At 35.8% G+C, this 138,653-nt stretch overlaps 4 protein-coding genes and 1 long non-coding RNA gene across 17 annotated transcripts; 3 read left to right on the forward strand and 2 right to left on the reverse strand.

Moving 5' to 3' along the window:
- Positions 1–32,535: 32,535 nt before the first annotated feature.
- LOC114278167 (uncharacterized) lies at positions 32,536–49,218 on the forward strand. 9 transcript variants are annotated; one of them, XM_082919048.1, is made up of 24 exons: positions 32,536–32,743; positions 33,904–34,031; positions 34,157–34,241; positions 35,307–35,360; positions 36,382–36,522; positions 36,605–36,708; positions 37,299–37,374; positions 38,014–38,473; positions 43,565–43,897; positions 44,009–44,215; positions 44,360–44,458; positions 44,552–44,624; positions 45,703–45,830; positions 45,942–46,236; positions 46,333–46,514; positions 46,593–46,717; positions 46,912–47,029; positions 47,249–47,304; positions 47,416–47,509; positions 47,596–47,785; positions 47,871–47,942; positions 48,022–48,125; positions 48,220–48,282; positions 48,789–49,218. In XM_082919048.1, the coding sequence occupies exons 5-24, from the start codon at positions 36,458–36,460 to the stop codon at positions 48,894–48,896; spliced, it is 2,952 nt and encodes a 983-aa protein (XP_082775174.1). In that variant the 5' UTR covers positions 32,536–32,743; positions 33,904–34,031; positions 34,157–34,241; positions 35,307–35,360; positions 36,382–36,457; the 3' UTR covers positions 48,897–49,218. The 9 variants fall into 9 exon arrangements, with proteins under 9 accessions (XP_082775174.1, XP_028075968.1, XP_082775173.1 ...); XM_028220167.2 differs by having other exon boundaries at positions 32,583–32,743; positions 36,382–36,473; XM_082919047.1 differs by having other exon boundaries at positions 32,583–32,743; positions 36,382–36,473; positions 43,565–43,868; positions 44,106–44,215.
- An 828-nt stretch (positions 49,219–50,046) lies between these two features.
- LOC114278169 (selT-like protein) lies at positions 50,047–53,217 on the reverse strand. 2 transcript variants are annotated; one of them, XR_014363433.1, is made up of 4 exons: positions 52,872–53,183; positions 52,707–52,780; positions 51,170–51,923; positions 50,047–51,077 (listed from the first exon to the last, which is right to left on the reverse strand). XR_014363433.1 is itself a non-coding variant. In XM_028220177.2 (4 exons), exons 1-4 carry the CDS (start codon positions 53,049–53,051, stop codon positions 50,288–50,290), a joined length of 693 nt encoding a protein of 230 aa, XP_028075978.1. In that variant the 5' UTR covers positions 53,052–53,217; the 3' UTR covers positions 50,047–50,287. The 2 variants fall into 2 exon arrangements, 1 of the variants encoding a protein (XP_028075978.1); XM_028220177.2 differs by having other exon boundaries at positions 50,047–50,407; positions 51,605–51,923; positions 52,872–53,217.
- A 1,275-nt stretch (positions 53,218–54,492) lies between these two features.
- On the forward strand, positions 54,493–56,143 carry LOC114278161 (uncharacterized). The gene is made up of 3 exons (XR_003634825.2): positions 54,493–54,560; positions 55,239–55,281; positions 55,950–56,143. It is a non-coding gene; the product is annotated as an uncharacterized LOC114278161 (long non-coding RNA).
- A 6,754-nt stretch (positions 56,144–62,897) lies between these two features.
- On the reverse strand, positions 62,898–70,285 carry LOC114278170 (trihelix transcription factor GT-3b). 4 transcript variants are annotated; one of them, XM_028220178.2, is made up of 3 exons: positions 69,799–70,285; positions 68,616–69,176; positions 62,898–63,313 (listed from the first exon to the last, which is right to left on the reverse strand). In XM_028220178.2, the coding sequence occupies exons 1-2, from the start codon at positions 70,045–70,047 to the stop codon at positions 68,643–68,645; spliced, it is 783 nt and encodes a 260-aa protein (XP_028075979.1). In that variant the 5' UTR covers positions 70,048–70,285; the 3' UTR covers positions 62,898–63,313; positions 68,616–68,642. The 4 variants fall into 4 exon arrangements, with proteins under 4 accessions (XP_028075979.1, XP_082775180.1, XP_028075980.1 ...); XM_082919054.1 differs by having other exon boundaries at positions 68,616–69,107; positions 69,799–70,152; XM_028220179.2 differs by lacking the exon at positions 62,898–63,313 and having other exon boundaries at positions 68,596–69,176.
- A 27,648-nt stretch (positions 70,286–97,933) lies between these two features.
- LOC114278171 (calcium-dependent protein kinase 13) lies at positions 97,934–113,339 on the forward strand. The gene is made up of 8 exons (XM_028220180.2): positions 97,934–99,080; positions 104,402–104,545; positions 104,793–104,945; positions 110,670–110,785; positions 110,867–111,034; positions 112,279–112,509; positions 112,589–112,734; positions 112,845–113,339. Exons 1-8 carry the CDS (start codon positions 98,444–98,446, stop codon positions 112,858–112,860), a joined length of 1,611 nt encoding a protein of 536 aa, XP_028075981.1. The 5' UTR covers positions 97,934–98,443; the 3' UTR covers positions 112,861–113,339.
- Positions 113,340–138,653: the final 25,314 nt, after the last annotated feature.

A 138,653-nucleotide genomic window follows, 5' to 3' on the forward strand; every position in this document is an offset into this window, starting at 1 on the left:
AGATGAGAGTTGAGAAGGAAAAAATGATTAATTAATTGATTAATAATAATAATAATAATAATAAAATAGAATATTGAAGTTTTAAAAATAATTTTGAGTTGTGTTTTAAAAATATATTTGATTAATATATTTCATCAAAATCATGATTTAAAAATAGAGTTGAGTTTTAAAAGGCAAACTAAATGCTACACACACCAAAAAAAAAAAAAAAAAAAAAAAAAAAACCTTAAAAGTTTGCATGGAAAGTGAGGGGCTGTTTGATATATAGCTAAAAAAATTATACAGTATATTTTTTCTAATATCATTATAACAATAACAATAGTGTGTTTGGTTTGAATTTTTTTGATTAAGTCTTTTAAAAATTGAGTTTTTTGGTTTTCATTTTTTTTTGTTTTTAGTGAATATTTTTAACATTTTAAAAAAAATTAATATTTTTTTAGATGTACCTTACTTAGATGTATCTAAAAAGTAAAAAAATTGTGAAAAAACATTTTAAAAAATTAATAAATATATAAAAATATAAAAATATAAAAAATGTACTGAATTCTCATTTTTTTTTATATTTTTGGTATTTAATGAATTTTTAAAAGGTTTTTTACACAATTTTTTTACTTTTTAGATATATTTATGTTCGTTATCATTTTGGTGTCTCGAATAAAGTACAAAAGAATTAGAAATACAAAATCATAAACTAGATTTAAGTTGGAATATACCAAAATTATCAGTTAAAGAGATTTATAAAACTACGTTTTTACAATCTGCTTTTAATGTTAATCTGCATGTTAAAACATTAGAACAAGTTTATACTTTAGAAAAGCCTAGAGAAACCTGTCACTTATTTGATGCTAACACTATTAAATGTCATTTAAAAACTGGTCACAATTTTATTCATTTAGGATTAATTCAAGTTGGAATCAAACCATTAACTCCACAAGGTAAAAATACTTTCGTTTTATTATGTTTAAGAGATGCTCGTTTTATTGATTATAATGATAGTTTAATGGGTATGGTGGAAATTGGTCTTCACAAAGGACCTATTCATTTTAATTGTTTTCCTGATTTCACACTCAGTCTTAGAGATCCACATATATTAGATGCATTAACTTTAAATATTCAATTAAATGATTCATTTACTAATATGAAAGAAAAAAATTCATAATATTGCTTTAATTTATCGTGTCCATTATAAATGTATTAAAACCAATTTAAATGTTCAAGCTTTACATAAAAATCCTAAGGATAAAACATTACTGATTCAAACTAGTAACAATGATACTAATATAAATATCTCCCAAATGATAGAATGGAAAGATATTACTCTCCCTGATCAATGGATTACGATCAATGAAAATTACAAACATAATCAATAACAATCCACTAGTCAAGATATCCAAGATATTCAACAATTTACTGACGATTCAGTCCGTATTAAATTTAATCGTAGTCAATCTTCTAGACACAGTACTTCTAGCATACCTACTGATGTTGAAACTGAAGATGAAATATTTAATACTCTTTTATTCCAAAAAAAATAGTCAAATTAATATTGGTCAACCCTCCCATAGTAAATTAAAAGGTATTGATAACTCTACCACTTCTCAAATTAGTAAACCTGTTTACTCTACTCACACACATTTTCCTTAAGAAGATACTAAATCAAATAATTCTCCTACTCAAACTGATTTCGAAGTAATACCTCCAAACAATCCTTAATTAATGACAATTAGTAAATCTTTTGCTCCTGATCTTGATAAATTACATGCTGAATTTAAATTTAAAGAAAATAGGACTGAAAGACATGCTTATCGTGCTAAATATGATTCTACTCAACAATCTAAACTTATTAGAAAATGGTATGATTTTATGATTGAATATAGAATGGAAATTCCTTTCTTTGAATATTTAGACAACTATTACAAAAAGGTTAATACAATCACAAAACATAAATGGAAAATTTCTCAAAATACTTATGTTAGTTCTAGTCATCCTTCATTAGCTAATATAATTATTGAACACCAAGGATTTGATATCCCAACTGCTCCTTTTAAGCTGCCTAGTACTGACCCTGAAATTAAAAAAGTTATTGAATAAAATAATTATGCTAATCAATGTTTAAAAACAATTGGTAAACAATTAGATAAAATAGAAACCAATTTAGGTGATTATTCGGCTAACAATACATCTACTAAACAATCTTTAGATCAACCTTTGCTTAATCTACCTAGTAATCGCTCCAAACGAAATAGTTTAGTTACCCAAGATAATACTACTGTTAAAGACATAGAATAATTACTTACCAAATTAACTACTTTTGAGAAAGCCTCTCCTTCTACTGAAAAAGGTCTTACTGTATTAAATCAACAACCTAGTATCGATATTGTTTCTCATCAATCTGAAAACTGATACAACTGATGATGAAATTAATCAATTAGCTCAACAATTTCAATCCTCTAATTTGAATAAAATTCAATATCTTAAGCCTAATCCGACATCTCTTACTAAAAACTGGTATTTTAAACCTACTTCTCCTGATCTCCAATATGAAGAAACTAATCTTAATAATCAATTTTCTGTATCTGCTAAAAAATTGTACGAATGGAATATTGATGGTCTTAGTGAAGATCAAATATTTCAAAAATTAAATCATTTATCTATGGTTGTAAATAGTTATTTTAGTAATTACCCTGATTACACTCAACCTGAAATTGCTTCTTTAATCACTTCTAGTTTTACTGGTATACTCAAATCTTGGTGGGAAAAATACTTAACTGAAGATCAAAGAGAATCTATTTTACATGCTAATCAAAAAGATGAAAATGATTTACCTATCTTTGATGAAACTATTGGTTACTATAAACCTGGTGGTGTTAACATATTAATCTATACCATAGTTAGACATTTCATAGGTACTCCTACTAATATATATTCTCGCATACATGATCAACTTAGTACCTTTACTTGTCCAAAATTAAGTGATTTTAGATGATATAAAGATGTATTCACCTCTAGAGTTATGTTAAGAGAAGATTGTACTAAATCTTTTTCGAAAGAAAATTTATTAACGGATTACATAGTTTGTTTGCTCACAAAATTAGAGATGTTCTTAGTCAACCTACTGGTATCATTGAATATGACAATTTAACTTATGGTGATATCATTAGCACTATTCAAAAAGAAGGATTAAGAATGTGTATTAATCTTAAACTCAGTCAAAAAACTACTAAAGATAAGCATAAGGCTAAATATGAATTATGTAATTTTTGTGAACAATATGGTTTACCTCCTGTCGCACCTTTCCGTAGGAAAACACATACAAAACATAGTAAATCCCATTACAAATATTCAAACAAGTATAAAAAGAATTATTCACCTTCTAAATCAAATGATAAATTCTATACTAAACCAAAAAAGAAATATTACAAGAAATCACATCCAAAAACTAAATCTAATAAAGATATTACTTGTTACAACTATGGTAAAAAATGTCATTATTCTAATAAATGTAAAGAAAAACAAAAATTAAAAGATAAAGTTAATCAACTTCAAATTAATGATGAATCAAAAAATCAATTATTTGAAATCTTTCAATTAAATCAATCTGTTAGTAATTCCTCTTCTGATAATCCTAATACTTCACCTAATTACAATTCACCTAGTGAAGATTCTGATAATAATATAGAATTAGGATGTAATGATATTTGTTGTAAACCTATTAAATAAATTACTGTTCTTACTAAACAAAATCAAGAAGAAACTGCTCTTATTGAATTAATTAGTAGACTTGAAGATTCTGAATTAAAAAATAAATATACTGATAAATTAAAATCTTTGTTAATCAATACTAATCATAAACCTAAGTTTGATAAGCCTATTACTAGTCTATCTAAAACCTTAGAAAGATTTAAAAATAAACATAAAGAAGTTACCTTACAAGATTTACAACAAGAAATTAATCAGATTAAACAAACCATTAAAGATTTACAAAATAAAGATCAACATTTAGAAGATGAAATTATTACATTAAAACTTGATAAAAATTTAGATAATTTCCAAACCAATAATGTTTCTCCTAATAAATCTGAACATGAATCTGATGAACCTACTAACCCTGATAATCTTTTATTTGATAATCGATCACATCAATCTCAATCTCATAATCATGAAGATAATAGATTAAATCTCCTTAATAAAATCCATATTCAAAAATGGTATTCTAAAATTAAAATAGTTATTAATGATTTTGAATTAGATGTTATCGCTTTAATTGATACTGGTGCCGATCTTAATTGTATTCAAGAAGGATTACTCCTGTGTGGTTAATTTTCTGACCACACTGCCGGCCTAGTAATCAGTTGGAGAGCACTGGCAGAATAGATGGCTTCAGCAAACCTGTAACAGAAAGAAAAGGCTCCGACGGTGGCTCTCTCACCCGGGGGCACTCCAACGATCAAGTCAGTATATCTCTCAAAGATAATCAAATGCTAAACTCACTACTCAAAGTGTAAAACTGCGTACCTTAGACCTACGGGGGTGCCTCTCTTTTATAGCCAACTCAATCCTAGTCCCACTAGAAGCCTGACTTCTATGGACTCCCGTTCAGTGCTTACTTTGGATTTCTCAAGAGATAAAGATAAACTCCCTAAGAGTTTTATCCTTATCTTAGTAAAGTCTTCTCTTTACTCTAGGATTCTTGCCCCTTATCCATCATCTGCTTATCTCGGATTCCGATATCTTCGGAGGCAACCTCGGCCTAGTCGAGATAACCTCGGCGTCACGACCAAGACACGTGGCACCTCGGCTAACACGTCGGTGTCACGTTGCCACGTGTTGGTATTCAGAAAATACATCCCCACAACTGCCCCCTAGGTCATATTACCTCGGCATTCTGAGGTGATTGAACTTATATCTGTATTGTCTTCTAGTACCTCGGCGTAAGAACTCTTCGGCCGAGATCATTCATGTCAAGCCAACATATTCTCTTCGGAGAACAAGAATTCCAGTGATCTTTTTCATATGTGTGAGCTGTCACGCATCATTTACTCAACCGTTTCTCTCACGCGTCTTTATCTTATTGGTCCGTGTTTGTGATGCGCTTATAAACCACGTTTTTTCTGCACACGCCGCCTGACGTATGCGCTGCTCCAGGCGCATTGATTACCTTTTGCCACCGTTTTTGGTTTTTCACAAAAACTCTTCCTTCTTCTTTCATTTCTTGGCTATTGCATTTGCTGTTTCTCTCTCTAAACTTGTTCTTTTGAATCCGCCATTGCTGAAGCTCCAAGCTCTGTATTTGTCTGCCTGGTGGAACTTTCGTCATTCTACCACATCTGTAACTACCGACTGACTTCGGCAGTCCTCACATTGGCTCCATTTTTTCTGGTAAGTAACTGTTCCTTCTGATTTCAATTCTTGACCATTTCTAGAATCTCCTGTTATTACTGCCTTGCTCAAATATCTATTTTGTGAATCATACATCTGAATGTGTTTACTCCTTGATTTGGCCTTTGAACACACGCACCGTTGCACCACTTCATTGTATTTTTGCCACCAATCTTGGTCATTTATTTCTCGTATTCTTCATATTCTTGATAGCCCATCCCTGTTCTTGTTTCTGAAACTTCGCCTTTGTTTTCTATTTTTTGTGTCTTTGCCAGATCTCTACCTTTAATTTTTACTTTCAATCTTTGCCTTCATAGATTTAGGTTTGGGATTTGTCTATAGAACCTATCAATTCTTAGGAAAAAACAGAAACAATCCTTAGCAGCATATACCTAGGGTTTCGCCGAGGTCCTGATAACCCTTTAAGAGCATCTTTTTTCTGAAACCTAGCCCTCTGATTTTAGGCCGACGTTATGGGTATGTGGAGACATAGGGTAGACACCCCGACCAAACTTGAGTACTTTAGGCAAGAGTTCTCTATTCCTACCTATGTCCATCTGAGGCTGGCTGAAGATAACGACACCATCATGCCCATAGATGATTCAATGCCCTTTCTCATAGTAGCTTTTACTGAGTGCGGACTCCGGCTCCCACTTAACATTCTCTTTCGCGAAATTCTTCACTTTTACAAGTTGAACCCCATGCAACTTGCCATAAACTCTTATCGAGTGATCAATGGCATCATAGTTTTAGCTAGGCAGAAGAATGCTAGGATCACCCTTGCCGACATCCAGTACTGTTATACCATGTGCCCCCTTAACCTGAAGGAAAAAGGCTTCGTTTATTATCTTAAGCCGAGGTCGACAGAATACAAAATCGTAGCCGACCTCCCAGACTCCAACAAGGGGGCTGGAGATGATTATGTTATTGCTTCGGGAAACTGGGAGTTTGGCGCAGACGAGGACACCCATCTCTACCCTCTTCCCCGATCAGTTAAAGAGGGCAAGGGTAAGAGTCCAGCGTCAATACTTTAGTTGTTTCTGTTCAAGTCTTCAATATTTTATCTGTTTCTAATGTCTATTTCTTCTTGCAGACGTTCGTAAGCCACTAAAAGACTTTCGCCAATCCTACGTTCCCAACAAAGACTTAAAGAGGCTCCTAGATCTGCCAATCCAAAAGCGCAAGGCTCCATTGGTACTGAATTTTATTTCGACGTACAAGTTTACACTACCCGACGTCCTGAAAAGAAAAAAGAAGAGCTTATCTCCTCCCTCTGCTACTACTCTACAAACCGCATCAACATCTTGGACTGATCAAGGGTCAACCTCTGATCCAGTCGATCAACCATCAACTTTAGCCCTATACTTAATCCCAATACCAGAAAGAAAACGTCGGCGACGACTTGTCAAAACTGCAGAGATGGGTCGCCCGAAGCCTATTGCCCAAGATCTCCTAGCCGACCTTCCTACGGACGTTGACGCTCAGTCGACGCAAACCATGCCCCCACCAAAGCCGAAGAGAACCAAGAAAGCCTAGCCAAAGGCTAAAGTGACTCAGGTTGAGTCTGAGGACACTTTACCTATATCTAAACTGGCTGAGAGTGGGAAGACCTCTTCCATTCCCACAAAAAGGTCTGCTGAAACACAGCCATCAAAGTCCATTCAATCAAAGAAGCCAAGGTCATCGTCTGCGATGACCTCGGGTTCCAAAATACCAAGAGTCCCCTGGGTGCCTGAAATCGCCCTGGAAGATAAGTCTGTTCTAGCCTGTGACAGTGTCGATGACATCAATGTCGGCGTGGCACTCAGTACTATTGTTCTCTTTCCTGGCGATCTTGAGCGGAATGCCAAGATGAGCGAGTACGAGAACTACGCCCTCATGCTCCAACGTTCTGTACAAGTAAGTTCCCCCATTTGGCAACTTGTCTTTCTGTCTCTTTTTCTATACTTGTAAAGTTTGTGTAATAACTTTTCCCTTGGGTTCTTTCAGGCCGTTCAACATGCTCATTCTCTCTCCATGCAAGCTTTTGAAACAAGGGAGAAGTTGGCCGATATGAAGCGGGAGGTTTCTGCCCTAAAAAAGGAAAACAAAACTTTTCTAACAAAGATGAAGAAGATTGAAGACCAGGCTGAGGTTGCCACCAAAGCCCAAACCCTAGCCGAAGAAAAAGCCGAATCTGCCGAGGCTATTAAGAAGGTCGTCGAGGCCAAGAAGAAAGAGGCCGAGGACAAAAAGGCCCAAGTCGAAAAGGAACTTCAAGAGGCCTTATCTACTAAAGACGCCGAAATCAAAGTGGTCGACGAAAAGGCCTATGCTCAAGGAATGGCCGATGTTACAGAGGAATACAAACTACAGGTTAGGCAGGCGTGCAACAGGGGTTTCTCCCTTGGTTGGATGGCCCTTGTAAAAAAACTTAATCTTCCTGAGAATTCTCCACTGTGCCAAGCCGACGCTATTCCTCTTCCATTTCCTCCACTTCCAAGCCAAGCTGAAGATGAATCTGAGTCTGAATCTGAGGATGAGGATAAGGATGATGAGGAGGCTTTGGTAAGGAAGCCCAAAGATGCTAGGGAGACCAAGTCCCTTCCTCAGGATGATCAAGTCCTAGACTTGACTCATGAGAAGGATGAGGAGGTTATCAAGGAGACCACTCCTGAGCAAGCATCATCTGATGTTCCTCCAGTCGATAGAAGTCTTGATCAAACACTTGCCAAAATTGACGCCGAGTTGGCGGCGGAAAAGATTGCCGAGGTGGTTCCACCAGAATCCTCCGAGGTTCCAGCCCATCCAGCTGTTGATGCTGAAGGAGCCTGATTCCAATGTCTTTCTTTGTTTGAACATTTTTACTTTTCTGTTTTCTGGACAATGTAAGCTTCCTTTTGTGGCCGATGTGCCTATCTCTGTCACTGCCGAGCAATTTGCTATTGGTTAGGCCGTAGTGCTTTCTTTGTACACAACTGCAACTGTTTTTCTCTGAATGCTTTAGTCTTTATTTTCTTTTGATTGCTTCTGCATAGTTCTATACTTAGAATATTTGGCATGCCTTTCATACTTTGCCTCATTTGTGCAATCTTCTCGGGGTTAAAGACCTCGGGTATAGTAACTACAAACTTTACTTCGGCAAGATACTAACCTGCAAACTTTTCATGAATTTCAACAAGTATATACTATTCAATGCTATCTTTGCAAACATTTCTCAAGTTATAACAAGAGCTAAACAATGATCTACTTGTAAATTGCTATAAATTTTAACAAGTGTTTAAACAATATACTTAGTTTTTATTTCAACCTGTAAATTACTGTAAATTTCAACAGATGATCATATGTCGGCTTAACATCATCTTGTGAATTGCTACAAATTTCAACAAGTGTTAAGCATCTTTTTTAGGTTTAACCAACCTGTAGATTGCTATAAGGGTTTAAGCAACGACCTCGGCTTCACTTCAACTTGTAAATTGCTACAAATTTTAACAAGTAAGGAGAAACAGTAATATCGGCTTAACTGCAACTTGTAAATTGCTACAAATTTTAACAAGTGAAGATAATGAATAATCTTGGCAAACTTGTAAATTGCTACAAATTTTAACAAGTGAAGATAAGGAATAATCTCAGCTTAACTTCAACTTATAAATTGCTACAAATTTATACAAGTGAAGATAAGAAATAATCTCGGCTTAACTTCAACTTGTAAATTGCTACAAATTTCAACAAGTGAAGATAAGGAATCAGCTTAACTTCAACTTGTAAATTGCTACAAATTTCAACAAGTGAAGATAAGGAACCATCTCAGCTTAACTTCAACTTGTAAATTGCTACAAATTTCAACAAGTGAAGATAAGGAACCATCTCAACTTAACTTTCAACTTGTAAATTGCTACAAATTTCAACAAGTGAAGATAAGGAACCATCTCAGCTTAACTTCCAACTTGTAAATTGCTACAAATTTCAACAAGTGAAGATAAGGAACCATCTTAGCTTAACTTCCAACTTGTAAATTGCTACAAATTTCAACAAGTGAAGATAAGGAACCATCTCAGCTTAACTTCAACTTGTAAATTGCTGCAAATTTCAACAAGTGAAGATAAGGAACCATCTCAGCTTAACTTCAACTTGTAAATTGCTACAAATTTCAACAAGTAAATTAAGTGTCTCTGTCTTCTTTCTGTCCCCAATGTGAACCTGAGTTCTACTTAGGTTCTCATTATTCATGTCTCCAAAAACACCAATATGTAACTTTATCAATCATATGTGTTTAAAGAAAAGGGAAAAGATTTTATTGATGACCTCGGCCAAAAATAATGTACATCTAATGATAGAAGAATTTTAAATTACAAGTGTTCCAAGGTCTTGGCGGTGTTTTGCCCTCGTTATCTTCAAGTCAATAAGCTCCATTGCCTAATATCGAAGTAATTTTGTAGGGTCCTTCCCAGTTTGGGCCAAGCTTGCCCTCTCTGGGATCCTTCTTGTTGTCGACGACTTTCCTCAGGACTAAGTCGCCGACTTGAAAATCTCTTGGATTGACCTTCTCGTTGTAAGCTCTAGCAAGCTGTTGCTAGTATACTGCGAGCTGAATTGCGGCTTTTTCTCTTCGTTCTTCCAAAAGATCCAGATCTCGGGCTAAGAGTATGTTCTCAACTCCCTGGGTTCGGATCCCTAGGATGCCGACTTCCAGTGGAATGACTGTTTCTGTGCCATAAGCCATGGCAAATGGGGATTCCCCTGTTGATCTTCTCGGCGTAGTCCGATATGCCCAAAGCACGTTGGGCAATTCGTCTACCCACTTTCCCTTTGCTGCCTGTAGCCTCTTCTTTATCCTATCCAAAATTACTTTGTTGGATGCTTCTGCTTGCCCATTGCTTTGGGGAAAACTTGGTGTTGAAAAGTAATTCTTTATCTTGAATTTCGCGCAGAAGTTCTTGATGAGTTTGCTGTCAAACTGCGTTCCGTTGTTGGCAACTGTTACTCTTGGAATGCCAAATCTGGTGATGATGTTTCTCCATATAAAGTTCTTGATGTCCACATCTCGGATTTTGGCAAGAGGTTCTGCCTCTATCCACTTCGTAAAGTAATCTGTTGCCACCAGCAAGTATTTTCTCTGCCCAGTTGCTTGGGGAAGTTGCCCAACAAGATCCATGCCCCATTGGGCAAACCGCCAAGGGCTGGATACTGGGTTTAGGTCAGCAACTGGCTGATGTATCAAAGGTGCAAACTTTTGGCATTGTTCACATTTCTTCACGTAGGCTTCAGCATCCTTTTGCATGTAGGGCCACCAATACCCTTGGGTAATGGCCCTGTGGGCTAATGATCTGCCCCCAGCATGGCTTCCACAAATTCCTTCATGAATTTCATATAGGAAATCTTCAACCTGCAAAGGGTGTACGCATCTTAAAAGAGGTCTAGTGAAGGACCTTCTGTAGAGGTGTCCATCTGCTGTCAGACAGAATCTTGCTAATTTCAATCTAACTTTGTGTGCCTCCTTACGATCTTCTGGCAGCTTTCCTTCTTTCAGGAATGCAACAATTGTATCTATCCAGCTTGGCCCCATGTCCACACACATTGCTTCCTGCTCTGTGCTCTCTGGTTCTATGCTCGGGCCCGACATTTAGTCGATCATAATTGTTCTTGTTTTTCCAGTCAGCATTGAACTTGCTAGGTTAGCCAACGCGTCGGCGTGGGTGTTGTCATCTCGGCTAACTTGGAGTAGTCGGCAGTTCTGAAATAGGGCTGCCAATCTGATGACCTCTTTTGCATATGCCGACATCCTTTCGTCTTTGGCTGCAAATTCTCCTGTTTACTGGTTAACAATAAGTTGTGAATTACAAAAAACTATTACCTCATCTGCTTCTGCTGCTGTTGCCAGTTTTAGCCCTGCAATTAATGCTTCATATTTTGCTTCATTGTTTGAGGCCTTGAACCCCAAACGAATGGACTGTTCTATTATTTCGCCATCTGGTGATATCAGTAGTACTCCTGCTCCCACTCCTTGTCGGTTCGAACTTCCATCGACAAATAGTCTGAATGAGTCACCGATGTAGATGCTGCAGGGTCTGAGTTTTTCCTTCATTTTCTCTTTTGCCTTAGGCTGGGCTTCTCCTTGTTTGCTTGAACGTCGTTCATCTTGGCTCAACGGAGCCCGATGTTCGACGGATTCTGGCGTGAATTCGGCCACGAAGTCGGCCAAAACTTGGCCTTTAATTGCTGTTCTCGGTCTAAACTCCAGGTCATACTGGCTCAGGGCTACTGTCCATCTTGCTATCCTTCCTGTTAAGTCTCCTAGTTGCAACAAGGACTTCAGTGGATGCTCTGTTAGGACCACAATCTTGTGCGCCTGAAAGTAATGGTTCAACTTCTTTGAAGCCATTACTAAGGCTAGCATTAATTTCTCCAGTGGTAGATATCTTATTTCTGCGTTGGCCAAGGTTTTACTTACATAGTAAATTGCCTTTTGCTCCCCTTTTTCTTCTCGGATTAGTACTGCACTGACTGCATGTTCTGAAACTGCCAAGTACAAAAACAGTTCTTCCCCTGGTTCTGGATTGGAAAGAACCGGAGTTGTGGTCAAGTACTTCTTCAGATCGGTCAAAGCAGCTTCGCATTCTTCTATCCACAAAAAGTTTGTGGCTTTTTTCACCAGGTTGAAGAAGGGTCTGCACTTATCTGAGCTTCTGCTGATGAATCTGTTTAGGGCTGCGGCCCTTCCAGTAAGCATCTGAACCTGTTTTGCCGACGTCGGGCTCTCCAGCTCTAGGATGGCCTTGATTTGGTCTGGGCTGGCCTCAATGCCCTTTCTTGTTACCAGATACCCTAAAAACTTACCTGATCCAACTCCAAACGCGCACTTTGATGCGTTGAGTCGGAGCCGATATTTTTTAACGATCTTGAATACCTTTTTTAGGTTGGCAAGATGACTCTTAGGCTCCTTGGTCTTCACGACCATGTCATCGATGTAGACTTCTACTGTTTGGCCAATCAGGTGTTTGAACATTTTGGTTACCAACCTTTGGTAGGTTGCTCCTGCGTTTTTCAACCCAAAAGGCATCACTTTGTAACAGTACAGGCCTTTTGGGGTGATAAACGTTGTATTCTCTTCGTCTGGGGAGTACATGGCTATCTGGTGGTACCCCCTATAAGCATCCAGGAAGCTCATCCTTCCATGTCCAGATGTGGCATCCACCAACTAGTCAATCTTGGGCAGAGGAAAGCTGTCTTTGAGACAGGCTTTGTTTAGGCTTGTAAAATCTACACAGACCCGCCATTTGCCGTTCTTCTTTTTCACCACTACTGTGTTGGACAGCCATGTCGAGTAGTGAACTTCTCGGATGGCCCTGGCCTCCAGAAGTCTGTCCACTTCTTCTTCTACTGCTTCGACGTGTATCAACGTCGGTCTTCTGGCTCGTTGAATCACAGGTTTTGCTGACCTGTCGACATTCAGTCTGTGGCAAGTGACCTCGGGGTCAATGCCAGGCATTTCGTAAGGTGTCCAGACGAACACCTCAATGTTGGCTCTTAAAAAAGTCTCCAACTCTTTTTCCTCTTCTTTGGCTAAGCCCGAGTCGAGAAGAAAGAAGTGTTCTTCATCTCCATCCTGGACGAGGATTTTCTTTAGCGCCTCTTCGCTCTTCTCGGCTGGTTCTTTGCCGACGTCTTCTAGGGCTTCCACGTCCTTATCTTCAATTTCTGCCTTCTTTGGCTCTCGTACGCAGCAGTTAGATTTCATTGTTGCCATGGAGCAATTTTTTGCCTGGAGTTGATCTCCTCTGACTTCTTCAATCCCATGCTCTGTTGGGAACCGCAGTAGTTTATGCAATGTTGAGGGAACTGCCCCCATTGCATGCAATCATGGTCTTCCCAAAATGATGTTATATGGTGAAGGTGTGTCAATCACCATGAATTCTGTCCTGATCTTCTTAGTGCCAGCTTGTACTTCCAAGTTTGTTACGCCCAGTGGCCACGTCGGCGTTCTATTGAAGCCGACCATTGGGCCATTCGATTGCTCTATGTCGTCTGGGTGAAGGCCTAGCTCCTTGTAACATCTAACGTACATGATGTCACAAGAGCTGCCTTGATCTATTAAGATGCGTTTCACTTGGCACTCCCCAACCTGGAGGGATACTACCAAGGCATCGTTATGCGGATGCTGGACCATCTCTAGGTCGGCTTCAGTGAAGGCTATCATTGGTCCTCAGCACTCTTCAGGCTGAGGTCTTTTATGTCCGACCTGGTTCACGTGCTACAGGTGTTTCACTTTTTGGGTTTCTCCCCGAATGTCGCTTTCGTTCACTTTTGAGTGAATTACATTAACCACCCTAGGTCCCCCTCCTTGTGGTTGTTGTGCTGGGGGAGGCGGGACTGCTGGTGCTTGAGGCAATCTTGCCTGTTCTTCCCTTGTCCTGGCTTCATCGACCAGGTCCCTCAGATGGCCTTGCCTTACTAAGTCCTCTAAGTATGCTTTTAGGGCTCTGCAGCCCTGAGTTGGGTGCCCTTCTTCATTGTGGTAAGCACAACGCCTACCAACGTTCCTTCCCATGTATTCCCCTGGGGCCTTTGCTGGTGCTCTGAAATAAGGTTGATTTCGGATTTGCTCCAGGACTTTGTGTACTGGGATTCGGAACACAGTCGTTACCGCCTGTTTTCCCCTCAATTCTATCTCCGATTTGTTAAATCCGTTGTCACCTCGGCTTCGCTTCGGCTCACCGTTCCCTTTTTCCTGCTTTACCTCCTTATTCCCCGATGTGTCCTCCTCGGCTTTAGCATATTTCTCAATTCTCGCCATGAGCTCTTCCATGCTTTTTGGCAAAGTTTTTGCCAAAGACTTCCGTAGTGGACAATTGTCTTTCAGGCCGTTCTTGAATGACACGACCGCTACTTCTTGATTACATTCTGGTATTCGATTGAACACCTCATAATACCTTTTCGCATAGGCCCTAAGGCCTTCGTCTTTGCTGATCTTCAGAGCCATCAATGCGTCTACTGTCAATAGCTGCAGTTTGTTCGTCACAAACCTGGCCACGAACATCTCGGCCAGGCCTTCACAAGTCTTTACGCTTCACTTCGGTAGTTTATGGAACCAATCTGATGCAATTTCCCAAAGGACGAGAGGAACACTTTGCAGAGCAAGGGCTCGTTCCCACTACATAATGCCATCGAATTCAGGTATAGTCCGACGTGGAAGTTGGGATCTGACTTACCATCATATATTTGGAACCTCGGCATACTGAATCGCTTTGGTGCTTGAAATTTGTCCAGTTCCACCGAGAATGGTGTCTTCGGCTTAATCGGGGAAGTTACCTCGGCTTCAGCATTCTGTTGTTTCCTCTTCAGGTAATCTCTCAAGTCTTCTTTACTCCTCCCTGGAGCTCGGTTATCTTTGGACTTCAATCTTTTTGGCACACTACTTTCAGCCTCGTGGTGGGCTCGTTTTGACCTCTCTCCATGTGTTGTGTCAAAGCAAAGCGCCTGCCCTGGAACATGTCGATGTTCTTTGGGCTCTTGGTCCTTCATCTGATACGTCCTTCGGGACTCTTCTCGTTTTGGCTCCTCTCGTCCGACTTCCCTAGAAGGTCGGTGAGAGTGCCTTCCACTCCTAGTGTGCTGAGGGACTTCGGGGATTGTTCTTCTTCCTCCCTTCTAGGTGTTAGTTGCAGGCATCGGCGTATCCTGCAGCGGGTATGGTGGCTGCATGACCTTATTTTGCATCATGAAGTTGACGACCGACTGGAGGTCTGCCGACTTGTTTGCCAAGTCTTTTACTTCCTTATCCCTTCGTAGGCACCTATCCCTCCATACCTGAAGGTTGTCTTCGTTATAGTACTTGCCTTGGTCTGTCTTCTTCGAAGTGTTGCCCTCCTGGCCGACGTCTTTCTCGATGTGGCCCTGGTTATGAGTTTCTGCATTGTGGTTGTCTCCTTCAACATCAAGGTCAATTGGTCTGCCACTCCCAGCAGGAGTGTCGCCCCCAATGTTTTCCTTCTGTCCGTTACTGGCCATCTATTCTTCTAAGATTCCCACAGACGGCGCCAAATTGTGTGGGTAATTTTCTGACCACACTGCCCGCCTAGTAATCAGCTGGAGAGCACCGGCAGAATAGATGGCTTCAGCAAACCTGTAACAGAAAGAAAAGGCTCCGGCGGTGGCTCTTCCACCCGGGGGCACTCCGACAATCAAGTCAGTATATCTCTCAAAGATAATCAAGTGCTAAACTCACTACTCAAAGTGTAAAATTGCGTACCTTAGACCCACGGGGGTGCCTCTCTTTTATAGCCAACTCAATCCTAGTCCCACTAGAAGCCTGACTTCTATGGACTCCCGTTCAGTGCTTACTTTGGATTTCTCAAGAGATAAAGATAAACTCCCTAAGAGCTTTATCCTTATCTTAGTAAAGTCTTCTCTTTACTCTAGGATTCTTGCCCCTTATCCATTATCCGCTTATCTCGGATTCCGATATCTTCGGAGGCAACCTCGGCCTACCCGAGATAACCTCGACGTCACGACCAAGACACATGGCACCTCGGCTGACACGTCGGTGTCACCTTGCCACATGTTGGTATTCAGAAAATACATCCCCACAACTCCTTACTAAATATTATGAAAAATGTCGTGAAAAATTAACTTCTGCTAATAGTAGTAAAATGCATATTAAATATAAAATACCTAAAGTTCATATATGCCAAAATAATGTTTGCTTTAAAACTTCCTTTGTTTTGGTTAAAAATATGACTGATAAAGTTATTTTAGGAACACCATTTATATTTTTACTATACCCATTTACCACCTCTAGTGAAGGAATAACTACTCATGTTTTAGGTCAACCTGTTACTTTTAAATTCTTATCTCCTCCTGAAATATTAGAATTAAATCAATTAAAAGATTGTTCCATTTCTCAAACGATTAATCGATTAACTCGTCATTTAAGATATCTTAAAGAAGAAATTAATTACAAAAGAATTAATCAATAATTAACTAATCCAATTATTATTTCTCAAATTAATGAATTTAAATTAAAATTAGAAACTACTGTTTGTTCTACTTTACCTACTGCATTTTGGCATAGGAAAAAATATGTAGTCACACTACCATATATTAAGAATTTTCATGAAAGTCAAATTCCTACTAAATCTAGACCTATTCAAATGAATCGTGAATTACTTGAAATGTGTAAAAAAGAAATCAATGAACTATTAAAAAATCGAATAATTAGTCCAAGTAAATCACCTTGGTCATGTCCTATTTTTTATGTGAATAAAAATGCTGAATTAGAACGAGGTGTCCCTTGCTTAATTATCAATTATAAACCATTAAATAAAGCTTTAGAATGGATTCGTTATCATATTCCTAATAAAAAAGATTTGATTAAAAGACTTAGTTAAACTGTTATTTTTAGTAAATTTGATTTAAAAAGTGATTTTTGGCAAATACAAATTCATCCTAAAGATAGATATAAAACTACTTTTACTACACTTTTTGGTCACTATGAATGGAATGTCATGCCATTTAGGTTAAAAAATGCTCCTAGTGAATTTCAAAATATAATGGATGATATTTTCAATCCATTTAGCCATTTTTCCATAGTTTATATAGATGATATTCTTATTTTTTCAAAATTAATTAGTGAACACTGGAAACATCTTACTACATTCTTTTATACCATTAAGAGTCACGGTCTAGTCATTTCTGCTCCTAAGATTAAATTGTTTCAAACCAAAGTCAGATTTTTAGGTTATGATATTCACCAGAATACTATTTTACCTATTAGTCATTCCATTGAATTTGCGTCTAAATTTCCTAATGAAATCTTAGATAAAACTCAACTACAACGTTTTTTAAAATCATTGAATTATATTGCTGAATTTTACAAAGACCTTATGAAAACTTGTCAACCTCTGTTTGATCGGTTAAAAGACAATCCTCCTCCTTGGTTTTCTACTCATACTGCTATCGTTAAACATGTTAAACAATATGTGAAGTCTCTTCCTTGTCTTGGTATTCCTATTGAAAATTCATTCAAAATTATTTAAACTGTGCCTCTGATATTGGTTATGATGGCATCATTCTCCAGAAAATTATTCCTCAGTCATCTGAACAAATTGTTCGTTGTCATTCTGGTGTCTGGAATAAAGCACAAAAGAATTATAGTACTATTAAATAAGAAATTTTATCTACTGTTTTATGTATTAGTAAATTTCAAGATGATATTTTAAATCAAAATTTTTTACTTCGTGTTGATTGCAAATCTGCTAAATATGTTTTAGAAAAAGATGTTCAAAATCTTGCTAGTAAGTAAATTTTTGCTCATTGGCAATCTATTTTAAGTATTTTTGATTTTGAAATTGAATATATACCTGGTTGTCAAAATTCTATTCCTGATTTTCTTACTCGAGAATTTTTACAGGGTGGATAGTGAGTTACATCATGTCCATTCCCTCTATTCCTTACCATAAACCCCAGATTAAACACTATAAAACCTTAGTCAAACATAATGCTCGTCGCCTTGCCTTTCTCAAATCAACCCATTTGCCTACTAAAAGAGCCTAGTGCATACAATTTCATCGGATTAAAGCTTAGAAACAACAACTTTCTCATTATATTAACTGTTTACATGAACATACTGATCAATTAGATATCCTCAATGGATGCTAATTTATCTCCTCTATTTCACAGATGTCTTGTCCACGGCCTCCTTCCAAAGCCTTGGTCCCTTCTAGTCAACCTTTGTTCCGCCTCCCATGGAGTTAGTAACGAAATACCATCCTGCTGAATTGGTTAACCGTTATCAAATTCTTGGTAACATTCCTAAACCTAGTTATACATCTGCTTTGGCTACTGATCCTTTTGCTTCATCTAGTCAAGCAGTTACTCCATACCCTCCTAATCCTATTAAATCAGTCCGATCTGATTATGTTAAATCCACCACTACTAATCTCTTTTTCAAAGAACCTAGTCACCCAAAGAGTTATACTGTTCATGATCTGGTTAAATCTTATTTTCCTCCTGGATGACATTTTATTCTTCTCCATCCAGAAAAAAAAAACAATTACTTTCTACAAAGACATCCTGTTCAATTATCAGTCAATTGTGATTAAACCCATTTATGATCGCACTTACACAAGTAAAATTGTGTACCATGCACTTTATATTCACAACTTTGTTTCTCTGGTTGATTGGGGTTTTCCTTATCAACTATGAGATATGCCTGGTCATTCAATTCAATACAATTACTATGATTTCATTGATGCTTGGTTCAAAGTCCTCTTGTATCAAAATGAGTCAAACAGTCACTCTTGATTTCTTCAATTTGAACAAAAGTTCAAATCCGAATTACCTACCTGGTTTCTGCGATGGTGGACTCAGTATGACACCATTTCAGAAATCTTCCCATCAGTCATTATGGATCAAGTCAACTATTTTTCCATTGTTTTCTCATTCACTTCTCAGCAAAGGAAATTCCCTTCATTACTTATTTTTATATCCAAATACAAAATCTCTTGGATATTCAAATGGCAATATGGTATTTCTGATGTTGTTATTTAGCGGCAACACATGGTTAAATGGTGGGATAATTTCAAGATTCCACGAATTGTTGAAATTATTCAAACTGAATTCCCAATCAACATTCATGCCCCTGCACCTGTCATGATTAAAGCTCAGCAGAACCCAACTGCTCCATTAACACAAGGAAACGAACTTCCTCCAGTCAATCTTGGAAGCCCATCATCCAATTCTTCCAAGCCCAAGTCATCCAAATCAAATATTAAATCCAAGTCAGCAAAGCCTAGTACTGACCAGCCCAGGTCAAAGGATAAGTCTAAATCAAAGGTTAAGCCCAAGTCCAAGTCATCCAAAGATGAGCTCCTCCAAATGGCTCGTTGTAGACGTGCCCGAACGTCCCGGCTCCGCGCGTGAAATGGCGCGAAATCCGTTTGTTCATTAACTACTACAGTTCGGACTCGTTGTCATGGTTCTGAATCTAATCTCGCAAAGTGCAATGCAAGACCGATAAATCACCAAAGAGTCCAAATCCGCAAATCGTTTTGAAAAACTGATTTTATTAAAGAAGTACCAAACATGGACTGTTTTGCCAGATACAGAGTCGCCACCTAAATATTTTGTTTTGGGAGAATTTAGGAAACCCTAGCTCGTGCCTAAGGCCACGTGTCCATCATCACCAATGTTGCCTCGACTCGGGAACTTGGGTACGAGAGGGGAAGGTCATGCAATGAGCACCTCCGCTCGCTCGATCAAATATCGGCCTTTACTAACATGATATCTTATTTTTGAAAACACATGTGTTCTTATTCCGGTTATTAGCTAGAATTATTATGTGATGCACACAACACACAAGTATAGACTAGATCGCCTAAGTTGGAACGAAACATCTCATGTTTGTTTGTTTGTTTGAAAATGGTTTGAAGGTGCTACTCGTAAGTAGGCTAAGACGTGAATTTGCCACCCTTGTGTGGGCTTAGAAAACATGATTTTGCCACTTCACAAAGTGGGCTTAAAACACACATTTCAATGAATTGTTCTAATTTAAGTAATCTAACCTTCATCTACAGGCATTCAGGCAGTTATATCACATAAGCAGTTACCCTCATGGCAAGCATGCTATCATGGCAACACTTACACACATGCAAGATGCTAAAGCATAAAAGCTTACCAAGTACTCCGAGCCAAAACAATAGCTAGTTAGAAATCATGCATGATCCTAGCTATGTTAAGATGGCTAATGTGACACACGCAAAATGCAACTAGAAATAGGCTCGGCTATTCTAAAATGGCATATGAAATGCAACTTGATAATCATGTATTCAAGTAGGAATTGAAATACAATGCAGTTAGTATGATGCACCGAGCCCGGTGCATGCAATACAGATGAATGGATGCAAACATGCGAGCATAAGGATGCTAATCAAAACATGGCCTAGAACTAACCATCGTAAGCGGTTAAGTAAAAGGGAGAAAGACGTGAGATTGGAAGACATTCACACACTCACGCACACTTATTACAAAATTAGCCCTCTCGACTGAGGGTCCGAATAAATAATACAAGCCAACTAATTAATCAACTACCCTAGCTAATTAATTATTACAAAACTCTTAACAAATTAAGCAAATTAATTAAGTTACAAAAACCAACTATGTAAGAATAGAAATAAGCTAAAACAAGTTGCCATAGCTCTGCCTCGGAATGATGAATGCATGCTCGATCGGCTTCGCTCGGAAATCCGTTGCCATGCCTCATGTTGCCTCTGTTTGCACACTTATGCACCTCTAAAAATTGTAAAAAGCTCTGTGATGCTTCTAAAACAACTCATGGATACTCTGAGAGACCATCGGCCAAAGGATATAGCCATCGACCAAGGGAAAAGGGTCATCGACCATTTTTTAGTCCATCGGCCAAAAATTGTTTGCCAATCGGCCATCTCTTCCTGCAGACTGCTCTTTTTGCTGCAGCAGAGGACAAACAAGGGCATGACAATACATTTGCCAGAAAATGTTGCGCAACCACACCCCTTATCATGTTTGGAACTCAAAGAAGTGTAGTGCTCGACTCTCGAGCCATCAATCACGCATTTCAATGCATGATGGCCAAAGAAGCCGAGTTGCACAATTTAATATGAAATGAATGCATAAAAAACACATGAATGCTTTACACTTTATCATGTTGGATCAAGAGTGTCGGCGACCGAGGATTGAGGCACGTTTCGTCACTTCAAGTACGAAACGTCCCTTGGTCCTCGTGTTTGGTTTGACACCCCAAACCAAACACAATGCAATGCATGCAATATGGAAAAGTTATGCAATGCAATATAAGTATGCCAAATGCAATATGACTCAAACATGCACATAAGTCTAAGGTAACAAGCATGTCAAATGCAATGCGACCTAAACAAGCATGTGACGAAATGCAAACTAGCAAGCATGCAAGATGCAAACTAATCATACAAACATGCATGGCATGCAAAGATGGACAAGCATGCAAATGTCATGCAACTCAATCATGCAAGCATGATGTAAAGCAGCAACATTAAACAACATGGTAAATGAATTTAAACTAAAGATGGACAGACCTCAGCCATGCCCAAAATCAGTGGCCAAAGTACCAAAACCAAAGGCACCAAAAGGCAAGATAAGCATGCACACATATTGGTCCGCAAATAAGGTATAAGGATGCCAACTCTTAAGAGCAATTAAAGAGTGAGAAGTGTAGACATGTGACAAGTATTATAAGCCCTGAAATCATGCATGGAATGGTGCCAAACCATCCAACCTACATAAGCATGGCATGCAAAAGGCTCAAAACTTGAAACTAGCAAAAGGGATTTGCACTAAGGCTATGCAAAACATGAAGCAAATGGCAAGTACAACCCAAAACAATCCCAAGGAAGGTCAATACAAGACCAAAATCATGCTCGAACCTAGCCAACACAAGCTAGAACGAAAGTGCAGAAGGCATGAGGCATGCAAGGCTACAAAGGGGTGTTACACTACACGTATTACAACCAAACATGGCATGACTTAACCAATGAAAATAAGAGTTATGGCATGTTAAAATAAGCACAAAAATGCATTGAAATGATAGTCCAAAGGCTTAAGCATAGAGGCATGCACAATGATCCATTCATGAAGCATAAAACACCAACTCTTTAAAGCATTAAGAAGTGACTAGTGTAAGTGTATGACCACTCTATATGGACTGAAATCACATATGAAATGATGCCAAATCATGGAAATGGTCCAAGTAATACATGCATGTGACTTGGACACTCAAAGCTAACAAGCAAGATTGAACCATGGCTATACAAAACAGTGCATGGATGATTGAAACAATATCAAACGGAGTTTAAACATGGTAAAACATGACTAAAAGTTCCTTTAAGTTGAACCAAAATATGCAAGCATGATGGTCCAAATGCATGATGCATGTTAAGGCAAATGAGAGGATTTGCAAGACAAGTGCATGATGTATGTAAGAGGCTATCAAACCAACTTAAAACAAAGGTATAGCATGGCCAAATAACACCAAATACTTCTTGAAATGAAGCCAAAACATGCTAAGCAAACATGCTACCAATATAAGCCATAAATACAAGCAAATAAGACACAAGGAGAGAGGGGTTATTCAAGACTCCAAAACCACTTCTCCAGTGGTGAGATGGTCAAAACAAGATGGTTCCAAAGCTCAAAAGGGAAGGCACAAAACAAAGCCAAACAAGGCCTAAGAGGGGGTAGACAACCCCCAACTAAAAAGTGACCTTAAATAATCATATCAAGCATAAAAAAATCAGAACTTTTTGTATTAGAAAGCTAAGCTTAAAACAACATGCAAGTATGTCTAAAAGCTTAAGAAAAAATGGGGGTTTAAAAGGTTAAGAGCTCACCCTTGTAGAACCTCTTCAAAACACACCTCCAGCAAGTTTTCTGAGTTCAAACCAACTCAAGAACACAAAAATCAACTCCTAAGGATCTCAGCAACCAAAGGATGGTGTATTACTAGGTGTTATAGTGCAAAAGTGAAGACAAAACACCCTTTTAGGCACAAACACACACACAAATATAGAGAGAAGGAGATGTAGAGAGAAAGTGATATATATTTTTGTATCTCAATTTTCTGAACCTCTGAGAAAGAAGGAGGGGCTCCCTTTTTATAGGAATTCAATTCCAAAGCTTCTTGGAGAAGCTAGAACAAGGTGCAAATCCCTCCATACACGTCCATACACGTGTATGGAGGATGGGAATTGTGCCCACCAGCTGTCACAGCTGGCAGAAAATATCTGCAAAAAGCAGATGCAAAGGTCTCAGCTCAAAAATATGGCCGATCGACCAAACAAAGTATCGATCGACTAAAAAAAGTGTTGATCAGCCACCACTTTTAGCCGATGGCAAAAAAACATGGCCGATGGCACAATGCATTAGCCGATGGGTTGAGGGGATGGCCAACAAGCCACCTTCTTCCCTCAAAAGCAAAACCACAAGTCCTTGGTCCACAACCAAGCACAAAACAGACAAGTTGAGAGATTCTAAGGCAAGGCGCGCAGCCGAGACCTTCGAGAACTCAAAATGAACACGATCATTGAGTGTTTAAACGATGACGTCCAAGTCTTGAGGACAGTCAAAAATGGGGTGTCTACACTCGTCTCCTCATGGCCCAAGCCAAGTCAGACTCGAATAACAGCAGTTCAGAAGATGGTTCAGACAGTTCAAACTCTTCTGAAGGTTTAGCTACTCAAAATCCATATGGACCCGAGTTCCAAGATGCTCAGGACCCATATGCTTAATTCAGTCATTGGATTCTATATAGCTATAATTATCAGCTTCAATCAATACTCGTCTTTTGAAAAAAGCTGCTGATATATATATCTATATTAATACCCTCAGTCACATGCCTCTAAGCTATGAATAGTAAAAAAGTCAACTTTACTGTTCACTATTCATCAAAAAGTCAACATTATTATTCATCATTCATCATGATTCATCCCACCGACAAATTCAGCACAGTAAAAGCTTTAGTCACTCACTGAAAGCAGCATACAACTCCCATGTGCTTCTGATGCTCCTTTCAAGTCAAGACTATTCACTCACAAGGCTCACAGTATTCACTCACAAGGCTAACAGTGGTCTCTTTTGATTATAAAAGGGCCTCTTCAGTCAAGAATAAGGCAGAGTTAGAAAAATGGTGAGCATTCCTTCCTCAAGAAAATAGCTTTCTCTATAATTTTATAAAATTGTTTTCAGTCTTGCTTCATTCTAGTAAACAATTGTAAGTTTTATTAATGTTTATTTGAAGTTATTGTTAAACTGTTTACTGTTTACTGTTTATTATTATTATTATTATTATTATTATTATTATTATTATTATTATTTTAGTGCTACTTCCCGCTTCCGATCCCTTTTGGTATCAAAGCCAAGTTATGTTGCTATCTTTTGCTTACTGCTTTGCTACTTTTGTTGAGTCAACTCTATTTTCTATCTGTTAATTTGTTTCCAGTCATCTTAATCTGTCAAAAATTATATATATGTTTTCCACTTTGTTACTAGCCACCCAATCTTCGTCCTTGTCCTTGGTCAGTCCTTTAGTTAGGCAGTGTTGGATTTTAGGGGTCCTCCGAAATGGGTATGTGTGAAAGCCTAGTATGTGAAAACATGATAAATTTAGACAATGTATTAAGATTCCTGTAAAACAGTTTAATTAAAGAAAAATGAGTCGATTATTTAGAAGTAACTCTTCAGTCAGTTCTAGGTCCACAACTTTGCCCTCAATACCTAATCAAGGATTAGTAATTAATGAAGAAGAATTAGAAATACAAAAAGATAAACTAGATTTAAGTTGGAATATAACAAAATTATCAGTTGAAGAGATTTATAAAACTACGTTTTTGCAATCTGCTTTTAATGTTAATCTGCATGTTAAAACATTAAAACAAGTTTATGCTTTAGAAAAGCCTAGAGAAACCTGTCACTTATTTGATGCTAACACTATTAAACGTCATTTAAAAACTGGTCACAATTTTATTCATTTAGGATTAATTCAAGTCGGAATCAAACCATTAACTCCACAAGGTAAAAATGCTTCTGTTTTATTATGTTTAAGAGATGCTCGTTTTATTAATTATAATGATAGTTTAATGGGTATGGTGAAAACTAGTCTTCACAAAGGGCCTATTCATTTTAATTACTTTCCTGATTTTACACTCAGTCTTAGAGATCCACACATATTAGATGCATTAACTTTAAATATTCAATTAAATGGTTCATTTACTAATATGAAAGAAAAAACTCATAATATTGCTTTAATTTATTGTGTCCATTATAAATGTATTAAAACCAATTTAAATGTTCAAGCTTTACATAAAAATTCTAAGGATAAAACATTACTGATTCAAACTAGTAACAATGATACTAATATAAATATCCCTCAAATGATAGAATGAAAAAATATTACTCTCCCTGATCAATGGATTACGGTCAATGAAAATTACAAACATAATCAACAACAATCCACTAGTCAAGATATCCAAGATATTCAACAATTTACTGACGGTTCAGTTCGTATTAAATTTAATTGTAGTCAATCTTCTAGACATAGTACTTCTAGTATACCTACTGATGTTGAAACTGAAGATGAAATATTTAATACTCTTTTATTTCGAAAAAATAGTTAAATTAATCTTGGTCAACCCTCCCATAGTAAATTAAAAGGCATTGATAACTCTACCACTTCTCAAATTAGAAAACCTGTTTACTCTACTCACACACATTTACCTGAAGAAGATACTAAATCAAATAATTTTCCTACTCAAACTGATTTCGAAGTAATACCTCCAATTAATCCTCAATTAATGACAATTAGTAAATCTTTTGCTCCTGATCTTGATAAATTACATGCTGAATTTAAATCTAAAGAAAATAGGACTAAAAGACATGCTTATCGTGCTAAATATGATTCTACTCAACAATCTAAACTTATTAGAAAATGGTATGATTTTATGATTGAATATAGAATGGAAATTCCTTTCTTTGAATATTTAGACAACTATTACAAAAAGGTTAATACAATCACAAAACATAAATGGAAAACTTCTCCAAATACTTCTGTTAGTTCTAGTCATCCTCCATTAGCTAATATACTTATTGAACACCAAGGATCTGATGTCCCAGCCGCTCTTTTTAAGCTGCCTAGTACTGACCCTGAAATTAAAAAAGTTATAGTAATCAATGTTTAAAAACAATTGGTAAACAATTAGATAAAATAGAAACCAATTTAGATGGTTATTCGGCTAACAATACATCTACTAAACAATCCTTAGATCAACCTTTGTTTAATCTACCTAGTAATCGTTCCAAACGAAATAGTTTAGTTACCCAAGATAATACTACTGTTAAAGACATAGAACAATTACTTACCAAATTAACTACTTCTGAGAAAGCCTCTTCTTCTACTGAAAAAGGTCTTACTGTATTAAATCAACAACCTAGTATCGATACTGTTTCTCATCAATCTGAAACTGATACAACTGATGATGAAATTAATCAATTAGCTCAACAATTTCAATCCTCTAATCTGAATAAAATTCAATATCCTAAGCCTAATCCTACATCTCTTACTAAAAACTGGTATTCTAGACCTACTCCTCCTGATCTCCAATATGAAGAAACTACTCTTAATAACCAATTTTCTGTATCTGCTAAAAAATTGTACGAATAGAATATTGATGGTCTTAGTGAAGATTAAATACTTCAAAAATTAAATCATTTATCTATGGTTGCAAATAGTTATTTTAGTAATTACCCTGATTACACTCAACTTGAAATTGCTTCTTTAATCGCTTCTGGTTTTACTGGTATGCTCAAATCTTGGTGAGAAAAATACTTAACTGAAGATCAAAGAGAATCTATTTTACATGCTAATCAAAAAGATGAAAATGATTTACCTATCTTTGATGAAACTATTGGTTACTATAAACCTGATGGTGTTAACACATTAATCTATACCATAGTTAGACATTTCATAGGTACTCCTACTAATATATATTCTCGCACACATGATCAACTTAGTAACCTTAGTTGTCCAAAATTAAGTGATTTTAGATGGTATAAAGATGTATTCACCTCTAGAGTTATGTTAAGAGAAGATTGTACTAAATCTTTTACTCCTGATCTTGATAAATTACATGCTGAATTTAAATCTAAAGAAAATAGGACTAAAAGACATGCTTATCGTGCTAAATATGATTCTACTCAACAATATAAACTTACTAGAAAATGGTATGATTTTATGATTGAATATAGAATGGAAATTCCTTTCTTTGAATATTTAGACAGCTATTACAAAAAGGTTAATACAATCACAAAACATAAATGGAAAACTTCTCCATATACTTCTGTTAGTTCTAGTTATCTTCCATTAGCTAATATAATTATTGAACACCAAGGATCTGATGTCCCAGCCGCTCCTTTTAAGCTGCCTAGTACTGACCTTGAAATTAGAAAAATTGCAAGCATTCCTTCCTCAAGAAAATAGCTTTCTCTGTAATTTTATAAAATTGTTTTCAGTGTACAAATTATGTATTTTGAAGAACTGCTTGCTTCATTCCAGTAAACAATTGTAAGTTTTATTAATGTTTGTTATTATTATTATTTTAGTGCTACTTCCTACTTCCGATCCCTTTTGGTATCCGAGCAAAAGATTTATTAATTGTAATTAATTGAGGATTGATTGGAGGTATTACTTCGAAATCAGTTTGAGTAGGAGAATTATTTGATTCAGCATCTTCTCTAGGTAAATGTGTGTGAGTAGAGTAAACAGGTTTACTAATTTGAGAAGTGGTAGAGTTATCAATGCCATTTAATTTACTATGGGAAGGTTGACCAAGATTAATTTGATTATTTTTTCGGAATAAAATAGTATTAAATATTTCATCTTCAGTTTCAACATCAGTAGGTATACTAGAAGTACTATGTCTAAAAGATTGACTACGATTAAATTTAATACGGACTGAACCGTCAGTAAATTGTTGAATATCTTGGATATCTTGACTAGTGGATTGTTGTTGATTATGTTTGTAATTTTCATTGACCGTAATCCATTGATCAGGGAGAGTAATATCTTTCCATTCTATCATTTGAGGGATATTTATATTAGTATCATTGTTACTAGTTTGAATTAGTAATGTTTTATCCTTAGGACTTTTATGTAAAGCTTAAACATTTAAATTGATTTTAATACATTTATAATGGACACGATAAATTAAAGCAATATTATGAGTTTTTATATATCTAAAAATAAAATAAAAAAATTGCTTAAAATATTAAAAAAAATTAGTAAAAACAAAAAAAAAAACCAAAAAATAAGAAATTAGAATTTTCTGAAAAGTATTTTTGAAAAACTCTAACCAAGATATTATTCATTTAATTTATAATAATATTCGATATTGAATTTGTATAATTTAGTTGTTTTATAATTTAATATTCAATATTATTTTATATATTGAAAACATATAAAGTAATTATATTAAAAAGGGCATTCCCTCTATAAATTTAGATTTGGATTTTATTTGTCTAAAAGTTTACACTTTAAAATATTTGACATATGTACTTAGGGTTCATTTCTAGAGATAGAAAGGATTACATATCCATTTTATCTCTCATTTCTTTCTTTTTTTATTTGTTGGTTTCAAAGCCTCAAGTTCTCACATACTCTCTCTCCTCTTCTCTCTTTTACAAGAAGAGAAGAGCCATCTACAGAGACTCCATGCTAAGAAATTCTGGTGGAAGCATCCTCGTTGGTGTTATTTCAGCTGAATCATGGAATCCGACAAGACCTGTCTCTTCAAGGCATCGCAAAAGGTGATAGGATTGACAGTGGCAAAGATCGATTCAAGAGAGCTATATCGGCGAACAACGATAAGGCTTTTGGAAGATCCTGGATCTGGAGATGAATCATTGTCTATCGCTGGTCAAGCAACACGTATCTGAAACCAAACGAAAATGGTTGGAAACTTGTTGGATAAACTAAAATCGACGCATACAAAAATTATTCCCATCCTACTAGGTCCGTCGATTTACAAATTATTACAAGTTTAGGGCCATAAATTGTAATAAACCCTTAAAATAAACAAGACGAGAGACAAAGATTTATATATTTTTTAATATTTAAATTATGGGTAAATTATGCTGACCTCTTAAGATTTAGAAAAAAAATACAGTAAATCACACGATTTTGATATAATTATATTGAGCTCTCTTGAAATTTTAATTCATATAACATTTAGTCCCATTTTCATTAATAATTTGTTAGTTATATGGATGAAAAAATGATATTGTCTTCCTTTTACACAAAAATGTGTACTTTACATTTTTTTTTTTTTTTTTTTTTTTTTTTTTTTTTTTTTTTTGTGTTTCACACCATCTACATTTGTCTAAATTCATTTAACCTTACTAAAAGGGAGTCAATGTAATTATGTCAAAAATTATGAGACTTACTATATTTTTTTTCAAACCTTCAGAGAGGTCAGTGTAATTTATCATTAAATTATTATAGAGTTTAGTTTTTTTCACATATTCACATTTCAATATGAGAGAATTTAATAAGTTTGTGGGTTCCACCATAGATTTTGTTTTAATGATTCGAAACGTTCATTTTGTAAGATCGTCAATATATATCATTTAGGAAAAAGGCTGATTTGATAATCTTAACTTTTATCTCCAAAAGCTTTTAACTCTAACTTTTTCATTCTATCGTATTTATTTCTAAAAATTGAATTGTCTATTTTTAAAAATGTATTTGTCATTTATTTTTTTAGAAACAATGTGATAAAATGAAAATATTACTATTTTTTGTCCCCTGTAGATGATATACATTGAAAATTTAACAAAATAAATAATTTAAATTATTAAAATAAGATTTATGATGAATCTTAGAAACGTTTCAAATTCTCTAAACATAAAAAATAAAAATAAAAAAGCAGCCATTTTCAAAATGTGAGGCAAATACATTAATTTAAAATTATCATAGTGGGCCATTTTGATTAGGCCATGTTATTATAGCCGCAATGATTTAGAATTATAAATAAGAAGCTTTAAATCCACCTAGGAATGGCAATGGGGGGCAATGGGATGGATATTAATTCCCCATCATCATTCCTCTATAATAAATTTTTCATGGGTACCACCCTCCCCATTTTTTAATGGGTATGGATTTTTCCCAACCCACTTTAATCCCCATTTTTATTTTTTTATATTTAATGTTAACAATCACCTTTTTTTTTTTAAAAGGTTCACAACAAAAACTAAATATACCTTCAATCTTTTTTCTTTCTTTTTAAATATATTTAATGTTAACAATTTTTTTTTATTTTTTTTATTTTTTAAGGTTCACAACAAAAGTTAAATATACCTTCAATCTTTTTTCTTTCTTTTTTAATATATTTAATGTTAACAATTTTTATTTATTTATTTATTTTTTTTTTTAAGGTTCACAACAAAAGTTAAATATACCTTCAATCTTTTTTCTTTCTTTTTTAATATATTTAATGTTAACAATTTTTATTATTTTTTATTTAAGGTTCACAACAAAAGTTAAATATACCTTCAATCTTTTTTCTTTCTTTTTTTAATATATTTAATGTTAACAACCTTCTTGTTTTTCTTTTGTCTTTTTTTTATAAAGGTTTTAGGTAAATATACCTTCAATCTTTTTTCTTTCTTTTTTAATATATTTAATGTTAACAACTTATTTTTTTATTTTATTTTTTATTTTTTTAAGGTTCACAACAAAAGCTAAATATACATTCAATCTTATTTTATTTTATTTGGTTCAACAACAAAATCAAATACACATTAATTAATTAATTAAAAAATTTGTTTTATAATAATCAAATATATAATTTTGAGAAAATCAAAAAGTTTGTTTGAAGAAAGTGTTATAAGACTCATATTAAATTGCATCAGGGCATAAACAAGGAATTGTTAGCCACGGACAATTTAGACATTAAACCATCTTTCTCTTAGCAAATTTGAACAATTCATTTTAATTTATCCAAAATCTAATTATACCTTTAACAAATCTGAACCACTCATTTTAAGATATCTATGCATTACCACACCCAATCCATCCTCCATCTTCTTCCTTTAGTCCCCCACGAATTTTTGTTGTTTGTTACTTTTAAAAAACAAAAAATGTTTTTTCAATTAAATTTTTACTAATTTCACAACACCATTACCACTATTCTCACTTTCACTGTCACACTACCATCACCATAGCCACTACCATCATCACTGCCGCCATCACCCCACCACTATGTAACAATTTCTACTTTCACCTTCGTTCCATCACCACCACCACCAAATATAAAAAAATATATTTTGAATTTTTTTTATAAAAAATATTTTTCATTAAAAAATATTTTCTATCTAAATAAATGAAGCATAACATTGGGAAACAAGCTGATTTCAGTTAAATTTGTTCATAACTAAGAAAAATTCTTTTAATTTAAAAAAAATTATTTAGTATGACTTTGTATCTCCTTTTTGTTTTTCTAGCAAATAAATCTATGTACCCATCATTTCTAACCAATCGCAACTCATGCTTGTTTTGATTCTCTACAATTTCCTTATTTTCAAATACATTCATATATATATATATATATATATATGTTGTATAAATTGTGTGATAACATAAAACAAATAGATTCATACTCGTTAATTGAAATTTCAGAACAAGCAAACCATTTTGAAAATTACAATACACAACAAAATAAAATAACATAGAAAAGCAAACCGAAACCTACACTAGACAATGTCCTTAATTTTTTTTAAATAAATTTAAAAAATTCTAGATATGCATAAAATTTGACAAGAATAATGTGACAATGTTAATTAATGTGTATTTGATTTTATTGTTGAGCCAAATAAAATAAAATAAGATTGAATGTATAGCTTTGGTTGTGAATCTTTAAAAAAAAAAAAAAATGGTTGTGAACCTTAAAAAAAAAATTTAAAAAAAAAGAAAAAAAAAATAAATATATATTTAGTTTTGGTTGTGAATCTTAAAAAAAAAATGGTTGTGAACCTTAAAAAAAATTAAAAAAAGGAAAAAAATTAAATGTATATTTAGCTTTTGTTGTGAATCTTAAAAATTAAAAAAAAATGGTTGTGAACCTTAAAAATAAAATAAAAAAAGATTGGAGGTATATTTAGCTTTGGTTGTGGATTTAAAAAAAAAAAAAAAAAAAAATTGGTTGTGAACCTGAAAAAATAAATAAATAAAAAAAAGAAAAAAGACTGAATGTATATTTAGTTTTAGTTGTGAATCTTTAAAAATATATATATATATATATATATATATATATATGGGGAAATTAGTGGGTACCCATCCCCAACTCATCCCCTGTGGATATTTAAAGAATATCACTTACCCTACCCAATGGATAAGAAAAATAGGGAAAAACCCATGTATTTGGGTTGGATCTCCATGGATATTCACAGGATAGGTTATCCATTGCCATCCCTAAATCCACCGCTAATTAAGTAAAAATTAAAAAATAATAAAATAACAAGGCATAATATACATTGTGGCAGTCGATGGGTGCCTATTTTTTAAATAAAATTTGAAAATTATTATAGTGGGCCATTTTATTGCAGTGGGCCATAGCAACACGTGGACTCGAACCAGCGAGCCGTTGAATTTCCCAAATTAACGTGCAATTCGAGAAATGTTGTATGCACCAAAAAAACAAAAGTCGTCAAATTCAGTAAACAACAAAAACGAAGGTTTGATCGTTTGATTTGAAATTCCCAGCTTCGAATTCTCAGCAAAATCGCCATGTTTGCGAAGCGTCTGTTGCAGAAAGCTGCACATCATTCTCAGGTAATGTTTTTCTTTCACAGATCGGAACTCAGAGCTCTTCATCTCAATCTTTTTCATTGCTAATTGATTTCAAATTCGCTACATGATCAATTATGAATGACGATGATATATAGGGTTTCGTTGATTCAATTGAAGTTAAGAGCAATTTTGGTTTTGAAACTAATCGTTGATGAATGATTTGATTTTGAATTTCTAGAGCCAATTTAAGTGTTATCGACTGGTTTATAGTATCTAACATGAACAAAATTTTAGTTGAAATTGCTGATGAATACTTTGAATTTAAATTCTACAGCTAATTTAAGAGTTATCAACTGGTTTAATTTGAATCGGAACAAAATTTTACTGGTTCGTTAGTTATCTATTGATCAATGTGTATAATATATCTTCATTACGTGTTTTATATTTCATTATTCAGTTTTTTTTTTTTATTATTGTTTTGAGACACTGTATATGTTTATGTATATATTTATGATCATGTTCCCAAAGTATGTATTTTTTCCTGTTGAAATACTACTTTAATTTGCTATGTTGTCCGTTGCAATTCATATGGAGTCGCAACAAATGGCTTCACATTTTAGTTTTCTCCAATCCTTATGAATGACGATGATATATAGGGTTTCAGTTTTTCAATTGTAGTTCACTCATTGAAGGATCACTCCTTAGCAAATTAAAAGAGCAATTTTGGTTTTGAAACTAAAAATAATCGCAATTGGAAGCCGAAATCGTTGGTGAATTGATGAATGATTTGAATTTAAATTTCTAGAGCTAATTTAAGTGTTATCAACTGGTATATAGTATCTAACATGAACAAAATTTTAGTTGAAATTGCTGATGAATACTTTGAATTTGAGTTCTAAAGCTAATTTAAGTGCTATCAACTGGTTTAATTCGAATCGGATTATCTATTGATCAATGTATATATCTTCATTATTCGGTTCTTTTTTATTGTTTTACGACATTGTATATGTTTATTTATATATTTGTGATCATGTTTCCAAAGTTTGTATTATCTCCTGTTGAAATACTATTTTAACTTTCTATTATCGTCCGTTGCTATGAAAAAATTCATACAGAGTAGCAACAAATGGCTTTTCAATTTTAGTTTTCTCCAATCCTTAATTGATTGCAGTGAAATATCTTTTTATGTTTTCTTGATTCAGAAAAATGTGCATAGCAATGTGATGTTACCAAACTTGGATGTGCAAATTGCTATTCATTATGGTATCCCATCTACTGCATCAGTTCTTGCGTTTGACCCCATTCAGAGCCTATTGGCCATTGGAACACTGTAAGTAGAAATTTAAGCAAGGGCCGACATGCTAGTCGGTGACTAGAGATGGACAATATATGGCACAATATGGTATTTCTATCACTTCCAATGTTTTATTTATTTTTTCCTTGAAACCCATGCAGGGATGGTAGGATAAAAGTGATTGGTGGTGATAATATTGAAGCTCTTCTGATTTCCCCAAAGCATTTGCCTTACAAATACTTAGAGGTTTGTAAGTTCAACAAAAAAACTGATTCCAAAGTTTGCAAATTATTGCATCATCTATAAAATGTATATTCAATACCCAATATTGGGTAATTCCAACTCTTCACACATTTCTGTTTTGTGTCTTATATTCATACAACTATTTTCAAGCCCATGTAAAGGAGGAGTGTTGTGGTATGGTGCTGGGTCAACATCCAAGTTGTTGTCTTTTTTACTTTTTATTTTGGTACATCAGAATGCAAAGCGATCTCAATTTTTTTCCCTTGTTATTTCTTTAAGGTTTCCTTAGGAGGGAAAAAAAAATATATATATATATATATATATATATAATCTACTAAAATCTAGGGAGAGTGGACTTTTGGTTAGACAAAATGTCAAAAAAAGAGCCATAATGCTCTTAGAAATGTGATTTTATATGATTAATTTGAAGAGAAAATAGATTATATTTTATTGTTAAAAGAAAATTGCTTTAGAAGTACCTTAAGTTCTAATAGCGTAATCTATACACGTCTACCCTTTACCTTACCAAATTTTAATTCAAGTGGCATATCACTTCTCTGTCCTCGTTCCATGTACCGAAACTATCTGTGTTCCAGGTAATATAGCTCTAGACCTCCTAGTGAGAAATTAATGTGTGGTCAGGCTTTCCTCTATAAATGGGACAAACATATGCAAGTATTTTAATCATTGAGTAGGTAGTGAGTTTCAAACAAAAAACCTATTACCTGCACCTGCTTAATACCATTTTGAATTGTTAATCACCAACTCATCTGAAAGCTTAAACTGTTAAAAAGAGGGGTAACTTTATTATTTGTATTATCATCAGACTATATATTGAGTGGCAAGGCAATGCATTTGATTGTTAAACTATTACTTGTTTGCCACCTATAGTTTGAGTTGCTTGACAAATGGTGAACTATGCTAGAAGATGCCATTTAGATGCTGTAACTGAGAGATAATACAAGCTCCATTATATGCTTGTAGTATTTTTTGTCTCACTTTTTTTTCCTGATAAAAGTTTTCATTTAAGTTTTAATGCAGAGTTTTATTTTCTTTGTTCCTCTGCAGTTTCTCCAAAACCAAGGCCTTTTAGTCAGCATCTCAAATGATAATGATATTCAGGTATCTATTTTCTATGGATTGTTTAGTTTCTTCTTGTGTAAACATGACTTAGTGATAGCAGTATTGTCACTCTGTCAAGCTCTCACGTCATTTGTTCTTCTAATATTCCTTCTCGTTGTTCAATGCTGTAATGCTTCTCAAATTATTAGCAAGCAAGACAAACTAGACAGATGACAAAGGGGGAAAAAAAAATTAACAAGCAGCAGAGGTCAGAAATGTTAAATTCTTAGCAAAGGCCTCTGATACTGGAGATAAAACGCTGAAGGATCAAAAGCTCCCAAGAACTTGAGGGAAAGTCCCACTGAGGTAGCTGATGACCAGTTTAATTAAAAGATCTGTGGAACTTCATGAATTGTTGGTTAGCTTTGCTGGAGCTGGTGGAGAGACAAGATAGTATCTAAAACTAAAGTTAGAATATCCCAGGATGCAGAGGAGGCTTTTGTTGACTGTTTGGATCACCCTCAATGATGATATCCCATCACCAAAAAAACTAGCCTAATGACTAGTGCTTCTGCTGGATCTGAGTTGAGGGACTTGCTAGGAGCTCTATGCTTTGGAATTCAGTTTTTGAATATGTGCCATTAGTCTATCAGTTATTAAATCGACGGGACTGGAGTGTTTTCAAAGTTGATTTTCATTCCACCGGCCCTTCCTTTTCTATTCATTTTTTAATGCTAGCAGAAGCTGGATCAAACACCAACTGACTTATAAGCTATATTAATCATTTTGATTAAAACTTCCATTTTTTTTCCTTACATTGTCATATCGCAATTCAAGCATAATTGGACGTGTTGATGATCCTTGAAGGAATTAAAAAAGAGAGAAAAAAACATATGACATCGTTTAGGTGGGATTACTGGACAGATATATCATACATCCATATGTATATGTATGTTTCTAGAGAGTTGTGTTGCCTTAATGGCTTTTGTACCATTTATATTGATAATAAAAGCATATATTCTCTGTTAAATGATTTCTCTCTCTCTCTCTCTCTCTCTCTCTCTCTCTCTCTCTCTTGCAGGTTTGGAATCTGGAGAGCAGGTGTATTGCTGGTAGTTTACAATGGGAATACAATATAACTGCTTTCTCTGTAATCTATGCCTCCCACTTCATGTACTGATGACAAATTCCTCCCACTTCATGCACTGATGACAAAAAAATTGTTAGATCTTAACACGATCAGCCTATGGAAGTAAGGGTTTGGTGCATTCTATAATTCTTTTTCTGCTGTTGCAATAACACAGGTATATTGGAGACGAGTATGGGACGATGTCTGTTTTGAAGTATCAAACTGGGGGTGCAGAGCTTTTGCAATTACCATATCATATATCTGCGGATTACCTAACAGGTACTTATGCTTTATCTTCTCATTGAAAGTTGCTTATGTACTTGCAGAGCATGACTCATTTATTGGTGTTTGACTTTTTGTTTATAGAATGTTTGTATTATTAAATTAAATACTAATCTCCATGCACAATTATTCTTCATCTTGTTCAAACTAGAAAATTGTGTCAAGGCATCGGATTTAATTTTCTTAAAGTTGCCACAAAAATGTAGCAACAAACAGAACATGATCTTCACAAATTTCAATGAAGCAAATGTACATTCAAATCACCTATATAAGGCCACCTGTATATGTATTTTTTAGTTCCATCACACAACTTGCAGAAATTTATTCAACTTTATCCAGGGTGTTATCCTTTGTTAATTCATTGCTATCATATGTTCTCACACCTTTCTGGTATAATTGGTCTTTGATGGGTATGCTTAATTAAAGAGTCCATAAATTTAGTGTCCATAAAGACTTAAAAGATCACTTATTTATTTTTGTTGTGAGATCACCATCTTATAAATATCCAGCTTTTGATCTGCTTGTGAGTTGTGACCTTAACTGGCTCCAATACACATTAAATGCCATTGTTTTGTGTTATTTCACAGAAGCAGCTGGGTTGTCAGTTCCTAATCACCACCCAATTGTTGGAGTTCTTCCTCAACCTTGTTCTTCTGGGAAGAGGCAAGATAACAATAGTGTTTAAAGTTTCTTTTTCTGTGGTTATTTGCTTTTAAAATATGAAACCAGAAATGAGTCCCCTTAATAATTTATATCATTGTTAGTTTGCTAATCTTTTTGTGAATTCTTGCTGTAAATCTTAGAAAAGAGATCAGTTGTGAGTTCCTAATGTGAAACTACCCATTGATTGTTATGTCTTACAATCTTCTAAAATGGCCAATAATCTCTCTCTCTCTCTCTGAATATTTAAAAGATGTATCAGACAGACGAGGAATGATTACTTGGGTAATGACTAATGGTGTGGATAAGTAGAGCTTCTCAAATTGTTTGAAGTTTCTTCATTTTTCTTTAGTTCTCGTTTTCCACAATTTCTTTCTTTCATGAAATTAAATAAATCTCAAATTGAGATGCTGGTGCAGAATCATGTCTAGATGTCCTTGTGTAAACATTAATCATTAAATGTAGTCACTTTATGAAATTAGACAGAAAATGAGTAAAAAGATTGTCTGACACTCTTCAGTGTGTAGTATGGCAATGCCTTAATCACATAGACAAACACGGGCCTTTGTTCACAGTCACAAGGAACTGTCTAAACTGTTTCTCTTTTTCACTTGAATCTCTAAACTTTCTCTCTTTTTGCAGTGTTCTGATTGCATATGCTAGTGGTTTGTTTATTCTTTGGGATGTCATTGAAGCACGGATTCTAGTCGTTAGAGGAGATAAAGTTCTTGAATTGAAGGATGGAGTTGTTGATTCTCCTAGTGAAGTGCGTACTGACCTTCCAGGTGATGCATCTGAACAACATTTGGAGGAGAAAGAGATAAGTGCACTTTGTTGGGCATCTTCCAGTGGGTCCATTCTCGCTGTGGGATACATTGATGGAGATATATTGTTCTGGAAAACAACCAGTGCTGCCACTAGTAAAGGCAAACAAGCTGGCTTATCATGCAACAATGTTGTTAAGATACAATTATCTTCTGCTGAAAGGAAGCTCCCTGTCATTGTCTTACAATGGTCTGCAAACAGTAAATCCCATAATGATTGTGATGGCCAACTTTTCATATATGGTGGCTGTGAGATAGGATCTGAAGAAGTTTTAACGGTGGGTCAGCAACTTGATAGCTGTTGATTATTTTGTTTAAAATCATTATTTTAATGCTTCAAGTTAGTTTCTGTTAGAACTAGATTACGAGATGCCTATTCCTTTTTAAATATTAGGGTGTTGCAATAGGTGTAAGTTTTGTTGAATATAAAAATTAGAATACATAGAATCTTTTTATTTTTAGTATTATGTACATAATTTGTGATTGTGTCAATCACTGATTTAGTATTGTTTCCTTATTTATATTGTTTTCTAAATTGTATCATGAATCTATTATATATACATGGTCTCTATCTCATTCATGGGTGAGCCAAATAATTATTTTCATTCTTTTTGATATCAAAGGCCGGAGTTAATGCTGGGAGATAGTTTATGGTCGTGTCGACCGTTGTAGAAATTGGTCGGAACTAATGTTGGGACAATTTGAGGTCATGTCGGACCGTTGTAGACACTAACCGTAATCAATGTTGAGACAGTTTAAAGGGGTCATGCCGGACCAATGTAGAGAACTGGATGTTGAACCAGCAAGCGTGACACACACATAACTTATGACGTAGTGCTGAACGATGATAGCAACTGATGATTGAGTGTGCCAAGGGGCGGTTTATTAGAAAGTGCACCCGGAGGGAGAGGGGCTTAGGTGGTGCGTGAAGGGGGCGACTTGGGTTGTGTGCCAGATGGGCCGGCTTAGGTGGTTTACATGGTATATCACCATGATATAGGTATAATACTCCCCTCAAACTCAAATAGGTTTGAAGATAGTGTAGAAATTTAATGTATAAAGAGAAATAGAAAATTGTATTATTGATTGATTTATTGATATTGATACAATGATTCATGATTCCTATATATAGAAGAGGGTGAGTGTGTAGTAGGTAAGGAGTAGGTGAAGTGGAGGTGGTAGTGGTGTAGTGGGTTAGGTTTAGTGGAGTAGGTGAGGTGGTAGTGGTGTAGTGGGTTAGGTTTAGTGGAGTAGGTGAGTTGGTAGTGGTGTAGTGGGTTAGGTTTAGTGGAGTAGGTTTAAGTGGGTGAAGTAGGTGATAGGTTTTAACAGCCCCCCGCAAACTCAAGGGAGATAGGAACTAACCAACTTGAGTTTGGAGAGAGTTACAAAACAAGAAAATACATAAAAATAAAAGAGGATAGGTGACACTTTATGGGGTGTCATAACGTTGTAGAGGACACTGTATGGTGGTGTCATAACGGTGTAGAGGACACTGGATGGCGGTGTCAGACCGATGTAGAAGACAGTTTATGGGGTCATGTCGGACCGTTGTAGCTGACAATGTTGTGACAGTTGTTGTGACAGTTTACAGAGTCTTGCTAGACCCTTGTAGAAACTAACCGGAATCAATGTCGGGACAGTTTACAGAGTCTTGTCGGACCCATGAAGGAGCTAACCGGAATCAATGTCGGGACAGTTTACAGAGTCTTGTCGGACCCATAAAGGAGCTAACCGGAATCAATGTCGGGACAGTTTACAGAGTTTTGTCGGACCCATGAAGGAGCTAACCGGAATCAATGTCGGGACAGTTTACAGAGTCTTGTCGGACCCATAAAGGAGCTAACTGGAATCAATGTCGGGACAGTTTACAGAGTCTTGTCGGACCCCTAAAAAGTCGCACCCTCAAAAGGTGTGCCCAATCTTTCAAAAGGCGTGCCATCAAAAGCGTGCCCAATCCATAAAAAGACGTGCCATCAAAATGCGTGCCCAATCCATAAAAAGACGTGCCATCAAAAGGCGAGCCCAAATCATAAAAAGATGTGCCGGACATGATGGCGAGGCACGTGAGTGCCTTGGCTGGCGCGCCCGTTTGTCGTCTGGCGTCAAGTGGCGCGCGATACGCGTGGCTGCCCCGTCTATTTAACCAAGGTTGATGCTGAGGCTGAGGCAGACAAAAAAACTTCTGAAAATCCTCTGAAAAAACTCTTCCTTTACTGAGAGAGAAACTCTGTAATACTCTGTAACCAACCCGTCTCTGAAACACTCAGCAACATGGCCTCTTCTTCCCGTCCAGCTACCCAGAACATGGCCTCATCTTCCCGTGGTCTGCTCACGCTCTTTCCAGAATTGAACGAGTCCACAAGAGAAATAACTGGTGCGGTGGCCAGTGAACCTCAACCAAACACCTCTGGTTTTGCTCCGTTGAACTTTCCGATGCGGTCGGTGGAGCAAAAAATGGCTGTGCAAACTGATATTGAGGCCAATCAGTATACTCTGAAGTCATGTGTGGAAACCATGACTGCGGTCACAAACCTGTCGCACCGGCTGCAGAGCAGGACAAATGAGGTGCAACAGTTAAACGCCCAACTGGCTCTGCTCCAACGCATGTATAAGGATGCGCGAGCAGAGATAAGTGTGCTAAAGGCGGAAAACAAGGAGCTGAAGCGGAAGGCCACCGTGATGTTCCGATTTGGAGGTCCACCATATGCTGTGGTGGAGGAGCAGGGAGGAGGCAACTTGCTTGGTGGTCTAGGAAGCACGGAGGCAACACCGTCAAGGGCCGCCCAGGACGGAGGCAAGAAGAAAAGACCGGTGGAATAGGCGAAAAAGTGAGGTCGGTGGGTGGCCGTCTGCAGAAAAGAAAACAAATCTTGTGGTGTTGTGGTTTGTGTTGTTGTGGTTGTTTTTTTTTTTTTTTTTTTATGTTAAAATTGTGATCGGGGTTGATCCCTGAGATGAATAAAAGATGGTTTGGTGTGCAAAGCTATATGGTATGAATGGAATTTGAAAAAGATTAAAAAATAATGTGAAAGAAAAATAAAGAAAGAAATAATAAAAATATATTTGAAATCAAAATGAAAGATGGGGGAAATAAGGAAAGTGGTTTGGAGAAAATAAATAAAAATAATGGATTTTGAAATCAAACGGAGGAGAGAGAGGGGACAAGCCCATGTGAGAGAAAGAGAGGAAAAATGATAGCCGATGCACCCAAAAATAATCTAGCTGCTATCCACAGGCGCTTAGGGGAAGGAAATGGTAGCAAGAGACGGCCAACACCATATATGGCTATAGCAAAGAAATGGAGTATCAAGCTCAATGGGCTAGGATTTAGACCAGAGAGTAAAGCCACTGGTCCTGTTGAACACACACCTCCAAGGCTCAAATAATCAAAACATGCTTCACGCATTTCCTTCCTTGCTTGATCAGGAGATGCACAAAACACCTTATACAGGGCTCCAGTCATTCCTCCACCAGTTAAAGGATGACGCATGTTGAAAGCATCACCTATTAATAGTGCTCCAGGAGTAGGGTAAGGAGCAGCTGACATACTTTTATTGGGCATTGTTCTAATACTTCCCTTATCAATTGCAGCTATAAATGAATCATGCAGCTCAGGTGGAACCTGGGGAGCCACCAGAGGGAAGCAAAGCCGAAGGCTGCTGCAAAGCCGAAGGCTGTAAAAGCGAAAAAGGAAAAGAAGGCTCCGGCTAAGACAAAAGCTGCTGCGCCAAAAGCTAAAGCCGCTGTGAAGCCCAAGCCAGCGGCAAAGGCCAAGCCAGCTGCGAAGCCAAAAGCTGCTGTGAAACCGAAGGCTGCCGTGAAGCTGAAAGCTGCAGTGAAGCTCAAGGCTGTGGCGTAGCCCAAACCAAAGCCGAAGGCGAAGGATCCTAACAAGAGGCAAATGAGCATGGAGGAGAAGCATAGATTGAGTATTGGGTTGCAGAGTTTGCCCCAGGAAAAGATGCCACAGTTAGTGCAGATTATGAAGAAGAGGAATTCACATTGGCCTCAAGAGAGAGGATTTAGGCAGTGATGGGAAGGTATGTGTAGAAAATAAGCGGAATAGGTTGAGGTCCGGCGGGCGGCCAAGGCGAGGTTGCCGCCCGCCGGTGAAACGAAAAATACTAAGTGCTTAACCTTGCTCTGATACCATGTAGAAATTTAATGTATAAAGAGAAATAGAGAATTGTATTATTGATTGATTTATTGATATTGATACAATGATTCATGATTCCTATATATAGAAGAGGGTGAGTGTGTAGTAGGTAAGGAGTAGGTGAAGTGGAGGTGGTAGTGGTGTAGTGGGTTAGGTTTAGTGGAGTAGGTGAGGTGGTAGTGGTGTAGTGGGTTAGGTTTAGTGGAGTAGGTGAGTTGGTAGTGGTGTAGTGGGTTAGGTTTAGTGGAGTAGGTTTAAGTGGGTGAAGTAGGTGATAGGTTTTAACAGATAGAAACCTATTTGAAATTGAAATAGATGGAAAGACAAAGTGCAACAGAAACACACAAAAAAATAGATTGCGAGTAAAAAAAAAATATGATAGAGATATTTGGGATAGAAATAAACTAGTGGATAGAGTTTTTTCCGATGTTGATATATTTAACACTTTTTGGCCTTTTTTATTTAGTGGATTATCAGATTTGTTCGGTAATATTTATTTGGACTAGCCATTGAGTTTTTTCGGATTTCTTCCAGTCATTCATTGGCAAGCTGCGATTGTTGAATATCTTCACATCAGCTTGAGGGGGAGTGTTGAATATAGAAATTAGAGTACATAGAATTTTTTTTTTTAGTATTATGTATATAATCTGTGATTATATCAATCACTGATTTAGTATTGTTTTCTTATTTATATCGTTTCCTAAATTGTATCATGAATCTATTATATATATATGGTCTTCGCCTCATTCATAGGTAAGCCAAATAATTCTTTTCATTCTTTTAGTTTTTCATGAAAATATCGATATGTTGTTATAGCATGAATAGTGTAATTGATAGAGTAAGATTCTTAATTGCGTGGCAAATTTGTTGTATATATTTATAATTGTAAATTTTCAAATTTAAAATTTCCTATATTTTTTCAGATTATGCAAGTATTTTTTTATTTTAATTCTTTTTATGTGAGCTTCATATGGAGTTTTTTGTTGTATTCATAATTGCAGTACTTTATCCTGTTTTAGATGCTTTAAGAATTATAGTTGAAAGTGACTTGACTTTGTGACTTGATATCTTTTACTTAGGAGATTTGGACCTTGTTAAAGGGGAGAGAATTTTTGTTATGGCCATGTTGATATTGTTTAAATGATGGCGCTTCCTTTTGTCCTAGATTCAGTTATATAAGGTGCCTTGTTACTCTGTTTATCTGTTACAGGTTTTGAGTCTTGAATGGTCATCAGGGATGGAGACTTTAAGATGTGTTGGTCGGGTGGACCTTACACTGGATGGTTCATTCGCAGACATGATTTTGTTACCTACTGCTGGGACAATGGGGAATAATCACAATACTGCCTTATTTGTATTGACAAATCCTGGACAACTGCATTTTTTCGATGATTCTAGATTGTCTGCCTCATTATCTCAGCAAGAGAAAAGAATCTCTCTCTCCGTTGTTGAATTTCCTGTGGTAGTACCTGCAGCTGACATGAGAGTGGCAAAGCTCAGTGTTTTACCCCCAGGTGGGAACTCATCCGATGTTCTGTCAAAGGTAAAGCATTTTTTTTGTAAACATGTGCAACTCCTAGCGATTGAGTTATTTTTGTAATCCTTTGTTTCTGATTACTCTCACACGATTAACTAAAACTTTGTGTTTAATTAGATAGCATCACTTGAGAAATCTGGTTCAACTCCAACATTGACTGGGGGCTTGAGGTGGCCCTTGACTGGAGGCATATCTAATAGATCGTTGTTTACAGAGAATAACAGGGTTGAGAGAGTATATGTGGCAGGTTGTCAAGATGGATCTGTTCGCATATGGGATGCTACTTATCCAGTCTTATCACTTATTTGTGTTTTAGAAAGTGAGGTTAGAGTTTCATTAAAAAAATCCATTTATTTGGGGGATTTTTTTTCTTTACGGAGTGGTATTCACTATGTTCAATTTGAATAAGCATGTTTTATGGTCATTTACAAGTGGTTCTTTATAGAAACATATATCAATGATTGGCAGGTCAAAGGTATGACAGTGGCAGGTTCAAGTGCTTCAGTATCAGCAGTTGACTTCTGCTCTCTCAATTTAAGTTTAGCTGTTGGCAATGAATGTGGTCTGGTAAGAAAAATGTTTTCTTTTAGATCCTTAGTTAGAGGCTGAGTACTCTTCTGCATTATTTATTTTCTATATTATATTTTTTAACTTGTGTAGGTTCGTATCTATAACCTCAATGGCAGTTTGGATGAGACGAGCTTTCACTTTGTTATGGAAACTAAACATGAAGGTGATTCTGTAAATGCTGTCTCAGCATGGTGCTTTTTTTTTTCTCTCATCAATTGAGTCCAAATTTTAGAATATGGTCTAAAAATTTGGTTGGGAGTGAACTCCTTTTTTTTTCTTTTTTGGATTCCCATCCTAGTCTTTGTAACACTTAGGCCAAGTTTGGCATGATTGAAAAAGGACAAAAAGTCAAAAAGTCACTATCCTATTTAAGTCACATCATCTTATTTAAGTCACGTCACCTCTCTAACACATCACTTTAAACCCAACCCAAACCCAACCCCTATTTCATAAAAAGTCAAAAAGTGCACTTATTTAGATCATCCCAAACAACCCCTTATTTCTTGAAATTGTAGTGATAATCGGATAATTTATATAAAAGATTACAAGTAACTTGAGAATGGGTGGTGGATATATCTTTTGTACTTTTCTTTATTGTTTATTTTTTTTATTTGACTGTATAAGGTTTGTGCCCCTTGGCACATTCTCTAATACAATTTTCTTGGTTGCTGATCATAAAAAAAGTATTCTAAAATCTTAGTAAGTTAGCAGAATTTACAATCTTCTTAGCAGCACAAACTCAGTGGTCGAGTTTCTTCTTGTTGATGGCCATTTGAAGCACAAAAATAGAAAAATCCCATGTAGAATCTGATAAGATCAATAAAATAGCTTCAAAGGACTGCAAGTTTGTTGGTTTTCTATGCTGGGTAGATTCTGAGGCATACAATTCCTTACTATTATCATTTGTCAGTCAACTGAATTGCAACTAATACAGTCAGTAAAAATTGGCTTCCTGCTTAATGGTTAATTGGTTATACATATATATTGTACAAATTTATATATATAGACACATAACATTTGTGGTCATTTTATACTACTTGATCGCACGCAAGTAAACACCAAGCATCCTGCTCTTTCTTGTTCTTCTTCTTTTTTTTCTTGCTTTGAAACTATTTTCTTTATATGGTTCCCTCACATTTTTAGTTCCCATTGTTGGATAATTTCTGTTGCATTAATCTGGACGGTTAGTATTATCAGTTCCATTATCTTCTTCAGTTGACATTGTTCAAGTTGTTTGACAGTTCACAATTTGTCCCAAGGAAAAGGACCTTGTTGTCGAGCTGTGTTTAGCCTTCTCAATTTCCCAGTTCAAGCATTGCAATTTACAAGTTGTGGAGCCAAACTTGCTGCAGGTTATGATTGTGGTCGTGTAAGTATAAGAACTTTTCTGTTTAATTTCAATAAGTTTGAGGCCATTGGCTTGTGATTTCACCTTTTTCTTGCTTGACAATGACAGTCAGTATTAGTTTCTCCATTTCAGGTTGCAGTGCTTGATATGAGGTCATTATCAGTTTTGTGTTTAACAGACAGTGTGTCTGCCCCTAGCTCACCAGTTATTTCGGTGACATGGAAAACAGTTGCAAACACTAATGGTCATGTTAGAAGCCCAAAGAACTCAGGATCAAATATTGCAGACAACCCTGTAGAGGAACTAATATTCGTATTAACAAAGGATGCAAAAGTTTATATCATTAATGGTGGTAGTGGTATCATGATCAGCTCTCGGCCAATGCACTTAAAAAAGGACTCCACAGCAATTTCCATGTATGTTATAGGCAAGTATGAGTCTTATCCATATGAGTCCTGAGATAAATATTCTGTTTGAACAGCAGTTACAATTTTATTTTATTTTATTTTATTTTTGTAATCAGAGGGCAATGTAGCAGTCTCTGGTTTATCCAATAAAAAGCAACCACAGAAGGATGCTGATGCCAGGAATGAGACTTCTCAAGACACTACTTCCAGTGGCATTGATAAACATGAAAACGATTCTCTTGCTTTGTTTTGTTGCAAGGATACACTGCGATTATACCATACGAAGTCTGTGGTTCAGGTGAGTCTATTGCCTTCTTTTTTCTCACATCCGATTGAATCATTCAAATGTTTACATACTTGTATACTAACTTTTTAGGGGGAGAACAAATCTATCAGTAAAGTGAAACTTGCAAAACCTTGTTGCTGGATTACTATTTTTAAGAAAGATGAGAAAGTTTGTGGCCTGGTGTTAGTCTATGAGACTGGAGATGTAGAGATCAGGTAAAATTCCAATTTGTTACCAATTTATGTTTTAACTTGTTACAAGAACTTCCAAATAGTTCCGATTATAGCAGCAGCAATTGCATCTCTCTCTCTCTCTCTCTCTCTCTCTCTCTCTCTCTCTCTGTGTTAGCATATTTGAGTAAAACACCAACTTGTCGGTGATGGTTGTAGTGATACCTGTTTTTGGGCAGATCTTTTCCAGACTTAGACTTGGTGAAAGAAAGCTCCTTAATGTCAATTTTAAGGTGGAATTTCAAGGCAAACATGGGAAAGACAATGAGTTCTACAGACAATGGGCTGATTACACTGGTATTTGTTTATGGAATATTCTTACATATGTTGGTTGTAACAATTAAAAGATGCAGCCATGCGGGTCATGTTTAATACAAAGTGAATTTTCAAGAAACTTCTCATGCTGCATTGGATAAATTTAGCATAAACCATGTTTAGAATACTGTTTTTAAATGTCTTTTACATGGAATAACTTATGTGATGATTTCTGTCTAATATTGATTTTTATTCTCATAGGCAAATGGGTGTGAATTGGCTTTCATCACTCTGTTAGCATGCAAAAATAGTTTCAGGTATCATTTTGTGTTAAGTGGCTTGGGCTATTATGTCATGTAGTCGAATGTACTATTGTTTTGGATGGGTTAATTAAAAATATACTTAACGGACTACATTTATTGTCATAGGATTCCAGAATCTTTGCCTTCTCTTCATGATAACGTGCTTGCAGCTGCGGCAGAGGCTGCCATTAGTTTTTCTTTCAATCAGAAGAAAAAACAGGTTTAAATAAATGATACTGGTTTCTTATATGTATCCTGTGACATTCTATGGTTTTGCTTCTGTTGCTTATCTCTGTGGTGCTACAGGGTACTGCCCCAAGGATTCTAGGCAGTATTGTGAAGGGTTTCAAGGGGGGAAAAGTGAACCATACAAATGATGGTACTCTTGCTTCTACATCTAACTATAGTCATCTAGAGGGTGTCTTTTCGAGGAACCCATTCCCAGATCCATCTTCAATCATGATGGATAATCCGGAAGCTACTGAACTTAATATAGGTCTGGTCTATCTCTATTTCAAAAATACAAGTTCTCCCATTTATGCTATACATCTTTAACTGCAATTTTTTTTGTTTTGATACAGATGACATTGAAATTGATGAACCAGTGTCCTTGGCATCTACTTCAACAAATAAACCACAAAGAAATCAGAGAGGTATGGTGTAATGTCTACTTAAGGATGTATATTGTGATGAATATATTAATGGATAAATTTTATTCATTTTGTTCTGCAGAAAAGGATGGTGAAAGAGAAAAATTACTTGATGGTGCAAGTGCTGATATACAGCCCAGACGTAGAACACCTGAAGAAATTATGGCTACATATAGAAAAGCTGGGGTAATTTGACAGTTGGCACTAATTAAATAATTAAATACAAAAATCTTCCAGCAGCTATTCTAACTGATGGTGCTATTTCACCTGTTGATTTCAGGATGCCTCTTCAGCGGCTGGACAAGCAAGAAACAAGCTTCTAGAGCGCCAAGAAAAACTTGAGGTAGGATAGCCTATGGAACTGCCTTGGTATCTATTCAATTAATACATTTTGCACAATTAGGTTCCTAGGAGGAATGAGGGAAGGGAACAAGAAAAGAAAATGAAGGAATAAAATACTTAAAACGGATGTTGTTTATAATTGTGGAAGAGGAGAGAACAATATGGAGTTACTGGCAGAGATGGTTGTGTTACTGCTTGTGGTAATGGGATATTGGTGGGACATTCCTCACTTATGTACATGGATACACTTCTTGGATGACACACAAATTAATTTCATAGCATCAAACGTTCACTTTGTGAAAATGGCCACTATGTTGATGTTAGTGACAAATAAACCTTTGATCGAGTCATGTTGTAAGAATATTGAAGACTCGTATTGAATTTCAATTGTAAGTCAAACACAAAGTTATTGACACCTTTATTTACTTTATTTATTTATTTATTTTTCATTCTCCATACTACTTAGCATGTCAATTTCTCTAATCAAACTCTTGTTACTTCCGCCAGAGGATTAGCAGGCGAACTGAAGAATTGCAAAGTGGAGCTGAAGACTTTGCGTCACTGGCAAATGAACTTGTAAAGGCTATGGAAAGCCGGAAATGGTGGCAGATATGAATACTGATTTAGTATGTTGTTTTCTTTGTTTGAATTCCTTGTCTATTGTGATTTGTCCTGCTTGATGATCGGGGGAGGCTTCATTGAAGTCAGCAACTAGGACAGAACCCTAGCAGGTTCATACAAAGGTTTTGAATTTTTTGAGGCGTTCAGGATCAAGACACTCATCACATCTCATCAGAAAATGAAGTAGGTTGATTGAGTAACCACCTTGTGGAGAATTTTGGAGCAGAGAGGCCGCTACATTTTCTTTGTTATACCATTAGCAATATTGCTTGATTTCTTGTATTTGAACTTTTTTTTATTATTCCTCATTGAGTTATTATTACTGTGTATTAATTTTTTTGGTTCCCATACATTTGACGAATAATGCTTGGGACCCCCTTTTGGGGGTCACCCCCTCACCCCCCTTTGCCACGTGGCAGGGGTGATTGGTGGAGCAGGAAAAAAAAGAAAAAGAAAAAGAAAAGGTAACCAATGAGAGAGAGAGGGGGTCAAAGGGGGTGGGGGAAAAAGGGGGGATGAATCATTACTCACATTTGACAATGTGAATGTATTCAACTCTTACAATTTAGTAATTGTTAATGATGCTTTTTATTGTTGTATTTTTTTGGTGGCATGTTTTGAAATTTTAACCAATTTGACTATCTCTCTCTCTCTTAAATATAGAAAAACAGTGACGTGAGCACCACCCAAAAATTATTACTTTTTTTTGTTGAATTTAAGTCTAGGTTTGTTCAAGCAATCAGATCTATATCAATATCTACCTATTTCATGGGACCATACTACCTGTAACTGCATCATTTGATCCAATTTGCTTACATTTTTACAGATTTTTAATCTAGAAGTTTGGGATGTTAAAAAAAATATATATATTTTAATTTTTTATGAAATATAGGTTGAGTTTGAAGTGATATGATAGAGAGATGATGTGACTTAAATAGGATAATGACTTTTTGACTTTTATTAAAGATGCCAAACTTAGCTTAAATTTGAAGTTTTTTTTTTTAATTTTTATTTTTTTTAAAAGGCCAAAGAAAATGGCTTAAATGGCACACAATACTAGTCCATAAACAAAGGGAGAGAGAACAAAATGTTGGGGAAAAAATAATGAAATGAAAACTAATAAAGGACTAACAGACAAATCAAAGAAGCAAAGCAAAATCTTTATATAGATCTGAAAACCAAATTCCCACATTTAAATGCCTTGGATGATGACAAAATACTAACTCCACGTACAACCACAGAAGCACCATTTCTTCCATTTGGCGTTATTCCTATTAAAATTCTGAAGTTCCATAACATACTATTAGTCTTTTGCTGGATCTAAATGGCACTTTAACTACTAAAAACCCGAAACCCTTCACCTTGTCTCTTTCTATGGAGCACTATTACCAGAGAGCTCCCCCGATGTCGGAATCGATAATTCTTGAATTAGCAATCCTTCTGCCAATGAGATCCTTCAATTCAATTTCACTAGGGAATCTCTTCTCATTTAGCTTTGAGAAAACCTGCATTGTGCATGATAAAAACAGGTGTACAACATCGGGTGAGAGAAGTTCTTCAAAGGAAACAAAAACTGCAAATGACACCACCATGCTTCATTAAACTTTTTAATTTATATGAATGAAATTTCATATAAATGAGAAATTATCTGACACAGGCAAGGAAACAATTAACAAATTGTCAATCATCAGATGTGTTTCAATCTAAGCAAGCACATTGAGAGTCCTGTTTGAGAAGAGGTGAAAATAACAAGATGGCAGAACAACACTCGCTTCAGAAGAAAAGTCAACTCATTTCTCAATTACAGGACATGAACATGTTCAAGAAGAAGAAAGAATAAGAGAGTGTAAAAACAAAAACAAAAAACACTCTATAGGACACAAGAATGCAAACTTCAATAAAGATTGCTACTTATTTGGAATTTCAACACAAGGATTATCGCCATTGTTTAAGGAAGTTCAAGATGGCAAAAATGACATCAAAAATAAACCTAATGGAAAGGCTAGGCAAGGTACAATACATGCTTTGCTGCTGTCCACAGAGATGGAGCAGAGAAAACATAAAAAACTCCCTAGAGGTTAAAGAATAAAATAAAAATAGATAAGCATGCACAATTTTAATGAACTTAATTTAACTGTGTATGATTGCATATAATGTGCTCCAATGTGCTTTGACCTTAACTGATTCGATTAAGATGTGACAAATTGTGATGGCAAGGAAGAATAGCTCCTAATATACCACTTAGAAAAAAGCACAAAAGCTTTGACCTTAACTGATTCGATTAAGATGTGACAAATTGTGATGGCAAGGAAGAATAGCTCCTAATATACCACTTAGAAAAAAGCACAAAAGCATTCTCTAACCGTCGAAGGACACAAAAGAACATTTGCCCCAAAATCTAGGTTTTAGGCCAAATCCGATCCACTTGGATTAGACATGCAAGAGTTCCTATTGCAAGGTTGCCACAAAAATTAGAAACAAAAAATCAGGGTTTATGCCTTTAAAAATTGAGGTTGTTCCAGGCACTAAAACAATGAGCCACATGCATTACTACAGATTGTGATGGTAGTCAACCAATATTAGGTTCATGGGTTTCTCCAGAAAGCTTGCATTCTGTTTAGTATGAAGATTTTCATTAGCAAAGCACATTTAATCAGCTAAAAGCTCACGTTAAGAACATAACTTGAGAGAAAATAACTTACCAATTCACCATTACAGTACACTTCAAAAGCACCAGAACTTTGCAGCATAGATTGAAGGAAATTCCCGAGAAGCCAAGTAGATGAAATGGTTCCAAATCTATTTGCACGCAAGGAGTAGTACCAAGGAGGAGGAGCCATAAAGCCCAACCTTGGAAAAATTTGCTCACCGGCCATCACAATACCAATTACTCCAAATTGAACCACAGGTACAACTTTGCCCAGCAGGCGTTTTGGGAGAGGAGGGGGGTAATTTGCTAGAACAACATTGATGCCAGGGAACGCAGTTTCCAGCATAGTTTTCATCGTGACTGCATTTCCTCTGCCAAAATCAACATGAACTACAAGTTATTCCAAATAAATCACAAACTGATGAAGTAAATTACGGTATGTTATAATCTCTAGTTAAAAGTCATAACCTAAAAATACAATTAAAATAAATTAACCATAAACTACAATCTGCATGGAAATTGAGAAAAAAATTTGAGTTCACGGATGCATAATAAGAAGCTCCCAAGCACAGAAGTATGCGGAAAAGTAACGACAAGTACACAAAAGCAACTCAAATACATAGAAACCCTTATTTCAGGTTTCACGCGCAAATTCTTAGTTTTAAACTCAACTATTTTAGTGATACAATTTCATACTTAACTCTAATCCTAACAATTTTGACCTTCCTATCCCTATAATTTACCCTACCCTATCATTGTTATGCCAAACCTTTTTTTAGGATTGAGACAAATACATCTGGGTCGGGTAATTTTACCATCCCTGTCTCCCATCACCACAATTCAATTTATTTTTTTTTTTTGGCCTCCTTGTCCTTAAGGCACTTCAACTGAACCTAAATAATAAAAACTCACAACAAATTCAATTTCTAAAGCCAACCCAATAATCAATGTGATGAAATTCCTTCACCAAGACATCAAAATTACACTCATAATCAATGATCCAGCTAATTCATCAGTTCATGGTGTTTACTTAGTTTAATAGTAAATCACTATAACATAAACTGGGAAACCAAACATAAATCACTGAACACACACATATATATACATGTATACATGTAATCAATTATAGTAGAAGAGGGAAAGAAGTAAGAAACTTGTAGGAACAAGAAGAGCAAAAGTTGATGTTGATGGTGTTTCCAACGCCGATCGCTCCGATTCCGCTTGATTTCTGCATATGGAGAAAGAACGAACAATAATAAATTCCAATTATAAAAAAAAATCAAAAAAATTAAAATGAAAAAATTGATTTGGGGACTGACCTGAGTAGGAAAATCTAGGGTTTGAGGGACAACAGGTTGAGGTGGGTTTGGGTGATGGTGGTGGTGGTGATGGTGATTGGGCTTGGGAGGAGGAGGTGGTTGAGGTACGAAGAGGTTGAAGATATCTGAGAAGAAGAGAAAGAGAGGTAAGCCTAGCAGAATCATCTGACCTCGATCCATTGGAGAGAGAGAGAGTATGCTGGTCCTAGATTGATTCTCCTTGAGTTAGGAGGCTTTATTAAAGACTCTGTTTGGGGTTTTCCTAAAAGCAGCTTTTCAGTTAAATAATTCAAAAATTAAAGAAACCTAAAAACCTCATTTACAAACGTTAGGTAACTCAAGTTTTAAGATTCTTTAAATAAATAAGTTTAAATAGAAAATTAAAAATATTATTCAGTGTGTTTGGTTTGAATTTTTTGAATTAAGTTTTTTGAAAATTGAATTTTTTGATTTTCGTATTTTTTTTGTTTTTAGTGAATATTTGTAAAATTTTAAATATATTTTTTTATGTTTTTAGATGCATCTCACTTAGATGTATCTAAAAAGTAAAAAATTTATGAAAAAATATTTTTAAAAATTAATAAATACATAAAAATATAAAAAATGCACTGAATTCTCGTATTTTTTTTTTATATTTTTGGTATTTAGTGAATTTTTAAAAGGTTTTTTCAATTTTTTTTTTACTTTTTAGGTATATTTATGTTAGATATGTCTAAAAATTAAAAAATTTGCTCAAAATATTAAAAAAATTCAGTAAAAACAAAAAAAATACGAAAAATAAGAAAGTAAAATTTTCTGAAAAGTGTTTTTGAAAAATGATAACCAAGCATAGTGATTAATTTTTTTTTAAATTTTTAAAAGTAAGAATATTATTAATTTTATATAGTAATATTTTAAATAATTGTTTCACTAATTGAAGGGGGGAAAACGGAGCATGAGATTAAACGTTTTTTTCCCTTTTACTTATTGATTTGATTCAACTATTCAATAAAATAGAAAACATTATCATTTTTTTTAGTTTTAAAGCTAACAACATTCACTACAAAAAATTAAAGTTTTACGGATCAAAATTTAGGGACAAATTTTTTTTTTAAAGGCTAAATAATTTTGTGAAGTCCCAACCCAACTTTTTCCCTTTTGTTTGACACCGTCAATGAACGGAGGTCAAATCTCATATTTAATTAGTTCATCAATGTCATGTTAATAAATATTATTTATATTTCACCATCCAGGGCGGACCTATAACAGAACAATAATGGATAATCCTCTTCGAGTGTGTCAAAAATGAACCCCATAAAGATGTATATTTTTTTTTCTTTAGGCGAAACGGATCACACCATCGAAGTCAGAATGTCGAAATTAGTCAATGGTGATTAAATGAAATTTTTCTTGAATCGATTTTCGGACAACCCGGATGTCCGCGCACTGCGTTTTATCCGAGCAGTGCAATTTGTGGTGGTAAAATTAGCCACCATGGCTATAATTTCTTGGTGAGGTGAAAGATATATCCACCTCACTCCCCTTTTTACCACATACTTCACCATTCAAACCTAGCCATTGATCCTACCTACCCCTTTCTTCCTATATATATCCTATATGTGCAGAAACTTCATCTTCTTGCTGAAAATCTGTAGATTTAAGAGAGAAAATCCAACACTTTCATCATTGTTCTTCAAGTTTCAAGTCTAGGTAAATTCCTCTCTATATCTACTTCAATTCCATAAGTTAAAGCCTTCATTTCTTTCCTTTGATTTCATGTTACAATGAACCATGAATCTAAATCCTAAAACACAGATTTAGACTTTATTTCCTCCCATTGATATCATGTTGCAATGAACCATGAGGCTAAAGCTTAAAACAAGGATTTTACCCAACAAATAGTTTTTTTTTTTTCCTGAACAAACAGTTTACTTTGAAAATTCGTCAAAAACTATTTAGGCCACTTTAACGGTTGATTTTTGGACCAAAGTTAAATTAGAGTGTTATCTTTCCAACCCAATTTGTTTCAACTCGATCCAACGGCTAGATTGTTGTGGAAAATATTTTTTAGAAACTGCAACGGATCTGAATCAGCTTTGTTTTACTGCCATTTTACCCTGTTTATGAGCATTTTTGGGAGACGAGTCCCCATGAAAAAGTTTCATAACATCTTGATTGATAATCCCGTAAAATTTCAGAATATTTTAAAATGTGTTGATTAGGATATTAGCCTTTGATCTAAAGTGCTGCAAACTAAGAATTTCTGGACCATAAGAGAAAGACCCCTTTTAAATTGTACACTTTGGGATTATAGTTTGAATATTTATTTCATGCTTAGAATTAATTCCTAGACTTACTATAATGTAGCTTTTCATGCATTGTGTTTAGATCTCGGTTCCGGTTGATTTTACCAAACTTCGTATACATTTAGGTGAGTTCATGCTTATGCTTTTTACACGTATTTGAATATAATGACATGCTTTGATCGATGAATTATTTTGGAGCATGAGATTGCATTGATTTATGAACAACCGAATAAACCTATGATTTTGAACTTTAGCAAGTATGCCTATGATTGAAAAAGTACCTTGAATACATTTTGAAAATCATGTTATGTTTTAAAAAACGTGAGCTAACGGGATAAGCCGACTCACACGTATTGCTTATGTACATATTGTTTATTATGAAGCCATGGTTAAGACATTGTTATAAAACTCTTGCAAATGTAATAACGTACATTCGAACGGAACATCCCAGACGTTGGGGGAAATTAAAAATACCAACGGGTGAGGCATTATAAGGGTGGTTGTTGGGACGCGACCATCGTCCCTTGGCATGATCATGACTGCTTGATATTAGTATGGATAGCTCCCTACTTCTCTGGCAACATATCCAGTCGAATAGACATATGTATGTATATTTTGATATATATATATATAAGAGCATTTATTTTGTCTTTTCAGCCATTGAGCTTTTGAACATGAACAGTTATGCTTGAAACTTGAGATATTTATGTTTGAACCGTGGCAAACTTGTAAATTGTGTAAGTATGTTCTCACAAGCTTTATAGCTCATGGGTGTGTTACTAACCCATTTCAGGTAAGGAGAATGCTTAGTGGATAACCAAAGACCTATTTTTGTGGTGTCTCGTGGCCTGTGATGGATTTTAAACCTATAGTTTTATATAAGTCATATATTACCTCTTTTGTTGGCATAGGGCCAAGTTATTGTTGTAACTTAACTTTCCTTTATGACTTGTATGACTTATATAGCAACGCTCTAGTTAAATGTAATCACCTAGTATTTGCGATGATTTATTTATTTGTTCTCTAAACTAGTTAGTAGCAGACCTAGGGTGCGAGATGAGGCGTTGGCCGGTCGCGATTCCGATTAGCCCCTATTTCGGGTCGTGACAAATTTTGTTACAAAAAGTGTCGTTAATATATTTTTAGCAATAAAAATTGGACATTAGTGATGAATTATTATACTTTTGAGATTAAATTTTTTGTCTCAAAAAGTAAACCATTTTGAGACCAAATTATTTTATCCTTAAAAGTCTATTTATTAGTGACATTTTCAAAATTTTGTCGCTAAAAGCCTTATTTTTTACTTTTCAAGACAACATTTTAGCAACTATCCTCATAACGGTGAAAATTGGTCCCTAAATGTCTTTTGCAGCAAATTTTCACTTTTAGAGACCAAAATATTTGGTTTCTAAAACTCTTATATGTTGTAATGATTATCAATTTTTTTATTTTTAATTTTTTTTTAAGTTTTGCCTATCAATGTTTTATCATCATGCTTCTTTATAGATACAAAATTTTCTGTTTTGCATAAAAAAAATTCATTTTTTTCAAATTTTTTTTTGGCACATAATTTTGTTTTTAGTTTTTTCAATTTGAAAGTTGATGTTTTAAAATTTTTAAAATCAAAATAAATGTCAAATCATCATATTCCTTTATAGATAATCATAAATAATGAATAATCATTATTTAAAGGACAATTCCGACTATTAAAAATTTAATAAGACTTGAATGTCTAAAAAATTTTAGTTAAGATTTAATAGAATATAAATTTATAAATTAGGATTTGTGTGTAAATGTTATTAAATTAAAAGGGACAGTTATGATGTAATTTTTGATTTAATTTTTGATTTACTTATTTTTCCTAAAAGCAATTTTTTAGTGGCCTCGTTTGGGAACATGTTTTTTTAGTAACTTTTTGATTTTTTGGTTAAAATATAATGTCACTACAACAAAAAGCACAAAGGGCGACTAAAAAAAAATTTTCGTCGCTGAAAGTAGCACTATCGGCGACTAAAATAGTCTAAAACAGTTTAGTAGCCAAATGTATAGTTATTGGCAACTAAAAAACAGTTTAGCCGCCGATTATATGGGTTTTAGCGACTAAAAAAATTTTAGTAGCCAAAAGTCAATGTTTTGGTGACTAAAAACATTTAGTAGCCAAAAGTATAGGTTTTGGCGACTAAAAAATAGTTTGGTCGCCGATTATACGTGCTTTACCGACCAAAAAAAAATTTCGTAGCCAAAAGTGAAGCTTTTTGGCTACTAAAAAATATTTAGTAGCTAAAAGTCAGCAATTGGCGACTAAAATTCAGTTTAGTTGCCAAAAGTGGAGGTTTTAGGCGGGAATTAATTCTTTTAGCGACAAAAAAGTAATTAGTAGCCAAAAAGTATAGAATTGGCGACTAAAAAATAGCTTTAGTCGCCAAAAGTGGTCTCCTATTTTTTTTAGTAAATAATTTATTTTTTACATAAATTATATTAAATAAAAATAATTATTTATATATATATAGTTTTGTATTAATACCGGTCAATATACTATATAAATAATATATGTTGCATTTATATTTGCATAGTGGGGAGGGTGTGTTGCTAAAGGTTTAGAATGTGGGAGATTGGTGGTTCGAAACTTGGGAACAGCAGAGGGTAATTTTTAATAATTCACTATTGGCGACTGAAAGATTAGTTGCTAAATGTATAATTTTCAAAAATGTAATTGACTATTGGCGACAAAAGCTTTGGTCGCTAAAGACCTGTTTTTTGCCGACTAAAACTTTTTTAGTTGCCAATACCTCCGGCGACCATGTATTCGCGACAAAACCGGCGGCTAAAATATTTAGTTGGGGAAAGTGAAAAGTCGACTTTTTAGTCGCCAAAGGTGCTTTTTCTTGTAGTGTGTAAAAAAAACTAATATGTTTGGGATAACTTTTTAGTTTTTTACGAAAAAATATATAAAAAGTAGAGAGAAAATGAAATATTTGACTTTTTAGTATAAGTTGTTGGTTTATTTATTTTTTTAGTGCCTTTTTAGCTTTTAAACTAAAAATTATGTTGCCAAACGAAGTTAAAAATTAAAAGGGACAGTTATGATGTAATTTCTTATTAGAAGGGGCAGTTTTCAAATTTTCATTTATTTATTTTGATGGTTAAAAATAATTTATTTGAATTTATTTGGTTTAAGGGTAAAGCATCAATAAATTTTAAAATGTGATTTTCTGAACTGTTTACTCCTTTCTCTTTTCATATGAACACTTAGGCCCTATTAAAATAGAAATTACACAAAAGGATAGTCACTTATCCATTTGGGTTTAATTTTAAGGGATAAAAGTAGGATTCTCTAAATGTGAAATTACACATTTAGGCAATTCGCACTATAAAAGTATTAGATTTTCCCTTATTCTGAAACAAATCTCACATTACGAATAAAAACGTAACATTCTAATAATTTAACACTCCAATAACGTATCACTCTAATAATGTAACAGTCCAATAACGTATCATTCCATTAATGTAACACTCCAATATAATATACTAAAAAACTTCTTAGTGTAGTTTTCTAAACATAATAACGTAACACTTAAAAAAAAACTCCTTCGTATATTTTTCCTAAACCTAACAACGTTACACTCCCAAAAAAAATTTAGTGTATTTTTCTCAAATGTAACACTCCAGTATAACACATGAAAAAGCTCTTTATTGTACTTTTTTCAAACATAACACTTCAATTAATGTAATCCCAAATGTGACACTCAAATGTAATACACTTCAATATAACATACACAAAAATATTAAAAAAAATTTTAGTGTACTTTTTTCATGCGTAATACTCACAATTTGAAATTATACATTTGTCCAAAACTTACTAAAAAACTTTTGTAATCCTTTTGGAATAGTTTGAAGAATCCTACATCATTTTTGGAATGTTTAAAGAATCTCACATCTGTTTTTTGGAGTGTTACATTAGAGTGTTGCATTTGAAAAGAGTATACTATAGAGTTTTTTGTGTATTACATTAGAGCGTTACACTAAAGAGTTTTTTAAGAGTGTTATATTGAAGTGTTGCATTTGGAAAAAGTACACTAAGAAATTTTTTTGTGTTGTATTAGAGCGTTACCTTAAAGAGTTTATTAGAGTATTATATTAGAGTGTTACATTTGAGAAAAGTGCATTAAGAAGTTTATTTTTTGTGTATTACGTTAGAGTATTATGTTAAGGAGTTTTTTTTTTTTGAGTGTTACATTAGAGTTATGTTTGGAAAAAGTATACTAAGGAGTTTTTTTGTGTGTTACATTCGAGCGTTACCCTAAGAAGTTTTTTTAGAGTGTTACATTTGAGTTATGTTATGTTTGAGAAAAATACACTAAGGGGTTTTTTTGTATGTTATTGGAATGTTATGCTAAGGAAGTTTTTTTAGAGTGTTACATTTGAGTTATGTTATGTTTGAGAAAAATACACTAAGGGGTTTTTTTGTATGTTATTGGAATGTTATGCTAAGGAATTTTTTTAAAGTGTTGTATTAGAGTATTACATTTGAAAAAAAGAATACAAAGGAATTTTTTTTATGAGTGTTACAGTTTGAAATTATACATTTATCCAAAACTTACTAAAAAATTTTTGTACTCATTTTGAAATGTTTGAAGAATCCTACATCTTTTTGAAATGTTTGAAAAATCTAATATTTTAAATCATTTTTGTACTCATTTTGAAATATTTGAAAAATCTCACATTTCAAGTCCTTCTAAATAAAAAAATATTCTCATTTAAAAATTTAGCCCAAATTGGATTCTTATAAGTTGTGTATCTTATCTTTCTAGCACAAAAGAAAAAAAAAAAAGAAAAGAAAAAGAAGGACATATAATAAATAAAAGGCATAACCGTAAATCTATTTTTCAAATAATATATTAAGTCTATTTTTTCAAAATTAATGGGACTAATTCGTTTATAAAAAAATTCTTAGGATTAAACGGATCACCATTATTTAAGATAGGATTTATATATAAATTTTCCTTGGTTTAATTGGTACAAATTAGTTTTAATTCTTAAAATTTTTGAAAATAATTTTTAACTCTTGTTTTTTTGGCCATACTATAGATTACAATGAAAGATTTGCAATCGCTCTATTGATTTGGATCTTAAATCTTTGATCTTCTTACTGTTTTAAGAACCAATTACATGGACTACTAGGCCAATTGTTCTGTCCGACATATACATTATTTATCTTGTAACATTTGCCTCATTATCCATTACAAAAATAAAGAGAAATTCCACTTTGCCCCTTTAACATTATTTATCTTGTAACATTTGCCCCAATTTTTATATTTGATCTTTTTTTTTTTACTTTAACCTTCAAAATTTATTTATTTTTTACTTTAACCCTTTATGTTTTAATTTTTTTCTAATTTACTCTAACAATTAATTTATGCCCAAAAATTGATAGAAAATGATACATTGACTATCACGTGATATAAAATATTTTATTATATAACTCACACCTTTAACACAAACCCAAACCTTAATGTAATAATTTAGTTTTATATTATGTGACAATTAACAAGACATTTTTTATTTAATTTTAAACATAAATTAACTTTTGAAATAAATTAAAAAAAAAACTTAAAACATGAATACCAATAATAATTTATTTTTATGTTATGTGACCGCTAATAAGACATTTTTTATTTAATTTTAAATATAAACTAACTTTAGAAATAAATTGAAAAATGAATACCAAAATGGAAAAAGTCATAAAAATACATGATGGTTGAAGTTCAAAACACAACATTTGGTCTCCGATATTTTATAATAATTTAATTAATAATTTATGCAATTTATGTTTTAAATAAAATATGGAAGAATATAATTAAAATTAAACGGGAGACGGGGGGGCTCGAACCTTCGACCTTGTGGTTAATAGCCACACGCTCTAGCCATCTAAGCTATTGCAGCACCACCACTTTGCTAGGATTTGATAGCCCAAAAAACTATTGCTTGGTTCTCATTTTTTAAAAATAGTTTTCAGAAAATTCTACACTTTTATTTTTCGTATTTTTTATTTTTACTGAATTTTTTTAATATTTTATGTAAATTTTTTACTTTTTAGACACACCTATTACCTAACATAAATACACCTAAAAAGTAAAAAAATTGTAAAAAAAATATTTTAAAAATTCACTAAATACCAAAAATATAAAAAAAAAAATACAAGAATTTAGTACATTTTTTGTATTTTTATGTATTTCTTAATTTTTAAAAATATTTTTTCACAATTTTTTTTACTTTTTAGACACATCTAAGTAAGGTGCATCTAAAAAAGTAAAAAAAAATGTTTAAAATTTTAAAAATATTCACTAAAAACAAAAAAACACGAAAATAAAAAAACTCAATTTTCAAAAAATTTAATCTAGAAAACTCAAACCAAACACAACTGAAGCCGACAAAATAAATAAATAAATAAAATAAAAACCCTTCAGCTAAACGTCCCCAGAATATGGAACTTGTAGAACATGTAAATTTGATTACCAGAATTATATGAAATGATCAAATGATCAACTGAGCAATTCCAGCACCAACCCTTTGCTTTGTTTTGTAAAAAAAAAAAAACCTATTATAATCAAATTATAGAACCAACAGCGCTATATACCCCCAGTGGGGTCGCGCCCCCAGTGACGTGGCGCGCCCCCACTGGCTGAAAACTTTAAAAAAAAAAAAAAAAAAAACAGTTTTTTTTTTCCGGACCAATCCGGGGCCGACACCTCACTGGGGGTCGACCCCCAGTGGGGGTATGAAGCATAAATCTTATAGAACACTGCTTAGTCATGATTTAACTGCAACTAACACTATGTTTGGTTGTGAGATTTAGAAAGGGATTTTCAAAAAAAAAAAAGAAAAAATGTGTGAAATTAAGTAAAATGTAAGTATAGTTTATTCACATTTCACCTAACTTTTTCCTTTTCCTTTCCAAATTCCTCTCAAAATCTCCTAACTAAACGCAGCGTAAAAGTCCTCAAAACAAGAAAGTTTAATAGAAACACATACACATCCACAAATTTTATACCCAATAAACCAACCAGTGTACATGATCAATCAAAACCAATGTAGCAGGGAAAAAAAGCAATGAATGAAAATTAGGCTTCATAGAGTACTGAATTCAAAGTGGCTTATAACATGATGACATTGATCATAACCCATCAATTTCCCAATTCTGCAATATTGAAATTACTACCATCTATATCCTTCAAATGAGTGAACTTTGTCTTACTATTTGCATCCATGTACGTCTATCAATACTGCAAAGAATGTCAAGTAATGAAGCAAAAAAGGATTGGCAACCGGATTATTCATGAGGAAAATCCTAGACAAATCCTAGGTTGTTGCGCAGTTCTAAGTCGTTGTGAGGATGGTGTAAACAAATAGGAATGGCAACGGAACGGGGCCAGAGATTACACTATCCGTCCTCAATACCTGAAGGTGCTAAATTCTCCACCCCCGTCTTGATCCTCGGCAGGGAACCCATCGCCCCTCCCTCCAGTCTGCGTCCCCGCCCCCTAACGGGGATCAGATTTCTCTGACCCTGAAAAATCCCTGAACAGATCCAGTACATCCGTAATAAGATATAACAGCCCAATCTACAAAACAGTAGCATAGCAAAACCACTTCAAAAGAGCCTAGGCCACAGCAGCATAACAACACACATGTACAACAATCCAATCCACACCACATAACAATTGCAACAACCCTCTCAAAATTCTTCAACATGATTATTTGGAATAGCCACACTGCCACTACTCAAAAATATTTACAGCAACCCTATATTCCATCCATTTAGAAACCATAACCTATTCAAGCTCCACACAAAGGAGAATTGAGCAAGTTGCAAAGAGAAAAGAAAGTCCTTAACACAGCCCGCAAGGGATAAGCTACCAAAAAAAAAAAAAAAAAACCAAATCCATTACAATATAAAAAAATTGAACAGTTAAATAACAGATCTTTATACAATGCCACAGGTTTGAACTACCTAGCAAGCTAGTAGCCACAAAACTCAATGACAAAATAGAACAAGATTCCTTACAGGAAGCAGCAAATACGAATTGGCGCACAGATATAGCCTAACCCCTTTGTCAAAAGCAGCACTCACACCATCTCCCACAGGATTAGGAAGACCTGTGAACATAACTCCACATGAGTATTGAATCAAAATACAACATGGACAACTAATCTCACACACACAATATATTCTAAATCACTCAACCCACAATAAAACAATATTGTTTCTCCAAAAATTTGATATAATACAATTTTCAGCGTCTCCTTCAACTTGAATTTTTGTTAAATAACGAAAGGAAAAAAATAATAATATTAATAATAAGATGTAAAAAATGTTAACAATTAAAATAAAAAAGATGGCAACTAATACAAAAGTGCCACATGACTCATCCAAGTCGATCTCATCATCATCATATATAGTCGCATAGCCCACCAATTACAATGTTGAATTTCCTAAAAAGCAAAGAATATAAATTAAGTATTGAAATTATTCTATGGTAATATAAAATTGAAATAATAAAATGTATATTTACTTGAGTACCTTTTATCTCTGCAGCTCACAGCAAACTTTGTGCACACATTATGCTTCTAATGCGTTTAGATGAAGTCTACTATGATGTGGACTCACTAATCTTTCACTAGTCCTAAATGCTGACTCAAAAGCAACGATGGATACAGGAATAGCTAAAATATCCCTAACTATTGCCTGTAAGGTCGGATACTTTGGTCCATTGGTTTTCCACTAATTCAAAACATCAAAACTTAAAGTTCTTGGCAAAACATTATCGTCTAGATAATGGTCCAATTCTGATTTTACATTCTTCATTTTTTTATTTCTCTTTCTACTAATAAACAAATCATACTCCGAAAGAGTCTCTGTAATAATTTCTGGATGGATAAAAGATTCAGCAACAACATCGGTCTCCATACCAACTCGGTTCTAATACTCTTACAACAAATCATAACAAATTTAACGAACCTTATCAATTTTCTCTTCAGCTTTGTCTCCATAAAATTTTTCAAAATAAACTTCCAATATACTCATCTTGTACCTAGGATCAAGTACAACAGAAACTCCAATAACACCATGTATCACTAACCAATATTTATCAAAATTTTCCACATTTTTGATGTCATTGTTCTAACCACTTCAATTTCACAAGAGAGTCATTGAGACAGTGTCATCCTAATCTCACATAAAGCTGAGAAACAAACATTGGCTGTGGGATACTTAGTACCAGAAAATAATTTTGTAATAGAAAAAAAAATCTTAAACCTCCCACTAATTTCTCTAGCAAACTCTCATTCTTTTTCACTTGGCACGGTCTTATATTAGGGCTCTCTATTTTTCAACCAAGAAAAGACATTCTTATATAATAAGCCAGTTTGAAACGTCAAGTATGTTGAATTCTACCCAGTTACACAATCGAGTCCTAATTTCTTAGTATGTGGATTGCGCAATTGATTGACTGTTTCTTCAAATTTTTCTTGTCTTTTAGGTGTCGCTGTCTAATAAGCTACACTTTCTCGAATTTTGTTTACATCCACTCGTATGACATCCAGTCCATCTTTGACAATCAAATTCAAAATATGCGCATAACAATGCATATGAAACAAAGTATCATCCAACAAAAGCGATGTATTACTCAACTTATCCATCAACATGGTAATCATGACATCATTTGTGGAGTAATTATCAACAGTAATAGTAGAGATTTTTCTGTCAATATTCCCGTCCATCATACACTCAAGCAAAGTATCACAAAGAACTTCTTTTATGTGTGGACATGGAACATAAATAAACTTAAAATACAATATTCATGAACAATTATTAATAACATGCAAATTGAACTGAATAAGATAGAATTTTTAAATGAATTGCAAATTTACAAATATATACCTCAAAATGCGACTTTGTAATGTCCATGAATCATCAATAAAGTGTGCTGTGACAGCCATGGATTATTTCTTTTGATTACTAACAGTCTATATATTAGTTGTGATTGCCACCCTACTTTTATTGTTTTTCACCAAACTCAATGTCTTTACCCTTTCATAATCATAAATCTTTAAAATATCGCTCTTTATCATATTTAGAGAAGGTACTTTAAACAATGGTTGGAGTGCTGCTAAATATCGTTTAAAACCAACATGATCTACGATAGAGAGGGGATATTTATGCAATATTATGGCATGTAACAACTCTTTCCTAACAAAATCTTGATAAAAAATATAAGAATTCATTTTTGGATTCTCTCTATTAAAGTTGTTAGTTAAAATTTTTGCCTCATGTCCATAACTTTTTTCCTAGCACAACTCTTATAGTGATCATGCAAATGCCTAGTTCCATTTTTTGAATTACCTCCAAGATGCTTATTACAATAATTACATATTGCCTTCCGCACCGCATGGACTTGTTGTTTCTTAAAGTGTTCCCATACAACACTAGGTTTTCTTCTAGTTCATCCACAAGTATTAGACTCTTCTTCTAAATCAATAACATTTTGATTAGAGAGGGGAGACGATGAGTTGGTAGGTGAGTTGGCAACTGACGATGATTGTTGTGAGGCCTCGCTCTCAAATGGTACTTGAGAGTTAATTGGCACTTGAGAGTTAACATCTGACATTTTTAACCTTTATAAAAACAACATGAAATGAATAAAGAGGCAGCAAAATTAAAGAGCAAATTTTTCTAACACAATTCTAGAATGGATAAAATGAAGCATTTCTAAAAGAAATCGAAAATAAAAATTTAAAACAAAAACAAATTAATAAATGATCATCCTAGTAATGTTAACAAGCAAACAAATAAAAAAATGGATTAAATTAATCATATTATACAATCTGAAAACATGCGCAACAATTCATTCAGTCAAAACAAAAGAATGCCATGTATGCACATTCAATACAAGTGAACAACAAGGAAGATAGAAATAATTCAATTTTCTCTATCACAACATATTATTTGAATACCAAAAAATAAATAAAAATCCACAAAATATTCCAATATCCAACTCATAGTGATGAAACAACTACGACAACATGCCATTTCATTAAAGCAGATAATTCATCACATACCCTTTTTAGATGTCACGAAAAAAAATGAAACAAACTTGCTTCAACCATAGTTAAAAGTAACACAAAGTTGTCAAAGCTTAAGAAACATTGCAAATGGAACCATTAACAACAGGAAAATGAAAACAAAAAATAAGATGTTTCTCAAACTATTAGCTGTAATTAAAGTAATTTATTATTGAACAAAATCAATTAAACAAACATTGTTCCAGAAACTAAACCAACAAAATCACAGAATTACAGCTCACAAAACAAAATAATCAGCAATCCAATCAAATCCAACAAACTTCATAAACACACATACAGATTTATGTGTGTATATATATATATATCAACAGAGAGAGATCTGGAAACGAAACATACCTAGAAGATCAGAGATCACACAGTGAGAAACAGAGCAAAATTCAGAGGAGAATCAAGCGACAGAGCACATACATACAGATATATACACACATACAGAGTAAATATCCTCTATTTAAATAAGATTCGTACACAAAAAAATAAAAATAAAAACGGTGAGAAGGAGAGACAAATCGAAGAGTTGATAGAGGAAAGAGGCAAATCATACCAAAGAGAGAGAGTCGATTGAGGGATGAAAATCAGAATGAACTTTGGTTCGTCTTCATACTTATACAGTGGTTTGAGAGAGGGAGCCGACGAGGGAGAAGGAAGATGCTGGTAAGGGAGAAGAGAGACGTCGGTGAAGAATGAGCGACGTCAGCAATGAAGGAGGAACGAGTGAGCGGTAAGAGAGCAACAGCCAAAGCAGAGAGAGACAATGTGTTTGTGTGAGTGTGAACCTAACCCTAAATTAAGTCAAAAAAATATAGATATACACATATATATAAAGAGGGGTATAATAATAATTTTACTTCGGGGGGGAACGGGGCTGGGGCTGGGAAACGTATCACCATCACCGGCACGAAATTATCGAGGATTCATTTTTTAATACCATTCCTGGCCCGTTGGGAATATTTTTCAGGAAAAAATCGCTCTAATTGGAGTCGAGGGAACCGAGTCCCCGTCAGGTCAGGTTCAAATTGTCATTCTACAAACAAGTACGTTCCATAACATTCTGTTTCGACATAGAACACCAACGCGTATTCTCCATGGGCAAGTTCACAATTAGACCTATTAGGGCATGGAGGGGCGGAAACTGGCAAGGATTGTAGCTGTACCATTGTCCTATCTAGTTCCTTCTCGTGAATGGGTCATGGGTATGCAAGTAAGGGCACCTTAGCCAACCAGAACAAAGATCACCCGAATATAAGGCTACAAATGAACTGAGTTGTTTATGAATAAGCTCGGCTCGACTCGGCTCGGCTCGTTAACAACTCGGCTTGGCTCGGTTCGTTTAGTAAACGAGCTGAGCTCGAGCTCGCATAAGCTCGACTTGTTTATCTTTATTTAAATTATATAATAAATATATTATTAATATATTGAATAATATATATATATATATATATATATAAATAATAGTATAAATATATTATTTATATATTAAATAATATAAATAATATTTTTTATTTAAATAATATTAAAAAAATTTATCGAGCCGAGCCGAGCCGAGCTGAAGCTCAGTAAAACTCCACTTGATTCGATTCGTTTGCAGTCCTACCCGAATAACAAGGCATCATTTTGAACTTGTTCACCGTGAACTGTTTTGTCTGCTAAGGCTCAGTGGTCGTCTTATGGTCCCCAGTAATCATATTTATGGTTGAACTATACGATAAACCAGATGGATCCTCAGGTCTCTTGCACGGAGCATCAGATTCTTCAAGCATGTCACGAACCTGTTGAGGAGGGTTATAGGTGAAAAAGCAGTCCATGGCAGTCAGATTATCTGTGAATTTCTATTAACAGCCACCCCAGGAGTAAGCCAATTTTAAGTCACAATGATAAGTGTTTTAATTTGAGATAAAGAGAATACAAAAGATCACGTAGTTGCCTATATAAATTTTATAGAGCAAATTGTACTGCTAGTCCCTAAACTTTGAGTCTTAGTGTCATTTTATTCTCTGTAATTTCAATTGACTGTTCGATTTAGATCATAAATTTATGATTTTATCTCAATTTGATCTAATTAATTATAATTTTTAACATTTTTTTATGACAAATGTGCATATAAGAGACATGTGTCATGATTTTTAAAATAAAATTGTAAACTTATTCAACTTAATGAGTAAATCTCAACTAATTTAGTTACAATTTTCTTCAAAAATCCTACTCACTGTTATTATTTAGACTAAATTAATACAAAATATAAAATTAAACTAATTAAGATGACAGGAATCCAAATCACACAATACGTAAAATGCAAGTAATTTGATCAATTCTATCATACCATTAATTTAGAAAAAGCAAAAGCTGACTACAAGTCTTCTCTTCTGAGCTTGTTCAAAAGCACTGTTACAAGAGCATCTCTTCTCTCAGCTCTAACTTCATCTCTCATCCCTCTTTGCTCTTGCCTCTCTCTCCACCTCCTATCCAACATAATCCTCTCATTTTCAAGAGCATCCATGGTTTGCCTCCACTCCATCTCCTTCACCATCCTCTCATCTTCTCTTGCCTCATAGGCCTTTATCCATAGCATCTCCATTTCCATATTTTGCTTCATGAACTCCTCCAAAAGCTCCTTCAAAATCTTGAGCTTTTCACTACTACTAGCACTACCTTGGTTGATGCCAGTCTTGATTACTTTCCTTTTCTTCTTCTTCTTGCTGTTACTGATCATCTCTCTGACTGTATCGCTCTCTTCGTTATCATCCTCGTTGTTATTCGATCTTCCTTCTGCTTGGGTCCATAGCATTCGCTCCATCCTTGCAGTGAAAATCGCCTGCAGCTCATTGTAAAAAGGAAAATGCTGGCACATTCCTTGCGTCTCCAATTTCATTGTTTGACATCCCTAAAAAAACCTAGCTACGTCAAACTTGTAATCCGAATAAATTATCTATTAAATCTGACTTAGTGATTATGTGTCCAACATCACTTAGTATTGGTTTATCATTTCTAAAACTATCGACAAATTAGTCATATGTTCTACTACTATTCGAGTGGCACATAAGGTATTCATGTATATCATTAGGTTGGAAATTTTCTATAATCGCAAAATCTTTTCCATTGTTATCAATACAAAATATAACATGAGTAGAAACCAATCTACTGGCCTACTTATTATAATTTTATTTATTTATAATGAACAAATATATAATTAAAATTTTACAAATATGTGGTTGAGGTCCTGCTCTAAATACTAGCCTCTTGTTCTCACAAGTTTTCCATCTTTGTGTGAGACAAGAACAAAATAGGGTATTACAGGCGGAAGACAACAACTTGATGACTTGGATAATTTTCATCAATGACGTCAAGTATGCATTTAATAGTCTAATTTTCTAGGATCGGACTTAAGATTTGGGTATGTTTTTTATTTTTTATTTTTTAAATCTAACATGGGAGTAATCAGAGAGATTGTTTTTGTATTGTTGAGTATTGTATTTTTTTTTATATAGGAGAGTAGCTAGAAGTACCTTATATCGAGTGACGAGGTTTTTCCACTTGTTCTTGCACTGCTCTGTGCTACGATTGTAACCCTTTTCATTCATTTTCGTTGCGATCACATCCCAGAGAAGCTTGTTGCGTTTGGTTTCCATGAAAGTAGGATCAAGCTCGGCTCGAATCATCAAGAAGTCCCTTGTCTCCTGAACACTCCAATGAGGAAACCTATCACCTGTGTTGTCGATATTCACACTCATATAATGACCATCATATCCCTCCATGGCTGCTGAGAAAATTGAAAGAAAATAATGATAGATAAGAAGAGAAAGAAAGAAGAAGAAAGATTTTATATGAAGAGAAGGGTGGTGTGAAAATAAGGTGTGAAAGGGTGAAGAAAAACAAAATATGATTTTTGATTTTGATTTTAATTTTAATTTTAATTTGCTTAGTTGGTGACGATAGGAGAGTTGTGTTTGTATGTATGGTTTGTTTTCAGATATTGTGTTTTTTCTTACTGTAAACAGTTCCCTCACTACTTAACTCGGTTTCATCTCTCTACGCGGCAACGCACACATCCTTCTTCCTTGCTCCTATCTCACTGTACACTATGCTCATGTTTGATTCGCAACACAAATAATAAAGTATTAAATTTGTGTAGTATTTACTATCCAATTAGATTAATATCCATTAGATTAATAATCCCACCCTTATCCCATTACTAACAAAAATGCTAGAGGCTCCAAAATTTCTACCAAAAGTTTTACCAAATGTGGGACTCACATGGGACCCACATTGTGTGGGTCTCACACCCATGTGAGACATTTGGTAAAACTTTTGGTAGAATATTTGGGGTACTAATAATCCTACAAATTTGTTAGATTAATTATCCATTGGATTATTATTCCTGAATCAAAATATTAAAACAAATAGAATAATTGGGCCCACGGATTAATAATCTCAATCCCATGCTCCAATCAATAATTCTATTCAATTAGTGTGGTATTCACTATCCAATTGGATTAATATCCATTGGATTAATAATCCCATCCCTATCCCATTACTAATAATCCTACAAAAATTTGTTGGATTAATTATCCATTGGATTATTAATCCTAAATCAAAATGTTAAAACAAACATAGGATAATTTGGCCCACAAATTAATAATCTCAATCCCATACTCCAATCCACCCAATCAAACATACCCTATATATATATATATTATAATTAAAAAAAAATTTGATATAATTTTAATTTTTTGAATCATAATTAAAAAAGAAAAATTATCATAATTAAATATAATATGAGATATAACTTAAAAATTTATAAGTCATGACTAAAAAAAATAATTATCATAACTAAAAAAATATATAATTAAAAATTCATATAGTACAGCTTTTTAAAAAAGAGAATATATTAAAATTTTCTCGACATATATGACATATATGTTCCCATTGCGTTTCTGTATCGTCACGCTTACCAGGAAAGAGCTTTGGGATGGTGATGGGGATTTATTCTGTGACTAGTTTGAGAAAAAGTTGGGTTTGGATTCTCTTGCAGTTGGGTTTGGTGGGCTTGTCTGTGATTCAAATCAATTATTTTTAACAATTCGTTGAATAAAATATTTAAGAAAAAAAATTAAAATGATCGAATATTAATAGTTATATATTTAAATTATATTTATGTTAAAAAAATGAATCATAAATATAATTTTAAAAATTGACAATTCATTTTTTTTTATAATACATATGTAATTCAAATATATAGCTATTAACTTTTAATCATCTTAATTTTTTGAACAAATATTCTAAATGATCCTAAAACAAACCCACCAAATCCAAACTGCTCTCTTATGTTGTATGGCCATCTAACTGGAGAGAATCCAAATTATTTCAATAATTTTGATTTCAAATAAATAACTCATATAAAAAAGAAAAAAAATCATATTAATTGGATAATTATGACCACCTTATCAAAACCATATTTGTTTTTAAAATGCAAATGATAAATTTTAATTTTGATAATAAATTATCTTTTTTATTTTTGTAAAACAAATATGATCAAATTATGTGACTTTATTTGTTCGATTAATCTATTTTTCTTTTATGATGATTTGTTTGAAAAGTTTTACAAAATGAACAATTTAGGCTCTGTTTAGTTTAATTTTTTAAAAGAGTTTTGAGTTGTATTTTGAAAGATAAGTTATTGAAAATTGAAAATTTATTTGGTTATGAGTTTTGAAAATAATTTTGGAATGATTTGTATTTTTTTTTTTTTTTTTTTGTAGTTGAATAGATGGGTAAATGAGAAAATTTGATTGATTGATGTGTAGAATGTGAAAGAACAAGAGAGGAAGGAGGAAAGAAAAAAAAATGATCGATTGATTTGTTAATATATAAAAAAAAAGAAAAAGAAAAGGAGAAAGGAGAGAAGAAAAATAATTTTGATTTTTTTAAAAAAAATTGATAAATCAAATTTATTTTTTAATTTTTTTGATCCAAATATTAATTTAAAAATTAAACTAAGATTTTTAAGGTAGATCCCATAGTAAGCCCACAATAGTCTCTAGTTTCAGAATTTATCTACTTGGATTTTCAATTGGAAAAGAACACTTGAGTAGCAATTGGCCCAAAAAATAGTGTAGGCCCAAAAAATTCAGGCCAGCCCTGCGATGAAGGTGGCAACGGTAATCCCTTTCCATGATTTTGGGCTGAGCCTGAGTTCAAAAATTGGCCTAGGGACTTAGCTGGCCCACCTTTAAGCCCTTCCTCATAAGTTCATTCCATATAAATAATTCTAACTCAAATTTTTAAAAATTATATCAATTTTTTTTAAAAGTTAAGACAATAGATTTATATATTTGACATCTTTAAAAAGAGACACTCTATTGTCAGATTCACATGTATAGTTTTTGTAAGAACTCATTTTATTGTAAGTACCGCAAAATAAAATAATAATAATAAATAATTGACATGTATTTTTAAAAGTGCCAAGTAAAATTTCAACTTTAAATAATTGATTGAAAATACTCCTACAATCATTATATGCAAACGCAAATGTTATATTTTCTTTTCTTTTTTTTTTGTCTTTTTCTTTTTCTTCAAGTGGAAGTATCTGGATCAAGAATGGATTATAAAAGATGTACATTCGTTTCTTCAAATGGATGTGATTAAGCATGTTTACTTTTTAACTTTTATGGGACCTACTGGTTTTTTTGGGCTACCGCACCCCTACAATTTGGCTGTTTTAACAGCAATGTCACTCCATCTATTTTTTTTTTTTTAAAATGCATAGGAAATTGTTTATACGGAGCTGCTGCAGAGCTCTAATTAGAGCTGCTGCAGTACAGCTCTAATGAGCTGTCCATGAATAAAAAAAAAAAAATAGTGCAATAAAAGACAAAAAAGAGGAAAGAAAAAGACAAATTAAAGCTCTTTTTTTAGAGGTCTAGATCATTTTTCATTGTTTATAATAGATTATTTTAATCACATCACATCACATCACATCATATTAAATTTGAATATTTATTATACATTTCATTTTTTTTTTTTTTTTTGATTACTTTTAAAATTTGTAACTTATGCATCAATCTAATATTATTGCTCATGGACAAATATATAGAATTTAAATGTGATAAATTTAGAGTTCTAACTTCACCAACACAATTAAAGAAATCTTAGTTGTTTGTCTAAATAGAAAGGTTTTGATTTTGCCAATAAATAACTACCCACTCTTTCTTTTATTTTTCTCTTGAGAAAATAAATTATTTTCCCTCTTTTTTATCCAAGTCTACCATTCTTTAAGAATAATTGAGATTTCTTCAATTTCACAACTTTAAGTTGAAACTCCAAATTCAGCCAATCTACTTTATCATTAGAAGGCTAGGACAAGGTTGCAAAAAATTATTAATTTTTTTAAAAATAAAAAGAATAAACAAGAAAATGTGATTCCATGGGTCATAAAGCCTTGTCAAATTTTAACCTTTTATAACATTTTTCAGAAAACATAAAACATTAGAGGTGAGGCATAATCAGGGGCATTGTTATTTCTACTTCACCTCCCACACATGGCTAGAGACTCACACTTCCCAATCAAAAAAGTGAGGGGAACACAAAATCTGATTTATGTGGGGTTAGGGACTGCCCTGTCTCTTATTGAGATTGAGCCCCAAAAGCACTCTTTGTGGGTGGTAAATGTAACTTGGACTTTTTACCAACAGAGGCAATGATGGTTAGTTGATCTTTGGGTATGACTCTCGAGTTATGTATATTTTTACATGACTTTAAAATGATTTCATTGCAGAACTAGAGTGCAATAAGATTCAATAGTTGTCAAAGAATGGGGTCTACAAAAATTCTTGTGCACCAATTCTTTTGTGCTGTGTTTAGTTGGAGAAATTGGGAAGAGATTTAAAAGAAGAAAGAGAAAAGGTGTGTGAAACTAGGTGAAATGTAGGTATATTTTATTCACATTTCACCTAACTTTTCTTTTTTCTCTTTTCTTTTTCAAATCTCTTCTTAAATCCTCCAACCAAGCACAGCATTAAAATTGTGCTGCGTTTGGTTAGATTTGAGAATGAAGCCAAGGGATTCTATCTGATTAGGGTGCAAAATGGTTTCGTTAGCTTCTATCTATTCTACTTGATAGATGTTATGTTGCATCCCCTTCTCTCATTTCTTAGAAGCAGGTTTGATGTATCTGCACTGTTAATCCTTTACATATATAAAAGGAGAAAACAATTAATGAAGAAAAAATGATTGAAATATTGCTTATATTTTATATATATTTTCTCTTATCTTTTCAGTTCCTTCCCAAATTTCTCATAAAATTTATAATTCAAACATATTCTAAATATATTAAAGAGAAATTTTACTTCATAGTAATGGTTAGTGTAATAAGAAAAACTCAAAGTGAAATTGATCATCAGAACTCAAACCTAAAAACTCTTAAATAAAATTTAAATAACTTTGTTGTAATGTTTTCAGAACTATTTAATAGCTCATCATCATAAAATACTCCTAAATTGGACTTTCAACTTTTTATAGCCAAACAACTTCTTTTTTACAGTTGGTTTGGCATGTAGATGGGCTGAGTCATATTTACCCTTTTTCCAATTGGACAATATAACACCTACTAATCAATTTCTACACAGAATGCAAGCAACATAGAGAGAGAGAGAGAGAGCCGGTTGTTAGTGTGTCAAAGGAGACCCACTTAGGCCCTTAAACATAAAACACAACACATAGGAGAGCAGACAACATGAATCCTTTCATATCAAATGTTTGCAAATATAAGAGACAACATGCGGTATCTTCTCTTCTTGATTCTTGCATAGTTTCCTTTTTGGGCAAATTACATATACACCCCTCCAGGTTTGACAAAATTACAGATACCCCCCTGAGGTTTGAGAAATTACGAATTCCCCCCTGAATGCTATATTTGCATAAGAAATTAGGGGGTAATTTGTTATGAAATATAAACCTCAGGGGGTAAATTGTTATGAAAATACAAACCTCAGGGGGCGGGATGTAATTTCCGAAACCTCAGGGGGGTATCTGTAATTTAACCAAACCTGGAGGGGTGTATATGTAATTTGCCCTTTCTTTTTTATATTTGTCTTTTTTTGCATTGATGGTGTTGTGTTTTAAGCCTTATTTTACTAATGCCCAATGCAAATTTTCTCCTATTTATTATATCAATTTAGCTTAAAAAATGCTACAATCAAAATTTGTATAGACTTTTCATTTAATACATCGGATGCCAAAGTTTGGCGAGGGGAGACTTGGATCCTTACTTTGTTGGGTATGTATGACATTATTTATGTCAAGTTTGCATTATCTAACAACCTATTGCTCAATCTTATGTTGGTCCATTAATCTTAAGAGAATGAGTTAATGTAATGGCATTTTAGACATTAGCTCCTCACAGTTAAGCAACTATACCTGTTGCACATTTAAATTTGCATTCTCCAGTTACCATGATTAAAATGTTAAATACATAGAATCCTGTGTTGTGAATAGTGTTTCGATTGATGGTGAAGAAAAATGAATGCTTCATTTAGTTTTTTAATTTAATGATACAAAAAATAATTGATCAAATTCTGTTGATTCTAACTAATAATGATCATTTATCAAAGAATAACTGTAATTTTAAAATGATTGAACAATTGGAAGAAATCAGCCCCAAACAAACCAGGCACAAAACACTTACATGATTGTCTAGAATAATTTTTAACTAGTTTGTAAGATTCTGTCAAGTAATGTCTTTACATGTACTCACAAATGTTTCTATTATCGATTTCTGTATATAATTTTAATTGATTTGCAACTCTATAGTCATGTTTGATTCACAATACTAATAGTGAGGTATTAATAATCCTATTAAATTAGTGTGGTATTAACTATCCCACCCCTACCCCATTACTAATAATCCTACAAATTTGTTGGATCAATTATCCATTGGATTAATAGTCCTAAATCAAAATGTCAAAACAAACATAGGATGATTGGGCCCACGGATTAATAATCCTAATCCCGTGCTTTAATCCTTCCAATCAAACATGCCCTATGAGTATTATGTGTTTGATTTTTGTGAGCATAATTCAACTAATGTCAATGGCTTCTAATCGAAAGACACTTCCCTAATCCCTTAACGCACATTTTTGAGGTTTTGCTTGAAAATTGACTATTTTAATTGAATCTTTAAGTTTTTACAAAAGGATGTACATAAATTAGAGAGCGGTAGCAGTGTTCGTAGTGCGTTTTAGGCAATTTGAGAGTAGAATTATAAACCGAATGATACATTAGCGGATTGGCAAATTGGGATTTAACTAGTTTTGGTCGGATTGACAGATTGAAGAATATTTTAACCAATTATCAAGCATTTACATAATATATAATATTAATTGGCATAATAGTTTTCAAATATAACATAAACTAATTTTACATAATATTTTATATATAAAATTACTCACATATTAAATCGCTCTCACATTTATTTTTACTTTAATATTTTGTGGTGATGTGGTTTGGAAATACTCCTGGATCCTGAAGGACGTTTCTGATCCTCTGATTGCCACCTGAAAAGGGATTAACACTCCGGTCGAGGGTGCCAGAATTAACACTCTGACGGACAAGTTAGTATATGCCTCACGTTTGCTTATGTCTTAAGTTTCTAAGGGTTTTCTCTCACATACCTTTCTTTGGCTAATGTTCCTCTATTTACATTCGCTTTTGGGCCTTAGGATCGGGTCCACTTTTAATCCACCGTGTGATTGTTTACTCGTCTCCTTCTGTCGCAAACCAATTCCCATTCGACTCCTCGCTCAACTGGTTCTATGGCCGATTAGGATGCTCGGCTTCCAGATGGTACAAGACGGGGCCAAATATAATATATATCTTGATTTTCCAAGTGTGTATTTGGCCTCTTTGCATCCCCTAATATTCGGCTTCCACAATTGCCCCCCAAACACCCCACTAACAATAGTCAGTTGGCGTGTTTGGTTTCGAACTTGAAAAGTCAAAACAGAAATTCAGTGGTTAACCTCATTCCAATGCGAGTGTCAGAACACACACGCTTTTCGTTCATCATTAAAATTTCCCGCCCCTTCGTACGCTTCCTTCATTTATTGTGATTTAAAACTTGTTGTCCCTTCGAATGTATGTTTTTAAAATACTCAAAGCTCCTGGCCTGCCTTTCGATATACCTCCTCCATTTCGCAATCTCTGCAATCTCCTTCCGTTTCTCATTGTCTCCTCTGCTTCTTGTAAGTTCTCTTCTCCTTTATTTCGAATCCCATTTCCTTGTTAGTTTTTAGTTTAGCGTACTCCTTAAACTAGCTAGGATGACAAAACATTGGAAAAACCTCCTTTCTACGGATCGAATTTCTGATTTTCGACGCCATTTTTCCATCCCTAACGATGTCCATCTGTTACTCGTGACAGACAGCACCCTTGATATAGAGAGGATTGATGAAAATACAATCATCTTTCCTCTCCTATCAATTACTAAGGGCGGAGTCCATTTCCCCCTTCACCTATTTCTTAGGGTCGTCCTTCGCCATTGGGGTCTAATTCTTTCTTAACCTAATGTAAATTTTTTCCGAATCATAATGGGGATTATAGAGTTGAACCGACGCCTTAGGATCAATCTTGGCATACCTGCTATTCGGCATTGTTATGCCTTGGCTAAATCTTCTGGCCGGTAGGGGCGCTATTTTCTCAAGGCCAAGGATACTGACCATCGCTTGGTGACTATGCTTGCCAGCTCTGGCAAGCGAGTTGATGATGTCATGGTCGTTGTCTGAGGTAACTGGGAATTCGGTGAAGGCGAAGATCGCTTAGATCCTGTACCTAGATGGAGAGGCGAGCCAAGTGGTCGTGTATCTCCTTGCGTTTATCTATTTTATATTTACTCGGCTTTTTTTCTATGTACTTATCATTTTATTTGTGTAAGCAACGATTTGAAGAAAGTTTTGGTTTCGGCTGACGACGCTGTGCTTGCGGAAATCAAAACTGCACTCCAGTTCTTTGGCCATCCAAACCTCCAGAAGCAAGGGAGGGCGGCCCATATACTTCTGAGGTATGAGCCGACTTATACAACATTTTCGGCCGCAAACAACACTCCGATTCCACGGGGTAAACAGCAACTCACGGCCTTTATCTTCCCCCGCTTCAAAAGCCTTAGGCAGATTGGTTTGGAAGTTTCTGATTCAGAGCAGGCCGAAGAACCAGTAGCCGAGGAAGTCGCTGAGCAGCCAAGTTCGTCCGCTTTGGAAGCCAAAGAAGTTGACGAGGCTGTAGACACCCCATTTTTGACCGACCTTAAGACTCAGACGTCACCAATTGAGCGCTTGGTGATGTTGCATATCGTGCTCGTTTAGAGGTTTCGGAGTCTTGGCCGCGAGACTTGCCTCCAAACTTCCGGACTCTTTTATGCTTTGCCTCGGTTTGCGAACCAGGCCCTGTTTTCTCTGTTTTCTCTTCCCGAGGGGAGGGAGAGGTCCTGTAGATCATCTCTCAGTGGCCGTAGGCTACGTTTCGTGGTCGTAGGCCATTTTGCCCATTTGGAGTCCGGTTTCCGATTTTTCGGAGCCGTTGGCCGTGTGCCTCGGTTCGGGACCGCTTAACCACCCCCGTTTGCTCCGGATTTTGGCATACATCTTATTTACTCCCTTTTGAGGGACACTGCGGTCCAAGAGACCAACTTCGTGGTCGAGCACCACTCCCGGTACTTAACAGCCAGTTTTCGGGGCCTTGGGCTGCGCGTTTCGGCCCCCGAACCTTCATTCTGCATCGGTTTGGGTTCATTTTTGGCAGGGACCTCTGTTTCATTGGTAAGAAGGCCGTAGAAGGGTGGGAGGCCAGTAATTGTTCTGTCAGCCAACTTTATCCCTTCATCGCCCTCCGTCGCCCGTTTTTCCTCACTTCAAAGCCAATGTTGACCACCCTTGGGCCACTTTCTTGCACCTTAAACCCCATATTTGTGATGTACACATCTGGGAGGCCACCAATATTTGGTGGCTGGCCAGTAATTGCTTTTGAACCTTTTGAACCCCTTTGAAAAGTGGGTTGTTCTCTCTCCTGGTTCATTGTCTCCAGTTTTTAACCACTTGGTTGTGTTGTGCACACATCAGAGGCTCTCTTTTTGGTATGGCCGGCCACTAATCCTCATTGAACCTTTTGACCCTTGGCCGGCCGGCCATGGGAAGTAGCCGGCCGGCCACCTGCAACCTCAATAACCGGCCGGCCATGCTCCTTGCTACAGGCACATTCCAAATATGCATCTCTTCTCCCCCCAGATTGTGTATCCGGGGGGGTGCATTTTTGGAGGGAAACTTGGATTGTTTTCCCTCCATTTTTTTCCCCCTTTTCCCCCCCTCTTTTGTCTATATAACAGCAGCTCCAGCTCCGTTATTAGGGTTACAAAAATCCCCCCCAAGCCTCTTGCCTTGTATTTCTCTTTCTCTATATTTCCAAGCTCCAAACTCTCAAGTTCCTACACCCCTCTCTACACCACCACCTAGAACCATACCTCCAACCTCCATTGCAGCCACTTGAAGTTGTTTTCCAGAGCTAAGGAGCCACCAAACTCAAGCCAAGAGGCTATCAAGGCATAGTTTTCAAGGGTGAGCACCATTTTCTCTCTTTTTAGCTTGTTTTTGTATCCTTTCTAAGCCATACTTGCTTGCTGTTTTGGGATCCGACCCTAACTGGAACTAGGATTATTTTGAGCTTTTTTTCATTTTTGTTTAAGGGCCTCTCACTGTTTGAGGCCTCCTTGTTGCACTTGCTTCATTAGCTCCCTTGTATGCAATTTTCTTGTGTAGTATTTTTGGCCTATGTATAAATTGTTTTGAGGCATGTCATAAACTGTAAAGTTGCCTATTTTGAGCCCTTATTCAACATTTTTGAAGGTCTCATCATTGTTTGAGGCTTCCATTTACCACTTGCCTTTATATCTCTCTTTTGGCTCCATTTTTGCATGATTTGTTAGCCTCTTATGCTTCTGTTTTTGGGTTCTGGTCCGAACTATAAGTGACCTTATTTTGACCCCCTATTCATGTTTCATTAAGGGTATTTCATTGTTTGAGGCATCATTTTTATACTTTGTGTTATAACTCTATTTTTGGCCTTATTTTGCATAGCATTTTGAGCATTCTTTTACACTGTTTTGGGTCTGGCCACCAACTGGAAAATATCATTTTTTGGGCCCCTCTTTAACTTTTTTGAAGAACCCTCTCTTGTTTGGGGTCAGAAGCTGTGACTTGCTTCTTTATCTCACATTTAGGGCCATTTTTGCATGCTAGTTTTGCCCTATTTTTGTTTATTGTTTGACCTTGCTTAGAACTGTGATTGTGCTTATTTTTGGGCTGTCTTGACTCTGTCTTTACATTCCATGTTCAAATAGTGCATGTTTTGTATAGCTATAGGCCAATGCATAGGCCTAGTTTTGTATTTCGGTTTCATTTCATGCATCGGGAGCCATGTTTCCATGATTCGGGACTGTTTTGGGTCATATTTTAGCGCTGAAATTTGCATGTTAATATGCCATATTCCATGCCTTGCCATGTCTTGTTAGAGTGGCATTTGGTGCCTTAGGGTCGGTCATCGGTTTGCGTGCATGCGTGCACGCATCTCGAGTGTCTCATTTTCATCTCATGGCCTCTTATGTGAGTGTGGCTGAGGTCCACTTGTGTTGGTGTAAGTCCATTGTGCATTGTGTATGCCATTTTATTTCATAGCATTGCGTATGCTAGGTTGTATGTTAGCGCATTGTGTATGCCATGTTATCTCGTGCATCGTGTATGCCATTTCATAGCATTGTGTATGCTAGGTTGTATCTTAGTTGCATTTCATGCATATCATGCATATTGCATCGTGCTTGGGATAGGGGTTAGCCCAAGCACGGGAAACGAGGTGCATTTCGTACTCCGAGTGACGGAACGTGTCTCAATTCTAAGTCACCGACACTCCGGATTATCCATGATGGAGTTAGGTCTTGTTGTGTTTATATGTGCATTCATTCTATATTGAGTTGCACAATTCGACCCCTCGGCCATCATGCATCGAGATGCGTGATTGGTAGCACGAGGATCGAGGCATGCATACATTTGTGAAAATACATTGCTATGTCCCTTTTCTGCTCTCTGTTGCAGCAAATCAAGAATTAGCAACCTTCCGGAGCTTGGCGCCCTTTCCAAGAGTAATTGTGAAACAGAGGCTAATTGGGGCATCCTAGTGGATTTCCGCGCAAGGCAGCTCGGACATGCATCATCCATCATCTGAAGAAGAGTCAAGGCAATCCCTAGCTTACATGCCAGTTTATTATTTTTCTTAGTTGATTTGTAAATTAATTAGGAATTTGTATATATTTGGATTGTATTATTTGGACTGTACTATTTATTCAGACCCTCTGCGCGAGGGCACAACTGTAATAAGTGTGCGTGTGTGTGTTGTATGTCTTCCAACCCCACGTCTTTCTCCCTTTTATTTACCCGCTTATGATGGTTAGATTAGAGCATATTTCAATTAACATACAGTATGATAGCATGTTTGCATTCATTCATCTGTCTTGCATGCACCGGGCTCGGCGCATCATACTAACTGCATCGTATTTTCAATTCCAAGTTGAATACATGTTAGCTGTAGCATTTCATATGCCATGCTTAGAATAGCTGAGCCTGCTATAGTTGCATTTTTGCATGTGTTGCATTAGGCATTTCTGTATAATTAGGATCATGCATGGATTTCTAATTAGCTTTTGTTTTGGCTTGGAGTACTCGGTAAGTTTTATGCTTTAGCATCCTTGCATGTGTGTGAGTGACTGCCATGATAGCATGCTTACCATGAGGCTAATTGCTTATGTGATATAACTGCCTGAATGCCTGTGGGTGAAGGTTGGGTTATTTAAATTGGAACAATTCATCAAATGTGTGTTTTAAGCCCACTAGACAGTGGCGAAATCATGTTTTCTAAGCCCACCCGAGGGTGGCAAAATCCACGTCTTAGCCTACTTGCGAGTAGCACCATCAAACCACTTTAAAAAACAAACATGAAATGTTTTGTTCCAATTCAGGCGATCCAGTCTATACTTGTATGCTGTGTGCATCACGTAGTAAATCTAGGCTAATAACCGGAATAAGAACACATAATGTTTTCAAAAATAGATATCATGGTTAGTAGAGGCCGATCTTTGATTGGGCGAGCGGGGGTGCTCACGAAGTGACCTTCCCCAATCGTACCCAAGTTCCCGAGCCGAGGCAACTTTGGTGATGACGGACACGTGGCCTTAGGCAAACGAGTCAGGGTTTCCTAAATTTCCCCAAAATAAAACATCTAGGTGGCGACTCTGTATCTGGCAAAGCAGTCCATGTTTGGCACTTCTTTCAAAAATCTGTTTTCTCAAAACGATTTGCCGGATTTGGACTCTTTGGTTCAGACTTAGAACCGTGACAATTTGAGAGTCCTGAGCTGTAGTGACCCAATATCGAACCGAACGGGGGGGACTCGTCCCTCTCCCGGGGCGTTCGGGGGACGTCTACAGAGGCTTTAAACTTGGTGTTTGAAGAAGCCGCCCTTAATCCATCCAACCCACCATCCACTTCAGGTCGAGGGTACGTCTCATTTGAAGACATTTTTACTGATTTAGGAGATCTCCCTGGCTCGTATCCTGAGAACATGGCGGGGGAATCGCTTACGCAGCTGGCAAAGAGGAAGAACGACGAACGGATGGCCGCTTGGAGGAGGGCCGAGACCATCCATTCTGAACCTGTTGCTGCGACTAAGTCTTCTTCGTCTGTTATTGTGAAAGAAACGGCTCAAATTGAGGCGGCCGAGACGGAGGAGATAGTCGAACGGTTAAGTCAGGAGACCAATTAGAGGGGGGAGAAGCGTCCCGCCGAGAGCGAAGTCGACTCTGAAAAAAGCCCTACCGACAAACGGCCGCGTATAGAGGAGTCAAACTCGGTTGTGCCATTTGACGTTCAACCAAGGATAAAAAACGTGCCAATTTCCTCTGATGCGTCAACTCTGAAAGATCCGGCCGTGGCATTGAGCATGGCTTCCTCAATTTCCCTATCGGCTGACAGGGAAACTTTTCGAGCAGAGCCAGATTTGCTGGCAATAGCATTAGCCTCTCAGTCAGCCATATTGGTACATGACTCGATCCTTATCTGCCGCTTTCTGCCTATATTTTTATTTTTATTCTAATTCCCTATTTTGCAGACGACGGGAAGGATAGCCGAAATAGGCTGCCTTTGTGATAACCCTATTTCGTATTATGCTAATTGATCTTAATTATAATTGTGATTATGTGTTTAATATGATTTTGAGTGCGATTTATATGAATATATGTGGTTTTGAATTTCTATCTGTTTGCCGTGGGAAAATCTGTTCAACTTACTGTTATAAACTGAAAAATTGAAGGCCTTATCGGCTACAGAAGCCAAAAGTGATTACGCCATTGTGATTAGCGTAATTTTTAGAGCCAACGGTGAAATTTAATTGAAAACTTATTCGGATCAAAATAATTAGATTCAGAACGATTAATTAAACACCACTAATTAATCCTAATAAAATTTGATTAGGAAAGCTTATATAAAGGGGCCCTAGTACACTCAAGCTCATTTTTTTGAGCTCAAGGTCTGAAAATTGCTCTCTAGAGAGAGAGAGAATTGAATTTAGTGAGAGAGAGGGGGCCAACATTGAAGAATTGCAAGAGAATTCAAGAAAACTAAGGGAATTAGCTATAATTGGAAGAATTGAAGCTCCTAGGTGAGTAATCAACTCTTAATTCATGAGTTGAGTATGTAATTTTGTGAATTCAATTGTTATGGTAGCTCATGGCAAAGATTGAGTTGAATATGAAGTTAGAATGCACATGCATGCATGAAATTACTATGAATCACCATGAATTGCCATGAAATTGCATAAGCTAGCATGAATAATGTAGAACAAGATGAATTGAGCTCTACATCTCACATGCATGCATGATTCTCATGAATCTCATGATTTTAAGTGTCATTTGTACCACTTGGAAAAGAATTGGAGTCAAGAATTGACTTGCATGCATGATTGATGAAGCTATGGAATTGGTGTGAAGTTAAATGCACATGTTTTGGAACTATGTGAAGAATTCAAAATAATTTTTGGAAAGGGGACCATGAATTTGGGCAATTGGCCTCATATTGTTGTTATTCTCATGTTATGTGATATGTTTCTATGCTTTTGTGTCCAAAACATGAGCTTTGAACCTTTAAACTTTGAGTTTGAACTTGGAGAACAATTCTGGATATTCCAGAATTCGGCACGTCCGTTCGAGCGGGGTAATGGCCACTCGAGCATGAAATGCTAGCTTCCAGCAGTTTTGCAGACATTGTCGTCCGCTCGAGTGGGGAGAATCACGCTCAAGCGTCCAAGGCATATGTTTAGCCCTCAGCTCGAGCATCCGAATTAGCGCTCGAGTGTGAATATGAGACAACCAGTACTTTTGCAGACCATGAGGGTCCACTCGAGCAGCGGAACCCACGCTCGAGCGGGGACCCCTGTTTCAAAAATTTTGTAAAGGCGCTCTGTGTTTTATTTTCCGTTCTCTTTCACTTCTAAGCACTCTTAGGCATGCATTGAACATTATGAATGAATTAAAAGAATAAGAAAGAAGCCTAAGAGGGATGTATAGATTAAGAACGGATTGAATCAATTATGACCCATATGTGTTATGTAATGTATAGGGTCGAGCTCCAGGGCAAATCCATCAGCAGAACACTGTAAGTAATATCTTAATAAAGATGTTTGAAGTATGTTATTTGTCCAATTGCTTACTTCCATATAAGTCTTATAAGTTTGTTAAAATGAATTGTGGACAAATATTTGTTATACCATATGGTTGGGCCAAAGGCCGTTGAATGCAATTGATTGGGCCGAAGGCCGTTCGACATGAACGATTGGACCGAAGGCCGTTTGACATGAATGAATAAATGGGCTGAAGGCCGTTTGACATGAATGAATGAATAAATGGGCCAAAGGCCGTTGGATACAATTGATTTGACCAAAGGCTGTTTGACATGTACAATTGATTGGGCCGAATGCCGTTTGACATGAATGAATGAATAAATGGGCCAAAGGCCGTTGGATACAATTGATTTGACCAAAGGCTGTTTGACATGTACAATTGATTGGGCCGAATGCCGTTTGACATGAATAAATGAATGGGCCAAAGGTCGTTGGATATAATTGATTGGGCCAACGGCTGTTTGATATACATGAATGAATTGGGCTCGAGGTCATTTGTTAAGAAACGAAGTGGATCGGAGGCCGTTTGATATGTTCAGGCTTGAATCGCCTAATGTACCAAAACAATGCACTAAATAGAATTCTACATGGGCCCAAGGCCGTTTGATATATGTGAATCTCATTTGCGTACCTTATTTATCTGATATTATTCACTGGGCTTTTGTTCACACTCATTCATGTATATGTAGGTGAGCAAAGAGATGTCCAAACTCAGCCTCGGTGAAGTCATGTGAGAAATAGTCAAGATTCTAGAGAGTTAGCCCAAACGTCTCACGCATGAGACTTACTTTCGCCTGTTTTGTTCTCTTGTCATAATCTTGTTATATTGGCGAAAATGTTGGATTACCTTTGTATATAAGTTTTGGTTAGGCTAACTAAGACTTGAATGATCATGTGGGTGTATAACACTTTAAATTGATTTCCTTTTTGGTGTGAGTTATTAATGAATACATATATGTGTCATTTGATATGCCATGTAAGCACGGCTCTATGGACAATTTGTAAGTTTGCTTCCGTTGGCCCCTTAACTCTGATGAAATGCGTTTTGTTTGGTTTGAGGCCACAAGTAATCCCTTGATTACTGGCTGGTTATGACCTTAATTCGTAGGGGCAGGTTCGGGTCTTGACAGCCATCAACACGATGCTGTTGAACAGGTTGGCTTTCTGAAAGCGAAAATTAAAAGTGAGAAGAGCAACGCCGCGAAGGCCTTTCAAAGGGCCGAGTACAAGGTGGCGAAAGCGGCGGAGGAAAGTGCAAGGGCCGACGTCGAGGCAGAAAAGGCAAGGAGTTCTGACCAACTCAGATTGGCCGCTGAGGAGAGGGTAAATATGAGCGAAGACGCTTTCAAGTTAGCCAAGGAAGTGATTGCCAAGCTGGAAGCCGACTTGGAAGAATCGAAGAAAGCGAAGGAAATAGCCGACTCCGAGATTTCCAAAGCGTTCCAAGCTGGGAAGGACGCTGCCTTTGAGAACTATGTGGAGAAAGTCCCCAAATTCGAGAATCGAGGCTTCAAACACGGCTGGCTCAAAGACCTCACTACCGCTAATGTGACATTGGCCCAGCCGATTCCATACGAGCAGGTGGATGTTGAACCGCTGGAGTTTAACCCCGAAGATTGACTAGGGTGACATTTTGATTTTTGGTAGGCATCTTTCATACATGGTTCTTGTAAATTTTTGTTAGTAGATTTCTGTTAATTTAAGGTAATTTTTATGTATAAAATGAATACTATTTATACTCAATTTATGAATGAAAATTTCCTTTGCTTTTTCACTATTGTCTGTACTCAATTTTTGTTATTAATGAAGATTTTTTCTTTTCACTATTTTAGGTAAAATGACTACTGTCTGTTGCGCGTGCTAGCTATCGATACAATAGGGTGTAGGATCATGAGATGAGTAAATTAAACATCCCACAAAATAGCTGCTGATTAGATAATTGCGTATCTTGGCAATTTAGCCGTCTTTCAATTTAGCCGAATGAATTCATGAACATGCCCAAACGACATGATCATATCGGCGTAAGGCCTTGAGATTTGACCGATTAGATTAGCAAACCGTTGACCGCTAAGATTAATGAATCTACCATTACCCCAGTTAATGAACTGGAATGCCGAATATTGGTGGCTCATGGAATGGCTAGGGCACGTGAACCTATCGGTGCAAGGCCTTGAAATTTGGCTGATTAGATTAGCAAATCCTTAGCCGCTAAGATGAACGAATCTGCCCTTGCCCTAGTTAGGAATGAACTGGAACGTTGAATATCGACGATTCATGGAATGACTGGGGCACATGAACCTATTGGTGCAAGGCCTTGAGATTTGACCGATTAGATTAGCGAACCCTTGGCCGCTAAGATTAATGAATCTGCCCTTGCCCCAGTTAATGAACTGGCACGTCGAATATTGGTGGCTTATGGAATGCGAGCATTGATGAGATCGCCTCAGAAGTGCAGTGCACCCGTAAGTAATAAAAAATGGTGGTTGCTTCGTGTGCGTAGATTCCATTAGTGTGTCCAAACTTAACTCAACCCAGCGCGTTGAACGAGGTTGGAAAAGTGTGAATGTCAAGTAGACTATTCTTTAATAGCAGGGGAGAAGGTAGGACACTGGCTGAGCTGGACTCAGCGATGAATCGAGGTGGCGAACCTTCACAAGCGGGAAGTAGGACGTCTGGGGAGAGTGAGAGGCATCACTCTACACGTCGTCGAAGCAGGTCACCTAGGAAGGAGCAGCGGCAGCGGGGGAACTCCCCTCATTCGTGAAGTGAGGCCAGTGGGCCACCGCGCCCATTGAGTTTTTCAGTCTTTATTGGGAACAAATCGATGACGGAAGCAGATTCGATCGTCCGAGATCCACACGTAGCAGTTTAATTTGCACGATAGATTTTTCTACCAGAGGTCCAGCAGTCGATGATCGATCGACCTGATTTCGAAGTGTTTTGGGAAGGCGTTCATGGAGCAGTGAATGGGCTATACACTGCCTATGAAATCGGCATGCGCCTACGTGCCGCGCGCTAGGAGATAAAGTAGAAAGACGAACGCATTCAAAATTTAGAAGCTCGCGCGGAGAAAACCGAACGTGAATTAAGAAGAGTCAAAACTGTCGAGACGTTGTCGGCAGGCCAGGCTAACCCGATTGTGGACGAAAGAATGACCCAATGGCTTATAAGTCATGTGATTACTGATCAAGAAACGGCAAGCATGTTTGCGATAGAGGGTGTAAAGACTAGGGCCTATGAATAAGGCTTCCATGACGGTCGAAAAGTTGGGATACAGAAGACTAAGTGAAAACTCGCCATGGAGGTCTGTCGATGCGAGAATTGCGGATTTAGGCACAGGTGGATCAAGGCTCTCCAGGCTGCGGAGGCTCTCCGTGCAGCAAGCGTTGATTCGGCGTCGCCGCTATATCAGGGTCACAACTTTCCCTTCTCGACTTTCGAATTTGAGAAGAGTGACAACGAAGGTGTTACCGAATAAAACTGAACACATTGCACCTTTTTAACGCAAATTGGATGCGGATTTTGTATTCTCGATCAATTTAATGAAGCATATTATTTGAAATGTTTGCAAGTTATTTCAATCAATGTTTATAAATTTAGCTATGATTATCTACCATTTTATGTCAATTGCGTTGGCGCTTATCAATCACAATATTCATGAAATGAGCTCCGAATTCGGATGCTTGTTCGTGCCAATCGTGTTTTCCACGAAGGGCGCTCAGAATTCGGAGACTTATTCGGCCTAAACGTCATTCACGTAGGGCGCTCTGAATTCGAAGGCTTCTTTGAGTTGGCCCAAATGCCATTTGCGAAAGGGCGTTTCGAATTCAGAGGCTTATTCGGCCCAAATGCCATTCATGTAGGGCACTTCAAATTCGAAGGCTTCTTTGTGTTGGCCCAAACGCTATTCACGAAAAGGCGCTCCGAATTCAGAGGCTTATTTGACCCAAACACTATTTACATAGGGCGCTCCGAATTCGAAGGCTTCTTTGTGTTGGCCCAAATGCCATTCATGAAAAGGGCGCTCTGAATTTGGAGGCTTATTCGGCCCAAACACCATTCGCGTAGGGCGCTCTGAATTAGGAGGCTTCTTTATGTTGGCACAAACACCATTCGTAAAGGGCACTCTAAATTCGAAGGCTTATTCGGCCAAAACGCCATTCACGTAGGGCGCTTTGAATTCGGGGGCTTCTTTTAGTTGGCCCAAACTTTATTCGCGAAAGGGCGCTCCGAATTCGGAGGCTTATTTGTGTTGGCCCAAACGCCATTCGCGAAAGGTTGCTCCGAATTCGGAGGCTTATTCGGTCCAAACGCCATTCACGTAGGGCGCTCCGAATTCGGAGGCTTCTTTGAGTTGGCCCAAACGTTATTCGCGAAAGGGCGCTCTGAATTCGGAGGCTTCTTTGTGTTGGCCCAAACGCCATTCACGTAGGGCACTTCGAATTTAAAGGCTTATTTGTGTTAGCTCAAATGCCATTCGCGAAAGGGCGTTCCGAATTCGGAGGCTTATTCAGCCCAAACGCCATTCACGTAGGGCACTCTGAATTCGGAGGCTTTTTTGAGTTGGCCCAAACGTTATTCGCGAAAGGGCACACCGAATTCGAAGGCTTTTTTGTATTGGCCCAAGCGCTATTCGCGAAAGGGCGCTCTGAATTTGGAGGCTTATTCGGCCCAAATGCCATTCACGTAGGGCGCTCCAAATTTGGAGGCTTCTTTGAGTTGGCCCAAACGTTATTCGCGAAAGGGTACTCCGAATTCGAAGGCTTCTTTGTGTTGGCCCGAATGCTATTCGCGAAAGGGCGCTCCGAATTCGAAGGCTTTCTCGGCCCAAACATCATTCACATAGGGCGCTCTGAATTTGGAGACTTATTCGGCCCAAGCGTGTTTTTCACGAAGGGCGCTTCGAATTCTAAGGCTTTTGAAACCACCTTAAGTAAACAACCACAACTCAGTAGGCAAAAGAACATTGTATTGAAAAAGGAAAGATATATACGACGTTAAATCAAAACAAGCTGTCGTGCTGTACAAGCTGACTTAATGATAAAATTTGCGCAAGTGTATGGAATTCCACGGTTGTGGCAGGCTTCTTCCATCCATGTCTTTGAGCCGATATGCCCCTATCCCTATAATTAAGTCAATCTGATAGGGGCCGTCCCAGTTAGGACCCAATTTTCCTTCAGCCGGATTCCTAGTAGCGGGAAGCACTTTCTTGAGGACCAATTCTCCTGGTATATAATGACGCAGGTGAACACGTTGATTATACGACTTAGCGAGCTGTTGCTAGTATCATGCCATGGATGCAAGGGCACGGTCTCGGTGTTCTTCAATTAGAGTCAAGTCCAAGGCCAACATTATGTCATTTTGGCCCATATCAAAAACTTTCGATTTCAAGGTTGGGAGGCCGATCTTCAAGGGGATGATTGCCTGGGTTCCGAAGCACAGAGCAAACGACGTTTCCCTAGTGGATCGCCTCGGAGTAGTGCGATGAGCCCACAACACATTGGGCAACTCTTCGACCCATCTGCCTTTAGCTTTCTCCAGCCTTTTCTTGATGCCGTCCAAAATAACCTTGTTGGTGGCCTCCGCTTGACCATTGCTCTAGGGGTAAGCTGGCGAGGAAATGTAGGGCTGGATACCATAAGGTCGCATAATTCTCGATACACGCCACAATCAAACTGGGTACCATTGTTAGAAACAAGTGCTCGTGGTATGCCGAATCTTATTATGATGTTTTTCCATACAAAACGCTTTACGTCGGAATCTCGAATATGTGTTAGTGCCTCCGCTTCGACCCATTTTATGAAATAATCTGTCGCAACAATTAGGAATCGCTTGTTGCTCGGGGCTCGTAGTAACGTTTCAACGATATCAAGGCCTTATTGAGCGAACGGCCAAGGGCTAGTGATAGAATTTAACTCGTCGGTTGGCAGGTGAATTAAGGGGGAAAACTTCTGGCACTGACCACATTTCTTGACATAACACTCGACATCGGTTCGCATGGTCAACCAATAGTACCCCTGTGATACGGCGCGGTGAGCCAGAGAACGTCCGCCCGAATGGGCACCACAACTGCCTTCATGTATTTCAAACAAAAGTTCCTCGACTTTATCCGGGTAAATAGACTCTAAGTACAGCCCGGAGAGAGATTTTTTGTAGAGCTTTCCCTACGGATCCAAATTGTATAGGAGGGCTTTGTTTCGAAGCTTGTGTGTTTCTTTCTTATCCATCAGGAGTTGTTCTAAAGATAGGAATACGGCGATAGGGTCCATCCAACTCGGACCTGGTTTGATAACGTTGACTTGAACTGATTCTGAAGAGGCAATGCTCGGCTCGGGGACAAACCCTACTTCAATTGTCTAGTTAATTTCTGAGTTGATAGTAGAGGCTAGGCAAGTTAGGGCGTCTGCATGCGTGTTCTAATCCTGGGTTATTTGATTCAGTTCGTGGTGATCAAATTTCGTGAGCAAATAATTCGTCGTTTTCATATAGGTTGCCATGCGGTCATTTTTGGCTCCATATTCCCTTTTCAACTGGTTGATTACTAACTTTGAGTCACAGAAAACAAGAAGACGCCGCGCACTGAGGTGAAATGCATTTCGCAGGCCGGTTAACAGTGCTTCATATTCGGTTTCATTGTTTGATGTGTCGAATCCCAATTTGACGGCCTGTTCAATTATTGCCCCTTCAGGGATCATGATTACTACGTTAGCCCCACTGCCACGCTGGTTGGATGACCCATCGTAATATATCTGCCAAACGTCGCCAACATACATTCTCCAGTCGGGATTAGTTTGCACTTGATCAGACTTAAAGTCGGCCAGGGATCCTGTGAACTCGGCAACAAAGTCGGCAAGCACTTGACCTTTGATAGAAGTTTTGGGTAGAAACTGGATATCATACTAGTCGAGTTCAAGAGCCCATTTTGAGACACGCCCAGACGCTTCCGCACTACACAGTGCGGACTGGAGGGGATATTCCGTTGGTACCCCGATGGTATGCCCCTGAAAGTAGTGCATCAGTTTTCTTGGAGCCATGACGAGAGCAATGATAAGCTTTTCTAATGAAAGATAACGTGTCTCGGTGTCGGCCATAGCTTTACTCACTTAGTAAACTGGTCACTGTTCCCCCAGTTCTTCCTTTAACAATACGGCACTGACCACCCGGTTGGATACTGCTAGATACAAAATGAGTGGATCGCCGGCTGCAGGTATTGCCAAGAGTAGTACTGATCGAAGATAAGATTTCAGGCCGTCCAAAGCGGCCTGGCATTCGGGAGTCCAATCAAATGCTTTACCTTGCCGAAGTGTGTGAAACAATTGTCGGCAGCGATCTATGGAACGGCTGATAAATTTGTTGAGCGAGGTGGCCATCCCCATTAGCTTCTAAACCATTTTGACTGACTAAGGGGATCCAAGCTCTAGAATTGTTGTTATCTGCCTTGGATTGACTTCGATTCCGCGTTGGTTAACGATGTAGCCAAGGAATTTACTAGAGCCAATGCCGAATGCACACTTAGAAGCATTCAATTTTATCTTGTACTTTCAAAGAATGCCGAATGTTTCTGACAAATTGTCTAGATGGGAGTGCTTTTTCTTATATTTGACCACTATATCATCGATGTATACTTCCATGGTACGGCCAAGTTGTTCCTTGAACATGTTAAGTGGTCCCCGCATTCTTCAGTCCAAAAGGCATGACCTTGTAGCAATAGGTTCCTCTTGCGGTGAGAAATGCAGTTTTTTCTCGATCCTCCGGATGCATGGCGATTTAATGATAGCCTCTGTAGGCATCCAAGAAGTTCATGCGTTGATGATGTGCCGTTTGCATCTACGAGTTGGTCTATTCTGGGCATGGGAAAACAGTTCTTGGGACAAGCATTGTTCAAGTCTGTAAAATCCACACAGACGCGCCAAGAGCCATTCTTCTTCTTTACGACCACAGTATTGGACAATTATGTAGGATAAGTTACTTCACGAACAGCCTCAGCGTCAAGTAACCTATCTATTTCTTCAACAACGGCCGAAGTATGCTCCGCAGCTGACCGCCGGCTTCTTTGAACAATTGGCTTACATTTGGGATCAACGTTCAAGCAATGTTGGGCCACTGATGGATTTACTCCCGGCATCTCATATGGAGACCATGCAAACACATCAATATTGCCGAGTAAAAAGGCTATCAATTCCTGCATTTCGACATTATCTAAGGAAGCACCGATCATGAAGAACTTGTCAGGATTCCCATCAATTTTGACTTGATGCAAGGCTTTGGTTGCTTTGTCACTTGGGATCCTCCCAATGTCTTCGATACTCTCCCTATCTGGTGCCTCAATTGAATGCACTTCCAGTTCCCTCGGTCTCTTTGTAGCTAGAAGATTGCATGCTTGCGCCGATTTCTGAGAGTCGCAAATTTGTTCGATACCGTATTTAGTCGGAAAACGGAGTAGTTGGTGGTAGGTGCTTGGTACGGCTTGCATCGTATCTAACCAAGTTCTGTCCATGATCAGATTATACGGCGAAGAGAGCTTAACAACTAGAAATTCTACGTCTACTGATCTGCTTTCGGCTCGTACAGGTAGTGTGATCTTGCCCAACGGGTACTCTGGGTTAGCATTGAAGTCAAATAACGGGTAATCAGCCAGAGACAGGTCCGAATCGGTAAAACCAAGTTTGACAAAAGTTTTGTAATACATTATCTCCGAAGTGCTGCCCTGGTCAATGAGAACACACTTGATGGTCAATCTATTTACACGTAGCTCGATCATGAGGGGATTGGTGTGGGATGGGTCACTCCAACTAAATCACTGTCATCGAAACTAATCCTTCCAGTGTCGTGTGGTCGTTTCGCTGGCGTCATTGGGCTATGGGTGCTAGACGATAACTGGATTGTGTGCACCTCAGATGATGCCGGCAAGTTGTATATCATATGAATCACACCAAGAAGGGGTGACTCTGGCCATAGAGCTACTGTATTTGTTAAATTGTTGTTTCGGACGTATTGCGTAAGTCAGCCATCTTGCACAAATTCTCCCAGGTGATCTTTTAAAGAAAAAAAACTATCGGTGTCGTGACCATGGTCTTTGTGATACTCATATTGTTTATCTTGTTTTCTCGCATCGGGGGGTCCCGTTACCTTGGGCGGCCACTTGAAGAACGGAAGGTGTTGTATTTTTCGATAGAATCTTATTGATCGGCTCTGTTAGCTCCGTGTATTTCTTGCCCGAATGCCTTGTCTGCCTGCTATCCACTTGATACTGTTCATTAGCCCGATGTGAACATTGGTCATTTGATCGGTGCGAATCATGCCTTTTGTCTCATTTAGGTCTATTCCGTCGCTTGGGGCTTCTTGACGGCACGACACTAATCGGCTGAACAATTCCCGCCATGGCTGACTCACGGCTTTACGTCCGGTTTTGACTCGAAGGGCATCGTCTTCCACTTTACAGTACTCTTCAACCTTCTTCATTAATGCCCAGACGGTTTTGGGGGGACGTCTAGTTAAAGAACTGCGGAGGGGGCTATCAGGATGCAATCCTATCTTAAAGGCGGTGATGGCTATGGAATCATTACAAGTTTCATCTACTAGATTAAAAGCACTCCCAATAGCAGGCCGAGTTTTCACGAATAGTTTCTTCCCGTTTAATTTGTATGGCCTAGAGAGAATCGGCTTGCTCCGACTGGACTTCATTAGTGATGAATCTCGCCCTGAATGACTTTTGGAGTTAGTAGAAGCTCTTAATCGATGCCGGCTCCAGTTTGTAGTACGACCTCACGGCCAGTGGTCCTAGACTACTTGGAAATATCCGATACATAAGGGCTTCGTCGTCAGCATGGAGCGTCATTGCTTGCTTATAATGACGAATATGATCGGTGGGGTCTGATTTTCCGTCGTAGAGGGTGAACGATAGTGCCTTGAACTTTTTGGGTAGCACAACCCTAACAATTCGTCGCACGAATGGGTCATGTTTATCTTCCTCATCCGAATCATCGTTTCTTCTTCGTCTGTGCCGTACATATAGACTTCTTTCAGACAAGCTGGATACATCAACGTGCCCTTTCTTTCTGGGCTCCGGGGATAGTGAGTTTGAATCACTATCATTATTGCGTTTTTGAAGTTGACGTCAACGACCATCCTTCTTTCCCAGAGGTCGATCTTGGTCTTGGCATGAGGTTTGTTGGGATTTCGCCACCTCTAAGGCCAAATCCTGGCATAGGCGCTCATTCTCAGCTATCATGTACTCCAGCCACTATTCATTTTGCTTTGCCTGATCCATAATCATCTGCATTGTCTCATGCATTATAGCTGAATGTGAGGTTTGAGCTACCGAGTCAAAGTTTAAGGCACGTCGCGCGACGATATTCTCCGGTCCCAACATGTTTCTTGGAGTGAGGTCATCTCTTGGTGTAGTTTCGTCAGCGACTATCAGAGGATCTTCCGTTACGCCCGCCATGGATGTACTTGAGTATTCCCATAGACAGCACCAATTGTGGTGATATGGTTTGGAAATACTCTTGGATCCTAAAGGACGTTCCTGATCCTCTAATTGCCACCTGAAAGGGATTAACACTTCGGTCAGGGGTGCCGCAATTAGCACTCCGTCGGACAAGTTAGTATATGCCTCACGTTTGCTTATGTCTTAAGTTTCTTGGGGTTTTCTCTCACAGACCTTTCTTTGGCTAATGTTCCTCTATTTATATTCGCTTTTGGGCCTCAAGGTTGGGCCCACTTTTAATCCACCGTGTGATTGTTCACTCGGCTCCTCGCTCAACTGGTTCTATGGCCGATTAGGATGCTCGGCTTCCAGATGGCACAAGACGGGGCCGAATATAATATATATCTTGATTTTCCAAGTGTGTATTCGGCCTCTTTACATCCCCTAATATTCGGCTCCCACATATTTCATTATAGGTTAAAATATATATATATATATATATATATTAATTATAGCGAAGCGAAACGGTTTTGAACCGTGATTAGCGAATACAATGGTGTGGATTGATAATGATCGGTGCGATTTTAGCCGATTAAGCAGTATTTTATACCGTCCTAAAAAGAGTAATGTAATAATTTATAATGATATTTTGACTTTTAGCTACAAATCTTTTTTTCCAAATATAACCTCATAATGCAAGTGTAAAATATGGGGTGTTGTGAGAAATTGGTTAAAAGTAAACTTTTTGATTTTTTTGTCTTTTTATGGATGAAAAATATGAGAGATGATATAACTCAAAATAAGTTAAAAGTCAATTTTTGACTTTTAACCAGCTTGCCAAATGAACCCTATGTTAAAACTTAAAACTGAAGTACCCATTTGCAAACCCAATTAGTAACAGTAAGAAGAAAGGAGGAAAAAAAAAATGCAAACCAAAATTATTTAGACAGCGTTTGGTAACGTTTACGTTTTTAGTTTATATTTACAAAAATTTTATAAACTGATTTTTGTTTATTTTTAAAAAAACATAAATTACAAATGCGTTTGGTTTAGACAAAATGTTTAAAAAAAATTAAAAACTTAAACTAAAAAACGTGTTTGTTAAAGCCTAAAATATTTATATTTGTTTTTTATTATTTATGACAATTCATACACATTATGTTTGGTGTAGCTGCTGAAAACAGATTATAGATTATAGCTTAACAAATTATAGATTATGACTTTAATCAGAAACTGTTAATCTGTTTGGTTTAGCTGTTGAATTATAGATTTAAGTTGCTGAGTAGTGTTTGTTAAATAAGCTGTGAAATAACTTTTTCAATTAACTTTTATTTTTTAGTATTCACTATTTGTCTACATTTCTCATAAATAATAATAATAATATTCTATAGTCCATTTGGGTATTTTTCTATTTTTAAAAAAATAAAAAATAAAAAAATCTAAGAGTATAACCGTGAATTAACATGTCCACAGCAGAAGTTGATAATCAGAAGCAAGGGGTGAGTAGTTTCTCAGAATCAGCTTTTTTGACTTAAAATAAATTGTTATAATCCCAAGCTGTTTGAAATAAGTTTAACCAAACAGTCAAAAATAACTTTTTAAAAGCCAGAAGCTATAAGTTGGCTAAAAAAAGTCCCACCAAACACCCCCTATAACAGGTTTCCTTCTCAGGTGGAACACACTATCTCTCTCTCTCCTCTCTTTCAAAATCTGTGCAATTACATATATCCATCGATATTCATGTCTCTCTCTCTATCTCTCTCTCTCTCTCCCTTTTTTTGTATTATTATTATCATTTTCAAACCTAAACACAACAATACAAATCCATCGAAATCCACAAATCCAATCCCAACTACTAAGAAAAACAAGATCGGATTGACTGAAGATTGAAGGATTGATCATTGATCATGTTGTGTTCGTCGTCGAGTAGGTCAGAGAAGAAAAATGAGGGGATTGAAAACAGATCTACAATAAATCTACAAAGAACCACCAATTGGGGATCAGAAGCTGAAGCTTTTTGTGAACCACACACACAGAGATAGAGATTAAGAGTAGAGAGAAGGAAGATAGAGAGAGAGTGACCTAAGATCAATTTAGTTTAGGACATTTGCAACAAATTTGTTGTTTAGAAAGAAAAGAAACCAAAAAAAAAAAAACAAAATCATGGAAGCTTGGTCGACTTACCGTTGGAGAAAATAAATTGAAATGTGGCGCTCTGAAAATTCGAAATGTGGCCACTGAAATGTGGCGCTTCGTCACAATGGCTTTTGTTTTTGTGTTTACAAATTAATGAAAACACATTTTTTGAGTTTACATTTTTTTGGTCAAATTTACAAATTGAGAACTGTTATTATAAATTAAAAAATTTATCAAACAAATTTTTATGATAATTTTTTAAATTTTTATAAATATAAATTGAAAATTAAAAATCAAAAACAAAAAAGTTACCAAACAACCACTGTTCCTATCATTCTGTCTCATCTCTACAGAGGCCTCTGTCAAAAAATAAAAAAATAGAAAATATATACAGAGAATAGAAAAAAAAAATATATACAGAGAATAGATGTATAATATTATGTGGAACCAAACAAACCCTTCCAGCGTCTGTTCTGCTCTCTCTCACACCGTCCCGTTCCGACCGTCGTTTAAAAACATTTCAGTCAGCCGACAATGCTCTCATCTACAAAAGAATATAGATACAAATGTAGTACTAATTCTCATTTTCACTACTATAAAATATTCAAAAGCATATGAGCCGTTACCGTACACCTCACTAATTAATTGCTCAGCTACCTCTCTCTGTCTCTCTCTCTCTCTCTCTCTCTCTCTAAATCAAATTCACATCTTGACTCCATAGCTCTACTCTACTTTTGTCACTTTCTCTCTAATCATGTGAAAAACTGGCTAGGTTGTAGGATTAGGGCTAGGGTTTTGAAAGATTCGGATTTGGAATCGATTAGATGGGCAACTGCTGTAGATCTCCGGCGGCGGTAGCCAGGGAGGACGTGAAATCGTCGAACTTCTCCGGCCATGGCGACGGCCGGAAGGAAAAGCCCGGCGTAGGCGGAGGCGGAGGGAAGAAGACTGTGACTGTGTTGAGTGATGTATCGAAGGAGAGCATTGAGGAGAAGTATATGGTGGATAGGGAGCTAGGGAGAGGCGAATTCGGAGTTACTTATTTGTGTATTGATCGGGAGACGAGAGAGTTGTTAGCGTGCAAGTCGATTTCGAAGAGGAAGCTTCGGACGGCGGTGGATGTGGACGATGTGAGGAGAGAGGTGGCGATTATGAAGCATCTGCCGAAGAATTCGAGTATTGTCAGCTTGAAAGAGGCGTGTGAGGATGATAATGCGGTTCATTTGGTGATGGAGTTGTGCGAAGGCGGCGAACTGTTCGATCGGATTGTTGCCCGTGGGCATTACACGGAGCGTGCTGCCGCGGCTGTGACGAGGACGATTGTGGAGGTTGTGCAGCTTTGTCATAAACATGGAGTGATCCATAGGGATTTGAAACCTGAGAACTTTTTGTTTGCAAATAAGAAGGAGAATTCGCCTTTGAAAGCCATTGATTTTGGCTTGTCAATCTTCTTTAAGCAAGGTGAGAATTGAACTATAAGGTACTCTGCTTAATTAAGTAAAATTTGTGTTTTGAGGCTAGGGTTAGTAGTGCATTATTATATCATTATTCGGAATTTAGATACTTAATGATGTTCCTTCTCTAGTTAAATGTGGCATAATAATAAAGATTTGCCTGGAAAGGTCCTTAATTTTTTTCTTTTTTTTTTTGGTTAAATAAGCATTTAAAAAAAGAAAAAAGAAAAAAAAGAAATTAGAGTCTTTGACTATTGTAATCCCTCTGTCAGTTGGTTTTCATTTTCATTAGAGCACATAGAATGCTGTTGTGGTCAGCTTCTCAATCTTTCTATTGAATTGAGAAGCTTCATAAGCAAAGGGTGAGGTTTGTTGATACAGTCTGCTGGCAATGACTTGTCCCAGGAACTTTTGTTTGTGTAGTAGATTTTGCAGAGATCTAAAGAAGCAATGGTCATACTGATTTATTTATGAGGTCATTCTTTTGAGTGCACGATATCAAACCCTAAAATTAATATGATCTTTGACTACAAATGTTTGTTGTAGACCCTCTGCCTTAGGAATGCACTTCTTTTTTTTTTATAAGCAGATGAATGTGCTTCAATTTGTTGGAACTAGAGATAGTTTGTGCTCACATTAGAACACATAGAATGGTTTTTTGGTCACCTTCTCACTTATTCATAAAAATTGAGAAGTTTCATAATCAGAGATGTTGGGCACCACTCCATTGACTTCTAGTTGTCTTGAAGGAGTACCACATTTTATTAGTCCATACAATGAGATGGAGTGTTTAAAATTCTAGCAAATGAGTGCATAGCATACCAAAATAAGCTACTGGTGCACCCCAGAAGGATTCAGTTTTTTAGTTAAAGCTTGATTATAGGGGTATTGTGGGCAACAATGTTTTTCATGTTTCAATACCTATGCACTAAGACATCAAAGACTGTGGAATGAAGCTAGTTATAAGAATAGATAAGTAAAAGAGAAAGTGGATTGGATGATACTTTTATCTCAGATTCTCATGTGAAGTACAAGATGGCCAATTTGAGTCATTCATTTGATGACTATAAAGCATTATAACATTCTCTACTTTTGATTATAGTAATTAGCCTAAACAATTGTAACTGTGTAACCACTACTAATTTTTGTTATGATCTAACTTAAGCTTCTCTTAAAGACTCCGTAGATGTTCTTCACATAGAAGTTAATTATATTCCTAAGATGCAAACTTTACCTTTTAAGTTATTGGTAAATAGAGCTGTAAAAGGAGCCTAGCAGCTCCTTAGTAATTCAGAATTTCGAACTCAAACTTGGGAAATGTTTTTCTTAGCTCTTTAGTGAAGCTATTCAAGATGATTATGAGCTGAGGTCTAAGCTCATTTAACAGTTGAGCTGAGCTTGACAAGGGAGTTTGCCTTGGAGAAACTTGACTCAGTGGCAACATGAAATTTTTTAAGCCTCTTTTTATTATTAAGATCATGAAACAAGAAACTGATAAAACTTGTATGAGTCATTAATGATGTGAAGTATTCATTCCCAGGCCAACATTAGTTCATGTCCCCATTCTGGTTGATAGTAGGGATATTAGGCAGGGGAGGGGTTCATTTCAATTTGAGAATATGTTGTTGCAAATTGAGGGTTATAGAGAAAAGGTTGGGAATTGGTGGAATGGTTATCATGTGGACTGTAGGCCGAGCTTTATTTTGGTGAAAAAAGAAGCAATTATTGACTGAAGATTTGAGAAAGTGGAATAAAGAGGAGTTTGAAGGTTAGAGGTTGAAAAAGCTAGAATTTTGGGAGAGATTTGTTGGTTTGATGAGCTTGAAGGTAGGTGATTAGGACACTCACTTCTTCTATCAAATGTCTAATGGTTTGCAAAATCATGATTGGGGATACAAAGTTGTTAGGGAGGGAGGATGTCTAGCAAGGAGTTGCAAATTTTATGAGGGGTTATATTTGGAGGCAGGGGAGAGATTTCCAAGGTTTGATGGGATGGACTTTACCACAATCTCAACAATGGAGGAGGTTTGGTTGGAAAGGATTGAAGAGGAGGTGGTTATAGCCTCAAAGCACGTAATGGTGATAAGGCCTCAACCTCGAACGGGATAACTTTGGCAAACTTTTCAATGATGTTGGGAAGTGGTTAAGGAGGAGGTGATGGACATGATGCATTTTTTATTTTTATTTTTCATGAATGGTGAGTTCGAAGAATTTAAATGCCTCATTTGTAGCATTGCTCCCAAAGAAAGGAGTGGCAGCGGATATGAGGGATTTCGAACCCACTAATTAAGTGTTGGCCTTGTGATTGAAGAGTGTACTTGATAGGATTCTTTTGAAGTCTCAATATGTTTTGTGGTGAGAAAGCATATTTTGGTAGCAAATGAGAGTACAGTCTCTAGTTTGAGAATTGAGGTCCTTGAAGTGGTGGGAAAACTTGACATAGAGAAGACAAATGCTCATGTGTACTGGGACTTTTATCTATATGTAATGGACATGATGGTAAATAGTGCTCCGTTTCGTATTCAGTGTAATATTCCATCTTTGCTTCGAAAGGCATGGGTGGTAATGTTTTTTCGGTTAGGAGAGAATTTTCCTTTTTACATCATATTCTTTTATGGATGTTTTAGAGAGTTGTATATCCTTGTTAATATATTATAATTCCTCTCTTTGCAAATACAACACATGTTGCCTAAAGGAGCCTCAACCAAGGCTTCTTAATGCCATTCTTTGGACACCCTTTATGTGAACAAGCAAAAACATTCACTCACTTATGGTCTAACCTAGACATCACCCATGGTACACCAAACACTCAGAATAATGAGCCTAGATCTGATAAGCAATGCACAGTGTAGCAAAATATGGTTCAATGACTCTCTTTAGCACTTGCACATATAACACCAGTCCATCAGGAACGTATACTTTCTGAAATTATCAATAGTAAGAATAACCTTCCTAATTGTTGGCCAAGCAAAGAATGAAACCTTTGGGTGCCACACTTACTTTGAAAGAAAATTTTGATGACTCTTTGATAGAAGGATGCCACTGTGAATGTACCACTTGAAGTTCTTGCTCCAAATAAAAGAATCCTTGACATCTAATTGGATAGAATATCTCAAGTGTAATTCGAGCAACTCCACATCCAATTCGACCTCCCGATTTTGTAATGACTGGATAAATAATGGTGTCCATACCACAACTCCTGATTTATGTGGGATGTGGTCTGAGCATTAAAAAGGTTATTTTTAATCTCACTCTATTGAGCAAGTGGTTGTGGATGTTGGCATGTCCGTATGATGATGGTGGAGAAGGTTGCTGGCTTTGAAGTATTGGTGTGCTTGGGGGGATTAGACCTCATCAGTGATGTTATGTCTTATGGAACAGGTCTTTGGAAAGGGATTCAAAAAGGAGTGTCCATTTTATATGTAAGACACACCTATCCTGCTGGATCACTCACAATCAAACGCAAAACCCCAAAGAAGAATCTTTCTTTTGCCATGCTTCCAATCTGCTGAAAAACTACAAGCGCCCTTATGTTTTCCAGCAGGCTAGCGCGCCCCTAAACTACAAGGGACAAGGTGGGGGTGAAGTTATGGCTTCATGTTTAGTGTGGGGAGAGAGGTTGAAGACATTTTCTCTTCCATTTCTCATATTGTAGCAAATAAGGAATTAAAAGGATACTACGTAGTTGAGTATTTGGAAAGTGAGGGTCAATGATTCTTTTTTCTATATTTTGTTGCCTAGATTCAAGATCAACTATGACAAGCTAAAAGGTACTAACTACTTAGGCAGATTGTTTTGAAGCAAAATTTGTAGGTGTCACTTGCTAGATGGATAGAGATGACCATTGTACAGATGGTAGTTCATTTAAAAACTCTCCGGTTACGTAAGAGCATGGATGTGGACACGGATGCTATACATTACGGACATGTTGGCACAACAATTGAAAAAAAAGAAAAAAAGAAGACATGACACGATCGGGAGTCTAGGGATACTACATGACAATAAATAAATACACATTATATGTATGCATGAAAATGATATTTTTTTCTTCGTTTTTTATGTTACAAATATATTTATCATTAAAATAATAAGAAATCATTTTGCACATTTTATATGTTGGTATAGAAAGTGTGAACAAGAAGCCCTAATATTTTTCGTCAAAGGCTCTATTTCCAAACAAATTGAAAGTTAGGCTCCTGGCTTCTTAAATTTGGAAAAGGCTGAAGGAGGGATCTACATTACTTTGATTTTAACTATTAGCTTCGAAGTTATTTCAAGTGTCAGATGTTTGTCTTGTTCTAAAAAGATTAAAAAAATAATATCACATTTGGATGCATGTTCAACACACATGCCAGGGTGTGTATGAGGAGTGTTAGTGTCTGACACAAACACACGACACCTTCTTTGAAGTGTCCATGCTTCTTAACTAGTGACATTTAATGTCGTGCTATATTTTTGAACTGAATACATTCATACGGTGGCTAGACCACGTTTTATTATTTAACTGCAAAACTATGTTGCTAGAGTACTATTTTCTCCCCCCTGAACTTTGATACATGCTATTCTGAAATCGTTTCAATGATCAACAACATGGCAAGACAAAAGGAGCTACTTGGGTGACTTGTACTAAAGCACCTTAAATTTGTACTCATTATTGGCTGGCTGGCTGGCATTGAGATAATGAATGTATTCACTCTAGTTAGTTTGAAAACTCTGGTGACATTTGAATGCTCTACTGATTTTTGCATTGTATATATGCCTTGAGCACCAAATCCATGTTTTAATTTGGCTTAGGTGAGTTTGATACTCACAAAAGGGCTAGTATTGCTATAGTCTTACAACAACTAGCAAATTGTTTCTGAATACATAATTTGGTAACAGTTCTGTTACTTCTGTTGTATAAGATCTTACCATCATACTCCCTATCCTGCAAGAATAGCATAACAATTCAACAATTTAATGTGGGTTCTATTGATTTTTTACTCTCTTGAGATTTAGCTACAACATGTGAGTCAGCATGGTTTATGCAAGTCAATAGTCTTTACCTCGTGACTTATCAAATAATTTTCTCACACTTACACCTGTTTATACATGCAGGCCATATCACATGTGTACTAATAAAAACAAACATAAAACTAGTGGTTGTCCCCTGTTCATTGCCACATTGATTCAATTTATTGTTAAAATATGGCATTTTTCTTGATTTATGGGTAGTGAGATGCTTGCAAATGAACAATTGGGAGCGTGAAACTGAATAATTTGATATTTCTTTATTTATTTATTTTTTTGCACTTCTGCTTTATGTCTAAATTTTTGAGTTTTTGTTAGGTGAAAAGTTCTCTGAAATTGTTGGAAGTCCATATTACATGGCTCCGGAGGTGCTCAAGCGGAACTATGGACCAGAAATAGATATATGGAGTGCAGGAGTAATACTCTACATTTTATTGTGTGGTGTTCCTCCATTTTGGGCAGGTAAATATATTTTTACATAATCTCTGTGTGTGTGTGTGTACACGTTTGTAGGTGCACACATGCATGTGTGTGTGTTTGACAAGGGTGCTTGTGTTGGCATATTTATGTTGTTCAAGTTTTTTGTTTCATGGGAGCACATCTTGTCATTTCATCTCCTTCACATGTTTCTAAATGTGACACTTAATTTTGTCCTCTCCTGCCAGTAGAAATTCTCTCCCATATAGCTAAAGCTAGATTTCCCATGCAGAATCTGAACAAGGGGTTGCACAAGCCATTCTTCGTGGGATAATAGATTTCAAACGGGAACCATGGCCAAATATTTCAGAGAGTGCTAAGAGTCTGGTTCGTCAAATGTTGGAGCCTGATCCAAAGGTTCGACTAACTGCAAAGCAAGTCCTCGGTATGTTATCCCTTGTTTGTGCTTGCATATTGAAGGATATATTGTATCTTGGAAATTTTGTACTAGTAAATATTTTGTACCCTTTTTCTGGCACTCTCTTGATGTTGAGGAAGACTTTTGCTATAGGAAAAAAATAGATAGACCCATTAGCTAATGAGAATGAGAATAGCACAAAATCCAAAAATAGAGTGCTACTATCGGTAGATTTCAATATTAATTTTGACTTATATTACATGTTACAGTTTTACGTAATGGAGTGCTACTATGTTTGGTTCCCCCCCCCCCCAAAATAAAAATAAAATAAAATACTAAAAATTAATTTAGTGAAAAGTTATGAAAGTTTCAAAAACATTAATGGTTTCCTTTTCTTTTTTTCTTTTTTTCTTTTTGGGTGCAAAAATTGTTTTTGAAAATTAAAAAACATCTATTTGGTATTTATTTTCTCCAAAGTAAGTATTTTTTCAAAAAATAGATTCTGAAAACACACCAAACTGAATTGGATGATCAAAATAGCAGTGCATATTTTTTTATGGTTGCTTGTTTTTTTGTTTTAATAGTTGAATGAATCTTGATGTTCTCTTGTCAAAAAAAAAAAAAAAATTTTTTTTTTTTTGATCTGGAGGAATAGTAGGCAAATGCCTTTAAAATAGCACATGATAGTGCAAGATTTTTCATCAATTATATCAAGGTCATTATATTACGCATCCCATATTTTGTCTCTTTCAGTCCTCCGAAACGAACATGGATTTGATAGGATTTTGTGGCATTAATAATCCTAGGAATGAATACTAATCTTATCTTATTTAGTCTGCCTAAACAAACATGACCTAAAATATCCGTTGGTTTTGGACAAAGACCCTGTTTGGTAGGGCTTATTTCCAGCTTATTTCAGCTTTTAGCTTAATTTAAATTATTTTGATGTGTTTGGTTCAGCTTAACAATATGGCCTATAGCTTTTTGTAAGTCAAAAATCAACTTATTCTTTGAGTGGGGGAGGAGAAGCTTAATTTATAAGTAAAAAATTAGCTTATGTTCACAGCTATAAGGTATAAGCTGTTAGGGTATAAGTTGTAATAACTTTCCCACAGCTCTACCAAACGGGGCCAAAGAGATTAGTATATTGTCACATATATATTTAAGACATTAAGCACAACTTGATGGATCTAATAGTTGATTCCAAATGATAGAATGCTTCTATTTAACCTAGTATACTTGCTTTAAGATATAATGAATGTTGTGGATGGAGTTATACCCACGAAATGAGAGTTGCATCAAAAGAATGAAAAGAATTAGTTGGCTTTCCTATGAATGAGGTAGAATCCATGTATATATAATAGATTCATGATACAATTTAGAAAATGATATAAATAAGGAAACAATATTAAATCAGTGATTGACACAATCATAAATTATATACGTAATACTAAAAATGAAAAGATTCTATGTACTCTAATTTCTATATTCAACACTCCCTCTCAAGCTGATGTGAAGATATTCAACAATCGCAGCTTGCTAATGGATGACTGGAAGAAGCCGTAAAAAACTTAACGGCTAGTCCAAATAAATGCTACCCAACAAATCTGGTAGTTCACTAAATAAAAAAGATTAAAAAGTGCTTAATACATCAACACCACACCCTAGAAAGGAAAAAAAAAGGGGAACTAAACTGCCTTAGAAAAGCTATCGATGCATCTATGGCCAAGAAACACCTTGGTCGGCAGCCAACAAGACCTTGATTAGCATTAGAGGCCGGAGCTAATGCCGAAAGACAGTTTATTGGTCGTGCCAGACCGTTGTAGAAATTGGTCAGAATTAATGTCAGGATAGTTTAAGGTCATGTTGGACCGTTGTAGGAATTGACCGGAATCAATGTTGGGACAGTTTGCGGAGTCATGCCGGACCGTTGTAGGAACTAACCGAAATCAATGTCAGGACAGTTTAAGGGTCCATGTCGGATTGTTGTAGAGACTAACCTGAATTAATGTAGAGACAGTTTGAAGGGGTCATGTCGGACCGATGTGGAGAACCGGATGTTGAACTAGCAAGTGTGGTGCACACATAACTTATGACGTGGTACTGAACGATGATGGCAACAGATGATTGAGTGCACCAAGAGGTGGCTTATTAGAAAGTGTGCTAGGGGGCGGCTTTGGTGGTGCGCTAGAGGGGGCGGCTTTAGTTGTGCGTCAGGGGGGGCAACTTAGGTGGTGCGCCAAGGGGCGACTTGGGTTGTGTGCTAGAGGAGCGGCTTATTAGAATGTGCGCTAGGGGGTGGCTTGGGTGGTTCACATGGTATATCACCATACTTACCATGGTATAGGTATAATACCTCAAATAGGTTTGAAAATAAAAACTTATTTGAGGTTGAAATAGAGGGAAATACAAAGTGGAACAGAAACATATAAAAAATGGATTGTGAGAAAAAAATATGATAGAGATATTTGGAATAAGAATAAACTAGTGGATAGAAGAAGAGATCACCACGAAGTGATACTGAAAGAAAATATGGTAGTGGAATGAGTTGAGATTTGGCGGGCAGCCAAGTGTCACGGACTTGGCTGTTTCTAGGGCTGCAAACGAGCCGAGCCGAGCTTTAGTGTGTTTGGGCTTGTTTATTAAGATTTTAACGAGCTCGAGCAGAATAAAAATTTAACAAACCAAGCTCGAGCCGAGTTGGCTTAAGCTCGACTCGAGCTCGAGCCTGTTCACGAACCTTAACGAGCTAAAAAATTTATAAATTCATACTTGCATGTGAGACTAAAGTTACAATTAAAACTTTGATTATACAATTATATATACAATATATATAAACATACTAAAAAGAAATTCATATTTTACTAAAATAATAATATCTACTACCACTATTATATAAATGTACTATCTATAGTTAAGTATTATTTACACTTATATTTTTTAAACATATAAATAACATATTTCTCTTATTTTTTATACATAATTTTATATTATTTAATATATAAATAATAAATATTAAACGAGCCAACTAATGAGCCGAGCTTTAGAATGTTTGAGCTTGTTTATTAAAAATTTAACGAGCTCGAGCTCGAAAGACAAAAAAAATTAACGAACCGAGTTCGAACGAGCTCTTACCGAGCCGAGCTCGAGCTTGTTCACGAACGGCTCTGTTCATTTGCAGCCCTAGTTGTTTCCAAGCTAACCGTGCGGCACTTAGACAATATCAAGTCTCACTTGATGATGCTAAGTCAGCCTAACTCACACACTTGCAGGAAAGAGAGGAACACGAAGAGAGTTTGAGAGAATGCTTTTGTATTCACACTTGAGAGAAAGCTTACAACTCTTAGTAGTTGGATCTACTTGGGTATTTGGGTATTTTGCCAAATGAGGGCCTTCCCCTTTTATAGGCTACAAATGAACATTCTAGAACTACTAGGGTGGAGAGTGTTTTAGACACTTCCTCCTTCTACATCTACTAGACTATTCTAGATCTACATGGATGGAGGGGATTCTAGATCCTTCCCTCATCCTATCAAAGAGCCTACTCTAGAGTTATATTCAACCTTAATGTCTACAATGCTCTATATTGTTATAGAGTCTTCTAGGCAATGCTCCTATAGCCTTTCTTCTTGTAGCCATTCTAGAGAGTTCCAGAACCCTCTAGCATCCTTTATGGTCTTCATACTTTCTCAAGTCTTCCAGGAGCTTCCAAGCCATTTCAATAGTCTCCTTTTCTTGAGATTTCCTCTTGTTGGACAATTTGGTCTGGTCAAGTTGGCGGGTCGTGACATTCTCCCCCACCTATGCTCGCGACGCCCTCGTCGCGTCTCCTTCCTCGAAGTCATAGGCTTTCTCCTTGACTTACGCCTTCTTGGTTTTGCCTGGTCTGCTGTCTTAACTGTGCATATTGGTGGTTTTTCTTTTATGGACCCAATCGCCTTCTTGGTAGCGCCTTCTACCTTGTTCCTGTCCGTCCCCAACTTCATAGCTAATGGGAGTTGGAGTTTAGCATTTACCTTGCTTTCTGTTGACACCGTGTAAGGCCTACCCTCCATGATGCACCTAGTGTTGTTGCGAGGTAACTGTGCCATGTTGAACTCTCGCGATAACTCCATCTCCAGCACCACGCCACAGTCATTGACTTTTTCGCGCCACTCACCAAGGTGCAGCTCAACCCCTTGAGCCATGCCATCTTCGGGCTTTACCTTGGTGTTTTCCACCTTCATCAATCCTTGACCCCCGTCAAGGTTCAGACCACCCTTCTTGGCCTCTTCCGCATTAATGAAGTTGTACGACGCTCCGGTGTCAACCATGACTTGGGTTGCCTCCCCATCGACCTTGTCATCCTTGTACATTAAACCCTCATCCCCTTGGGTTAATGTAGTAGGCTTTGACTTGGTAGCACCAAGTTGCTGTAGAGATCCCATGCATGCTTGTTCTTCCTTTTCTAGTTCTTCCAGCATTGCAGTGAGACTCCTCCTCTTACGACAATCCCTTGCCCAATGTAGTTCATGACAAAAGAAGCAGTCATGCCTGGGCTTCATATCCTTCCTCCAATCTTTGCCCAGTGTTGGCTTGCCTCCAGCTTCTCCGCTTCTTGGAACCTTAGAATCCTTAGCCTCCTTGGCCCATTTGCCTAAATCAGCCGCAATCTCCCTTCCGCGGTTCTCTTCCGTGCTAACAATCTCCAACATGGTGCATTTCCGTCCTTAAGTCACGACGCCTTCGTAACTTTTGGCTCTGATACCAACTGTCACGGACTTGGTTGTTTCCAAGCTAACCGTGCGGCACTTAGACAATATCAAGTCTCACTTGATGATGCTAAGTCAGCCTAACTCACACACTTGCAGGAAAGAGAAGAACACAAAGAGAGTTTGAGAGAATGCTTTTGTATTCACACTTGAGAGAAAGCTTACAACTCTTGGTGGTTGGATCTACTTGGGTCTACTTGGGTATTTGGGTATTTTGCCAAATGAGGGCCTTTCCCTTTTATAGGCTACAAATGAACATTCTAGAACTACTAGGGTGGAGAGTGTTCTAGACACTTCCTCCTTCTACATCTGCTAGACTATTCTAGATCTACATGGATGGAGGGGATTCTAGATCCTTCCCTCATCCTATCAAAGAGCCTACTCTAGAGTTATATACAACCTTAATGTCTACAATGCTCTATATTGTTCTAGAGTCTTCTAGACAATGCTCCCGTAGCCTCTCTTCTTGTAGCCATTCTAGAGAGTTCCAGAACCCTCTAGCATCCTTTATGGTCTTCATATTTTCTCAAGTCTTCCAGGAGCTTCCAAGCCATTTCAATAGTCTCCTTTTCTTGAGATTTTCTCTTGTTGGACAATTTGGTCTGGTCAAGTTGGCGGGTCGTGACACAAGGCAAGGCAAGGCAAGGCTGCAGCCCGTCGGTGAAGCAAAATTACTAGGTACTTAACCTAGCTTTAATATAAAAAAGAATGAAAGGAATTATTTGGCTTTCCCATAAATGAGGTAGAGGCCATGTATATATAATAGGTTCATGATATAATTTAGGAAACGATACTAAATCATTGATTGACACAATTACAGATTATATACATAATACTAAAAATAAAAAGATTCTATGTACTCTAATTTCTATATTCAACAGCATCCAATTGTATTGTAAATTTGTAGTAGGCTTCATGTCAATCTTTTCTATGGAATTTGAAGTTGCAATTTTGTATGTTTCTTGTGTCTTGCCTCACCTCAATTTCTTTCTCCTCACAGAGCATCCTTGGCTTCTAAATGCCAAAAAAGCCCCAAATGTTCCTCTTGGCGATGTTGTCAAGTCGAGACTCAAGCAGTTCTCAATGATGAATAGGTTCAAGAGAAAGGCCCTGAGGGTTGGTTAATTATCTGCCCCATTGTATTGTTTCTATGACACAATAGTTCAAGAAACATTGTAATTGAACTTCCATTTGTAGGTTATTGCCGATTTCTTCTCCGTTGAAGAAGTTGAGGACATCAAGGAAATGTTCAGAAAGATAGACACTGATAACGACGGTATTGTGTCCATTGAAGAATTGAAAGGTGGTCTTCAAAAGTTTGGTTCGCATCTTGCCGAATCTGAAGTACAGATGCTTGTTGAAGCTGTAAGTTATACTCAACAACTATGTCTAACAGCTGGTTTACGTTTGTTTCTGTTATAGTTTTGTATTCATCTTTTGTTGTTTGCTTTGAAATTCTGTTAGAATTTCTTGTGTGGTCATCATATAAGAATATTGACACATTGGTCAGCATGTGTAATTTCATAATAAAAAAGTATACATCATGTGATATGTCCATAACATTATCTGAGATTGATCTTTTAGTGGATTCCACTGAGTTGTTTGACTAATCAAATTAATTGAACCAGCCTAATAATTTGATCTAACCATCTAAACTATTCCATCAATCTACCTTCTACCCTTATTTATTGATGTAGCAATGTAGCATTAATCCCGCAAGATTTTGTTAAACATGGGAAAGAGTAGAATAGAGAAGATGCGTAGAGAAATTGAGAATCAAGAAGAGAAGGGTCAAGTCGGAGAGGGAGGTAATGACAAGGACGAGGAGCAAAATATCTCAGAATCAAATCTGAATTTTATCTCTCTTTGTGGATTCATTTACAGCAACAAAAATCATAAAGACACATTGATATTGAATCTAGTGTAACTAAAACTGTGTCATTTAAGTCTCTAAAGTGCTAATAGACGGAGCAAGATTAAATCAAAATCTCCTAACAAGACTAATCACTTAATGCTAGTAAACAACATATCATCTTCTTGTGGGTATTCCATCATTTGTGTTGCATCACTTAGGATGCTGTTCTGATTCCTGGTTTGCTTTAACAGATATGCCCATAATCCTTCTTATCAACTTCTGCAGTGACTATCAATGGTGCCAATTTCTTATTAAATTTAAAATGACAAAAAAAAAAATGGTTTGATTTTTGTTCCCAAAGAAAAATATGAATTTCTACTTGATTTTATAGACTGTGTTCTAGATTTCCAGTTTAATTTTCTAGCAGTTTTGTGGTTAGTGTGATATAGAATCAGTTTCCTTTTGTTTTTGTTGATTCAACAAAAAGTTGTATATTAATTCGGGGAATATTAATAATAGATAGAAGGATATCTGCGTATATCCTTTCAGTGAAAATTTTTAAAAGACCAATGCAGGAGTTTAAGAAATCAACCACTTGTTCGACATTAAGTTTCGAAGTGGAAAGACATCTTATGTCGTTAGACTAGTTATTAGTTTTTTTTTAAAAGGTGCTAGAGTAGTCAGTAGTCATGAAATTTGACAAATCATTCTTTTTAGAATTTGAATCTTGAATGAACAAGGAATTTGATAACAGGTAGATACTAATGGGAAAGGAACCCTAGACTGTGGAGAGTTTGTTGCTGTTTCCCTCCATCTACAAAGAATGGCCAATGATGATCATCTTCACAAGGCTTTTGCTTACTTTGATAAGGATGGTAATGGTTACATTGAACCAGGCGAGCTTCAGGATGCATTGATGGAAGACGGAGCGGATGATTGTACAGCTGTAGCAAATGATATCTTCCAAGAGGTCGACACAGACAAGGTGAAAGACCCAACAGTTTTTCATTAAGCCATTTTCTACCTACATAGTTGGATCTCACTTTACTTTTGTGTGAATACAGGATGGCAAAATCAGCTACGATGAGTTTGCGGCTATGATGAAAACCGGCACGGATTGGAGAAAGGCTTCTCGACATTACTCGAGAGGGAGATTCAACAGTTTGAGTGTAAAGTTGATGAAGGATGGTTCTCTAAACTTGGGGAATGAGTAAGAACTATGCATAGTTTTCATACACATACAAGAAAGTACTAGAATCATTCCCCTTATATATTGGATTTGCTTTCTTTCGTGATTATTTGTGAGATTTTATTTATCAGATCAGCTCCTTATTGATTGCTGGCTTGCAAGGATTGTGGAGAGGTTAGTACATATAATCTCCCTCTTCAAAATGTGAAATTGAGTGAAAAAAACACTACCTTGTAGCCACGGTACACCTTGTATGATTCTGTCCCTCTTACTGTTGCAACCTTCTGCCCTTGTTTCTGGTTGACAATGTGACGTTGAACTCTGTAGTGCTGTCGCATATTCTTGTAGCGGACTTCTGTAAATATATGATACATGCACACACGAGGGAACACATTAGTGCATGCTTTGTCCTCGAGATATTGAGTGGCGTTAAATCTGTGCTTGTGCGGGGAGACAGGGAAAAAAATCAGAGGGGGCATCGGGTTGCAAGTTGGTTTGGCTCTCAACACCAACCAACTAGTCTTGTCATTGACTGTTGAAGAACCAAAATTTAGTTCTATGATGGATCTGTTGTTGTAATTTAGTATAATTTTTATTTATTTTTAATATTTTGTTGTGTTTGGCAATAGTGTCTATATGCATCGGTAAAAGTTAACATGCATGCTTCAAGGGCTTTTTTTTTTTTTTTACCAACAAATCTGTGCGTGATTGCGAAATATTGTGTGTTGTGTTTCCAGTTTTACGCATTTTGGTTTGCCCTTGTAACTTTGGAGACTTCTTTTGATTTGTTACTTTCTTGTGTTTTTGTTTGGTTCATGGATTTGTTAAAGGGAAAGGGAAAGGAAAAGAAAATGCAGAGGAAATCATATTCCTCCTTTGAATTGGTCAGTCATTTTTTTTCCCCATCCACGTGATTTTGAACTTATTTTCAAGTTTGGTTCAGTCACTGTTTTGATTTGGAAATCTGAAAATGACTTCAATCCTGAATTGTGTTTTAAAATGATTTCATCGAAAACTAAAATGTGTTAAATTTGATTCTGAGCCACACAGATTTGGTTAAAAAAATCTCTGGAGAGGCTTATCCATCACCTAAATTTTCCAGTCAGTCTAATCAAATTGCATCAGAGAGTTTGAAATTGAGGCACACATACAAGTAGATAATAGTAGATAGATAGTAGATTTATGGTTAGGCAGGACTTGCTTTTCTTGCTTACGTTGCCAGCTAAGGTGAGGTGTTGTGGAACCATCTTGGTTGGAACAAGGCAGCAGTTCGTTATGAATTGCCTGATTTCTTGTTCCTAATTTAAGAAATGTTAGAAATATTAACAAACGTATCAATAAATAATTTAATTGGACGAGGTAGGTTTGGGTGAGAAACGGTCTCCTATTATTATTAAGTTTAATGTTAGATGGATTTCTCGCTAAGTGATGAAATTAACGTGCAAATTGTCACGACAGTTTATATTTGTTAGTATTCTTAGCACAATTACTCTGGCTAGTCTTAAAATACTAGTCAAAATTAAAACTTGTAAAGATTTGTTCAAAAAATCATCTCCCTAAATATATCACTGCCAAATTTGAGAGTTAAAATTTGATACAGCTCTTCCTTCTGTACCGCTCTTATGATTGGACTTTTGCACTTTGATAATGTAACATGTTAAAATATAATTTTAACATCAAACACGAGAGATGCTCTAGAAAGGAAGTTGGATACCAATCCCAAATACAATTTGGCAGAGAAATTTGCTTAGAGAGGAATATAGTATGGATACTTTGACAATAATATGTCGTACTCATATTGGATATTTATCACGTATTGCTACTTTGTATACTTCTACATACGTATTAAATACATGAAGTAGGTATTAAATTATTTCTTCTTAATTTTTATCATACCCTAGATGTACCTAATATATAATATATCCAAGTCTATTGTATCTCAGTTGAAACAACATTTTCTTTTAATACAAAAATAAAATTAATTTCAGTAGGCTTTATTTATTTATTTTAATGCTTAGCATAGTTTTTAAAGTAAAATTATGATTTAATACCGTATCATATCCGTACGCGTGGCTTCATAGACTTACATACTCTGAATTCTTGATGGTAGTAACTTTGTAATCGTCATGGGAGAATGATGCATTGACGATGCAGTGACGACTTGTAGATGCCGATATCTCTCATGTTTTTTTCATTCACATAAATTTACATATTACCTACTTTTGTATACATCTATCCACCCAACTGCTTCTCTGATATATCATTTTCTTGGAAAAAAATGCACTTCTGTGTCTTGTTAGGCGCAGCTCAGCTCAGCTCAGCTGGATCTTCAACCAATATATCTACAACTCCCAAACACCATAGATGGAGTCAAATAGAACCATCTATTTAATGTTCATCATTATCTTCAAATTTAAATTCTTTAATAAGTTTTTAAACTATGTTTGTTTGTTTGTTAATTGTGATGAGCGAAATAACAAACAAAAGAGAGGAACGAGAGAGTGGGAGCGAGAGAGGGGGAACTACTATATACGCTAAAGTGGGCACTACACACTAAACACACACTTCAACATTTCTATAGCAGTACTCACACAACCCATAAAATTGAGATTCGCTTTTATTGTATTTTACGAGTTAACACACTAGCACGCACAATTTTAATATCATACAAATTAACAAATCTCACTTAGTTTACTTGGAGATGCGATAATTGAATTGTCCCTCTACTATGCACTTTCTTGTTAGGACTAATGCCGCTAAAAATGATAAATTTCACTACTTTTTCTTATTTATTTATATGGGAGTTGAGTTATTTTTTATTTTTTGGCCAAAAATTTTCTATTTCTGAATTTTTTTATTTTAATATTTTAAGAAACTCAAAAATGTTGGAGTAGTAAACTTAAAACATGATCCAATAACGATAAAGAAATTTGAAACAATAGATTATGTACCCCTAACATAGTGGATATTCCATTATTACATGTCACATGCATAAGCATCACAAAGAAAAGTTAGTAAAAGATTTATTAATGTGTATAAGAGCAATGTTGAGAACACAAAAATATTTCATAAATTGAAACACAGATGTGAGACAAAAGGGTGGGTCTCACATATGTATCTGACATCATGTGAGACCCATCCTTATCTCACATTTGTATTCTATTATGTAAAATACATATGCATTTCTAGATTTATGAATTATATACCTTTGTCTCTTAACTCAGTGGGACTATTCATGAATTTTAAAAAGAAAGCTCCCTAAGTCGACCTCTCAATTTCTTCAATAATTGGTAGGCAGAAGACAACTACAAAACAAACACCACTTTCTTCCACTACCTTTTTGTATTGTCCTTCATTGAATATGTTTTTGCAATTTGAGGTTGATTAATTATTGACAAAATTGTCATTAAACTTATGCCTCATTAGAAGTGCATGAAATGGATCAACTTCGGGGCACATTCAATGAATTGTATTTAACATGGATAACTTAGCATTTGTCTGCCCTGAAATAATGAAAAAGAAAACCATTGTGGCAAAGAAATGTTTGGACATAATTTAGTCTAATAATACTAAGTCACAAACCTATGTCTACTAAGTCACAAATATGAGGATTTGGATTTAGATAGCATAGCCTTTAATGCCTTCTTCTATTATTGGTCCAACTCAATTCATGTTTGTGAATTCCAAATTTAACTACACCCTTTTCATTGTAATGTCAATTTGGATGGTTTAAATTTGCAAAGGGGTTCAAGACCCACTTACTCAACAAAGCCAATGCCATAGGGACCGCCTTCGTCTCCTTTCAATTCAACCACTCATTTTGACCATCTTGGTCCCATATACTTGGTTATCATATTCAAGTCTGAAACTTCGATGACAATCAAACTCAAAACAAACATGTTTTACACAATTTGGGCCCCATCAATTGGTCAACAGTACCAAGCTTCTTCCCCCAACCCCCCACTTAACAAAAATAATTAACCAATGCCACGGAGCATGAAAAAACTAATTGTAAAAAATAGTCAAAAAATGAGGTATATTAATCAGATTCAGGACGTGAAATTTGAATCTGCACTATACATTTCATTTTTTGATCATTTTTAGGTTACCCTTTTTTCTTTTTCTTTTTTTTTTCAATTCCAAAACTTTTTTCCACAGTAATTACTTAATTAGTAAAAAAAAGAATAATGCCCTAAAAGTAGTTAGAAAGTAAAGTGTATTAAACTAGATTCTCTTGGGATGTAACCCATATCGCACTGAATTTAAATCTATACACCATACGCTTTATTTTGTGAACCATTTTTCTAGTTACTTTTTAAACTCCGTAAATTTTTTCAAAATAAATTCCTAATTAAGTTAAGAAAACATTTCTTCTGATTTGAAGAAAATACAATAAACATGACGTTATCAATTATTTTACATCAAAATGTATATTTTTTTTCTTGTTTATCATTCAACCCCAAGAAATTGTTTGGGGCTTGGAGATTTTGGACCTAATGCCATGGAAAAAACACACCCCAGGCCCTAAGTTTTGACCACCATCTTAGGATTAATTTATCAATAAAAGAAAAGAAAAAAGTAAAGCAAAATATCTCAGTACACCACCACCACCGCAACAACACTAGTAGTGAAGTTCCTTGTAACACTTGTGCACATGTGACCGACAGTGCTGTGCTTGTGCTTGTGATGATCATCATCAACAGTAGACTCTTTAGTCATTTGAATATACCACTTGTTTTTTCAGTAGACATAGAGGAAACACTTTCACATCATCCAAAAGACATTGTAATGAATTACCAATAATATAAAGATGGGTTTTTTGGAGCAAAAGTACTACTACTGCTACTACTCACTTTCATTTCATGTGCAACACAACTTTTGTGTACAATTACAAGACAGCATTGTTGTGTACAATTATAAGACAGCATTGTGAGTTCACACACACACACATTGTTGGGAACCCACTGGCCACTCACTACACTACACTATCAACTTAGTGTTTATTACTCAAAAGCAGAGAATGGTTGGTTGAGAGTGAAAAACAATTGTTGTTTGGTTATTAAAACTAGCAAACTATCTATCAGATTGATTGATATTTAGAATTAAGAGGGTCCTACCCATTTCACATTTTTGATCATATGCCATGCTGATTCAGCAATGTGTTAGTCATGTGTTTGATCCACAATTTTTACAAGAGGTTTGTTTGGTGCAGCTTACTTGGTTACAAGTTAAAAGTTGATAATTAGATCTTATTTCTTAGGGTGTGTTTGGTAACGTTTACGTTTTCAGTTTATATTTACAAAAATTTTACAAACTGATTTTTGTTTATTTTTAGAAAAACATAAACTACAAACGCGTTTGGTAATTGACAAAATGTTTAAAAAATATAAAAAATATAAAAAATAGTGGAAATGGCAAGTGGTGGCGGAAGACGGTGGTGAAAAGTGGTGACGGTGGGTGATGGGTAGCTGGTGGTGGTGGGTGGTGGCAGGTGGGTGGTAGTGATGGGTGGGTGGGTGACGGTGGCGGGTGGTAGGTGGTAGGTGGTAGCGAGTGGGTGGTGGTGGTGGTGGTGGTGGCGGCGGGTGGTGGGTGGTGGTGGCAAGTGGGTGGCGGATGGCGGGTGGGTGGTGGTGGCTGGTAGGTAGCGGGTGGTGGTGGTGGGTGGGTGGATGATGGTGGTGAGTGGTGGATGGTAGCGAGTGGGTGGTAATGGTAGTGGTGGCGGGTGGTGGCAGGTGGTGATGATGGGTGGGTGGGTGACAGTGGCGGGTGGTGGGTGATAACGAGTGGGTGACGGTGGCGGGTGGTGGGTGATAACGAGTGGGTGGTGGTGGTGGTGGTGGTGAGTGGTGGGTAATGGTGGCAGATGGGTGGCAGATGGCGGATGGCGGGTGGTAGTGGGTGGTAGCGGGTGGGTGGTGGGTGGTGATGGTGGGTGGGTGGGTGACGGTGGTAGGTGGTGGCAGATGGGTAGCAAATGGCGGGTGGTGGCAATGGGTGGTGGCAGGAGGGTGGTGATGGTGGGTGGGTGGGTGAACGTGGCGGGTGGTGGGTGTTAGTAGTGGTGGTGGTGACAGGTGGGTGGCGGATGGTGGGTGGTGGTGAGTGGTGGCGGGTAAGTGGTGGGTGGTGGTGGTGGGTGGGTGGGTAGGTGACGGTGGCTGGTGGTAGGTGGTAGCGAGTGGGTGGTGGTGATGGTGGTGGGTGGGTGGGTGGGTGACGGTGGTGGGTTGTAGGTGGTAGCGAGTGGGTAGTGGTGGTGGCAGGTGGGTAGCGGGTGGGTGGTGGGTGATGGTGGTGGTAGTGGTGGTGGGTGGTGAGTGGTGGTAGCGGGTGGGTGGTAGGTGGCTGGTGGTGGCAGGTGGTGGATGGTGGTGGCAGGTGGGTGATGAGTGGTGGTGGCAAGTAGGTGGCAGGTAATGGTAGCGAGTGGTGGATGGTAGTGGCGGGAGGTAGTAGCAGGCGGTGGATGGTAGTGGCGGGTGGTGGGTGGTGGGTGGTGGATGGCAGGTGGGTGGTGGGTGGTGGTGGGTAGTGGTGGTGGTAGTGGTGGCGAGGGGTGGGTGATGGTGGCGAGTGGGTGGCTGGTTGGTGATGGCTGGTGGATGGCTGGTAGGTGGTGGTGGCGGGCGGTGGGTGGTGAGTGGTGGTTGCAGGTGGTAGTGGGGGGTGGGTGGTGGTAGCGGAAGACGATGTGGAAAATGGTGGCAGGTCGTGGCTAGTGTTGGGTGGTAAAAAAAAAAAAAATGAAAACTCAAAACTCAAAACACAAAACGGAAACACATTTTTTGGTCAAATTTATAAACTGAGACCACTGATTTATAAATTAAAAATTTTACCAAACAAGTTTTTATTTGAGTTTTTAAAATTTTTGTAAATATAAACAGAAAACATAAGTGTTACCAAACGGCACCTTAGTAATCAACTTTTTCATCTTTTTATATATTAGGGGTGAAATTGACACAATTTAAACAACGGCCTCGTTTGGGAAGTGGCTATTTTAGTAGGCTATTTGGCTTTTTGGCTATTTTAGTAGGCTATTTTAGTTTTGTGTTTGGGAAGATGAGATGAATTTTTAGTTGCGTTGTTGTATTGAAAAGTGTGTTGAAATGATGTTTAAATTTAAAATGACAGATTTATCCCTAACTTTTTATTTTTAAAATTGATATAAAGGGACAAAATGGTAAATTTGCCCTTGCTGTCACACTGTCCGGCTGTGACAGTGTACTGTCCGGGTAGCAGCCTTTTTTTTTTTTTTTTTTTTAATTAAAAGTTGGCAACAGTGTTGCTTTTGGGCTATTTTAGACTACAATAGCCTCATTTGAGGCTTCCCAAACAGCGCCAGAGATCAAGATATAAATGACACAAACCTCATATTTTATGAACTAAAAATGATAATTAACCCTTTTAAGAATAGGCTCTCTTTCTAAAGAGTGGTTTTGATACCCTCTCGTCACTTCCTTGCTTGACAGTGAGGGAATCCTAAGTACGTCGTTTTACCAAGCAGTCGTTCCTACGCTGAAAGGGGGGAAGCATCCAATTCCATGCCTCCTTCCTTATTGAATGGAGTTGCCCTATTATTTTGACGGAACTAGAAGAAGGTTATGGAAGGCCATTGCCTCTCTATGAAAAATATGATTTGTTATGACAATTTAAATATATATATATATATATATATAAATCATTTTATACATAAAATAACCTCCTAATATAAAAAATACATTTCTCATTCTTATCCCATCTTGTATTCTCTTTTTATTTTGCACCAAAAAAAACTTTTTCATCATATTAGAAATTGCTTCTATGGTATTTGAATTTTTTTTATGTGTGTAGATATAACTTAGGGTAAATTACACCCCCTGAGGTTTGGATTTAATACATATCATCCCTAACGTTTAGGAAATTACATAAACCCCCTATCATTGTAATTGTTTAGACGGAATGAACATATTAAACTCATGCACTCTCTCTTTTTTGCTTTTCTTTGTTTTACTTCCTCTGTTTTTTTTTTTTTTTTTTTGCCCTTTCCTTTGCTTTACTTTTTTTTTTTCAATGTAATTTCTTCTATTTTGCTATTAAAAGTTGTTGCCATTTATATAAATAGAGAGTTTGTGAAATGAAACTATTAACCACAGGGATGCGAATGTAATTTCTAGAATGTTAGGAGGTGAAATATAATTGGACTATGCCAAGGGGTGTTAGTGTAATTTATCCTATAATTTATATGTCATATTGTACATACATGTGTACTTATGCATATGATGAAAATTTTTATTTATTTTTTGGTCCTTCCAGTGATGAAATCCTGGTTTTGTCCCTACTCAAGGGTTAGCTTGATGTCAAGACTTGAGACCTAAGACTTGGGATGAAATCTCTTAAGTACAAATAAAAGTATGCTAATCATTCACAACAAGTTCAAAATCTCTTAAGTATAAATAACTTTTTTAAACCAATTCATATTGATGGGAGCAAAACGAAATTAGAAGGGTAAATTACACTGACACTCTTGAGATTTGATCCACTTACATCCTATCTCTTGACGTTTTGGAAATTACATTCTGACTCCTATGGTTAATAATTTCATTTTACAAACCCCCTGCTTATATAAAAGGTAACAACTCTTAGTAAAAAAATAGAGAAAATTACATTGAAAAAAAAAAGTAAAGGAAAGGAAAGGAAAAAAAAATTAAGTAAAACAAAGTAAGAAAAGAGAGAGTGCATAAGTTGAATATATTCATTCTGTCTAAATAATTACAATGACAGGAGGGTTAGTGTAATTTTCCGAACGTCAAGAAATAATATGTATTAAACTCAAATCTTAAGGTTGCAAGTGTAATTTATCCAAATTAGAAAAAAGAGTACAACATCATTATTGAACAATGTTGTCTCCAACTTTAACCTTGTTGGTTGGGAAGTTTAATGTCAAAACAGACGTTAAATTGAAAACGCAACTTTAGCATAATTAAAACATTGGGACAACCAATCCGAGGGTGTAAGTAGTTACTTTGGACAAATTAAAATGATATAATTATATTAAATTTGTAAAATTTATTTTACTTTTATTTTTTAAATCTGAAGAGTGATTAGCGTACTCAATTGGTGTCAATGTTTTTTGAAGTTTTATCGCGTTGTCTTTTGTTTTTGTTTTTATTTTTGTTTTTGTTTTTTAAGAATGTTCGTAAAATTGTTAATTGCTTACACATTTTTTTCCCCTAAATCTATAATTTGGTTAATTTAAAACTCAAAATCTAGCAAATAATTGTTTAAACAGTTCTCAAATTAAACCCCTCTTCCTTACTCATTAGAAATAGATTTCCAAAACATTTTTCCACCCACCACTGATATACATACTATATATATATATATATATTAGCAGTGAATGCAAATGCAAAGCATTTGTAATTTTACATTTGAACATTTGAATGGTTTCATGATTGAGGCGCAGGTTGATGAATGAAGAAAACTATTTAGAAGTTTTAAATAGTTTGATAAATGACATTTACTATATATTAATGGATGTGAAAGAATCTTATCCAACCAAAAAAAAAAAAAAAGAAAGACAAAAAGATGTTGACAATATTTATATCCAATAAATTTGTACACTTTGGGCATGTTTAATTGATAGGATTAGAGTATGGGATTGAGATTATTAATCTGTGGGCGTAATAATTGTTTTGAAATTTTGTTTCAGGATTATTAATTCAATGGACAATTAATCCGACAAATTTTTAGGATTAATAGTAACAAGGTAAGGGTGGGATTATATATCATGAGTTGAGAAATAAGATAAAAAGATTTTTTTACTTTCATATGTTTTCTTATCCCATGCAAATCAAACAATGGATAGAAAATAATTTATCCTACCAATCCAATTGAGCAGTAAATACCACATTAATTTGATGGAATTATTAATACATTCACTATTAGTCTTGTGAATTAAACATAACCTTTATGCAATAAAACAGAGATACAATTTACAAATAAAAGCATGAACCACGAGCTTGAACAGGGTACGGGATTCCCGTGTTTCAACCATGTGAATATCACATGGGTTGTAGTGTTTTCGCTTCCTCTTCAAGCTTTAACAAAAAGTAAATTAAAGAGAGAAAGATACCCCAAAACCCATATATATAAAAACCTTCACGTTTGATTCATTTTTATTAACACAACAACCCAAAATGGTCCCAAACAAGCCCCAAATTGTACATTCAACCATTGAACCAAAAAGATAAGTAGTGCACTTTCTTATTCACCAATGACTGCATAAATGGTGGGTGTAATTTAAGCATATGCCTAATGCCTACCTTTAGTAGTGTGTTTGGGTTAAAAAGCAAAGTGGTGTGTGTTCAAAGTCAATTTAGGCCAATAATAATGTATTGTATAATTATGCCTGGTCTTTGTTTTGATTGTTTTGTCAAAATTGGTGAAAAAAACATGCACTCCCTTTCTTAAGTAAAATCTTATTTTATCAGAAAGCAAATATATATATTGAAGCATGCATTAAATGATGACTTGATCTCTTACCAAAAACCATGTTTAATTGGTTGTGATTTCGTTTTCTTTGTTATTGTTTTTTGGTTTTTAAATTTTCGTGTTTCCTCAAATAAGAAACATTAAAAGATTAAAAATTTTATTATTTTTATTTTTGTGCAAAAATGATTTTCAAAAATTTGAAAACAATTTCTTAATGCTTCTTCAACAGTGGATTTTTTTTTTTTGAAAATAGTTTTAGAAACCGTTCACCACACAAGTTTTATAGTATGTATTTCTTAAACAATAAGGCTTATGTCCAGTTAGCTTGGTTGGGTCTTCCTGAGCTCACCATGAGACCCACCTTAATGACCTGAATTGCTTATATTATAGTATCTTCCGAATATATTCATAAAAAAATTAAAATTAATCAAACAACCATGGGCCCATAATCAAATTATATTTGTTTGCAAAATAATAGAAAGCTTATTCTCAATATTACACTTGTCATATATTTTTTAATAAGTGTAATACAATCATGTGGCTATAATTGTCCAACAAATTGCATATTTTCTATGAATGACCTGATAAGAAATTCAACAATATAAATAGTTTAAATTATTAAGATAGATCCCATAAAATGTTCAGGGGACCAATAGTTCCTTCAGTTAATTGCCAACCGAAGGCAAGTTTGTTCTTTTCAAAAAAATGAAAAAGGAAGGAAAAAAAAAAAAAAATCTTAATCACAACCTCCAATAAACATGTCATTCACTTGCATACGGACGCGGGGTCCCTGCAGTGGGTTACCTCCTGCTGTGCTTGTTGTCCCTAAAACAACATTGTTTAATCTTCTTCTTTTCTTTTTTTTTTTTTTTTTTTTTTTTTTTTCATGTTTTGACTTTATTTTTTTGGCATGATAAATTACATTTTGTTCTAAATCTTAAACCCTAAAATAAAAATAAATAAATTTTAAGAATTAAACTCCAAACCCTAAACTCTAAAATAATAATAATAATAAAATTATCCCTAAACCCTAAAATAAAATAAAAAATAAAATTTAAGAATTAAACCCTAAACCCTAAACCTTAAACCATAAAATAAAAATAAAAAAATTTAAGAATTAAATCCTAAACCATAGATCCTAAACCCTAAAATAAAAAATAAATTTTAAAAATTAAACCCTAAAAGCTAAACCCTAAAATAAAAAAAAAATTTATCCCTAAACCCTAAAATAAATAAAAAAAAGAATTAAACCCTAAATCCTAAACCCTAAAATAAAAAAAATAAATTTCATTCCTAAATCATAAAATAAAATAAAAATAAATTTTAAGAACTAAACCCTAAAATAAATAAAAAAAATAAATTTTAAGAATTAAAGTAAAAAAGTGACCAACCAAACAAAAAAAAAAAGAAAAAAAAAAGAAAGAAGCAAATACACACAAAACGCCGCCATTTCATTCCACGGCAGGAACAGCAGTGAGGGGTCACAGTGACCTCTCATCCCTTGCATGCTAATTGTGGAAAATTTTATGGATGAGGAAATTTAGAACTATACGCATCCTCTTCTTCATGTCTAAATCAATGATGTTAAAATGATGATTAATTTTGAGGGAAATAAGTCAAAGACACTTCAACAAATTGTGTGTTTTTTGTTGAGTGATTGATTGATAATGAAATTTTAGATTGATAATAAGCTCTTGTGGATTTTGTGCAAATGGCTATGGTGTTGGGTGGATGTGAGTGGAAACGCATCGTTTTGATCCACAAATCAATCAACTTGACAAATTGGACAACCTTTGCCAATCCAAAACTTTAAGCACTGATAATGATTAAAGATATTTATTTCAACCATTGCGTTGGTTTTGGCTTGCATAATTGATCCAATATTTACAATTTTTTTTTTTTATTTTTTTTAAACTTTACTACACAGTATTCTTGACAATTGAACAACCCAAAGTGAAAGACTAGTTCAACCATTACATTTATAATATAATAGATATGCTTTATAACAAAAAGACACATGTCTATCTAATCGAACAAAAAGAGATATTGACTGTCTTATTTATACTTGCTAGATTTTGCTTTTATCATTTTTGTCCAATAGTGTTTAGTTTTTCATTGATAATTAATGGAAGATTATATATAGATATGATAAAAATTATATCAAATTAAACAACTAATAATATAAGAAAATTCCACAGTACATATCCACCTACTAATACCAACAATCACATAAAGAATACAAGATTGAGCCCCATATATGACTATACTAAATATTTGGTGGTAAGGTCACACATAAGACTAATGTTAGGCGCAAAAAATAACACAATACTACATTATTATAGTGTAATTGACTAATAATTTTTTTTTTTTAAAGGTAAATAACAGTTTCACCCCTTAAAATAGAGGTCATTTCTCATTTGATTTTTTAAATAAAAGTTTCTCGCATTTTGATCCCTAATCTATTTTATGTTTCGCACTTTAGTCTAATTGTCAACTCTTTTCATGGTTAAGGCGTAATTTAAGAATTTCAAAAAGTAAAAGTTTCTTAGCTTGCTCCTCAAGAACTTAAGTCTTCTTAAATAAATAGGCAAATTACCTACACCTCCCTTGAGATTCAACGAAATTACAATTTTTTTCTGAAGTTTTAAAAATTACATCTCGTCCCATCGTAATTAACGCCGTCAATGAATATCATAATTGACTAAAATGTCCTTTTGACAAATAAGGGAAAATTACCTACACCCCCTTGAAATTTAACTAAATTACAGATTCCCTCCTAAGATTTAGCTAAATTACAGATTCCCTTCTAAGATTTAGCTAAATTATCATTTTTAAATAAGTTATGAAATGCAAAATAAAAATGAAAAAACACTTATCACACTACAAAAAATTAAGGTTTTAGAGACCAAAATTTAGGAACAAAATTATTTTTAGGGGACCAAATATTTTTGTTGCGAAAAGTGTCATTATATTTTTAGCAACGAAAATTGAATATTAGTGATTAATTATTATCTTTTTGATATCAAATTTTTTGTCTCAAAAAATAAACTATTTTGAGACCAAATTATTTTGTCCCTAAAAGTCTATTTATTATTGACATTTTTGAAATTTTATCGCTAAAAGCCTTATTTTTGACTTTTCAGTGTGACCTTTTAGCGACTATCCTCACGATGATAGAAATTAGTCCTTAAACGTCTTTTGCAACAAAATTTTCACTTTTAGAGATTAAAAAAATTGGTCTCTAAAATTTTATATGTTATAGTGTTAGATGGTGAAAATATCATAAAATTAACAAATAATTGAATAAGTTAAAATACAAGAAATGGCTTGTCAAAATTTTTTTAAAATATGTTTGGAATGATTTTTAGAAATTTATTTTTAATTTTTTTTAAAAAAATTAAAAATTAATTTGTTTAAGAAATAAAAAAAAAATTATTATTTTTATATAATTTTATCTTTTGAGTGGTTATAAATAATTTTTACAAATTAAATATATATTTTCATATTTATTTTTATTAAATTAGTTTTTATTTTTTTTAAATTCTGATTTTTTTTTTATTTTTTTTTTTCTAAACAACAAATCAAACATGGTTTCAAAAACTTTAATTTTTTTTTTCCATCTAACGTAATTCTTTTGTAAATTTTGTTGATTTATCAAAGGGATTTCAGTAGGGGCAATATCGTCCATCAATTTATATTTTGGTGATATCATCTAATAATTCTTAACGTTTTATTTACAGTAGAGGTTAAAAGTTCGGATCATCTGCCGCCCTTCTCTGCGGCCCTTCTCTGTAGTGTCCCAAAACGACGTCAACGTTGTTTTAGGGCAGAATTTCAAAAAAAAAAAAGAAAAAAAGGGAGCGACAGAGCAGCACCTTCCTTCCCTTCATCTTCTTCTTTTTCTGGCTTTCTTTTCTCTCTCTAAAACTACCAACTCACCCATAGCCGAGTCCCTCTCTCTCTCTCTCTCTCGCCACCAACGACGAGCCACCATCTTGATCTATAGAAATCATAAAGAAATTGATAAAGACATTATAGGGATGCAGCAGAAATCATAACGACATTCCTATTCATTGACTCTTTCCTATTTTTTCATACTTTTATATCCTTTACTTAGACTACTGAGGTTTCCAATCACCACCAACTCATCAATCAATGGTTAATAATAGTCTGTAACTATCCCATTTTCCTATCATTTTATATCCTCTGCCTAGACTACCAGAGGTTTCGAATTACCAACTACATATTTCATCAAAATAGACACATAATCAAATCCAGGCACATAATCAACTTCAAAGTTTCAAACACATATGTAAATCAAAACACAAAACATGCAGCGGAATAAAGTGTTTAGATCATACCTCGTTTGATCTAAAACCTCGTGGATAAATCACGTGCTTCCATACTCAATCAATCAATCCCAGCAGTGGGGTGATATTACAATGGTGAATATCACCCACACAAACCACAGTGCAAAATGACTTTGATCGTTATTTTTGGGAGAGAGTCAGTATCATGGGTAGAAACAAAACATACGTTGTTTCTCTCTTGGTTACCCATAACCATATATCAGATATATATTATATTTATCTCATTTATCCATTGATTAAATGAGATAATATCTGATATCTATATCATCTATCCATATCATGATATGATAGATATATATCCTGAGTGGCTCATCCAAATAGGTTTGAATTTAAATTCAAAACCCATTTGGATGAGGTTCAAAAGGTTCTAAGGGTCATGCCACATGGGCGCCCAATTTCTAACATCTCCCACTCGGACATGAGTTGGCATGACACTGCCACGTCTCAATCTCAATCTCCCCAAAAATAAACAATCTCATACTAGCCACTGCACCGTGCGACTGCTGAGAACACCTGCATGTGGGAGCTCTATACTAGAAACTCAAAATGAGCCAGCATAGAGACATCAACCCAAAAAGAATAGAAATAGTGTCTCATATACCCCAGACCCATCTAATTACACCGGTCCAAAAAACATCTCTAATCCCTCAAAAAGAGCATGTTTGACCCTCTCAATTCTTGCAATATATTCACACTCAATTCGCCTCTCATACAGAGCGATGTGAGTTGCCGGCAGTGAATATACAACAGTGGTGTAATACTAGATGATCTTCCCTTTGCACTCATGCCATTTAGTTTAGGATTGACCGCTTTCCCAATGATGTCCCTTAAGGCCGAATCATGCATGACCGCAGGCAACATACCAAAGTAGCAGAACATCAACCCCTTACCTTATGACATAGTCAAAAGTCACAAAAGGGTACATAAATGAAAGTCATATCAATAATGACACGTAAGACTCACACGGTGAGGAAGCAGGGATCCATTCTCTCACCTCATTACTCGGTCGCCAAGCACATATAGTATGAATACATGTTACGGTGGAGTAACTCTTCCATAAAGAGTGATGTCATACTCGATACACCGTACAGATATTAGTCTAGTCGCTTTCTAGCGCCTAACCCGAATTCTCTATTTGCTCGCCTTCTAGGCGCCAAATGAGATCTCGTATCTGGCTAATCATAACAGGCACAACATGGAAAGTGGGTACTAACATCCATGTTTGGTCCTTAACACGACCTCATCTTGGTTATAACCAAGGCGACATACATAGTGGATGATTTAAGTCTCTCTTGGCTCCAAATAAAATAAACCACCAGTCTCATCCTTGCTCGCTTCCAAGCGCCAAGGGCGATTGCTTGTGTGAGTGAGTCAATCTTGCCTGCTGACATCATCATTTGCTAATCATTATGACACAAACCATAATAGTGTCAACATCCCATCATCTCAAAATAAGTGATCGATTTTAAAAATAATTGACCACAGCTTGCGCAATTATAGATTCCAAACATAAGCCTTATCAGCACCTCTTGCGATAAGTATATACAACGGAATCCACCATGTGCGCCTCACATGAAATGATTTAAGATCACTACCTCTTGCGCAATAACCTCTCTAAAGATATTTTTGGTGACCAATTTGCGTTCATTCTTAATGCGCCCAACTAGCGTAGATGCGCCCAACCAGCGCATTGAATTTTACAATGAGCAAATTAATATGCTTCTAATAAAGCATTTTATCCACAGTCTAATGAGCAAGGTCAAAGTCTGAACAACTTAGTTAACCATTTATCAAAGATAACACTTATCATGCCGAATACGCCCACATAGCGTACTTTAGGCTCCCACAACAAAGAAAAGATCAAGGAATATAGGTCATCTGTTTCTCCCAAAGACAATCTGAGGATTCACTCAATAGCTAAGGCTCTGGCTTTTACCGATAGGTAAGTCAATGGATTTGCAATTTTGCATCTAGAATCATTCTAGGATATTCTCTATGTAAGTCATCGAAGACAAACCGAGAATTTTCCTAAAACAATCCCTAAGGATCGTACATCCGAGCATATAAATTACATCACCCATGTCCATCATATCTAAAATAGAGGACTGCCCACCCTAGGTGGCGACAACCTTATAAATTCCTGGCTCATAATGACTAAGTAAGGAAAAAACTTCTTTTGGACCATTGATCATGCCTCAGTGGTCTTCATTGATCATCGTTGGCCTATCATGGCTTGACGAAATCTAAGAACCACTGTTTGGATAACTGCTTTAGGTTGTAAAAGATTTATTGGAACCAGCAACCTTTTTGCGCTCCTAACTTTTCACCATAAAAGCAGAAGGTAAATCCTTACGGATCTACTTATCCAATTCTCTAATGAAAAAACGGGTCATAATGTCCACAAATCAATGTTCCGAACTTATGTCAATCATAGCCTAAGTCAAAATAACCTCACTCCCCAGGAGGAAGTCTTCTCATGGTCTACACTTTCCTCAATGGTGCGACCATTCGGTATCTAGCGAGCCTTATGCCTCAAAAATGACTATCCAAATTACGCATAACTTTATAACAGTTTTGCGTCATAATGGAAAGTCAACCAAATTATAAAAAATTGGTTAATCCTCAAAGACTTTGTCTTAAACTGCGCAATATTGATCCACTTTCAAAAAATAGGGGACTAGAGCCTTAGGCATTATCCTAGGCTCTTTATCATCTTGCGGAGCAATCATGAATTTTTCCCTCTCAATCACCCAGTGATGACGTGGAAAATTTTCACATTTGCTACCACGCAACTAAGAATGTAGAGTATTCTGCTCTAATGGAGTAATCCATTAGTAGGCACATCGCTCCCACTGTCCCTAGGATATTGGAAATTTCTTTGCATTCTCAACTAGGCTACATAGAGCGCTATGCTTGGAATTCTCCATCTTATAGAGTTCCAAAAACTCTATTCACGTCACCTTTACTAATAAAACTTTATGTGACTTAGTTACACTACCACAAAGCTGCTTACCTATATGCACATGACCCGGAGGGTTTGCATGACCGCATACAATAATGCGCCACACGACCCTTTGTGTTTACAAGACAGCATACAATAATGCGCTATAGAACCCTAGGTCTTAACTTCACAATCTTATGAGAAGTAGAATAAAGATAAGCTGCTTAATGGTTACAGATCGCCCATAGATGGCTCTCTGCTAACCCATTACTCAAAATGGAGTGTAAAAACTGATATGGAGGGCACTTAGTTAGGGATATAGGCAACAAACTAGTGCAATTCCCAATTGGGAAACATTTTGCGCCATTATCTACCTAACATTAACAATATTTAATTCCTTATCTCTACTACACCAGTGTGTTGTTGAGTACTAGGAATAATCAATGTTCTAAGCATCCATCTCTCTTCACAGAGTTTTTCTGAAAAAATAACTCAAATAGATACTCGCCACCTTGGTCAAAACTAAAAGCACAAAAAACTCTTATCTAATTGATCTCGACCTCATATGTGCAATGTCAAAAATCATCTCAAAACTTTTGACTTATGGGAGATCAAATAGTCTTGACTCAGATGCGTATCGTAATCTATAAATGTGTCGAGATTGAGGCTTAGCTATTGTACCCTCACACATATCTAGTCACAAAATATCATAGTGGACTAAATGCGCCAAAACAAATGACCTTCTGCGGCTTTCCTACTTACTTGTGCGCACCCATTGCGAACAAAGTTACACATTCACATGAGAGCAGGATGTCATAAGCGAGTGGGCCCGAGAAGGCCTACTCAAACCATCGTGTCATCATCTCATTAATGTGATTAAGTATAATAAGCCACTGGTTCATGACCAATGTCATAAACTAATTCCAATCATCTTAATGTGTGAGTTCTCGAAGACAAGTTTTAAAGGTTTAGGCCCAACTAGGTAATGACTCACGACTAAGTCATATTCACTAGATCATAAAAAGGATGTCATGGAGATATCAACTGCGCCTAAGTCGCAAATTTAACTAGTAAGTGCTAATCCCCTGCACCTTCAAGTCAATTTTATTCTCCATACACTTTAATACATCTAGTTGAAAGATGACGATACTCCTGTTGCCATCTCTATTTCTCGCTTCATAGTTACTTGCAATTAATTCTACTATCCACAAGAAGGAGAGAATAAGCTATCAACGCTATCAACTATGATAGCTCCTGAAGTAACTTAAGCGCGAATTAGGCTAAAGAGTCTAATTCAACACAATGCTCTTACAAGCGATGCGTTAAATTCTTAGAGTCATAACAACCTTGTCAGCCTTAACCTTTTCATTACTATGCTGCAACGTTTGCGCTTAGTGGTAAATGTTATTCAAAACGTTAGCCTAGTAAAAGAATCACACAAAGAAGCACCTCATCCATGTTTCACACTCAAGTGTGGAAACAGTAAGTGTCCACACTTAGACAAGTTGGCAATGCTAATAGATTTTGCAGCCACTAAGCGCCAATCTTTTCACTCAGTGTTAATAGATTTTGCAGCTTCTAAGCGCTAATCTTTTAACTTCACGTGATATTTCAACGCACACTATTATAGTGCATGAAATTTCGCTCAATCCACTCCCAATAATTGGGTAGAGAGCAAAACACTGCTCGTACTGGCTACTCGTCTTACACTTAATGACTAATTTATTTAAGCTCGCATTTCTTGGATGACGTGACTCTTGAATGTTACTTCATCCAATGATGTAACATTATTTACAAGTCAAATTATAAAGTCAATCCGCGCAGCTCATTAGTCAAGATCATATACAGATCTATTGAGGGCTTACTAATTTCATAACTCCAAAACTCGCCAACCAAAACTATGTAGCGTGCCGCTAACTATAGCGCACACATTAGTTTTTATTGTGCCAAACAAGGCAACAAAAACACGGCGACTTTGAGTCATGTTTCCTTACTTTGGCTCAATTAAGGTTTGACCTAAAGTCTCCAAGACTTTTTCTCATCTAAAGAATGGGATTAGTTTGTTCACATTTGAACATCTCTACTAAGTCTAGGTCAACCAAATTAACTTCCATAAGCTAAATCAATTTAGAGAGAAATTCGCATTGGGATTAATTTGATTAGCATAATATAATTTTGCCGCAAAAATCTAAATTAAATAGTGACAATATTACACAAGTCGCAAGATCGAAAATCCGCTATGCTCGTAATCATCTCTTGCGCCACAAGTGACAATTATCCAAAATTTAGTTTAATTTATGCGCAAAATATTGGTTTTCGGGAGTTAATCTACAAAGATTTCTCTCAACCGAATAACCTCCCACTGACTATGGCATATACAAAGCATGATAAATTCCATACAATAGCATTTTAATGTAAATCAACAAATAACTCATGCTATATTTATTTAATAATGGAATTCTAATAAATAAATAAATAATCATGCTCTTCTAATTACAACATATTACAAACCCAAAAAAAAATATGCTGTATTCAATATTCAGATTATGCCATAATTAAAGTGTACATCATTTTGAAATTTTCTGGAATTTTTCTGAAATATTCTGGAATTTTAAATAACTAATAAACACAAATAAAATTAGAAATAAAAAATCCAGAAACTGATAAACTGAAACAATATTACCAGTAGATAGTAAAACATTTCAGAAGTCCACAATAAAAATTTCAACCCCAGAAAATTAATTATGCAATACCAGAATCATTTTAAAGCATAAAAAATGAATTATTAACACAGAAAAAATATTTTTTATTTTCGTAAAATTTTCAAAATTTTACAGAAGATATAAAATTTAATTCTGAGTCTAAGGGTACCAACCATGCTTAAAACAAAGCTATAACGAATAAACTATGGCCAATTAACGCAATTCAGAATTAAAAAACAAACAAACAGAGCCTTAGAACCAAGCCAGGCGGGAAAAACGGCTCGGCTCGGCTCGGCGCCGCTCAGCGCAACTCGGCGCGAGTCGGCTCAGGGAGCGGCTCGGCGCGCGGCTCAGCCGCGGCTCGGCACTCGGCTCCAGCCCTCGGCTCGGCGCTCGGCTCCAGCACGCGGCGCGCGTGCGGGCGCGGACGGCGCGCGTGCGTGGACAGCACCGCCGACGCGCGCGTGATGGCGCGTGCAGGCGCGTGCGGGCGCGTGACAGCGCGTGCGGGCGCGTGACAGCGCGTGGGAGCGCGTGGCTGCAGCTCACGGCGTCAGGTGGCGCGTGCATACCACGCGCCGCCTTCCATGGTGTTTTCTGGTCCCATTTTTGTACTGCCGGACTCCTTTTTCCAAAATAAAATCATTTATGCTCTTAAAAATGACATTAATGATCATAAAAATGAAATATTTTGGATCTCCACATCTTTTATAAATATACATATGATAAAAGAAAGCACGAAAATATCCATTAATGGCTCTGATACCAATGTAAATCAAAACACAAAACATGCAGCGGAATAAAGTGTTTAGATCATACCTCGTTTGATCTAAAACCTCGTGGATAAATCACGTGCTTCCATACTCAATCAATCAATCCCAGCAGTGGGGTGATATTACAATGGTGAATATCACCCACACAAACCACAGTGCAAAATGACTTTGATCGTTATTTTTGGGAGAGAGTCAGTATCATGGGTAGAAACAAAATATACGTTGTTTCTCTCTTGGTTACCCATAACCATATATCAGATATATATTATATTTATCTCATTTATCCATTGGTTAAATGAGATAATATCTGATATCTATATCATCTATCCATATCATGATATGATAGATATATATCCTGAGTGGCTCATCCAAATAGGTTTGAATTTAAATTCAAAACCCATTTGGATGAGGTTCAAAAGGTTCTAAGGGTCATGCCACATGGGCGCCCAATTTCTAACAACATACAAACACACTCTTGAGAGTAAGAGCTATAAATAACAAGTGTTGAAATGGCAGAACAAGTGAAGTTGTTTGGTGTTTGGGGAAGCCCTTTTGTTCGCAGAGTTGAGATTACTCTGAAAATGAAAGGCGTCGAATTTGTATTTTTTTATTTTTTTGCTAATCCCCTATTTATTTCGAGATTTCCACCAAAATTTTTTTTTTTTATTATCTTCATCTGGGTTTTCATTATCTTAGTTTAATTGATTGGTTTTTCTCATCATCTTCAAAATCTTTGGTTTTCCTCGATCGCAAAATCCAAGCCAACACAATCCCAGTCGACGGAGTCTACTCTTTTGACGTGGTTGATCGATCCACAAGCCTCCTCAATCGAGTCTACAGACCAGCCCCAGAAAATGAGTCTCAATGGGGTTTAGTAGAGCTCGAAATGCCTTTAAGCACCACTGAAATCGTACCTGTAATCATCTTCTTCCATGGAGGAAGCTTCAGTCACTCCGCCAACAGTGCCATTTACAACACGTTGAGTCAAACCCAAATCGCGTCTCTCTCTCTCTCTCTGAGGCTAGGGTTCAAAATGAAAAGGGAAAGCAAAATAAAAAAAAATAAAAAAAACTTATCCAAAACGACGTGGTTTTGGAGGCGCGGCAAGGAAGGCCGCAGCGTTGTGCGGTCGAGGACCCGGACTCGGGATTAAATTGTTATGTGAATATAAACCTCAAGTATTGTGCCACAATATTTTGGTTGATATGGCAAGTTGTGATTAAGATTTATCTTTTTTTTTTTTTTTTGAGTTAAATTATTATTATTATGTTTGGATGAAAGTGGGATCATCTTTTTCTTTCAGGACCAAAGTAGACAAGGGCTCATATTTTAGGGATGAAAGCATAATTAATTCTATTTTCTTCACAAAAGTATCACAATAGTTATAATTTGGATCAAATTAAGAAGAATTTAATAGTTTCATGATACGACTTAGAAGGAGAAAATAATATCATGTCAGTGTAAAAGTTGGAAAAAAATTTCAAATTAATGATAAAGTTTATAAATTTTAATTATTAAACTCATAAACTTTTTCATACATATGTAATAATTTTTAATACACTTGAATAATAATTTTTCCAAAATGTAATTTACCTAAATTTTAAATTTAAATAATTACATATCAAATTATCCCCATTGTTCCCCAACTAATTTGAGAATCCAGTTCAAATTTCATTAAAAAAAAAAAAAACCCATTATAATTTGCATTTTTAATATATCATAAATCAGAGTTTAAAGAAGAGGAAGTTGAATTCTTGATATTTTAATATAGTGTAATAATTTTTTTCAATAAACTATATTAACTAAAAATTAATTTCATTATTGTTTTTGCACATTGAATTTAGTAAAAATCATTAATTAGTGGTACTCTCATAAAATAATTACAAATTCATCAAAAATTTTCCTTCATTTTAAGGTGTGAAAGCAAATCTCTTACTTATTTTTTTATTTATTTATGAAGATAGTATTAATATGTTACTTTTAGTTAAATTACAACTGCTCAAATTTTTCACATTCCCTTCGTTGCATTATAAGATATGGCTACAAGATTATTAGACCAAATTCCAATATATAATCTCTTGTTTTGTTCAATTGATTGTTATATTTAGAGTAATCTTAGAGATTCAAAAAATTTATCAAAATTTTCATCAAATATCTCACATAAGTGTGGAATGCATACGAGACTCACATAGTGTGGGTCATATACCTTTGTAAGATATTTGATAAAAATTTTAATAAATTTCTAGATCTCTAACATTTTCTTAAAAGGGTTAGGCTTCTCTCTAATCCACAAAGTGGATTGGACGGTGTTATTGGGCCCGTGAGGTCTACTATGGGTTCTGTTTCGATAATCTAAATCGTTAAATTTGTAGAGTTCGTTAAGTACTTTATCCCTATAAAAAATCATCTTAATCGGATATTGATAACTACTTGATCAGATCAAATTTTTATCAACAATTTATTTTAAAAATTATATTTACCGTTGACAGAAATTTGATTCAATCAATTAGGTATCGATATCTGATTAATATGATTTTTTACAGAGATAAAGTACTCAATGAGCTGTACATATTAAATTGTTCGAATTATAGAAATAGAATCTATGGTACGCCCTCACAAGTTATATGATCTCGGATTAGAGAGAAGTTTTAAGAAAAGTCAACAGTAAGGCCTGGTTTGGGGTGTATCAAAAAAGTCAAAAAGTTACAGAAAAAGCAAAAAAGTTATCATTATTTACAAATTAAAATATTAAAAAATTAAAATACATAATATTTTAATCAAACAAAATTTACACAATTTACACAGTTGAAATGACCCTGTACTACCGTGAGAGAGGAAAAAAAAAAGAATTACATATATAAAATCACTAAGTTTGATGAAAATGTTGGGCCCGTGGAGGCTTACCAAGGGTCCCGTTTTGATAATCCGAACCGTTCAATATGTAAAACTTGTCCAGAACTATATGCTTGTAAAAAATCACATTGATCGGAAATCGGTAACTGCATGATCAAATCAGTTTTGTATAAAAAATAGATGGTGTTATAGTTAACAGTTGACAAGAAAAACTAACACGATCAAATAGCTATTGATATCCAATCAACGTGATTTTTTATAAGCACATAGTACTAGACGAGTTCTACACATTGAACGGTTCCGATTAGTAAAACGGGACCCGTAGTGGGCCCCCATGGACCGAACAGTACCATCCAATTTATGCCTGAAAATGAGGGAATCAATCTCCTACACTATTCCCTCTGCCGCGCTGCCCCTTATACTCCTGACCATACGGGCTATTCCATCTATAACTTTCCCTATACATTTATTTATACAATTTTTTAATAAATGTATACAATTTTTTAATACATATTTTTTTTATAAAAAGTTAAAAAGTTAATCCAAACATCCATATTTTTTCTCTCAACTTTTTAGTCTAAAAAGATAAAAAGTGCACTTATTTAAGATATCTCAAACAATCTCTAAATAAAAAAATAATAAAAGTATCTTTCTCGAAGGGCACAACAGGCTGAAGATGTCATCTCCCCACCAAAATGGCACGTGCGTAAAATCAATATTGAGACAAGACAATAAAATGTTTGCAACGTGCTGAAAAATCTTTAAAAGGCAGTCTGTTTTGTTTGGTTGCGGTGCTGTCGGCCAAACAATATTTTAATCCTTTAACGATCCTTTTTTGTTTAATATTTTTTTTTTAACACTGTGGACCGTATTGAAAAAAATAATTTTATAAACGTGTACCTTAAATTACATGCTAAAAATTTATATATATACATGATATCAAATATCTAGTACTCCCATTAATTTTTATTTTTTATAGATCTCTATGATAATTCAATTAATATTTATAAAAAATTATTAGTAAAAATATTTCTTTTTTCTTTCTTATTGCACATATTAATTGCTAATTATAAATGTGTATACTAGAAGCATTGACACACACTATGTGTGCACGAATGAAACAATTAGATTGATAATTACAGATTGAAATAGTGATCCTTTTTGTTTAATATTTTTTAGCACTATGGACTACATTGAAAAAATAATTTTATAAATGTGTAGCTTAAACTATAATTTTAAAATTATATATATATATATACATATATAGTAGATAGTATACATCATATCAAATATCTAGTATTAATTTTTATTTTTTATAGACCTCTATGACAATTCAATTAATATTTATAAAAAAATTATTAATAAAAATATTTCTTTTTTTCTTGCTTATTGCACATATCAATTGCTAATTAAATATACATATATATACTAGAACTATTGGCACACACTAAGTGTGCGTGAATGAAACAATTATATTGATAATTACGAATTAAAACAGTTAAATAGGGTTAAAAATTGTTTCAAATAATTACAAAAACTATTTCAAGCAATTATAGCATAAGCTGATTTCATCTACACTAATGTGACCGTTTGCTTTATAATAATATAGATAAAACAGATATATATATATATATATATATATATATATTGGATTGGGAATTGCTAATTCGATATAAGAGTACATATAATAAAAAAAAATATATATATATATATATATATGTATTATGTACCTTAAATTCATATATTAACAAAATTCATTAAAAAATGATATGTTATTTACGAAAATTGTTTAAGAGCTCTAAAGCAATGATCTCTAATAGCTCTA

This window comes from Camellia sinensis, chromosome 3 (assembly GCF_055761805.1).
Source record: "Camellia sinensis isolate YWXY chromosome 3, ASM5576180v1, whole genome shotgun sequence".
Lineage (NCBI taxonomy): Eukaryota > Viridiplantae > Streptophyta > Magnoliopsida > Ericales > Theaceae > Camellia > Camellia sinensis.

Excerpts from the sequence above, each read along its gene's own strand:
- LOC114278167 (XM_028220167.2), top strand. The coding sequence starts at position 32,699 with ATGTTTGCGAAGCGTCTGTTGCAGAAAGCTGCACATCATTCTCAG. Across the intron at positions 46,237-46,332 it reads AATTTCCATGTATGTTATAG|AGGGCAATGTAGCAGTCTCT; the intron begins GCAAGTATGAGT and ends TTTTGTAATCAG. Across the intron at positions 48,283-48,788 it reads AGCGCCAAGAAAAACTTGAG|AGGATTAGCAGGCGAACTGA; the intron begins GTAGGATAGCCT and ends TACTTCCGCCAG.
- LOC114278169 (XM_028220177.2), bottom strand. The coding sequence starts at position 53,051 with ATGGATCGAGGTCAGATGATTCTGCTAGGCTTACCTCTCTTTCTCTTC. Across the intron at positions 52,781-52,871 it reads CCCTAGATTTTCCTACTCAG|AAATCAAGCGGAATCGGAGC; the intron begins GTCAGTCCCCAA and ends CTCCATATGCAG. Across the intron at positions 51,924-52,706 it reads TGCTCTTCTTGTTCCTACAA|AGGAAATGCAGTCACGATGA; the intron begins GTTTCTTACTTC and ends TGATTTTGGCAG.
- LOC114278170 (XM_028220178.2), bottom strand. The coding sequence starts at position 70,047 with ATGGAGGGATATGATGGTCATTATATGAGTGTGAATATCGACAACACA. Across the intron at positions 69,177-69,798 it reads ACCTCGTCACTCGATATAAG|GGATGTCAAACAATGAAATT; the intron begins GTACTTCTAGCT and ends AGGTTTTTTTAG.
- LOC114278171 (XM_028220180.2), top strand. The coding sequence starts at position 98,444 with ATGGGCAACTGCTGTAGATCTCCGGCGGCGGTAGCCAGGGAGGACGTG. Across the intron at positions 104,946-110,669 it reads AACTGCAAAGCAAGTCCTCG|AGCATCCTTGGCTTCTAAAT; the intron begins GTATGTTATCCC and ends TTCTCCTCACAG. Across the intron at positions 110,786-110,866 it reads TCAAGAGAAAGGCCCTGAGG|GTTATTGCCGATTTCTTCTC; the intron begins GTTGGTTAATTA and ends TTCCATTTGTAG.